Source organism: Centrocercus urophasianus, unplaced genomic scaffold (genome assembly GCF_019232065.1).
Source record: "Centrocercus urophasianus isolate 14NV4802_14NV808 unplaced genomic scaffold, USGS_Curo_1.0 seq_2, whole genome shotgun sequence".
NCBI lineage: Eukaryota > Metazoa > Chordata > Aves > Galliformes > Phasianidae > Centrocercus > Centrocercus urophasianus.
This window is the reverse complement of record NW_024884755.1, coordinates 12818054-12961493: the sequence shown is the minus strand read 5'-3', so window position 1 is coordinate 12961493 and position 143440 is coordinate 12818054. Positions and strand designations below refer to the sequence as shown.

General features: G+C 40.6%; 1 protein-coding gene across 4 annotated transcripts; it reads right to left on the bottom strand.

Moving 5' to 3' along the window:
* Window positions 1-33386: 33386 nt before the first annotated feature.
* On the bottom strand, window positions 33387-89626 carry CDYL2 (chromodomain Y like 2). 4 transcript variants are annotated; one of them, XM_042821841.1, is made up of 8 exons: window positions 87355-88712; window positions 85440-85626; window positions 59887-60481; window positions 52637-52854; window positions 45068-45240; window positions 40331-40541; window positions 39436-39579; window positions 33387-37774 (listed from the first exon to the last, which is right to left on the bottom strand). In XM_042821841.1, the coding sequence occupies exons 2-8, from the start codon at window positions 85479-85481 to the stop codon at window positions 37616-37618; spliced, it is 1542 nt and encodes a 513-aa protein (XP_042677775.1). In that variant the 5' UTR covers window positions 85482-85626; window positions 87355-88712; the 3' UTR covers window positions 33387-37615. The 4 variants fall into 4 exon arrangements, with proteins under 4 accessions (XP_042677775.1, XP_042677776.1, XP_042677777.1 ...); XM_042821842.1 differs by having other exon boundaries at window positions 85440-85559; XM_042821843.1 differs by lacking the exons at window positions 85440-85626; window positions 87355-88712 and adding an exon at window positions 89387-89626.
* Between the last annotated feature and the right edge of the window lie 53814 nt (window positions 89627-143440).

Sequence of the window (143440 nt, the reverse complement as noted above, 5' to 3'; positions counted from 1 at the left end):
ACCAAGTAATGGATTGTTGGCTTAAGTTACAAATTCTGTATTATTAACATTCACTGAAGTGAAATATCATGGAAAATCCTAATTGTCCCGTTAGATTTGTTTATTTGATAGAAGCTTTTGCTTGTAACTTGCTAATTCTGATACCGGGCACAAAGCGCAGCAGGGACCTGGTCCAAAACGTGCACTGGGGCACCGTGAGATCAGCCCTCTAACACCATGCTTCTACAAAACCCTGGTTAAAAACTTCTTAGCCTTAGCTGCCAGCAACCTAGGGCCACGTTGCTCTGAATGTAAGTACGCACTGCTCCAGCACTGGGCTGAAATGGTGATTTCCCGTCTTGTCATCACTCTGCTCCCTCAAAGTTACGCAGTTCTTTCCAAGCCGATGCGCTGAGCAGCAGCCGCGGCCATCGCTGCGGTTCCCTCCGTGCACTGTCCTTCAGAGCCCCGCGGGGCGTTCAGTTCGGGCTGTGCGGCTCAACCTCTCCGCCAGCCAGCAGCCCGGCACCGAGGGGCTTTGTGGTGGCTGCACGGGGAACGCATTGCTCATAAACCGGCTCACTGCACAGCCATCCCCGTCCCGACACCCATCCCGCGCCCAGCCCGCTCTGCTCCGGCGGCGGCCTCGCTCCACAGCGCCGCCCAGCGGTCCCGGCGGGAAGCGGCACGCCACGTGCAGTGGCCGCCATCTTGTGGTGCCCCGCTGTCCCCTGTAGCCACGTGTGGGTGCCGGCGTGGCTCTGCGCCTCAGGTAAATGCCGTGGTTTCCTCAGTGGTTTTTCAGGTGTTTCATTCCATGGAGCATTTCTGCGGCCCTCTGGGTGTGCTCCAATAGCTCCGTGTCTCTCCTGTACTGGAGAGACACGTGGACGCAGTGCTTCAGCTGAGGTCTCACAGTAGAAGGATCTCCTCCCTCACCCTGCTGGCTGCCCTTCTTTTGATGCAGCCCAGGACAAAATTGGCCTTTGGGGCTGAGGGCACAGAGCTGGCTGATGTCCAGCCTGCCACCCACCAGCGTCCTCAGATCCTTTCCAGCAGGGCTGTTCTCTGCCCTTTTGTCCCCCATCTTGTCCTGACAGTGGAGGTTGCCGTGACTCAGGTGCAAGGCCTTGTACTTGCTGAACCTCACTTGTTGCACTTTTTCACAGCTATGTATTCGTGTAGATCATTTTGTTGTATTCTGCTTTGCTTCATATTTTAACACTGCTAGTAATGAACATGTAAAGTATTTTGTGTGTAAGTGATGTTAGTGAGGCAGCCGCGGTTACAAGCAGCCCACGAAATCATATTCAATCAACGTTAAATATGTTCTACTTAATAGTTGTCTTTGGGATGCTTGTGTTCCCAATTTAATTTAAGCTCTGCCCCGTTAGGGTTTCCAAAAACCTCAGAGGAAAACAGAAATCAAATCCCCAAATGAGTATTACTGAATGGAGTAACAGATTGTTCCTAACTGGTCTGCAGCGTCTTCACTGAGGTGAATCTACACGTGTGTGGTGTGCGACAGCAGACAGTCCAGACCTGGTTGCTGTTTACTGCTGTACAGTTTGCAGAGGGCACTCTTGGAGAATGTGTTTCGAGATACAAGTAATTTTCATGATGAGAGAGTTCTCTTATTTTAACCAGGAACATAGGAGAGGCTGGCTGATTATTACATTTGGTGTGAGAAAAAAGGTTGAAATACTAAAAGGTTTTCTGGAAAGCCTGTTAGCCCCCTTTGAGATGCTGCTATGCTGCTGTTGGTTCTGTTTTGCAGAATGGCCAAGGATAGATAGTGTGAAGGCTAGCGAAAAGTAGCACCAAGGAAACCTGAAACTCTCATCCGGAGCTTCTTGGTGTGCAAAATGGAAGATCTTAAATCATCTTGTTGCTGTCATGAGTTTTTCGGTGCTGGGCTTGTTCGAGAGTTCCTGTTTCTGTGCTTGAGGCTGTGTTTGTTGTGAGGGGGAAGATCACGTAGTTGAGCTAAATCTGGTTGGGAATTTGCATATTAATGCAGGAAGTCATGCATTAGGTGGAAACCAATTACAGTGTCCAGTGTTCACCGAAAATGTTCCAGTGTCTTCTCATGTGTTAGAAGATACTGCATACAGAAGTTACGTGTTACTTGTTATACTGGGGAAGGAGAAAGGACGTGCCTGCAAGTGAAGGGGGAATTGTCACTTTCAGCAGGACAGCAGGTGGAGGGCATTGTCCATTTGAAATTATCTTAATTGGATCAGGTTGAGTATCGGGGGAAGAACTTCAGAAGTTCTTTCCTGGGATTTATTTGTAGCTTGATGCGGTTGGTATTGTTTCTGGCTACGGACCAACTGGCCTGTTTTAGCATATTGTTATGCTGTTCAGTTGAAGCTTCCTTAAGTCCTTACACAAAAAATGATAGTGATTTAAGTTATGCCTGGCAAGTGTAGGTCACATAAGCCTTCGTTTATATTGTGCCCTTTCCTTGGTTGAGTTACCTTCATTTGAGGCCAAAAGACTGTACAGCAGTTCTTGTTTTATGTGGGTTATTAGGAAAAAAGAAGAGGAAAAATAAAGGCAGTGTTGTAGGCTTTCTGAAATTACTAGTGGTGGTCATGGTCCAAAGCTATGTTTGAAGTTGGATTGCACATGTATGCTTGTGTATGTATATTTGTGTGTATAAAAATAGGTACAACAGTAAAAGAAAGAAAATGGCAAATTTAACCACTACTTCAGCACTTTTCTTTAAATAACAATAATTTCTTATCATAAATACACATATTTCAATTGACTAGCAATGACAAGTAATGCAAGTTATTTTTGTTCTTGCCATAAACACTTCAAAGTAATTATGGTTTACTCTCCAAAGTTAAATCACCATTTTCTCATCTTCGTTTCAGCTTCCTCTGAAAGTGGTGATGAATAAATACTTCGACATAGCCCCTTGGGGTCTGTGGTGTGTTACAGAAAGGCAGCATTTAGTAGACACAGACAAAAATAGCCTGGAGAAACCTCAAGTTTATCAGGACACTTAGATTTTAGCTAGTGATGGATGTGAAACAAAACCATGGACTTTTACACATCTGTGAGCTGAAGTTCAGATTCAGATCTGTTTTTATTTTACGGCTTCCTCTTATCTCTGTAAGAAGAACCCAAACCATAGTTTCAAGCTTCTCATCCTAAGGATGAGATGTGTGGGCCTGAAGCTAAACCCAAATTTAGATGTGTGCTAGTTTTATCTTTTTCTTTTTTAAAGAACCAAAACATGAAAACTATTTTAGCAGCTGGCCGTTCAGTGTTCTATCATAGCTAAATTAGGATTCTTAATTTAAATGTAAAATTGGTGGTTAGGAAAGGGAAAATCACAAGATGCTTCCCTGAGACAGTTGGCAGGTGGCAAGTTTGCACACTATTTTCCTGGAAACTTACACTGGGTCACTTGATCTTGACTTGAAAACTGGTACTGAAATGGTAAGATATTATTGCTGTTGAGCAGAAACTGCTTGCAGCATAGGACAACAGTTACATATAAGGTTCATGATGGAATCAGAGATACACTAGACATTTTCTGTTATAAGCAAAGTATATAGAGGGGATTTGTAACTGCAGCTGGTTTTCTACAGAAATTGCATTCTGTTGCATTCTTTTCACAGCAACGTGTGAGATTTCTTTCAGTTAGATACTTTTGAAATTGATTTAAAAACAATGTTCTTTTTATTTTACAAACAGGCAGTTGAGCCTGGCTGATGGTTTTGTTTTGCATGTTTGTGGGAATTAATTCTCCATTCTGAGTCCACTTTTCCTAGGTCAGCAGCTAGCAGTGAGGAACATTAAGTAAAAATAAAATGCCTATTTTTAGTTCAGCTACATAATGTTCTATTTATAATACTGAAATTTCAGCTAGTACCTGCCCCCTTCCACTTCAATGAACTCAACTCTTCTGTTGGCCCTCCCTGCTCTTTTTTCACACCTGCCCCACTCGATTCTTTTGCAGTTATTTGTGTAGGTCTGAGGATGCTTTTCCAGGAGGGCTCTTAATTCTGCACAGGGCTGACAGCTATCAATTCAAGTGATTTGACTTCCTTTTGAAGGAAAGGCAAGTAGCAGCTACCAGGGGATACTCAAAATTTGGCATAATTCACTTGGCTGAATGGAACTCTCCAAAAAACAGACAAAGAAACAGACAAACAAAACCACAAACCCTGCAGTCATAATGATGTATGAGTCTCTGCAACACCTAGATAGGTTTTTCTTTCTTGTTTCAATCCCTCATGGTTAGTGAAAGTGAGAAACTTCATTTTCCTCCGGGTGATACATGATGGTCACTTTTTGTTTCCCCTTTTATTTTGAATAAATCTTAACACAGCTCACAATACTAACAAAGAAGGAAGCAATCGTAGAATGGCTTAGATTGGAAGGATCCTTAAAGATCATCCACTTCCAACTCCTATACCGTGGCCAGGGTTGCCTCTCTATAATCACTGCACAGGGCCCCATCCCATTGTCATCTGCAACTTAACGAGGGTGTACTCAAACCCCTCATCCGGATCATCAATAAAGGTACTAAACAGGTATAAACCAGCCCCAGTGTTGACCCTTGGGAAATACCACTCGTGGCCAGTCGCCAGGTGGATGTTACACCGTTCACCACCACTGTCTGGGCCTGGCCTTCCATTTTACCCAGCAAATAGAACACCTGTTTAAGCCAGCTTCTCTAGGAGAATGCAGTGGGAGAGAGTGTCAGAGGCTTACTAGTGATAGGATGAGGGGAATGGCTTCAAAACGAGAGGAGATTTAGGGTAGGTGTTTGGAAGAACATCTGCTATTTAGAAGGGACATTGATAAAAATGAGTTGAAAACCTCAGGGTCTAGCTGAACTCTGGGGTTTTGCCAAGTAAAAGATGGCCCTCAGCATGAGACCTTAGGAAAAATGCATTTGTGCAAAGGCAGTTTTTAGCCTGTCCATGGCCTTGTAGATAAGGCAGTCACTGTAAGAGCAGGAATAGTTCCAAAATACATTTGTCAACTTGGAGAGTTAGAAGGAAATATTAACCTGCTACTGGGTGTTCTGCTGCCCTCAGAGAAGGCTGCATTTGGAAATACCACTCTGGTTAAGCCGAAACTAATGCAGAAAAAATTCCATTTAGAAGAAATCTATGAAGCCAGAAAGACCCTATAATTCACCAGAGACCAAGAATACAAAATGATAAAAACATTTTTATTTCCTCTGTACAATGTATCTTGCTTAGAAGAAATGAAATTACTTGTAAACCTACTGCTTTTCATCTGGGTTGAGTCATGCTAGAGACCGATGAGGAGTCGGATGGGGGCGGCGGAGGAGGGAATGCAATTCTGGTAATGTGAAGACCTTGTCATTGTGTGGCAAAGTTTGGATTTTAAGAGCCATCATTTGTGCTTCAAAGAAATTTTTGTGCAGTGTGCATGATGCATGGTACTGGACGTACTGTGCTGGGTTGAGTTGTGCTGAAAATGGAGTGGATGAGCAAGGAGTGTGCCAGGCATGGTTGGCTTGTTCTAACATAGGTAACAAAGCCTGATAGCTGGAAGCATCTGTGCTTGGGGAAAGCTAGGGGCAAAATAATATAGACCTACTACTTCAAAAAAGGGACAACAAACCCTGTAACCCGTGCTGCTTCACAAAATTTGGTGGTAGGGGTACAGAGCGCTTCTTGTAATCAGATTCCATTTATAAACAGCTCCATATTGCAATGAGATGTCAGGTACCTTCAGAGCAAAAGCAAAAGGTGATGTTTCTGGGTGCTCCATTTCATCTCCTATTTTGGATACAGATCCAAAGAGAATTTCTCCTCAGAAAGAGCTCAGTGTTTTGGGTTCATTTATTTATTTATTCATTCATTAATTCTTTAATATGCATTTTTAGTACCAGAAGCAATGATAAATGAAAAACAAATGAGGTATAAGCACAGGAAAAAGTACAAACCTTACTTCTTCATTTCTAGACCTTCACCAGTGGTTGGGAAAAACATTCCTTTTCGGAGAGAAGGGCAGTGGTTGGAAGGAGGTTAGATGGCATAAATGTGTAATTGCGTTGTTAGATTTAGTATTGCAGTGTCTGTGAGGGAAAAGAAAGGTGGGGATGGGGGGAGGGTAGAGATTTGTGGCAGGGATATTAGAGGGTTGTCAGTCTGTGCTTTGAGGAGAGACCACATAGTGGACAAGGTAAGGGCGGAAAGAAAATGTGGAAAAGTGGGAGGGCAAGAAAATGTCCACTGTGTGTGAAGGGAGGAGGAGAAGGAGCAGATCAAAGCTGAGTGTGGGTCTGGATAGGACCCATCAGATGCAGAGAGTACAATTTAATGAGGGGTGGGCAGTTTGTTGTGTTAGAGATAGTGGTGGAGCTTCGCAAGAGACAGGAGGATGTTGAGTCACAAATGTAAAAAGGCCATCATGCCTGTGATGGCTGTGTCAGCAGGAAAACGCATCTCTGTAGACCTTAGGTGGAGACTGTGATGATTACAACAGCCTTCTGAGCAAAGAAATTTCCATTTTTAACTTTCTTTACCTTTTAAAAAGTTCTGATCCTTTCATGTCTTGTAACAAACATCCTCCGAGTTATTCATTAAATGACTAATATTCTTGCACTTTATACAGTCATAAATAACATGTGGTATATGTGACCATTCCTGGCAGAGCTTCAAACTCTGTTTCTGCAAATAAGCATTTGTTTGCCTTCTACTTAATAGTAAGAATCCAGGCATGAAGACACCATTCTGTAGCATTTTTTCAAATACTTTCAGTCTTTGCTCCAACTCATTGCATTTTCCCAATTTTCTTTTTTTTTAACGACAAACGCCATCCTCCTTCCTGGTCTCCCATCCTCCATTCACCTTTCACTCAGCAGAATCCTTTCCCAAGCATTGAGTGGGTCTGACGCAAGTACAAATATGTTAAAAATAATTTTTTAACATTATGCCATTGTTCTGTTTTTCCTGAAGATTTTTCCCCCCCTTTGTTCAATCCAAACCTGTTTGATGCTGTCTTCTTAGCTTCGTGGTACACAGCGTATAAATTTAACATAGCCTCTCAATTATTTCTGCATGTTTAATTTCAGTATCTGTTTTACTTCATAAACTTTGGAAAGAGTTCCAGACTGGTGAATATTTTTACACCTGATACATTACTTGCTTCTAGAACATACACACTAATTACATTACAGATATATCTGTATTTCTGAATAAACATCTTCATTTAGAGACTGGCTTAAGACAGGAGAAAATTAATATGATATAATATCCTTCTTTCACGTTAGAGAATACTCTGTGGAGCCAGTGATGGCTTCAGATTTTATTGGAATGAAGTACAGTTACTGTTTTAGAGCATGAAGTGGGAATACATGAGTTGCTTTTGCACGTGTGCACTTGTGCCCAGTGTCTGCTATGGATGAAAGGTCGTGGCTGACAATAGAGCCCGTGTGCCACAACAGTTTGCATCCCTCTTTGTTTTTTGAAGGTACTTAGAGCACTGAGTGTGGTTAAAAACCTTTGTCCATCAGCAGAATATTCACAAGAATAGATGGTAACTGTTTATAGAGGTGTGTCTGTGTTCACCTGTTTCTTGGATGCTAATGGAATAGGCTGGTTTTGTTCCTTGTGAAAAGGGGCTGGTGCACGTCTGTTGCATTGTATTAAGTGGTGTGCCAAATCTAGCTCTAGAAGTTCCACCAGGGAGGCAGCTGATACACTGCTTTTGGTTTATTTGGTGAGTGTAACTGGCACTTGGCTTCAGGTTTTTTTGTGTTAAAAAATCGTGATTTTTTTTTTTTAATTTGTGTTCAAAAATATTAATAAGATACAGGAGAAATAGAAATTCTATTTGATACTTGAATATGTATGAGGAAGAGAAGGCTGTATTAGGAGCCAGCTGCAAATAAAAGTCTTATTCATGGGAAATTGGGAGCACAGTTCAAAGAATAGATTTAAGAAAGTCAGCAGCTAGAAAAAAATGTGTGGTGAGTGAATACTGTGCTAATAATGAACAGAAATACAATCCTGCTGCAGCCAGTAATAACAGAAAACATTGTGACCATCTTCCTCAGAGATGGAGATACCGAAGCAGAGGTGATGCACAATTTTAGCTGATACAAAGGAGATAAGGAAATGCAAACTGGGGGGAATTCATTGAGGAATTTAGAAGTACCTTACGAAGTGTGAATCTTGGCATCTGCACTTCTGCCCTGTAGTGATAGAAATCCCACCTGCTGAACCAGAAAATGGTTCAGAAAAGGAGATCCTAAAAGATTGGGCTGCAATAATACGAGCCAGAGCACATGTGGAGCTGGAGGTGGTGCTTTGCAAAAGGCACCAGGAAAACAGGTATGCAAAACAGGCTAGGTGTGGTGCATAGAAATCTGAAAGCTGAGGTTTTGTATACCTTGCTGTTGCTGCTTTTGAGCTTCAGGGACTGTTCTAAAGTAAGAGAACTCTTTTGGTAACTGCCAGCCCTTCTGGGTGTTCTTGAAGGCCCCAGAGAGCTGGGTTGGCTGTGTGCAGTGAGGGAGCAGAGGCTGTTCAGCTCCAGACATTTCAGTAAACACACTGACAGAAGAGAATTTAGATGAGTGCTATAAAGACCTCATAACTCACAGTAATGCTGATTTGAAAAGCAGCTTGGGTCTTGAACCAGTGAAATTAGCACAGCTGATTTGAGCTAGCAGTTTATTGATGTAGAACAGCTCATTAACTTGGTAATTGTTTAAGTATGGAAACTTTGAGGAACTTCATGTTTCCACCAGCCAAGTTCCCTTGGTGTTCTGATGTCTGCTGCTATCTCTCTTGAAAAAATCTCAAGGAAATGTGGCTAGAACTGCCACTGTGCTGGAGGTGCATTGTAAGCCACAAATTGAGCATTTCTATGCCCATCCTGCCTGACCTGGGAGCAGCCTTGGAACATGAAGGCACTGATGGGTTTGTTGGTGATGCAGGACCCAGTAGTTGTCAACTCATGCTTTGATCTCAAAAGGTAACAAAGTGCTGCTGCAGAAGAACATCCAGTGGGTTAAGCTGGCTTTTTGGCTCAACAGTTCTGCTCAGTCTGGGATGTCTCTACAGACTCTTTGCCACCAATTCATGCTTTGCGTTTGTGATGGTACGATTTAGCTGTTCTCATGCTGGATGTTCCCAGGTTCTCCTTTTTGTTTTTCCCCTTAGGTAAGTAGAGAAAAGCAATAAAATGAATAGGTGTGTATGCCTCCTTTAATTCAGCTGTGGAAAAATCCAGTTGCTCCATCAATTTGAGTGACAGCTTTGGACAAGAAATTATGATGTTTATTTTCCTCCCAGTAATCTTGCTCACTGTTAAAGGAGAGGTGAATAGATGCTGTTCCTCTGCTGCTAATGCTCACAATGGCACAGAATATTAGCTCTAAGTAGGTGCGTTTTTGAAGTGAATGTTTTTCAGGCCTTGTCAGGGATTTGAATCTGTTGGCTGTTATGGTTTTGGTTGCTAGTTAACATATTTTATTTTTTTATTCTTGAGACCTGTAGTTCATCAACAGGTGCTCTGTGTGTTTTGCATGCTGAAGACTAATACAGAAATAGTATTTACATACAAACTCATATTTGTCATGGTTTTGGTTTGAAGTGAGAAGTGACCATTGATTCCAAAAATTGCTGTCCTGTTCCAAAACAGTTAAGCTGAATTGTGCAATTTATTCCACGTAGTCATAAAATACTTAAAGTAGATAAAGATCCTCTTCACCTCCTGCTCCTGTCAAATTCTCTGTTAATGGTGGCACATTAGGAAGAGATTAGCATGCTTCTCATTACTTCTTTACTGCTAACATAAAGCTGTTACCCTTGATTAGGATTTGCATAAAGCATTTCTAGGGAATTATTCCTGATATTTAGTACCTTGAATGTGCAATTTTCAGGTGTTCTCACAATTTCTATCCTTTTCTAAACTCCTATAGTTTGTCCATTTCCACTTTTTTTCTGCATCTCCATTGCTGTATATAAACATAAACACAAATTAAGATATTAAGTAGCTTTGGATGGGCAATGGAAACTCTCCTCTGCTGCCTGACCATTTGAGAATGATGCACCATGTAATGATGCTGCAACTAAATCTTTCTATACTGACCACCTCTGAGTTTTTGTTTGGTGCTTTTCCTTTGGACACGTTGCTGTAATTCTGGACAAGGAGGGACAGGGGCCCATTTTAGACAGTCAGCACAGTTTCCCATGAGGGAGTGTTTTTGCCCTCCCCTCAGACACATGCTCATCTTACTTCTTAACCCTTCAGACAGAACCTTTCTCGGGCAATGGTGTGTTAGGTGCATAACCACAGCAGCCAGTTCTTGTAACCTTTCTGCTCTTAAGAGGTCCAAAACTCTTATTGAGTCTTTCGTGCCTTGGCTGCTTGTCTCAATGCTGTTCTTTCCCAGCGCATCTGTAGTACTGACTGTAGCAGCCATTAGGGCACGTTGATGAGGTCACTGTAACTGCTGCCATGCTGAAGGAGCGACGTGTGCGGCTGTTTGTCTGCAGGCCAGTCTGTCCCCTGCCCCGCCTGCTGCTTCCAGCTGCGCGGGGTACCGAGCTGAGCTGTTTTCTTTGGGTGGTTGTGCATGATGCTTAATTTTTCCCTACTTCTCCCTGAGCTGGCTGTGATTCCAAAGGCAACAAAACAGCTCATTGACTGTCATCCAGAAAAAAATTGCTTTGTTTTCTTTATTAAACTGTGAATTTTTAAGACAGAGACTAGAATAGGCTTAGTTCTAGTAAGTTAAAATAGCCTGGAGTGCTTTTTGTGCTGTACCAGCAATCTCCTGTGTACCAGTGGCAAGCATCCCTACTGCAGTGTAAATCGCTGGGTAGCTCAGCGTACCTTTTATTTAGCTGCATATAAATAAACAGCAGGATACTTGAAAGAAATAACACTCCAGGGAAAACACAATCCTAGTGCAATTAGAGCATTTCTATTTAGATAATTGAACTGAAATTATAAGCTTGGATCTAATCCTCAAAGGATACAAAAAATTGGCAGTTCTAGGATGATCTGCTTCTTTCATTCTTTTTTTCCTGCTCAGCACACAGGTATCTTTGGTTCTCCCTAAATGCCGATTTCTAATTTTTCTTTTTTTCTTTTTTTTTTTTTGTCTTTTTTACTACTATTGTGAGAATGATACTGAAAATTCCGGAATAGCCAAGGATGCCCTGGAGATGATCTAATCTTTGAGAGAATCTGTGGAGAGGAGTGATAACAAGCATGGTAATATACTGCTGCTGGAAAGAAAAACATGACCTCATGCAGTTACAGAGGGGCTTACCCTAATTGTGAGTGCAGGCAGGGTGGTCACCAGGGAACTGCTGAGACAGGCAGTAATCTCTATAAACAAGTGTTTACCTCAATGAGACTCTTCAGACCCCCTTTCTGATAAAATCATGCTTGCTGTGAATATTTTTTTTATGTTTTGAAGTGTGGCTTGCTGCTAACATAAGGAGCTAGAAATAAGGTTTTATTCCTGGCTCTGCCTTTGGTTTCAGATATGTTTGGGCAGTCTGACTCTTTGTTTGCGTCTTTTCCCATATCTATATAGTGACAATTACCAGCCACAGGTGGATTACGTTGAGTTACTTTGCATACTTTATTTTTGGTTTCTTTCTTTGCTTCTCTGTTTGTATATATATTTTTTGTAATCCGTCCAGTTTGTGTCAGAGACCCTCAAAAACTAGAAACTCGGAGCTACAAGGGGCTTCCCTGTTAGGCAGCTCATGAGAATGTCTGGGCCAGGAAGAGAATGTTTTCGAATACCTGTGTGTAAAGAAAATCTGCCCATAATCCATTTTACTGCTTTGTTCGGTTGTGTTTTCTTAAACATTTCCTCAATTCCCTGTTTGCAAACCATTTTATGAGACTTTTTGCACTTGCAGTTTATAGAAACGCTGTCTTGAACATCTGCCAAAAAGTAGATTTGTAAGGATGGAGCTGGAATAAAGAACTTAGAACATGTTGCAGCTCATAAGATTAAAATCAGAAGTTTTAAAAACAACATTTCAACACAGATTATTTATCGAAAACGGTTGAGTTTATTGACAAAGCAAAATGTGAAGCCAGTAAAGCAGCATATGAAGTGCTCTTGCTGCTATTGGAAATTACCTCTGTGTTTGTGTAAGGAGATTCCAACTCAGAAAAGTCAAATGTTGCTTTGTGTATGACTTAGAAATACTTACTGGTTAGAGTAGTAAAATACGCCTTGAGATTATTATTATTATTATTATTGGCATGTGCAGTTTCTTTCTGTATACCCCAGAGCTCAGATTTGTTTCACAAACACATGAGAAAATGGGTATGTATCCATATGCAGTTTCTGTGCACTGGGATTCTTCCTCAGCTCTTTATCATTTAAAGGAAGGAAAAAAGAATGGGTATGAAATTATGGGGGCAGTTTGAGAAACTGTTTTTTTCCTTGGTATGGGATTGTGTCATTCTGCCTCATAAATCACATCCTCAAAACATCATTTACTTCTCAGTCTTACTTTTGAACAGGAAATACTCATTTAATTTCTTTTTGTTTCTCCATCTTGTTCCCATCACTGAAGAACATCTTTCCGCAGCCGCAGAATGGCAGTATGAGCTCTGCACCTTTTTTAGGACCACTGTGGCTGAGATCCTTGGGGGTTTCCTCACCTGCGTTGTACAAAGTGCTGGGTGCAGGAGGAAGAGATGGAGCTGCTTCTTTTCCTTTCTACCATGGAGTGTGATGATATGTATCAGTCTCAGCCTAGCGTAAAGCTGATACAGATCAAGTTTTTATTGATCCGCTATTGGTAAAGCACAGCAACAGCCTGCTCAGTATTCTTCCCCTTCATGGTCTGTTTGACACTCCCAAATGGGCACGGGGTAAAAGCCACAGCAATTGAGGATTATTCTGAGCTGAGGAAATGCTTGTTGACAAATTTCCGTGATTTTACTTTTGAATCATGCTGTTAGATCAAGGCACAGCAGACTTAATGGCTGATGAAGTCATTCGCATTTCTCTTTGTTGCTTGTGGTCTGCTGAATGTTCTTTTATACTACTGCAGGATGCAAGTTTATGAAGTTAATGTGTTATTATCAAAGCCTTTTACTGTGGCCATTATACACCTCTTTTTTTTCTCCTCCTTAGCAGTCAGCCATCTGCAAGAGCTGTTTATTGTATCCAAATGATTGTGATAGTGCTCAGCTGGAGTACAAACAATAGTAGAGCTGGTTTTTTTAGCAAAGGGCATGCCAAATCAATGGCTGTGTCCGAGTCCTTCATTCCTGAACTTGTGTCAGTACAGTTCATGTGGAAGGGTTAAAGTGGTTAACTTCTGATTTACATGGGCTCAAGTGAAAGCAGATACAGGTCTGTGGGCTGACACAATTCATGTTAACGGGAAACTGTTTATAGTACTGCCTAACTTTTTTTGTTGTTACTGTGACAGTGAATAAAAACAAGAGTAAATAGCAAATTTCAGCATGTACAGTAGGTGAGAAATTGAGAAATCTTACAGTAGCAGCCCTAAATTAATACTTGACTGTCAATTATCTTCTTTGTTTTCTACAGAGACTGGCTGAATGTTTCTAATAGACACAGCTATATATGCATGCTAGTTAGAAAATATTGTTAACTTTCTCACTGTTAAAACGCCCTTCGCTATTTATCCCAGAGTGCAGTAGAAGGGGTTCCCATGTAACATTTTCCTTTCTGTAGCTTTTCAGAGATTATTTAAAAAAACAAATCCCATGAATCTGAGTTTAGACTCTAGATTGCTTCATTTCTGCAGGGAGTGCTCCACAGATGAAGCAGGTGTTCTTGTGGGGTTTGTACCTCATTACCTGGGGAAGTTAATTGGTAGTGCAAACCCCACAGAAGCATCAACTTCATCTGCAGACAGAAGATACCTGAGCTGTCCAGAATAGCCTCATTTGCTGGTCTGAAAGAGAAAAAAAGAAGAGACTTGTGCATTTCCCTGGTGTGAATTTATTAGGGTGTGTCATTTGGTGTTGTCATTTGCTGAATCAAATGATTCTACCTCGTGCATTACTGAATGCTGGCAGCAATCACATCTACTGTGTCACGTCAGGCTGTGCTACCCACCTGCCTTGTGGCTTTTAGCCTGGGCACTGCTTGGAGCAGGGACACTGAACGTGGCATTGAGGAGCACTTGTATGGAGTGCTGCATGTGGATGTGCTGGGAGGGAGTTTGCCACTAGGACTGGCAGCTGGCTGCTGTGTGCTGTTATGTTCCTGAAAATGCCTGTTGAAGATGAGGGGATTGGAGGGCAGCAGCTTGCTGGATGGGATATGTGGAAGATGGGAGGCAGGAAATTGGAAACAGGAAACAAAAGAGTTTTTTGTCGTCATGTATAAAAGGCTGCCTGATAACAACATACCTGACTTTCTGTATTCGTAGTCTTTTCTGAAATACAGCTTGCTTCTCCTTCAAAGCAAACTGAGAGGAGTCAGAATAGCAAGGCAGAGTCAGTAATAGAAAGTGACATGAGTGTAGGAATGAGTGGCATTTTGAGGAAACCCCTTCATTAAGTATGCATTTCAGTGATTAACCCAGTGAAGGGTTTTGTAATCTTACACCAAAGAAGCAGAGGAGGAAATTCTAGGCAGAAATATTTGTTCTTGACCAAGCAAGCAATGTTTGGTCAAAGTAGGCTGTTATTATTTGGATAGTGAAGTAGTCTCAGAGCCACAGTTGGTTTAGTGCTTCTCATTGCAGCATTAAAAATATCCAGCTTCTGTCATGAAGAGCTTACAAGGAGGTACGGAAGTATGTGTGTAAAGGAGGAGCCTTCCTTCTCAGTTCACGTCTGTGCTGCATACATCAGACCTGGTGCGTTCTCCTTTATGTGCTGTTACAAAGCAGATCAGTCTGGCTTTATCTTCTGTTTAAAAAAAAAAAAGATAATCTTGGACTGTTCTGCACAGAGCAGTTTTAGGAAACGGGTAACCCGTTTCATCCTCACAAGACGTCCTCAGAATGCGTTTAAACTTTTGTTACTTTTTCAGCTAAAGAGCAATGCCAGTTGGTGAGATTGTTATCTGCAGTGGGCAGGGAAATTGAAGAGCTCTGAAGGTTTTGGTCTGAGCTTGTTACCCTTGTGTTGCAGAAATGCAGCTGCCATAGGTGAGGTGTAAGTAGCTGTAGGGTAAGAGTGGTTTTGAATAGCGTTCCTAACCTGTACAGCAGCTCTGCTGTTTGGTTTTGTTTCCACAAAGACGACACTGCACTAATAAATGCTTTTACATACACTAAGACACATGCAATTTTTTTAACCAAGCATGCACAAGAACACATAGCATTAATTGCAGGACAAATGTAGTCATCCTATGCATAAGAAATAAGAGTAATTTTGAACATGACAGTATTATCTGTTGTTCTCCAGTGCAGAGAAACTACGTATATTTTCTACACTGACAGAAGCAGCAACAGAAGTTAAAACATCATTTCTGAGGTTCTATAAACCAAACTGACTGATGTGCTGTCTGCTGAAATATACGTTGCCTCAAAATTGATGTTGCTGTTGGTTTGGTTTTTTTTTGTATGTCAAAACTTTTAGTTATCTATCTTCTTCAAAGAGAGAGAAGAGGTTGGGGGAAAGAGATTCCCAGCATCTGCCCATAATGAAGGATTCTTTTTATTCTGTGTTTCAAATATTTCTTTATCAAAACCATGCCATTCTCTGAATTGCTTCTCAAGGAGGAAACATAGTTTTCATCTTTGAAGGCAGGAACTAAACAGCTTGCCCCAGAGGGCTTTAAAACTAATAGCAAGGGTGAACATGCTTGTAATTATTCATCCTGGTGTTTTAGGTTTGGAAAATGCAACTCAATCTGAATCATCTTTCTAAATCGCTGCACAGTAAAAGATTTTCTTGTTGTGAGAAGGTTAGGAGATAACAAACCTAGTAAAGAAGATGACCTGGGATGCTTTAAGACTTTCTTGCAATATAGTTAAAGTTAGTTTATTCTTTTCCAGGCCATTACTCTGGACAGAAGGACACGTAATATTTCTCATTAAGTGAAATGAATTTGCCATTCTTGTCTCTGCCTTTTATATATTGATGCTATGAAGCCCTGGCTGCTTCATTACTCCAATTCAGAATAAACCAAGATTTCAGTTTAAGAAGGCATTTCCCTGCTCTTCCCCTTCCCCAGTTTTTGCCTGTTCAATGCAAAGTCAATTATTTACCTGTTTAGCATCCAATGATAGTGAAAGGAGTCAGTGAAGTGCTGCTCATTGCATGAGGGGAGGAGGAGCGGGTTGGAGGGGTGAGGGCAGCGGACACCTTTCCAGCTTTCATTAATCTGGATTTTTCTGCTGTGTTCAGAGGAAGGTCTATGCTAATCTTGTTTGTTTTGCCTGAAGTGGTTTTTGTGCCGTTTAAAGGGAAGAGCCAAGAACTGCTCTGAAAGGCAGTAACCTCTGCAGCTGAACTGCTGATGAACATCTGGGATTATCCTTTTCCAGCAGAACGACCCTCTGCAAAGTGGGTGTTTATCTGTGCCTTTAATTCCTTCTCTCTGCAGGGCTGAACTAAAAATCTAATACAAGAGGTGCCTTTATACAACAGTCTTAGATATCATTTTGTTTTCAAAGCTTTGCATATTAATTTCTTAGTGTCTCTTACCCTTTTGTGTTTGGCTGATACTGTATTTTAGATTATTGGAATACAGAGCACAGGGAGGTGGGTGCTATTATGACACGTCTTGGGAAAATATACTAGCTCTTGAACATACTGTTTACTGAAGGATTAGCAAAGTTCTTATTGTATAGTTGCAAGAAAATATTGGCAAGATACTGCTTTTTATTACTTTGTTCCCCATGGGTTGAATAACTTCTTGAGGAATTAATAGCTGCATCTTCTTTCTCTTCCCTTTTCTCGATCAAGGATTTGCAGTAGGATGAAGCAGAGAAGAGCTGGTGGCAGAGGCTGTGTTTTGCAGAACTGCCAGTGTGGTGCCCTTAATTGTTAATTAGCTATCGATTAAGAACGCGTGGCATTGTCTTAAGAGGGAAGATGAATTCAAATGAATGGTGAGCATCCCTGTCAGCCCTGTGCCACTACAGTGCAGAGCAAACCTGTTCCTGTTTTTAGAGATTGGGAGCAATGTCCTTGCACAGTTGTAAACAAAGTATGCTCCTTTATGGTGCGTGGGCTGTGGGAGTACAGCGTGTAAGTCTTACACTGTGAATTCTTGATCCTGTGAGAAGGCAAAGCAGTCTGTTACGAAAATTCTTATTTGGAAAAATGTCATTTCAAGACTTAAGTTTGCAGGAAACACATAAACCACACTTGAGGCAGGTAAACAATGTGCTAAGGTTTTCTCAGAGTGGTGGAGTCGCCATCCCTGGGGTTGTTCAAGGAAAAAGACATGGTTAGTGGGCATGGGGATGGGATGACATCTGGACTGGGTGATCACAGAGGTCTTCTACAGCCTACATGATTCCATGATTCTGTTTGTCTTCGCCATCCTCTTTGTTCTCTTCATTATTTTCTTCTTGAGAAAATACCTTAACATGTCAAGAGCTCAACGCTTGGAAATTGAAGCTTGGGTAAATGATCGTCTAGTACAGAAGAAACTGACGTTAAAAAATTATAGAAGGAAGTACATTTTAGTGAAGTAGACTCTTCTGTGCAGATCGTAGCAGCTGAAGTTGGTTATTTAGCCTTTGGGAGAGCTGGTCATAGTTTGTGGTGGAAAATTAGAGATGGTCTAGAATTACGATAAAGATCAGCTGCATCTTCTGAAAGTAGCAGCTTCTTCCTGCTGTTCTGCTTTTCTTAGGGTTCAGTGCCTTGTGCAGTGTGTGCTGGAAGACCTTTGGAACAAAGACATCCTAGATTTGATATTGTCTCATGACTAAGGGAGAAAAAATATTTCGCTTTGCAGATATAATAACAAAGATTCTCCATGTGTGTAAATTATTACAGCTCCATTTACTTTAGCAGATCACAGTACATAATGCACAACTTGGAGATCTGGTTCAGAATAATGTTTGTACAATATTGTATGCCACTAATATTGATATCTTTCTTGCAGCCTAGCTAAACAGCTAGCAGATATCTACGTAAAAACAAAATAAAATTAAAAAATACATTAAAGATGTACATCCCACCAGAATGATAATATTTGAACAGTTTGTGGGGGAAGAAATAACCACTCCAAGTATTGTATTTGAGCACCTGCATTATACTGGCTGTGAAAATAAGGAAAGTGTTCTCCTGAATCATGTATTGGTTTTAAAACTGAGAAGCCTGGTTTGGGAAATTGATGTGATCTCAGCTTCCTGCTGTGTTCACTCACACCTGTAGGAGAATGTTGAGTGTCAGAACTCTCGGATACATCAGCGTTGTTTCTGGCAGATGATACAGACTGGTAAAAACCTAGTATTGTTTCTTATAGATCAGTAGCAAATGATCTGCTGTCACTGTCATCTGCCCCACCTACCAACTTCTGGAGTAAAAAGTAAAGAATGAATGAAGTAAATATGTCAGCAGAGCTGCATTTCTGACCTCGTAAATGCTCTGAACATCTCAGATTCCTCTCTGTGTATCAGTTTGAATGTTAGTGCCTCCTGGTAGATCCAATGGAGTGCAACCGATTGAAACATGAGGGTTGGGATTCATAGTGAGAACTGCTGAAAGACCATGAGATCAGAATGCAGGAAGTTGGGGTGTGTCAGCAAGGAGAGCTGATGTACACGGGGACTGAGGAGGTGACAAGAAAAATGGTCTGAATTTTATCTGTGGTTATAGGATAACTGCAGAAGTTGTTGCACATGCATGCATGCACTCACAGCTGGTTTTTAATGTACATGAGCAGTGCACGTCTTCCGTTCTACATTATGCTTCCTCCTCCTCCTCTCAGCAGCAGTCAAAACCCTGCTTGCAGTTGCTGGTTATGGCCATGTATGGAGGCAGTAATGCAGAAGCCAGGCTTTCAGAAATGAATACATGCTTATCCAGCAGTGTGTGTTTTCCAAAGTACTTAGAGTTCAAAAAGAGTAAGTTATTTTTGGAGTTTTCGGTGTTGTTTCATGGTTAATTCCTTCTCTGTAACAGCAAGAATTCATCTGCGGTTCTTGCTCCGCATGGAGCTGAATGAGGGGGATTGTAAAATAATCTCCATTAAGAAAAGTTGTGTTGTAGAGGAAGATCTGCTGTGCAACCTCATTCTGCAGCGTTGTTTGCAGAGCTTGGAAAATGCATGAATCTGAGTATGTGCTGCCTCCATCAAAAAGCTGAAATTCGTGTTGCTTTGCAGTTTGTTTTAAATTCATACATCAGCTGAGTTTAATCTTGAGCATAATACCCCTTCTAAAAATCTTTCGTGCAAGCTGTTGAAAGAACGTTGTCAAAATGCAAGAGTGAAATTTGTAAATGAACTCTCTGTACGTTAAATGGCCACCAACTTGGCTTTTTTTTCCAGTGACTTATGCACAGTATTTACACTGAGCCATGTATACAAGCTGATAAATTCCTTCAGAGGCTTTCTGCTCTGCTGTGTTTGTTTTGCAATCATCATTTCTTTTCAAAATGGTCTAAAAAATGTGAGTGCTGTTCCCATTTTACAGGTAATGAGCTGAAGCAAAGCAAACTTAATGACAGTTTAAAGTAGCTCTGGTTGCCCATAAACAGAGACTCCTAGGACCTGAATTATGTTTTTTCCACTGCTACGTGGTACATCATATGATCAGGGAATGGCTCCCATTGCAGCTGGTCAGCACTCGGAAATATCCTACTAGGATCTCCACTCAGAATTATGGAACAAGTCTGATTCTAAAGATTTTCCATCTGTGAGGAAAGAAAGCAAAGGTGGGGGTGAAATCAATTTCCACTATGCAGCATTTAGGTGTCCTAACATGGACTTCCCTTTTTTCTTGCTGTTCCCTCTGCTGCCCATCACATTTCAGATGTGCTTGCAGACTTCAGCAGTGACATGGGAGAAGTCAAAAGAAGTCAAAAGAAGCCTTTTTCTCCAAACAGACTAAGCCGTGTGTGTGAACCATCCTGAGCAGAAGGCAAAGAGTAATATGGAATTGCATCATCCAGGCCCGTGTCACACTACTTGTTTTCCCAAATACTTGTTCTGCTGGCGCCACGTATGGTGCTTCCCAGCTTCTTTGTGTTCCCTTCCCCTTGTGTAGTCTTATCTTACCAAACGTGTTTTAATTCTCTTCCCTGCTTATCTGCTGTTCTCCTCCATCTAGCCAGACTACTGGCATGAACGTTTCAAGTCTGGCAAGGACATTATCAACTGAAAACAGAGTTGCTGTGCTGCGCTTTACCTTGTTGGGGCTGCAAAGCCGGGGGATTTCTGTAGCATAGCTATAGCTTACCAAGCTGCTGCTGTGCAATGCCCAAGCACGTCTTTGTGAGAGAGGCTTTGTTGGGCTTCATTGTAATGATTTGTTGACTTAAAGTATAAAGCAAATAATCAGGCTGAGAACCCTTCCTAAATGGGACCACAGTAACCTTGTGTAACCTCGTACTACTTTCTGTGATAAAACCTATGCAATAGACAAGCTTGCTCTGTGAGCTCATAGCCCAGTCTGGTGGCTGGCCCTGGAACAAGAGCATTTAACCACTTAAACAAAGCTGCTCTTAGCTTAGAGCGTGGAAGACGAGTTTGTTTCTTGTTTCAAGGTGTGAAAGATCCAGTGTTCATTGCTGAGCAAGTTATATGAGTTACATGTGAGAGTCTCATGCATACAACATGCCAGTAGATTGACTCTATGTGTATAAAATAAGACAGTTTAGTTTAAACTTTCACTATATTTATATCCTTCTATTTTCTTGAGTGCAAAAGAATAGCCAAGCATTCTATCTTTTATTATTTAATAGTACCTATGGAGAGGTTTTATTGTGTCCTTTATATCAAAATTTGTGACTGGAGAAACAAAGGCCTTGCATGTCTGGCCACTGTACAGCACACACCTAAGAACTGTAGCCTTTGGTGACACAGGGCAGAATTTTTATTTTATACAAATGTCCTTTGGCAATAACTGCTGACAGAGGTAACAACAGAAAATAATGTTACTGTAGTGGAGGTTAATGTTTCAAATCTGTTGACTGCATCGTGGCACTAGTGACTTTCTGCAGCTGTCTGCAGAGACCCCAAGGCATGCTTACGGTGCATTAAGCAGGAATTGTTTTGTGTTTATTTTAAAAGTCTTAGGAAAGATAGAGCACAAAAGAAGAGAAACTTGTCCATGATCTGTCATTTCATTTGCAGTATATGCAAAACAATCTGTAGCTTTTGTTTCCCTTTCCTGGAGCAAACTGCCTTTTTGTTGTGCACTTGCAAAATATGCAAGTACAGCTGAATGTTTGTAGTCTTAGGTTTTAGTTTGCAGACATTTCTGTTTGTATGTGTAAATGGGGAGCACTCTGTAAGTCAGAGATTTGAGTGCCCCATTTTGAAGACATCTTGATGGTAAGAACACCCATGTCTCTTAAAGGTAACAGAAAGGGGAGAGATGACTTGAACCGTTGAGTTGTTGAAATGAGTTATTGGAAGGGTAGAAATGTTGAAGGCTGTTAATAGCATAACTTTCCTTCCCCCACATGAATGATGTATTTTGTAATAAAAGTATGTTGGGAAGAATGAGTAATTGAATGAACTGTCGCATCTCCTCTGCCACTCATCAACTTGTGGAACCACGGGTAGAGACACTGCAGCGATCTGAGCTGTGGGGCAGCAGATGTGAAGCTCACAGCTAATGTAGGACACTCACTCGGGAATCCTCACTCAAGGATTCCTGTAGACCTCACAGAAAGTTACTGCTTGTGAATGGGCAAACACAGAAGGCTCAGTAAATAAAGCTGCATTTGAGTCTTGCAAGTAGTTCTAGTGATATTCAGCCCTTGATTTATGCAGATATTTTCAGTTGTATTTTTCTCAAGTGTAGCTTCCATCATAGGTCATACTAAAAAAGCTGCAGTTATTCAGTATCATAGTTTAAATAGCTCAATCTGCAAGGAAGTTTTGAGGTTTAGAATGACAGTCTGGACGGAGTAAGTAGTTTCTTCTAAAAGTAACTTTCCCTGGGTATGATGTATTTTAAAGTGTGTTTGGTAATGAATGCTGTGGTTAAATTAAGACTTGCATGGTAATCTTGTTTTATAAACTCATTTCTATTCAGCAGACTTTTTCTCATCTTAGGAGATGATCTTGTATGACTTTAGATTTTGAACCAGACTGCAAAATCTTTCATCTGTCCAAGCTTCTTATCAACATTCAGCCCAAACAGTATTTTCTGAGTGTTTCTAATATTCCTCAGGGTCTCAAGCCAAACCACATCACTGATCTCTTTGGACATTCTGTTCTCCTGAGCTTCAGCCTTTTTCATTCTTGCGGCCTCCTTCCATGTCCCTGCTTTTGCTGATGTTTCCCAGAGAGGCCTCCCTGCTTTGATAAGTTTTCTTCTGAACTGGGAACTGGTTTTGCCCTTTTGCAAAAGAAAATTCGTGATTCCTGATAATAGAGATCGCACTCATTTAGAATTAATGGAATCACCATTTGGTGAGGAAAAAGTATTGCTTTTGTGTGTCTCAAATGAGCACATCGTACCTACGTTTGGGGCAATGTTTCAACGTGTTCACATGCTGAAAAAACAACATAAATGTACCTATTAAATCTAACAAAATTTCATAAGCAGAAGTTTGATTAATTCTAATGTTTTATAATTTTCTGCTCTTCTGAGAATCACTTTTAAACAGGATATTGATTCTGTTTACAAAAAAAAAAACAAACCAACCAGTTTATTAATATAATATTGGAACTGTGCCCAAATGGAAATATGTACTCCCTTGCAGCTCTCTGCCTTGTGTTGGAGCTAAATGCTGAGGTTCACTCACCACCTCCAAATAGTCCTTTATTGTAAAGAACTTCTAGAATTTCTTCCCTTTTTTTTTTTTTTTTTTTACTTTCTATATATCCTTGGTAGATTTCCCATAGAGATTACATGATTGATCTGCTGAGGGTCTTGGCCAGTGCAAATTAAAATGTCGAGGTTCTCAGCAGGAGATCCCTAGTGCTAATCCTGACCTCTGGAAAGGTGCCTGAGCTTTGTTGTTGGTCTGAGACTACTTAGAGGCCTGCCTTAAGAGAGATCTGTAGACAGCATTCGTGCAGAACGTATTATTTATTTCCAAACATAGTTGTCCAGTGACTGATTTCTTAGTCACTAAATTCTGCATTTACATACATTTCTATTTGCACACTCCATCTCATCTGTGCACGAGTGGCTAGTCTGTGCGATGTTTATTTTTCAGAGGAACCTTCGTACTCAGAGAAAGAGAGTCATGCGAGGGTAGAGCGGTGTGCTCATGTGGAACAAACATGTCTCTCCGTTCCCCTTTTGCGTCTGAGCTTTTAAACAATCTATTCTTATTTTCTCTCCAAAGCATGGCTTTGGAACTTAGCACAAGAATTTGGATGGGATTCTAGACTCATGGTGGGGTACGGTGCATAGTTGATAGAATTTGGCTTAGGTGTTTTCAGTGACAATACCTAAACATCTTTGCAGTTTGAGACTAAAACCAGCTCCTGTGTCACACCGCACATTTTGCTGGAGGAGAGAATTGAACCTGGATTGCAGCCTTCCACCATCACAGATCATTTAAATTCCATCGTTCCTTGGGGTTTTAGAATTAGAATTCCAGTATTTTCAGAGGAGGTTACTGACTAAAGGTGAGGAGCCATCCTTTCTCTGAGATGAAATCTCGTTGGCTCGAGGTCCCTAATTCATTTGTCTTCCTACTGGTCACAGAACAGCATCTTTATATTTTTAGAATCAAATGTTCATAAAATCAATTATGTGGTACCAGTAACTGCTTGTTTGGTTGTTGAAGTCATTGTGCACTTTGTGAACACTCAATTTTCAGTATCCTTGCGTGGCTATAGTTATTTTAGCCATTGTTGTTATCTGACTTTGGAGTACTTTGCAAACTAGTCAGTGCTTTACTCTCTCCCTCATATTTAGGCTGGGTCCTACTTCACCTGTAATACCTTTCGCTATGCAGGCTGCCAGGGGATCCATGGACAAAGTGAGTAATTCCACAGTGCAATCATGGAAGAAACATTGTATTTCCCCTAATTATCTGTATAAAAAATGCACTCAGCTATCCTGTTGTGTAATAAAGCCCCATTTTTGACGTCATCATTTTTATGCTTTGCACTGTTAGTTTCTAACTGCTTTGTTGCTGAAGTTGTTTAACAGTTCTCTAGTAGTTGTAACAATTTGCACTGTTAACCCAGGGTTCTTTTTTTTCAGCTGTTGTCTCCATGTCCCTTAATTTTCAGCCTCGAAACCTATTTTTAAATCTGATACAAACATATTTTGTCTCATTCTGTTTTGTATTGATCTCAAACACCTCCCTCTACTGTGATGATTGAAATAAATGAGTCTGTGTGAATGCTAGGTATACTCTGATAAGCAAAACTGGTGTACCTCCTGTCTCTGGGCTTGATGCTATTTTCACTCATGTTGGTTAAAATAAATAAATAAATAAACAAATTGTTTTTAGTACAGCAAGGTCAATATTACATTTCCCTATATCTATATATACAGCTGTGCATTTCTGATAGTCAATTTTCCTTCTTCTGCAACAGGACCTACATTTTTGTATTATCACAACATCTTGCATAATTGAGCCAAGTCTTATATGGGATCAAGCCTGTAGCACTGCATGGTGTTGTGACCAAAGTGCAGGACCTGACACTTGGTGTTGTTGAATGCCATCCCTTTGGCCTCGGCCCGTTGATCCAACCTGTTCAGATCTTTCTGTAGGGCCTTCCTACCCTCCGGCAGAGCAACACTTTCCCCCAACTTGATGCCATCTGCAGACTTACTGAGGATGCGCTTAATTCCCTCATCCAAATCGTTAATAAAGGTTTTAAACAGGATGGGCCCCAATACCAACCCCTGGAGAACAGAGAGGTATCTGCAGCAGTGGATATATAATGCCACAGGAAATAGAGACATAATTCTCCTAAAAACGTCACATAAAACTATGCAGAAAATGAGCTTGCAACTGGCTCTCAAATCAAGGCTTTCCTCTGTAAAACCTGAAGAACTGAGTCTGTGGGCTAAATGTACATAGGGGATCTTGGTCTTACATTGGCCAGCACTGCAGTGCCTGAATCTTAAGGACCCCCAGCAAGGCGGAAAGTAACTATTCAGCACACCAATGGCAGTGCTGCTGTGTGTACTGGTACATCTGGAAAGCGAGCTGCAGTGTGTGTTGTGCAAAGGGAGGGCTGGACAGTGTGGTGGCTGACTACAGATGGATTTGGGCAAAGCAAGGTGCAGAGCTGAGCAGTAGCAGATGCAAACTAATCTTTATTTCTTGGCTGGTGCTGCTGCTCAGCGGTCTCCTTGATGACTCAGTTACGTGGTGAAATCAGCTTTCTGAATCCAAGGGAAAAAGTGGCTTTTATGGCAAGGGAAGATTCTTTCTGGTAATCTGTTCACAAAGTGGAATATTAACCTGCTGCAAATCACTCTTCTATAATATAAATGTCATCTTCCTTAATGTTCAAAGTGCAGACTTTACGCAGTAAAAACTGGGAATTCTTGCAGAATAGAAATGTTCTCATTTCAAGCATTAATTGAGTTATAGAGTGAGCACCTCACGGCAAGCAAGAGGGCTTGGCATTATGTTCTTTGTTGGCTGTAATTCCTTTTATATCCGTTGAAGATGACCTATTTTTCTAATGTTTCAGGTAAGATTTGAATCTCTAAAATGTGCATCATTCTTCTTATCAAATGAATGAGGCCTTCTTCCTATTTTAAAAATGTCATTATTTCTATGCATATAGCCTATGGGCCACTGCTTTCATCAGAAACCAAAACCAATCTTTGATGTAGTGTGTTTATAGATGATATGCAGGTAATGCACAAGCAAAACGAATCTAAGCCTCCACGAATCCAATCTCTCTATTTTGGAGTGTGATTTGATGACTTAATTCCCAAGAAAGAATGTTTCTGAACATGCAAAGGTTAGGGATGTGGGAAAGATGACCGTCTGAAAGCCATGTCACTGCCAGCATGTTCCACATGTGCCTCAGTGGTGTGCTGTTATCAGCTGATGCTCACTAAAGCTGGCAACTGTGTGTGAGCAGAGTTTGCCTGAGCACTGGGTAAGCTGTGTGCTGTCATAGTGGTTCTGCGAACACTACTTAATATTTGATTTAAGAACAGTATTTTTCTGGAAGCTGGGCTCATGTTCACTGCACCCTATTGTTAATTAGCCTTACAGACACAAACAGCTCTTACTGTGGAATATGAAGGTTGTGTGAGCAGCTCTGGCACATGTTACAGTGTTGGATATTTATTGCATTTCTACCACAAGTGGCAAACTCCTGTCAGCAGAAAGAGGAGCTGACAGAAAATCAGAATTTCTCTCTCCTTATTGCTGGTTGTTATCTTCTGAAGATAATATTATAAGTACATTATCAACATTTTTCACTCTGGTACATTTTATTTAATTTCTGCTATGGTTGCAGTTTTGTGGGACAGCATTTCAACTTCATTCTTATGCTGGGTTTTTTTCTTTTTTTTTTCCCCTCTGGCCTTTTTATCTTCATTGACACAGTTTTCAGTTATAACTATTAGCCATTTTGTGAGGCTTCTTTTGCTTCCTGCACGTTTTGCTTACACACAGAGTTCCACCTCCCTCACCATATCTATCCATGGCAAAGCGTTCTGGTGCCTCTGCAGCCCCATCCACTCTGCAACGGAATGCCATACCTCTGCAGCGTGCTGCTGGGAGCAGCTTTCTGCTGTGTCACCCCTTGCCAGTTCAGCATGTGGCCTTCCTGACAAGCTCTTCCTTGTTGGTTTTAGATCGTGACTACACAGAAGAGCTGCTGGCTCCACGGCTCCTGTGTATTTATTTCTTCTTGTGTTAAGAACAGGAATATATTTTTTTTCCATTTATGATGCAATTTCCGTCTATTTACAGTGGAACTTTCTGGTGTTCATGGCTGCCCTATTTGAGTGCCCTGAATATTTCTAAGTTTTTCTTTTCTCAACTGTAGCTCTTGTTAGGGAAGTGGAAAGCCTGCTTATAAATAAGAGCCTGCCTGGGCGCTGGCTGCTGTGTAGTGGCCATTAGAATCCTTTCTGTTTTTAAACTGATTTGCATAATGCATGAAAGCAAAATGCATTTCATTGCAGAATGTTTTTGCACTTTTTTTTTTGTAATTACGTATAATTATAGTGGTATTTAAATACAACCTGACTTAAGTTCTTGTTAGTACTTTACTGCTTAATTAACAACTGTTGCTGAAAACAGTCTCTGCGCTGAGATTCATTTCCACTTAAGCATCCACCCTGATGGAACGTATCTCCCCATTTGAAGGAATAAATGACATTTTGTGGAATGGTTTTTCTTGGTTGTTTCTCAAAAGTGAGCTGCTTATTTAGTGCTGAGTATCTGAAATTATTTAAAGCAGTCTGTGCTTATGCTTTCTGCATAAAAATTGCAGAGACATATAAATGAAATTCTCACCAATAATTCACATTCTTATCTGTGTGAAGAGCCTGCAAAGAGCAAGTTTCCAAGTTGTAAAGTGTTTGGACTCTTCTGCTGCTAAATCAGCAATTGTGGTGCCACTTCTTGAGCCGCTTCATTCCGTCTCTTTCTGTCCTGATTTACTCAGTGTGTTGTAAGCAGTAAACTGGGCTAATCTATAGATGTTGTAATTTCCCAAACTGAGGTATGCATGCAAAGAAGTTGTTTGGGGATAGGAGTGTGAGAATGGGCAAATAATTTTCCATTTGTAATTGGTAGATTTTTTGCTGAAGACTTTTTTTTAATGGAGGAGTGCTGGTATGTGAAAGAGTGCTCTGGAGAGTTCTGTAGCTGCAGGATTTCTTGGAATTAGTGCTGGGGTGATGCTGGGAGATTACTCAGGGCTTTCTGCACACAGGAAAGATGTGTCATGTTTTCCTTCCATAAACTGTGAGCATAATTCTGCAAGCTGACGATCTTTTTCATTCCTCTTCCCTTATGAATTTCTGATGGAGGTGTTTACCAGAATCCACTGAAGTTTTGCTTTCAGAACTGAAGTTCTGTGGGACTCAGTTCTGTTTTCACATTTGTATAAGCTAAATGTGAGCTGTGAAAGAATCATCCACGGCAAATTACATGGGTTTCCCTTCAAACTTATGTTTTGGTGCTATTTCTGTATTTCCAGTCCATAAGGTGGTGGTGGAGGGGAACGCAGTGTTTGAAGAGAGAACCTTCTTGCTGCTGTGCTCCTCTGTGGGAGGCTGCTGCCTTTCAAATGTCCTAGATTTTTATCACCTGGTTGAGCTCGTATTCAACTCCAGTGTCTCTCTGGTGCAGATTCAGCTGTCTCCTCTGCAGCCTCTTCTGCAGTTGGTGACATCTGGAGGAAGGAGGCCTGGGGCAAAAGTCCTTCCAGCAGGGCTTAGCTGCTGCTGCCATTGCTGGTGACTTTCTGAAAATGTTGGGCTTAGGCTTTACAAGGGCAGAGGAATGGGAGAAAAATTCCCTCTGGGGAAACTAACTGAATATTTCCATGCTGTCATACGTGAGCTGCCTGTACTAAAAGTTCTGCTCTTAGTTTCACAGCTCAGGTTTAATCCAGGCCAGGAGATCCACTAAATCATCTACTAAATGGATATCACTGGCTGTGAGTTGAATTCCCATACAAGATGGCTCAGGCCATGGAGTTCAGCGATGCAGTGTGTGAAAAAGTCCCTCATTTGTGTAAGGTGGAGCAGCATGAGGCATGGCACGGCTAGCTGTTCTCAGCCTCTAACTGGAAGCCATCTCTGTTCATTAATGGGATAGCTGGAAGTCCACAGCCAGCCTATAATCACCCTTAGCTAACACTGTGAAGATAATAACTAGAGGCTTTTTTCTCCCTTTCCACTCCCCTCCTCCCCAGGTGTCCACTGTGGTTATTTACACCTGTGGAAAGTGAGTGAGAAAGTAGGTATAAAATGCCGCCATACTGGTTTGGCAGTGTTCTACTGCATTGTAAATGAGGGCTCAGATTTGTAGCTGGAGGACTGGGGCCTCTTTCAAGTCTTTTTCATGTTTTTAATCCTCAATCTTTGTATCCTTTTTTTTTATTCTCCTGAATAGCGTATCTGGGGTGAGGTTGCAAAGTGATGCTTCAGTGGGGAATTTCTTAAGAGGGATTAATTTAAAAATGATTTAGGAAATCTCATGATTTCATCAAACACTTCACAGGAATACTGTGAAGCAAAGCAGCGTGCACAGATACTCCTTTGGGAGTATGACAGATCAGCTGAACTGTGTTTTCATGAGGAAAATGTGCTCCTTTTTTTGTCTGTGCAAGTATTTGGTACTAGTGGGTTATAATGCCCTCATGAAAATCTTCTGCGCTCAGCCTTGCAGGGCTGTCAGCGGCAGTTCTATCAGAAGAAGGGCTGTAGGGTTGGACTGATACATGTTCATGAATCTCTTTTCCACCACTTTGCTGATTGCTATTTTCTTAACCATTTCTCCTAAATTAAAACTGCTTCTGTAAGTTGGAAGAAAATTGAGATGTCTGCATGCACTACTGAAAAAAAAATATATGTATAGTTTTTTAATGGGGTATTTTCATTCTGGTCTTTAAAAAGTGTTCTCTGGAGTGAGGGTTAAATGCATTCTTGACACTTGATTCCCTCCCTGGCTGCTGACTCATCATTTCGTTGGCACATGGCCACCGTGCAGTTGTGCAGTGTGCTTACCGAGCGCCTGCATCGCGAATGGAGCGCTGTTGGATTTTCTCATTCCTGACTGGAATGTTGGGATAGCTTTAGCCTGTCAAATCAGCCACAGTGCAGTCTGTTTCTTTCATGTTTGGTTTAGTCCTTCAGTAGGTTGTACCAGAAATGGTTTTACTTAAGATCCATAATGTGAGGAGGACCTGTGTCTGTATTCTGACCATGAGTGGAAGATGAATCCTTTCAGATATGCTGTGTGTTGAGGTATTCCTTTCCAATAGGCATCACATTAACGTCCAGGAAAATATGTCTGTCTTTTATCCTGGTACACGTAAATATGGGAAGTCCTGTTTTTCTGGTCTGATTAAGCAAGGAGCAGCGTGGTGCTAGAGGTGGTACACGCATCACGATCACTTTGCCCATTGCTCTCTTTGGGTGAGCCCGGCCGCTGCCGTAAGAAACTCCCAGGTTGCTCTATGGTTAATAAATTACATGTCATTCTAGGAGCAGCCCTGTGCCAGGGAGTGATGAAAGGTCATTAAGGCAGGAAATCCCACAGTGGGCCAGACCACTGATATTATTAAGGCTTGCTTTAAGGAATAAAGGCAGGATTAGGGTGCAGCGGTTGTTGAGTGCAGACCCACGCTGCAAGCAGTGGGAACACTGCTGCCTATCAGCACAGCTCATTTGACCTCTACCCTTGGAACAGCAGGGAATCCCTTGGCAGCTCTGCTGGCAGGAGGTTTGAGTTGTTGCTCATTATGAGCCTAATGGGCAAAAAGTGGACTTGGAGGGAATTGCTTGCCAGAGTCTGAGTCCCTGATAAACAACTCACTGCAGCTGCATACAAAATAAACAAATGAGAGGCTAAGATAATGCAGATCTTGAATAATTAGGCATGGGAAGAGTTTTATGTGAATGCCTTTATCCATTTAATGAACCTCTTGTACCAAGTGTGTACCCTGGAGCCCTGCAGGCAGCACAGGTAATCACCAACCAGAAGGCTGACAGGACAGCAGTGTGAAACTGCTGATTTTTTTTGGGAGCATTAGAAATTGTAGCACTTATTTACAGACACGTCAGAAACACATTTCTGGATGACTGTGAATAACTTACTTCTAGATGATAGTAATTAACTTAATCCTAACAAGTCAAGATTGCAGCTTAGTGTTTAAATCATTTTTCATTACAGAAACTCCACTGTTAGATGCAGCAGTTCAAAAGCCTGTTTCAGACCTGACTCTTAATTGCAAGGAGCATTTTCATTTTGATAGCTGTGCACAAACGTGTTTCCATGGCCAATGAAGTAAGTTCCACAGACATTACACGGTCATCTGGAACCCAAATCGGTAAATGGGACTGGAGAGCTGCAGAAGGTTAAAGCATAGAGTACTGTGTCTGCAGTTCACAGCTCTGGTGGTGTGACCTGGCCTTGTGGATGAAGGCTGTGCCTGTTACATGAAAATGTGCTCGAGGACAGGTGGAATTTGAATTGCTGGGATTGTTCCTGATTCATTAAATAGCGTTATTAGTTTTGTACCAAGTTTGGTAAGGATGGCATTCAGTGAATGTTGCTATGATAAAAATTGTTGTAGATTTTAAGATAATTAACACTCTCACCCCCCCACCCCAAAATGAGGGCCGTTTTCTGATAACACGTAGCTGGAGATGATGCGTGTGTTTAGATATTGCCATGCAAGTTAGAAGCAGAAGCCACGTCCTTATGCTAGGACAGACTTTCCACAAAGCCTTCATTCCTTCTTCTGCACTTCTGGTCTTTGTTTCATGCTCTGTGTTAATTCAGTTATTCCCTACTAAGTGATAAACTGTTTCTTCTTTCTGAAATGAAAATTCCCTTCTTTCTGCCATGGTACTTTTTGACAGTTTCAGGTAAAAATTACCACGTTAGGCTGGATGGGCTTAATAATTGGTATCCAGCAGAGCTCTGAAGGGTCCCATTTTTATTTTACATCTGTAATGAGCAAATTCTGTACAACTAAGAGAATAGTATAAATCAAAGTCGTGTTATAGCACAATTTAACTGGTTTGAATTCGGGAGCACGTTGTTGCTCTGTTGTTTCTTAGAAACTTGAAACTCTCTCCATGCTTTGAGAGCAGATTGTTCTAAGGGTAAGTCAGATGTGAGTTGGAAGCAGATGTGTTAGATTTTATTAATTTTTATGATATTCTGAGGGGTTCTCGTGAAAAATAAGGCACCAAGGTGGATGAATTTCACATCTTTCTCCTCCAACCACTGCCTCCTTGTTCGATCTCCGAGTCCCAGCTTACTCTGAATGCCTCCCACATTAAAATGGCAGTCTGCTTTTCACATCACCTTTCACATGCTGTTTGTTTCAGAGCCACTCCTTTTCTTTCCATATGCAGTGTTGTTGTACCTGTTACCAGAGCCCAGAATGAGAAGTGTTGTGTTTTAGATCATGTGGTATTTTGAGCTGTTTGAATGCTTTCTAGATCTTGAATTAGATTGATATCTGCCCATTCCTTTTTACATGCAATTCATAAACTGTTTGCTTAACTTTATAATGCTGCTTTGTATGTACTTTCTTATTGGGATCCTCTTTTTGTAGCTTGTTGGCACAAAAATTTACAACCACAAGCATCAGCACTTTCCTTGCTAAAACAAAACCTGAGCCCATAATGTTTGTGTAGATTTTCTTAACTTTGTGTAGATTGTTTTGATTTTAAAGAATTTACTTTCCTTTCAAAATGATTTATTTAAAAATAAATAAAATGTTGGTCATCTATGTTAAAAACAAAGCTTTATCAATGACATGTTTGGACAAGGAAGGTGTCGTACTCTGCTTGTTTTGTGCTTACAGTCCAGCATAAACTCCAGTAAATTAATTCCTGACAACAGTCATTGTCATAATTAATTGGATTTGTTGATGGTGAAGTGCGACCGAATTGCTCAATCCTCTGCTCCAAGTAGCTGACCACAGTTACTGCTACCACTGTCTGTTACGTTAGAGCTAACCAACGTAGTTGCTAGAACACTGCTGTTGTCCTTTTAATGAAGTGTATGTCACGGTTTGAAGTCTTGCTGTGTGTGTAGGTGCTTTGGATGACGCTGGCTCCCTGTAAAAAATACCCTTCCTTGCTGCCCCAGGAAGAAGTTTCTTAGTTACTCTTCCAGTCCTGGGAGATGCCTGTTGGTATCAGTGCTCAGGGCTGTGTACAGGCAAACCAAGGGGTTCTGGGCTGGATCCAGGCCTCCCTGGCTGAAAGCACTTCAAAATCCTCTTCTCTGGAGCCAAAACACTCTATGCAGCAGCTGGTTCAAAGCAGAGATGCTTTAGGTGGTGAGTACATGTCGTACAGTGGAATTGATTGTAGTGTAGGTGTCCTAGAAATGTATTTCTAAGACAGTCCTTGGTGGTTTTCTTGGGCTTCATAATGAAATGATAAATTGGATTGGTGGTGATGAATGATCGCAGAGATTGCTTATTGAAGCAGCCTCCACTGCCCTGGTTTGTGCCATTAAAAATCGTGTTAAGTTTCACTGCTCTTTTAAGCTGCCTGCTGTATGCCTGCTTTGTTTGAAAAGGCAGAAGTCCATGAATAGCTTTATCATATCTAATACCAGATCATGTACAATGTTGGTCTGTGGCTGCTGCTTACCATATTCATTCTGATTATGTAAAAATGAAAACCACTGCATTGAAATGAAGTTTCAATGTTTTTATTCAAAGCAGCTTCTCACAATGTATAAATACTGCATATTAACACACATGAAAAATACAACTTCTAAGGCACCCAGAAATGTGTCCATACACTAGTTACAGGACCATCAACAAATAAATTGTGTACAATTTGATCTAGACAGTCAATATTTGATATATCAGAAGATACAAGTCCCTCAGTACTGTACCAGTTTCAGAAAATATTTACAACACTGTGATATAGGGGTGCCTGTACCCTTATAATATTATAATATGCACTCATCATTACAAATATTAGAAACTGTTTTAGTCTGTTCCATGGCGTTCTGACAAAATAACTTAAGGGTCTAATTTGGGAAGTTCTACAATTAATTACTTGTGCAAGTTCTGAAAATAAATTTACATTGACATAATTTGTGAATTTTTGGTTCTTTGCTTCATCTCAGAGGTTTGGTAATAAGCCTTACCAATAGACATGCCATCCTAGCTGAACATCACTCCTGTCCCAATCCTCAGTGGACACGTCTTTTCCCCTTACGTTTGACACAGGTGAGAATGCAGTGTTTGTAGCAGAAAGAGACTCTTTGATCTTCGGTACAAATGTCATGCGAGTTCACTGGCTGCGGAACTAACGCTTCATTAGAATAATGCAGTTCTTTGGTCCTTTGTTTTTATGGAAGGCATAATATTTTCTTTCCCTAAAAATCGAAGTCCTGTCTGTCTGTGAGCAAGCAAGCTAGTGAATGACTTTCAGTGTAGTATTTAAAGTAGCAGTAAAGAGATTTAATATGGCTTAAAACATATGGTTAATTGGGCGGACACAGATAACACATCTAGGATACCGAGTACCCAAATGTACTACGATTAAGATTGTCTATAAGTCTCTTATGTAAACTTCTTTAGTGTCTCCTAAAGAGTGGTGGCTTTAGCCAGATTTGACTTTTATAGACCCAGCCACACAAAGCCTGAGATTAAACTACTGTGGTTGGGAGCACAAATGCACAGTTTAAATATAACAAAGCCCATGCTGACAACTCCAAGTATGTTGTTTGAAGGAAACAACCCGTATTATCCTTTTCACAAGAAAAACTTAAGGCCCTGTACTCTGATTTGCTAACTTTCTTACAGCAATTAGTTGGGGAAGTCCTTAGTACTACATAAGCCATTATGTAGCTTTAAAGATTTCTTGTACCTAATGGTAAGGCTTATTCACAAATGCAATACATTTATAAATTACATTTAAAACTTTAAAGGCTGGCAAAATAATTAAAAAAATAACAAAATAAAACAAAACAAACCCCAAACAAAATTGTTTGTTTATCCCTAACATTAAAAGAGCCTTTTTTTTTTTCTAATTAAAAACTATTGGCACAAAACCATTTTATATTATAGATTAAAAGAACAGTTAATAGTAGTGAAAAAGATTGCCTAAAACGCATACCCTAACCTACCACAGAAATATAAAAGTTTATATTCTGAAAATATATATACTGTATTAAAGTTTGTAAGCTTATTCATTTAAACAGAAATGTACTGAAATAGTAAACAGAGCAACACTTATCTACAGCAAAAATATACATGCAGGACAACACAAAATAAATTGCTTACCTTTAATATCTACAAATGCAAAACTGTAGATTTTTAAAGATTGTACAAAACAATTTACACGAGAATAAAATAACATACTTAACAACAAATTGCATTTATCATCTTAAATACTGTGAATATTAGTGAAGGTCCCCAGACTAATATGTACAGTACATCGAAATGTCTGGGTACCTCGTAAGGACAGAGCAAATCGATTCTGATCTTTAAATACTGGAAAAGAGGCTTCAGACATTATTATTACTCTTTTCTGGAAGGGAAAATAGATTTCATGAAAACTAGACTGTAGCTGTATAGATATGAATAATCAAAAATGTTAACTATGGTTAGCACTTGCTTTAATGGAAAAATAATTATAGAAAATGTATTTCAACTATTCCTTTGTCATAAAAAAGGTAAGCTACGGATATTTGAAAAATCAGATGAAATGATGCAGTTTAAAGGTCTAACAGCTTATCATTCTTCTTCGTTTGAAAATCTCATATAGAAAGCACACCTTCACATTGCTGAGCAGTTTCTCTTTACTTATCTACAAAACCCAAGCACAGTGTCGAAATAAACTTCCTAATATCTTATTAACACGTGACGAGGAGTTATGGCTCTCTGGACGGGAGTAAAGGAAACAAAGGAAATTGAGGAATCGTGGTATTTTCATTGCTTGTAGAAGTTTTGTTATTTTGTTACGATTCTGTGGTCATCTGCTGGAGGCCTGATTGTGCAAACACTTGTGTGTGCGAGTGGTTCTCACTTGGTAACCCCTCATCTGGTGCAGCGCGGGTGACTCCGTGCACACACTGCACAGCAGGAGTTGTTGGTTTTGAGAGCATTTCTTGAAAGATGAAAGCAGGTTTATTATAAGCCAGGCCTCGTCTTTTTAATGAAGAATTTCCACGAGAACATCTGCCTTTAGGGTGATCATTTCCTTAAAATTCAGTGGTGCAATTAGGCCATAGAAACAGTGCTTCTAATTAGCTGTGGAACAGGAAATGTTATAAAAATGTGTTGAAGGTTTATTGTAATCACCTGTTAGATAATTTTGCAAAGGCTTTGTCGAAGCTCTTTGTGGAAGGGCTGTAGGGAGGCAAGCTCCCAGCCTTGTTTGCAGAGATTTAAGCCATGAGCTCAAGGATGGAGAGCAAGTGCACAAACTGCAAAACAAAAAAATGTGCAAAGCTTCTGCTTCAGGAGGCGGTAGTTTAGGCGTGCTAAAATGGCAGCTGGAGTCACAGAGCATGCTTGAGTCATTTCCATATTAATTGCCTTACTAGCAAGAAATAAACGAGATCGATCCAGTGTTCAGAAGTCAGTCAGTGTCACTGAAAAGTACTAGGATCACATTCTGAAATAGCAGGTTGGACTTCAGTCGTTACGTGTGGGCTCTGTATGGATAGCCGTACATTCTGGGGGCCAGATGGTGGGGGGGCCAGATGTGGAGGGCCGGGAAAAGCAACCCGAAACTTCTCCCTCCGCTTAGCTCAATGCCTAGCACCTTGTATAAACTGTTGGCCCACACCCAAAGGCCTCCAGAGCAGAAATTATCTCACACCTGAGGAATCAGGCAACTAGACTAAGGCTCGTAAGGGTTTGCTTCTAGACTTCAGACCAAAAAGGGATGTTTAAACCTGAAGAACAGTAAGGTGCCACGGAACGGCACCGCTCACCCTGTCACTCACATCCGGCTAACAGGACTGTCGTAAACTTAAATAAAGCTTCTTGTTGGCAAGCCCTTCAGTGCTCCTCCAGAAGGCAGGAAGTGAAGAGGGACTTAGGGGGAATCTCACTAGTTCAGAATCCACTTTTTTTCCCTCAACCGTGGCGAATGAATGCGTTTCATACATTTTTATACGATTTTACATGTACAGGAGCGTGTACGTGGCTGTTTTTTTTTGTGCCCACAGCATTCTGTGTGTTTTCTGTATATTCTTTGTTTTTCTACACATGTTGCTGCTCAAAGTGTGTTTGCATTCCCACGTGATGCCGTTAATTCAGTCAAGGGAAGTATGAAAATAAGATCTGTGATCAATAAACAGCTGAATATGAACACAAAATAAATAAGTTAAATAAATTCAACAAAGAAAAAAATCCTAGTAGTTTTGGTAAAACTAACTTTACATATTATACATATAAATTACCAGATTTTTCCATTACACTGTTAGAACTTAGCAAAAAAAAAAAAAAAAATCAAACCATTTCAAAAGTACGGTGTTTGGGTCTACAAAATATTGCGCCGACCCGGTTCTTAGATTGAGCCCTCTGTGTCCAATGCGTTGCAACAGCAGGAATAAGTTAAGGAGGACAGGCAAAAAAGATCCTTACAGATGGTGTGCCTTAGTGGGCCTCAGTGGTGCTTCTCAGCACATGGAATGTATGTTTCTGTCTGGATGAGCACGTGAAGGATGCAGCCCTCTGTAGAATATGTGCACTGAAGAAGCCTGCCTACATCTCGCTTACACGAAATCAAACCGGCTACAAGCAGCGTGTAGCTCACAAGGAAATCGACACAACCATATGCAGTAGGACACACTGTCACAAACTCCTCAATGACGCACTGCCTCTGCTTTTCAAACACAGGTAACGTTGCACTCTGTTCACAACTGGAGCGTTTACTGTTTAAGTTAGGGCAAGACATCAGACTTCGTAAATCTTGTCTTGCAAGTAGCTGAATAACGAATCCAGTCCTTTGGAAGAACTCCACAGCTGTTTCAACATCTGACACTCTTTCTCATTCACATCTTCAAGTCCGGATTTCAGGAAGCTCCGCATGAGGCATTTGGACTCTTCCAATACCTAAAGCCAAAATATCACTCAGTATTTATTACGAATCGGATAGAGTTATTATGGATGATGGTGTAAACAGCATTTTTTTTTTAACTGTGGACACCATTGTACAACCTAAATAACTCATTTGGGCACAGAAATCAGAGCTGATTTACAGCCCTATCTCCAGTCGCTAATAGTGTCTCTAAGAATTAAGGACTTCTGAGGTTAATGCCAGTGTTTTTAGTGGGAATGAGGGATTCTGAAGTACCTTAGTTTATTGAAGGTCTGCCATGAAGTATTACCAGAAGGAGCCGAACGCCTTCCTTTGGAAATGCGACCCCTTGAAATTAAGGCGTTTTCTGTAAAATAATCTTTAAGGTTATAGAGGCTGGAAACCCAAATATGGATGTGCAACTTAAACAGCTGGTCCCCATGCATAATTTCATTATCAGAAGAGAAATGGACAGAAATGGACCTCTATTGCACATACTTTAAAGTTTATTTTCTTCAAAGCTTATAGAAGTGAAAAAGCACTCCCTGACTGTGTCCTGGAGGTAAATTAGCATAATATAAGCAGTCGTAGGAAATAATATTCCTATAATTCAATGAAATGGCACTAATTGCAAACAGTGGGCCCTGCACATATTTTCTCTGTGAACAAGTATCCACAGCAAATTTGGATGAGCTCATCACGTCCACTATTTCTTTGACTTCAGCCCGATTTGCATTGGGGATCTCAGAGAATGCATCTGTTCTTTGACAGTTTTAACTCTCATCCTTGTCCACAGATTCACTTCAGCCTTTCCAGCAGGACTCAGGTGAGGATTTTATTGACAACCAGTAATGGTGAAGGAAGGAAAATTTCACAGAAAGGCCCAGAGGTTTTCTCAACTCATAATACAGTTACATCAGCTTGATCAAATAAGCTTATGCTGCATTTCCAGGGTTTCATTCTGAATGACTTTGGTGAGATCTAATCTGTGCTTCATTTAATTAAAGATCTCCTGCATCTCTATCTTCTCTTTTACAACAGATCATTTATATGGAACAGAGGGATATTAAGACAGATTTAGGCACAGGAAGCACTAAAAGAAACTGCAGCAATGTGCATCCAGTTAGTAGAGCTTTGCTGCAGCCTGTATCACCTTGCCATGATACTCTGTGACCAGACTGAGGTCAAATCCCTCTGTCTGAACCTCCTTCACTGTAAATTTTCGCTGGCACCATGCTGCCCTCCTGGTGCACTGTGCAGGACGTTTTGCAAAATCAGGAGCTATGCAGGTGCAGAAAAGAAGGCAGAGTCAGCTGAAACATAGTAGGCCAGGACAATGCAAAAGGCAAATTTATTTTCTTACTGGCACAGCAGGGATTTCCTAGTGTAGATGCACAGCTTCAGACTGTTCTGCCTTCATGAAAGAAACCTTTGCTAAAATTCCTTTTTAAAATCTGTGGCATGGTGGTTCTAGTCATAGACTGAATGTGGAGATGGGAGAGTGGAACAACCCTCCGTGCTCTGAAAAATGAAACTCCAGGAGTTTGCTGATCCCTATCCAGATTTTGTATTGCTAGCCCTGTTCCGCAGGCACGGCTGTGGAAGCTGAGGACCTGCCTTCTGACGTGATGAGCCTCAGGAGCACACCTTACCTCTGCAAAGTGCCATTCAGTCACAAAGCAGTGTGATTCCTTACCACTGCACTGCAGGACGCCATTTCCTTCACTCGGAGCATCACTTCTTGGCTAAATGTTGTTGGCCAAAATACTTGTGACACCAGTCCTCTGCTGCAGGCTTCTTGTGCTGTCAGCTTTCTCCCACAGAACAACATCTCGTTTGCCTGTGAAACGAAAAGATCACTTGTGATCTTGGGTCATAATTCTCCCGATTTTTTTTTCCCCTCATACTTGCCTGCTATTTTCAAAAATCAATTTACAAGTGGTCCACTGTATCTTTCCATATTGCAAAATACTTTACGAGGAGTTTTGGTAGCTATTTAAGGATTGTGCAGTTGGCCAGAGCACAGCAAGGGTTTCACTTAAGAGAAATGTGCTGGCACACGTGGTGCGTCTGTATTGCTGATTTTACAAGAGCAACTGTCAGTAATGTGATGTTATTGTGCCAAGAGAATAAAATACTTTGTGGAGCAAATTCTGCTTTGTTATCCTGCTAAAAACAAAGCAACTTTATGGGAATTACTGTGGATCACCTTTAGAGTAGCAGAGAACAGCATCTAGCTGTGTTATTGCACTGTCCTAACACAACACAACACAACACAGCACAGCAGAGCACAACACAACACAGACAAGAACTCTGCAACATCATTCTGCTGAAGCATTTCTTCTCTTTTCTACCATGATCTTGAAAATCTTTTCTTTTCCCACCTATGTAAGTCTTTCCTGAATACAGCAGGTAGAGTTTATTGAATTCAGAGAAATAGGACATTGCTGGAATTAGATGAACTTTCTGTGGATTACATTTCCTCTTATGACAGTTCAGAGAAAGTTGTTTTCTGGTTTACATTTTATAGAGAGAAAGAAGAGCATGAGTTGAACAAAGGTTCTTCAGCAATATGAAGTGGAAAACCTTACCAGTGCAACACCCAGAATTTGTGGGAATGTGTATGATGAGCAGCCAGCTGGAGTGAGTCGGATTGTTGCATATGGTGTCTGAAACCATGCCTTCTCACTTGCCCAAACGATATCACATAGTGGTAAAATTGAAGCTCCTAACCCAAGAGCAGGGCCGTTGATAGCAACCACAATTGGCTTCTTAAATTGAATAAAAGCTTTTACAAAATCCCTAAAATAAAAAATAAAAGAAAGATCTTGAATACAGAAGCACCACTTAGAAAAAAATCCCGAACTTAAAAGTATTTAATCTGAAAACAAATCAGAACCACTGGTGAACTCAATAAATGCCATGGCCCAGTTTTATGAGATCAGAATTGAAAGAAATTTTCTACTTCACGCACACAAATTTTCTCTTCTATTTAATTATTTAATCTTTCATAGTTCCTAGGATGTTAATAAGTTTTGCGTGTGTTGTATATGAACTGAATAACTGGAATGCAGTGACTATGATACTTTTTGCAGAGTGGTTTGGTTAGGATTAGTTTTACTTGTGGACCAGTGACTCACTTGTTGGTACACATCTTGCTTCTCAGTTTGCTCCAGAATGGTTAGTATGGATTCTGATGTTCTGGTTTGGCTAACTTGATGTATGTAATATAGTATGAAAGACAGGAGGCTTATAGGTATATTGTTGGGTATTTATGTTTTCAGATGTTTTCTTAAGATCGTATGTGAAAGGTTTCTGCAGGTCCCATCAGTGGGCTGGGAGACAGTGACTGTTCATGGCACAACAGCTGGAAGAACAACATCCACAAAGGGGAATCAGAGAGAAATAGAAACGTTGGGGCAGGAAAAGAGTAAGGCTGGTGATCCGTTGGGTCTTTGTTGCAAACAATATAGGCAAAGATGTAACAAATAGCTACCTATTGCCCACCTGCAACTGAAAGTGTGAGGCAATGGGGTCCAACGGGGAAGTAGATGTAGTTTGATTCAACTGGGAAATGAACTGGAACATGTTAAATTCTATGCGATGAGGAGATATTTTAAATAAGTCACCTTTCAAGAACTGTAGAAACACATCTGTTGAATGGAATAGCCTATACACTGTTTAGGAAAAAAAATGAGTGTAATTGTAGGTAGATTATGGACTCGATCAGCCTGTGTACAGCAATTTATGAAGGCAAATCAGATGCTCAATTACTTGAGGAAAGAGACATAAATAAATGAAGTTCAAAACAAGAGCGGTGATTCTGTTCCAGGCCTGGGTATTTATTAGATCCATAGTGCATTATTGCTGACTGATTTTAGGAAAGAACATTGCATTTTGTCAGACGTGCCTTTCAGGGAGTTGCAGCTCTCTCACTGAGGTCACGAAGACCTAGGCTTGTACATCTGAGAACAGGAGGTGTGCCTTCCAGGTTAGAGCCCTGATTTGGCAAACAGTGAAAAACATGCTGAAGGTAAGTACTTTGTCAGAGTGGAGTGCAAGGACATTGGCTGTATTTTAAATGAAAACAATGAGTCTGAAATCACTCAGTACTGTGCTGTTCAAAGAATGAGTTCTGTTTTCCAGGGTGTCCAGTGAGGAATTGTTTTTTGACTATGAGAAAACAGAAAGGCATGGGAATAAAACAGAAGATCAGAAGAAAGACAAATAGAGTGAAATAGGGAACACTGTATTTATGTGTTCAAAATAATTTCATTCAAGAGGATGGCAGAGCTAAGGAGAGTTGTGGTTCATTTTTGTTTGCAGAAACAATGCTGTTCATCACTGCTTGTTTATGGGCTTGTTTATGCTTGGGTAATGACTGTAGGTCGCTGCACCTGATTAATTCCAGAATTCTATAAAACTCTGTAGTAAACTTTGCAAATAGGACTGAGGACACTTGGGAAACAGGGATGTGACGACAGGCAAAAATAAACAGTGTGGATAAGTAATGGCAGCCGATCTGAGGACCACATGGAAGCAGCAGAAAACTTGTGGAAAAAAGCAAGAGGCGTGAGGGATAAGTGGGACCTGAAAGGGAATATGGAAGAACAGTCGGTAGTGTGGGGAGGAAATGGTAGATGATGGGTAGCAGAAACAAAGCAGAATGCATTCGTGAAGGGAAAGGAACGAAGGAAATGTGAAATCTTCACATAAGTGAGCAGGGAAGGAAGGATTGGAGATGGGAAAAAAGTGGAACAGAACACTGAGAAGGCATTGAGCCACCATCACACCAGAGGCTGAGCAACAGCATGGCGCAACAGGAGGGATGGAGTGGAAGACTAAAATATCGACAGGGGGAACAAATGCCTGAATTTGGTCTACAGAAGCTGCAATGTCCAATGCTCCATTTATCTGTGCTCCCTGTTTAGCATGCTGCATGTTTCAGTGAGTTCTCTGTACCCAGAACCTGGTGTGTTCCCATGTCTCCAAACCTCATATTCACACATGTAGTTGCAGGGCTGGAAGATCCTTCTTTCAATTCAAGGCAGTCATGAAAAGAACTAGAAGTTGTAATTCTTGTTTGACAGCAGAAGCTAAGTTTGAACACAGGAATAAGCATCACATACAGAAGGTTTGTGCTTTTGCTAGAGGAGATCTGGAAAGCAGACCATCAAGCACAGTCTGGGATACTTTGGTGTTGTTGCAGTGCTGCAGTTAGAACTCATAGGGACATCAAAGGCTGTAAAGAAGTTGGGCAAGTAAAGTCATTCTTCCTTTTCTTCTGACTGCACACAGAACTTTGTGTGTCGGATCACACAGTGATGGCTGACTGGTGGTGCAACGAGGGAGGCTGCTGCTGGAAATGCCTTCCTGCAAGTCTTGTGGGTGCAGAGCTCTCTGGCCATGCACGCATGTTGCAGCGCAGTCCGTCTGTCTGCCTTGCCCCTGCTTCAGGTGTGCAGTGCCAACCACGCCTGGCTGGTGCAGTGTGCAGAGAAGCTGACATCGTGAGCTGAAAGCTCAAAGGCAACGGATGAGGACAGGGCCCAAACAAATCACTCGTGTGAGATGTGGGTATTTAAACTTTAGTTTTAACTTGTGATCAGTACATGAGATCTGTAGTTTAGCAAGTGGAAACACACGGTAATGAAGATTTTGATTTTGCTAGAAGCGTACTGGTCTAATTTGATGTAGAGCAGTGGAGGAAGAGATGCATTAATGTGTCTGAGGACATCCTAACCACTGAGAAAGCAAAGTGTACATTTGTACTCTTCTGATTATGGTATATTTTCCATGAGTTCAGTCCTTTGTTCGTAGAAAGCACAGAATGCTGAATGGAAAAAAGTAGTGCATTGTTTCCAGAGGTACAATAAAAATCTGTTTCCAGTGGGCCCAAAGCTGACATTCTCGATGAGGAGAGGGCACTGTAAAATAGTTCCAGAGCCCAAGGGTGAGCCCAAGCGTAGAAAACAGCTTTGTAGTTTGGATTACAGTCATTAAGATGCAGATCTGGTAGTATGCCTGTATATTAAATGTGTACAGATAAATGTGTATGTATATAACAATACCTATCTATACAATATTTGCATTAATAAGATTAAATTTGTATATTTTCAGGGAGTGTGTGTCTGCATTACCAAACAAGAAGAGCAATTTTCTTTCCTCCCATTGTTTTTTTTTTTCTTTTGCTTCTGCATTTTCAGAAATCCCTCACACTTAAAAAAATCCCTTCAGAGAGATTTTCTTGCTCAGATATCACCGAGTGATATTCAGGCATAGCTAGAGTCTTAAAAGCTGGTTGTGGCTTATTATATTTTAAGGAGTACATTTTAATTCTTTCAAAACGTTTGCTACTTTGAGAATTTCAGCAGTATTAAACTGAGAATCCAGACTGATGTGCGTTAGTTGTGAACCAAGAGAGTTGGCAGTTAACACGTCATGTAACAGCTGTGCTTCAGCTTGTGTTATGCATCCAAAATACAGGTCTGTTGTAAATGAAACTCCTAAGAATTCCTTCATAGAATTGTAGGAATCTGCAGCTTAAAATCATGAAGCTCTCAGAATAACAGTATTTCTAGGGAGTGAAAAATAAAAGGACCAAACCCTCCGCTGGTATGGACTGGTGGAACACCACCGACTTCAGGGGAGCAATGTGGATTTATACTGGAGGATCTGCCAACTATGTATGAAGTATGCCTTGTGGGTAATGTAAATCATAGGTGATGTGTTGTGCAGATTGATCTGTAGACTGCATGTCATAAAGTCCCAGTTTCTATTGAGGTAATGTGATATGCGTATAAGGAAAGTCACACTTTAGTTATGAAAATAAAACTACATTTGCATATATATTAAGTAATTTAAGGAAAAGAATGGAGACCCTTCTAATAAGGTTCAGAAATACAGTGGAAGACTGTTGTTTCAACAGAACATGACTTAGCCATGGATTCCCATTTGTACTGAAATTCATTTAAATGATGAACATCAAACAAATAAAATATCTGCCTTTCAGGAACCACTTTACAAAATGAAGCAATAGTTAATTTGGAAAAACAACAACAAAGTTGTATATAAGTTTGGAGGATTAATTTGAAGTATTAAGTACAGAGAAGTGGAATAAAATAAATCCCTATGGATAGTTAGCACTGGAATAAATGTGCTTTCTTTTGTAATAAGGAAAGGTCCAAGGTTTTCACTAAACAAATTTGCAGGACTATAATTAGAATGCAATCAACACTTAAATATACAACATTTTTGGACCTGATAAATATCTTTATAATCACACACTGCATTTCATAATTTAGAGATCATAGGTAAGCTTGGGTCACCTTATAGCTTCTGCAATCCTAGTGCTTTCCTTTCTTCTGTCATTGGATAACCTGCCAATTAAATATGAGTAATCTAGGCCACTACAGAATACACTTCCCACTGCGCTGAGAAGTAAGAGTTTACTGTCATCAGCTGATGCATTGCACAATGCTCTCCGAACTTCCTTCATGATCTGTGGATAAAGAAAAGTAAACAATTCGACATGCATGCCGTTGCAATATCATTTCCCTAGTTTTACAAACCTTATTGATCTTGAGAGACTTAAATTTTGGGCACTATTAATATTTACATCAACTATATATATATTTGCATCATTTTAATAGAATGATAACACTGAGAGTTTACAGAATATTTTGTCTTTGGAAGTGCTTTGTAGATGCTTACTAATTCAAAGAGCTTTTAGGATTTGGCTTGTTCTGTGGGAAATTCTAGCTAGCTTACGGTATTTGCAATTTAATAATTTCAAATATGACTTTTTTTGTTTTCATAGTTTATATTCAGTGAACATCACTATATCCTCTGTAACACGATTACCACAGCAATAGCCTATAAACCTCACCCAGTTGTAAACAAGATCTGCAAACCCGATTTTTTCAGTTCTTCAACTGCTTTGGTTTATATGGCATGAATCAGAGCAAGGCAGGACAAGAGGACATCATATACATTGACATGACAGGTATATTATTCATTTTTCTGTGGTCAGTGATACTGTTATAGTCTACAAAGTCAAAGCAAAAAAGCCACTGGGGAGAGACACATTTTTACACTGATTTAGAACGGGATCGAGCTATTAATCGCATCATAAATCGAGCTAATCAAAGTCTGTACAGAACTGAGCTGCAGTTATTGTAAGGAAATAGCCCTTCGTCTGAGTACAACTGCTTTCCTAGTGATTTTTAAAAGGAAATATTATTTCATGAAATTCTGGTGGCAACTCCTTGTGAGGATTCAGCACAGTTTGGAAGCTGTGATCGATTTAAGCAATCTGAGCTGCCCCTCTGCAGCGAGCTGCTCTTCACACTTGAGTAGGGCCATCACTGCACCTGGTGTGACGCGTCCTGCCCTCGCACATACTCGTGTCTCAAAGTACTTCCTTTACACAGGACCCCGCTGAGTCAATCTTTCTTTCTCATCTGTGCTGAAAGTTAATTTTGGTAAAAGGCAGCAAAATGTGGTTGGGGATCAAATATGGTTTCTGCGTAAGAGAAAAATACGACTGCTCGCTCGTAATTATTTCTGTTCACTGCTTTCTGTTTCCAAAAAGTTCTTAGCTCTCTCAAGTGCCATATTTAAGATATGTCCCTAAACCCAGAAGAGAAGTTCAGGGCAGACCCTCCTGCTCCTCTCTACAACTCCCTCAAGGAGGTTGTAGCAGGGCAGGCATTGGCCTCTTCTCTCAAATAACAACCATAGCATGAGAGGGAATGGCTTGAAGTTGTGCCAGGGGAGACTCAGGTTGGGTATTAGGAAACATTTCTTCTCAGACAGAGCAGTGATGCAGTGGCACAGCTGCCCAGGGAGGTGGGGGAGTCATTCACCACCCATGGAGGCGTTCAGGGAACGTGGAGATGTGGCTCTGAGGGATGTAGTCAGATGGGATGGGTTGACAGTTGGACTTCATGATCTTAGTGGTCTTTTCCAACCTTAATGAATACATGATTCTACGATTCTATGATAACTAGGTAGGCTTCTGTAAGGATTCTTGTGGCTTCTGAGAGCAGTTTTGAGAGTACAGTGCTACCTGGCTGTTTTCCATCTGTCTGCATAAACCCCTGCTTGTAACTGGCTGCTGGGTCTGGCGCATGAGAGAGCAGGTGGTGGACTTCTCCTTGCTTTGGTTTACAGATGCACTTCTGAACTTCTGTACTGACAAATATGTGACAATGTGTGGAACTGAAGCAATGGGAAGTGGATTTGAAACTCTTGTGCAGGTACAAAAATGCCATTAGGAATGTTACAAGCACTGCTTATTCTCAGAATCTCAGAGGATGTCTCAGCCCCCTCTTGGTAGAAACAGAGGCGCAACTGCACATTCTGTAAAGAGGAAACGAAGGCAAAAAAAAAGAAACAACAAAAATCCTCTGTCCAAAATTGAAAAAGAAACTTGAGAAGGTGGTGAATGTTAGATTTAAAAAAAAGATTTTTCTAGTTACATGTGAATGCAAGATCACCTTAGTTTATTTTAAATGTCCTCAAGATCTGCTCTTTCTTAGGGAAGATGTATAAATAATGTCAGACAGTAACAGTCAAACATTTTTATATTTTATATATATTTATATATATTTTATATTTTTATATACAATGGGGAGTTTGCTTTAAATGTGATGCCACGAAATGGTACTTCATTCAGCAACTTTCTCTTCTGTGCCCCTTCTCCCAAGGACATCTGCTTATGTACCATCTCTTTGATGATACCATTGCTGTCCTTCAAGCACATAATTACCTTGACAAGCTTCTCTTTTTTACCTTTCCCCTCATTGATTTGGATGGCAAAAGCCATCTAAAAGTTCACCCATCAGCATTAGGAGCAGAGGCTATACAGCTGGTAGGAAGAGACAATATTCTGCTAGTGCTGTTTTTTCAGTGTTTTGGAGAATGATATTAAAGGTCCATCATTAGGAATTGATTTCCGTGCTATAGTGGAAAATGGGAAGGCTTTGATAGTATTCTGAGTTGTGCTGCTGAGCAGGATTGGAAATTTATTTCCACTGCTCCACTACTTTCTAGAAATAGAAAATAGCGTGAGAAAACAGAAAAAATGAATGTAGCAGTATTTTAGATCTCCAAAAGTTTTGGAGAGGGAGGACTGGGACAAATGTCTGTGAGCTTGTTAACTTCATCATTAAATTCAGAAGCTCACTGAAATACAGTAATCCCTTTTTCCTTTGCCTGTGCAGACCAAAGCTCACCTGGTTATCTTGTCACTCCACCTATTTACATCCACCCTGCTGTCCGCTGTGGCTCCAAATGCCTTCAGCATTGCTGCTCAGTAGTGAATGCACAGATATTTCCCTACAGGTGTTTAAATGATTACAGTAAAGCTACTAACAATAAAATAAGATAAAAGAGAGAGTTTGGCTTTAGGGTTACAGAACCATGTACTAAACTGCATTATTCAGTACATAACTTTGGCTCAGAACCTGCTGTCTGTGTTTAAGTAGAATTTCCATGTAACGCAGCAAGGAATTCAGCTCACACATACAGAGATTCTATGTGGTTTTGGTCACATTTATCAGATTCCATGCTTTTGGTTCTTAAATCTTCCATCATTTTGGTGTAACTATGGGATTTGTCCCACTTGCTTTTACTTTCAGTAGTAGACTAAAATGACTATTAGCAGGGCTCCACAGCAGTACTCTTGAGTATTTAAAATTATTAGTGTGAACGTGATTATCAATAATTACATTATTTTATTTATATTAATATTATGAGTAAGCAATAATTATAATTATTTATATTAATTATTTAAATGATTCCACTTCTTTTACATCAGTATGCTAATAATTCTTAATATAAATCATAAATTATTCTCAAGCTTCTTTTAATTAGCTTTTTTAATGGCCTTTTAGGCAGTTCTCAGTTGTGGGGCAGTTTTTTTTTTGCATTTATTTTACGAACATTTCTGAAGCAGCATTTAGAAAACAATGCGGGCCAAAATCTATCAAGTTCCAAATTCAGAGCAGCCCTAATGCTTCACTTACTGTTTTATTGGAGCCCAAGTATACAATAAAATTATCACTACCTTAAAAGCTGCTTGTTTTTTAATCCCGTCAAGAAAACAAGTTGTTAGTTCTTTAATAGGACCTCGTACTGCAGAATAAACATGAAATGTTTAAAGATTTCATTAAACTTCCCAAAGCTGATTTCAATGCCTTTCCCAGGACAGAGGAAGTTTTAAAAGGTGTTTGGTGCCCTTTCCTTTCAATATTGCTCACATTCCAGGGAAATCAGGAAGCTGGGAACTTATCGCCTTCATTACACAAAGTATCTTGAACAGAAGTCTCTTGTTCGTAAAAACAGGAGTGCAGGTTTAAAAGGTTAACTTCTCTGAATCGCTCAAGATTTACTACTGATTTCTTTAAAGGCAAATACTTTGTAAATACTGCAGTAAAGCAAAATTTTAAAGCCATTCAGTTGTGTTAGAGCTTCCACCATTGTGCCTTTTTACATATGGACACCTTTTGTTACCGACTGCCTCTTTATGCAAACAGATCCGAGTCTGTTCTGTTTGACAGACAGGAGCTATGAACCTGCAAGAGCAGCACTGGGAGTAAGGACTGGCCAGTGAAATAATCTCTCTCTGTATGAGAGCAAAAATGCAGAAAACAGCCACGTTTTATCTTTTTTCTTAAGTTGTAGGTAAGAAGTGAAGGCAAGCCAGTGCTCCAAAATGCACCTGGTAGAACTTTCAGCCCTTTAACTCTTATGGCTAGAAACTTGAAACCTGACTGTTCTATGTGAAGTGGTACTTGCATCAGTCTTGGATACAAACATTAGCTGCTAGGGCTGTTTTGATTCTCATTCAGTGGAGTGTTAACTCTATATTTAATACTATAAGGTAAAAAAATAGTGGGTGGATCCATTTAATATTAAGTTTGAAACAGAACTTGGATCCTCGCGACGCGCTGCGTTACAGCAGCGCCGACATCAGTGGAGAATGTACTTCAGAAGCAGCAAAAGACCTCTGAGAGAAAATCTGCTAAAATGTGCGACTGGAAACTGTAATGATGGAATGGTTTGTGTATCTCTTTTCGAAAGGAATGTTAAAAGTAGCAAGCTTAAGCCATTGCAATAGAAAAAGAAGCCATACCATTCTGGGACACCGGCCTGAAAGTTTTATGAGGTCTTAAAATGTAAGAAAGGATTTCGACAGGCCCTGGACATTTGGTAGAAAAATCTCAAATCCTGTAATGGCACTGAGCCAACTTCAGTGGGTGCAAATAGAGCTGGAAGAGCATCGGCCCGTTTTGTGCTGCAGTCACCTGCACAAACCCACAGGTGTGCTGTGGTTACCAAAATGTACGATGAAAAGGCAGGCAGCCTTTTCTAAGCTGAGTTTGATTTTGTAGCATGAATAGGCTTCATGCCCATAAGTGCAAGTGATAAATTCATTGTGTAGGAAAAGATCTGATTTTGAGTCAGCTTTGACATGCAAACGCTGTGCCATAATTCTAAATATGTTAGTTGTTTTAATTACATTGGCATAAATGCTAGAGGGGATGAACAAAACTATTAGATTTCATGGGTAGATTTCAGTAAAACACAAAGGGAAGCAGGGGTGTTCAAGAGGTAGAGTGATTTTGTATGAGGTTAATTTTATAATGACTGTGGGCAGTGCACACCTTTTTGTTTCCTGCCGTGGATGGCTGTGAACTGCCAGCCTATGATGTTAACCACACCAAGGAAACCCACTCTCAGTAAATTAACCATTTTGGATTTGGCAAACGTCATTTACTGAGCATGTGATCAAACTTAAAGTTAGCGTTTCTTTTGGCAAAATGGAACACTTGCTTACATTTGTGGGGGTTCCGTGTTTGCGCCTTTTTATTACTCAGGGTTCACCAGAGGTGTCACAACTAAAACTGTTCTTAACTTCCTTGAACTACTCTGTCAGTTTGCCTTAGCTGTGGCTGTGGGCGACAATCCGCAGGACAAGGCACTCAACATGTTCCTCCTGTCAGTGTCTCGATTTTTGTGCTGCAATCGCCAACACTGGAGGTGCTGGGTTTCATGGTGTGAGTGCTCAGGGGCTGCTCTCTGGATGGAGGCCAAAGGAGCAGTCTCGTGTTTGCCAGCAATTGGCCGTCAGAGGGGAACAACTTCCAGTTGCTCTCAGCCTGGATGGGTTTTAAACAGACAATCTAAATGTGGAGAGCTCATTAGCTTGATTAATTCCCGACCATCCAGCTTCTGGTCAGCAATGCAGCTTTCTGAAATGTGTTTTCTCATTTTCAAATGAACTTCCATAAAGATTCTAGAGATGGTCAAATGTGGTGACACAAGAAGAGGGCTATTACATGCTAATCATTTCTGCTCATGCAGAGGTGGGCATATTGCATGCTGTCAAAGAATGAAATGGATTGGTTTGGCAGACCTGAAGAGCTTCAGCTCATTCACTGGTTAGTGCATCTGAACACTGCTGATGTGGAACTGCACAACAGCAATGAGAAGATATGTCTGCTCAGCCTGAGAAGAGCAAGCCCTTGATTTCGTGCTTTTTTTCAGGCCCTTGGGCTCTTTCTTTAAATTACCTGCAGTGTTTATTAGTGGCAATTAATACATGGATGGAATGATGGATTTGATGCAATCATCTAATGTGTTTTAAGGAGCTAGTATTAAAAGCAGGTATTTGGTGTTCTGGGTTAATTACTGAAATAGTCTTTTTTAAACATCAAATAGTTTAAAACCTAGGAGTGATAAATGTAGGTACTGACAGTTTAAAACAAGTTCTGTGTATTAATGCCCATGTGTTTGTGTGCATCTGGGAAGGTGGAGTCAAATTAGAGCCCATCATGCCTGCCAGTGGTTTCATCTGAAGCTCACTGTAAACAAATTCATTTAAAATTTACTCAGTTTCTTACTGAATAAAATAATTCCTGGAAGTTGCAGCCTATGTTTGCATCAAATGGTGCTCACACAGATAGCCTTAGTGTGAAGTTGCTGCCCTGGGATGTCTGGTAGGCAGAAAAGGGCAGCCTGCAGAATGCTTTGACAGCCAAACTGGTGACGGGAGGCAGCTCCTACAGCTTCTTCTTGGATATATGGCAACTCTTTTCCATCAGGCCATTACTGCCTTCGTGGAACAGGATCAAGCATGTTGTCTGCTCTCCAAGACATGCATCCTGGTGCAGGCATTTCTTTACATTCCTTTTGCTCTGACATAGAAAGTGAATACCACAGCATTGCTGAGATTATGAGGAATGGAGGGAATAGCTCCTCAGCCCTTCCTGTGACTGTTGTGTGTACTTGAGTAGTACAAGCTACAAGTCTGACCCTAAGTGTGTCTTGTTGTGAAACTAGGGAATTAATTAGTACCATTTATATATTGAACATCTTTATGCAATTCAGCTGGGAACAGAGCCCTTAATTGGCAAAGATTTCATAAATAAAGATTCATAAAGTGATTTAGAAAACCAGCAATTAGGGATCAAGGTATACTTTTACAATTACTGTTTCAGAATATAGCCTCAAATACCTCCCTATGCAACAACTGGAGCACTATTTAAATAAGCATGAGAGAGACTAGATTTCACTAAAAATGGCATATATCAGCAACTTCAGCATGGGAACATCTGCTTCTCACAACTCCACGCTGGAAATGCAGACTGTCTTTCCTCTCCTTTGCTCTGCTTTTCAGTTTCAGACATGTCAATTCAAAAATAATTTCCATTGCATTCTTTTTCATAGAAATCCCAAGCATGGAAAAGTTAGATATGTCTGAGCTCCAGACTTTCTTTTCTAAGATAGTCAATTAGGATAAAGATACTTAAAATACAGTTCAAAGGCAGTGTTTCCAACATAACCCACATTAGGATGGCTCTCTTTGGCTTCTAAAGCTACATGCTTACCTCTGGGGTCAGTGCATTGTTATCTGAAGTCTGACTCGACAGCAAAATATGTGTGAAACCATCTTCTTTCCGCACCACAATGTCCCTGAAGCGGCAGTTACTTTCATTTTGACGCACGCTGTATCTCAGTCTCTTATCGAAGACATAATCTTTCTCCCCATCTAGTTTCCTTTTCACAGTGCTGTGTAGATTCAGGCTTCCATTGGCCAGAGAAGAACCTTTCAGATTGAAATAATCAGAACATAATTATGCCCATACCTTCAAAGAAATTGACTCATACTTTTTATTAGCTTAAACATAAGGTGACATTTTACAATAGCCTCTATATGATAAATTTGGTAAATCAAAAGTATGCCTGTCTTGTCAAATGCGGGCTCAAGCCATTCTTATTATTCCTTAGAGCTTTACACTCCAACTTTTTTCTTTTTTGTTTGATCAGACAAGCACTAGCTCAAGTGAATTATATTATATATAAAATACATATGTAGGACTGGTACTCTATATGGCATTCAGTTCTACTTTGAAGATGAAAGCAGTTATATCATGGTCCTTATCACTTTGGGATGATCACTGAATTTTGTACAAAATTCTAATTCAGCTTTGGATGAAACTTGACGAGTTTTGTCCATATTCAACTTTCAAAGTTATATTTACTTCCTTTCATGGTGACCAAAAAGTCATTACAGAATGGTAATTTTAACACAAGTTGTCTCCTGATGAGCATCTCTGTGACAGCAAGGGAAGTTCTCACTGAGCAGACAGGTACCTCACCTGGCATTCTTTTCTCTGCCCACTTGGTTAGCGTTAGAAGCTGCAGTTAGCTGTCACTGCTGTGACCCCAAGCTTTTCCTTATTACATTTTACAGTCACAGTAAGCTGACTTTCACCTTTTAATATTGGTCTTTGTACACTGAAAGGATTAATGCTGATGCTATTTTGGAAGGTATCCAGCATCAGGGAAAAAATGGAACCATGAAAAGAAAGATAAAGCTCCTCCTTAAAAACAAATGAGAGTAATAGCAGTTTATTCTGTCAAAGCAGTTTATTCTGTCTTACACTTTGTGTGACCTATATATTATTACCTTGCTCATCCTTACAGTTCTGTTGTTATAGGCAATGTTGGGACGCTAAGAATATCTTTACAGGATGTTTATGCAAGAATTCCTTTTCTAATTACAGATGTTTCAAGCTGCTGGTATTAAAAGGAAAGCAGGGACAGGTTGTTGAGAAACAGAGATTAAAGCCACTCTGTTCACTGAAATACTTTCCAAACTCGTTTCAACTTGGTGATTGCAGAGGTGACTGAACATTTGCAGTGGCCTGCAGAATCACTCACAGTATGTGAAATGCCCACACATACACTGCAATTATCACACGTGATGCTAAAAATATGTAGAGCGCTTATTAGTATTCAACTGCTGTGTCATTTGGCTTCTTCACATAATGAGCGTGATGTGTCTACACATTTATCTACATGTAGAAATGCACATTTGTTAAGAAGTCTGCTACTTCACAAAACTCAAGTTATATTAAGAGATCCCATCCAAAATATTGCCCTATTATATTAAACAGAGGATTTAAATGGTAAAGAAATTAAAAAATCAGAGGCAAGAGTGAACACAAAGTGGAGATGTGTTGGAGTAACTGTACTGATAGCTGGTGTTGAAGGTTAAGCCACACCTATTTCAAATACAGATGCTAAGAGAATGGTAGATTAATTTGCACAGATGATCCAGCTCAACCAAAAGCCTCATAGAAATATTTCCTTTCATATTTTTATGTTGCATTCTTCTTTGCTTGAGGAATGTGTTCCGTTTGTAAATTAAATAGATGATGGAAGAAATGATAAATTTTATCATAGTATTTTAATTGTATGCCAGCTGACAAAAATGTAACTGGGGTCATGCAAGATCTAAATTAAATATGAGAGGAACATACATGGAGAAGTGTCATTTCCAAGGATGGATGGTTAACAGAACAATATACAGTGAGTAAATCGTCTCAGTGTATACAGAGCATCCCAGTAATCTTGCTTAATCTGATAAACTGGACAAAATGATCAGGAAAATCCAAAGACAAAAATCAAGTGAAATCAGGCCCCTTTAGAAGGTCTGTTGCGTGGATGTGATGGAGCTTCTGACGGCTTGCTGTAAGGCATCCAACTGCTGTTGTGAGAGGTTTAATAGTTAGCACCTGCTGAATGCACACAAAGGTAAACAGTACCTTTGCATGCCAAGATGAAAAATGACTGTGACAAAGGAAGAAAGAGGCCGTCACCAAGTAATCTGTCATGCATGCGAAATGAATTAAGGATGTCACAAATTAACTAAGGAAGCTTTAGATACTTCTAAATGTAGTTTACCAGCTTAGGAAGGACTACATGATGCTCAGTCTAAGTACAAATAGAAAGCAGAAAATAATCCTTCCTTTAGAAGGAGTTTAATCTAATTATTACTTTGTTTTTAACTACTAGTATGACTTGGGAAGGTATCTAAACGTGTATCTAGAAGAAGTTTCAGTATCTTTAAGGAAAAATAGGATATTCCCAGACCACTGGTGCCATTTCCAAGAATGGCAATGAAGGATGCTGTTTGAGGAGACATCCCAAGCCTGGCCATTTTCTGCAGTCCTTTCCCCTGGTATCATCCCTGCATGTCGTGCAGGAATATGAGAAGATTCATCCTTCGTGTTTCCTTCAGTATTTGACTGTGGACCTTTGCATGGATTTCTCTAATCCCTTTTTGAGCCTGTTGATGCCGTCTGTCTCCTCAGCCTCCTGTGGTCTGAGTTTGAGAAGTTTAGTAACCACTGCAGAGGGAAGAATTTTCTTTCATCTGCGCTTTTATCTGATGATCCACCAGTTTCACCAAGTGGCCCCTAGTTCTGCTGTTGAGGGATTTAGGAAATGACAGTTCTGCATTTATTTTACTGGAGGCCTTGATGATTTTGTAAACTTTGATCCTATCCCCTCTCAGCCTGCCCCTCCCCACACTGAAAACTCTTTTAGTCCTGTAATCCACTTCACCACTTCAGTCGCCTGTCCCTGTTCTTGTCTAGCGTTCCACTGCCATGAAATGAGAGGAAATGCAGTGATATTACTGTTACTGCTGTTGGTACTGGAAGGTGCCTGAAGACTCCAGACTGAGTCTGGGCCTCTGTTGTACTTGGCACTGCAGAAAACAGATTAGAAATTTAGAATCTAAGAAGATAAGGTAGGCAAAGAGTATGAAAGGAGAGATCTGGTTCACCTTGTAGGCTCAAGAGTACTAAAACTGGTGCCAGGGAAGGGAGGGAATAATGATGTTGTGGCAAGAAGGTCTGGACTTCTCCTTTTATTAGCAGCGTGCATTTATGTTAAATGAAAAGTTCCATGCATTTCATTTTTTGTAGGTGAAATAAAACACGTTCCTTTCTTCTCACTGGTAGAAGAGTTTGGTATTCCTGTCAGCCCAACAGCCTTTCTCTGTCTCTTTTCTGTATTTCTTGTGGGCAGCGTTAATACTGTACACACTTAATAACAGTGTTCTGGTGATAATTTACCAATACTTTCAGACTTCTCCAGCTAAGGGAGCATCTGTAAGATATCTAAAAGCAATGGGTTTTTATCCAAACTGAGAAAGCAAGCATATTTGGCTGTCTTTTACTGCCAGTACATCTCCAGAATAAATAAAACTGAACAAGCTAAAAAAACAAGAGGAAGCAATGACTAAGTTCATAGAGAATATTTAAATCAAGGGCACCATGAGACTACAAAGATTTCTGTAATGGAGAAAAACAGTGGTTAGTGATACATGACAAGCAAAAATTCTTCAGCAGATGGTACAGAAATAGAGCTGTGTAGAAAAGGAAAGAAAATTAAAAGCGGATGTTTCTTGATGCTGTCAAGAAACCTGACAAAACAATCACTTGCAATTACAATGTATGGAGAGAAATAGCAACGTGATAACAGAAGGCAACAAATGTCATCAGAAGGAATGCTTTTGTTAGCTCCTGGGAGCATTGGTGGATGTTCTCCTGCAGAGGTTTTCAGCATTTTCCAATTTGCAGACCCTTAAATAACTGCCAGTAAAGATGACATTGCTCTCCTGATGAAGGGAAGTGTAGATGTCAGGAGAGGGGTTTTGATATAAAAGAGCTCTCCCAACTTCCGCGTATGAGAGTGCCATCCCCCTGTGATGCTGTAAATAGAATTCTGTGTGTACATCCGTTCATCTGCATTCATCTCTCTGGGGTAAATTGCTTGTTTGTGAGAGTTGTATCTGTGCTTAAGCAGGAAACAATTACCCATACCCATGTAGATACATACCAAACATCTTCATCTCTAGAACAACTGAAAATTTCTAAATATATTTTCAGTCCGTTCATCCACTTAACAGCGAAGGAGGCTGACATTCATTTGGGCTTCACATAGGCAAACTCAAAACAGACACAGATGTCTGTTTGGTAGGATGCTGCCCGGGGCTGCCCAGGAGCCGTGGATTCCAGGAGCCAAACCCAGGCTCTCCCGGCTCCGGCTCTGCACTGCATACAGCGCCGGGAGCCCTGTGAGTGCTGGTGGGGCACGCCGGGCTTTTGACTTCCAGACTCCGTGGCAGACAGCCCGAAACCTCTGGCACAGCTGGCTGCCTCTGAGCAGGAGGAGGGAGACCCGCCAAGCAGACGGCCACAGAACTGCAGGTCTCGGGGGACAGAGCGTGGGGACCTTGGCTCGGATTTGGAGAAAGTTTTGAAACCCAAGATGATTGAAAGAAAACTTCTGTTATTCAACACATGGGCATTTTTCTCTCAAAGTTTCTTCATTTGTAATTTGTAAAATTTCAGGCTAGTTTTAGTGTGATGTCTGCCCTGCTTAAAGTGATACTGCTGGGCATGTGGCAGGGTCACACCGGCATCTACTGTGAGTGTGAATGCTGGGGGAGGTCAGCAAATTGCAGTAAGTGGTGCCAGATTCTGTGATTTGACATTTCAAATAATGCAAAATTCCGTATCAGGAAACATGATTTCTCAAGTTTAGAGGGCAGCATTAAGAAAAAAGGCTGGTGTTTTTCTTTAGAGCCTTTTTCACTATTGCTGCTTGCTCTGGCTTTGGTAGTCTCATTTCTCCTCTTTGTAATTTTACCCACTATGCATGTGCTGGGGATGACAGAGAAAGGCTGGAGGGATTTCCGACTGTGGTATTGCTGCTGGGTATGGTTTTCTTAGAGGAGGACCGGATTGGGAGTCACAGATCTCCTGCCTTCAGGGAAGTCAGCAATGCAAGAGCTGCACGCATCAGCCAGAAGGCAGGAGCTCCAGCATGGCCAAACGCGGGGCTGCTTTCTCCCAAAACTGAGTGCTCACAGGGGACCTTGCTTCTATGTTCTGTGGGGACAAACAGCAGCTCATTTGACCTTAGAGTTCTTTAGTCCTTAGCTTAAAAAAACCCAAAAATCTACATACAGGAATCAATGCTGTGAAAAGATGCATTTTGTAACAGAACTTCCTCAGTGAATAACATAAAATATCTGTGGTTAGGTATGTAAGACTGTTTAGAGGAGCACCTTACTTTTTAAGCAGGCTCACATGAGCTCAAACTGAAGAGGCAATCTGAAGTGTCACTGGCATCATCTGGGCTACTTACACGTTCACAGCTGACTGTATATTCAGGTGTATCTTCAGTGAGGCAGCTGATGTCTGTGTTACGAGCCACCAGCCTAAGATGTAACTAGTAAGACTGGGCCAGGCAGCTCTGCTTCCCAAGGCAAGGGGAGTTTTTTAGGTTGCTGGTGGAGTGAAAAATGGAAAGCTGGGTGTTATAATTCATGTTGACTTCTGAAAAGTTTTTGGCCAGGCGATTCACAAGAAGCTGTTAAGGAAATGAGCGCTATCACGGGCTATGGAAAGTGGCTAATAAAAATAAATAATTGGAACAAATGGTTACTTTTCATCGTGTCAAATGATTAGTAGTGGCTGCCCCAAGGACCTGCAGAAGGATTAATTTATTTAATGTACGTATTAATGAACTGAGAAGAGAAGTATGAGAGGAAATTTTGAAGAGAATACCAAATAAGTAGAGTAAATACTATGAAAGATTTTGAAGAGCTCCAGTGAGTCATAACAAAAAGGTGAATTGGCAGCAGTAAAGCAGATTAAATGCATAATGAAAGGAATCATACATATAGCCGTGCTCTAAATTAACTGCAACTGGAAGGGAAAAGTAACCAAGAACAACTGTGTATCACTCAATGAAAACCTTTATGCAGTGTGTAAGAGAAGAAAAAATAATACTCAAAAGTTTGTTTTGCCACTATATCAGTAAGCAGTAGGAAATCATTTGGAGCAGCTCCTGCTGTTTTTAAAAGGTATTTAAAAAAACACACACACCGAAAGCAAAGGTCAAAAATAAGCCCACGAAAGCAAAAAAATAAAGAAATACAACCAAACATTCCAAAAGTTGATATAATAGGATGTCATGTATGGAAGTTTCTGCTACAAAGCACATCTACGCTGTGAGTTTGATAGGCTGAAAAAAAGATAGGACGTACCTAGATAATGAGAAGATAGGCAGTTGCATTAAACTGCATAATACATTGCAGAGAACATAAATTTATGTTCTCTGATAGTTTATTATTTGTGAATTGAGCCAGTCAGTAACTATGATTAGAAATAAACTTTTCCTATAGTCAAATCATCTAGTTCACTTCAAGGCTGTCTGTCTTCCACTAGAGAATGTCTTGCAAGTTCTCACATCTCTAGTCAATGGCAAAGGTGAGAGTCTGGAAAGTCTGATGATTCCTCAATACTGAAAAGCATTAATCCTGAAGACCTTGAATGTTACTCTGGACACACTTACCAGGATATGTTAGCAAGAGTGGTATTAATTATACCATAAAATGGTTCTGGTCTTTGTAGACCGTTAGGTTTGTGCACGTACAACCGCTCAGTGACTTGGCACTTAATATAGACAAACATAATTTCAGTGTAGGCATTCCTCAGCCGTCGTTCCTACTACATGCCTCGTCATCATGTCCTCGTAAGAACTTTACACTGCAGAGCCATGAACAAAGCCCACCCCGTTTTGCCTCACTCCATAGAAAAGAGGAGAGATGCTAACTGAGAAAAATGCCATAAGGAATTGGGGAAGGATGTGAAACTTATGTGCTTCTCACCATATCTCTTGTGTAGCATGACAATCACTATTCCAGGAGTGGACTTTGCAGTTTCTGCAATTAACCCCCCCTCAAAAGACTATAGTTGTTGAAATCACATACCAATTCCGTTCACAACAGGCGATTCATTACTAACTTCCAACACGCTGGGCAAATTTTGCTCTCCTTCATGATCATTTATATCCATGTTTTGCTGTTGTGAGCCATTCCCAAAATGTCTAGAATCCTTTTCATGACTGCCATCTCCATTCTGCAGACCATTCTGTGGCTTTTTCAGTGGCATGATCTGTAAACCGCTGGGAGTAGTTCGGTAAGTTACAGTTTTAGCAGCCCTGTCATTAGCAGATGCTGGCTTTGCTGCGTATCCTCGTTTCTGTTTTTGTAGAGAAGGATTAATTCTCTTCCTTTTGTGTGCTGACCCTTTTGCCTTCCCAGATTCAGAAGGTCTATGTGATATTTTCTCAAGAGATGACCCTCGGCTTTCCCGTAAAAATTTTGTAGTACTGGTCTGTTTTCCATGTCTCGATCGCTTTTCTCTACTAACGTGTAGTCCATTGAACTCATCAATAAATTCCTCACAATGTAGGAGATGATGTTCAGGTTCCCAAGTATCTTCATTGCTTCCGTAACCTTTCCATCTGATGAGATATTCCCACTTGCCCTTCTTGTTCTTCCTTTTGTCTACAATCCTCTCCACCTGAAAGAAAAAAACAAACAAGTATCACGTTAGACAGAAAAATACTTTGGTCGTGAGAAACATGTTCTTCGTTTGCAGCTACAAAGGCCTCCTTGACACTGTTAAGCAGCTTCAGTATTCATGAGATTCAGCCCCTACAATGCAGCGCCTAAAATCTGAAGTGACTCTGACACTGAAAGCCTACCCAAGTTGGCCAAAATGCAGCAGCCTATTTTACTGATTAAAACTTATCTTAATTTCATAGGATGCAGTCCAACACCATATTCCCATTGGATCCTGTATGGAGCATGCTGACTGCTGATGAGAGTCTAATTGGTGTGTGTATAAACTGCTTGACATAGCATTTAGGAATTGGAGTTACATGGTTCTGTTTGACGAAGAATTCTCATGAACAGACCTGGCAATACATGAGAGGAACGCCATGGCCCCAGTGGTATTTTGACAGCAAAGCCTTTCTCCCTTCTAAAAACGTTAGGAAAAGATGTAAAATGCCTGATCAAATCTGATCTGGGAACCTGCAATAGCCAATGTGGGAAAAAAAAAAAAACAAAAACAAAAAAACAAACAAGGGAGAGCCTAAAAATCTGTGGTGAAGCCATGATTTCATTGAAAATGTGTTTGTAAAATGAGTCTACTTTTGTTATATTCCTCAGCTACCTCTTGTTTGAAAGAGCTAGCCAAGGCATCTTCTGCTATACTGTTATTTCCTGATCATTCTCCTGAACCCACACATGGATTATGTACCTTTAAATGCCTTCTTCATGCCTTGAAACTATCCTGAACAGAGAACCAATTAGAAAAAAAAGTCTATTTTCATTCCTGCACAAAAGGACTACACTGGTCTGCTGTCTGAGCACACGTTAATGGTATCACGTTGTGGAAAAGAGAGTACAGCTGAAGAAATCTTTGTGCTGCCTCAGCACTGCAACATCTCAAATAGAGGGAGAGCATGTAGAGACACCCAAGCAGGGCTAGTGATCTGTGTTGTCTTGTCAAAGAAACTGGGAGAGGTTTGCTCACTTCAGAGAAGAGGGGAAATGTAACAATCTGAAGTGAGTTAAAGACAGATATGAAAAGATAGCTGTGATCCGTTCTCTGTGCACTGGACAGCAGGTCGTGGGTTTAAACTGCATCAGTTGTAATGCAGATAAGCCATTAGGAAAATCTTTGTGATGGGAGAATGATTAAGCACAGAACAGGTAACTTTGGTGAAGTAGGGAGGGTTCTAGAGCAAACAAGTTTTGTTAGACAAACACCTGCCATGAGCAGCCCTTGTTGGAAAATGGGCTATGGTTAGAAACCTTGTGTAGTCTCTCCCAAGTTTTGTTTTCTGATTAGTTTTTTTTACTTCTTGAAAATGTGGCTTATGAGGAGGAAGGATACCACCAGTATAAAAAAATCATTATTTTAAAACAAAAGTGCTGTTGTTAACTTAGGAAAAATAAGCACATGGATGGCTACTGTATTATTTTTCATTGCTTGTCAAAGAAAAATTATCTCATATAAAGAACAACAGTGGAATCTGTTTGGAGCATTTAACCTTGAAGAAGGGCAATCACTTTAGCTCCCCTGTTGGAGCAAACCAACAGAATAATTCTGTCTGTTCACTGGCTGGAACTGTACATTTATAGAAATCGAGGTGGGTTCCCCAAAGGAGTCTAAAAGTAATTAGCTTCCAAACGTTGTACTTCTATCCCAATTCATTTACATGGGAACAGCGCTAAGATATCTGTGTCTGAATCAGACTGCACAGCTTTCCTCCATCTCCTGGGCACTCAACTGCAGCACCCAAACAACTCATCCTTGTGCTCTGTTTTGCACAGAGCCTCTCCAGAAGCAAAGTAAGGAATCATCTTTGTTTGGAATTTAGCGCGGTCCCTTTCAGGATTGCTCAGTGGCAAAACAATTAACTGAAGGCAAGTTTGAGATCATTTGTTTGAAAAGAAGAAGAGTACTCAGAAAAAATGAACTGCCACTTTTCTGTTCCTGTTTGGAGACTTTCAGTTGTCAAACTCATAGACTTATGATCTTGATGGCTTTATATTGAGCAGCTGTCCAAATGGTCCCTGCCTTTAAAATACTCCTTGTCCTCCTGACTAGCCGGTGAGACCCTACATCAAACTGTGGAACTCCCTGGTGGCCAGTGGTTGTCTGTGGGTTTGTTACTTTAATTACTGCAGCTCAGTGTAACAAGGAGCAAAACACACACACATATATATAAATATATATAATGGGGAAAAAATTAAATAGCTGCAAAACTCAGTAGACCACAGCTATCACTGCTGCAGAGAATTCAGCTGAGCACTCCTCTATCTGTAAGAGCTACACAATGCAGGCACTTGCCTCCACTTTTATTGAGGAGCTTGTAGTTGGGAACAAACGGCGTCAGGTTAATGCTTTGTCAGAGCAACTTGGGTCTCGGCATTCCCCCACTTGCTTACCAAAGGAAGAACCTCAGAAAGGATGCACAAATAACTTGCCATTTTCAGAAATGCATATAAAAACAACTCTTCAAGCTTACCTCTTTTCCCTCATGGACGTACGGGTAAGCTTATCCGAACCCTTTACTCATTTGCACATTGCTGTGCTGATACAAGGAGGGAAAGTGAAGGGAGGAGGTTCCTTGGAAAGCGTTCTTTATTTTGGAAAGCACTGAACTATTTTGGTGATGAGGCATTATGAATTTCAATTAAGGGAATGAAAGGAGGAAAAACATTAGTAGTCTTTGTTTCTGGAAACAAAATACTGGCAATGGAGAATGTGATTAACCCGTTCAAAACAACACATAGTGAGAAGTATTTATGAAATTGGGTCAAATTTAATAAATGGCTTCAGAAAAATTATCCAGTAAGCACATATATTTGGGAAAGACTAAGCAGTTCATGACAGCATTTTCAGAACAAAGCCATGAGGGTTTCACTTCAAATTTAACTGAACGAAGAGGCACTGAGTAAAATATATTCAAATTTCTTGTTTCTGATCAACCCCAACTCTGTAAGGAGTTCAGTTTTGCCCAGCAAAACCATTCTGATCAATTGTTTTGCTGGGGAGAAAATTAAAAAAAAAATGCAGGCTGATCTGAAATTATTGTCATTGAGTTTTTTTGGTCCAGCCACCATAACCAGTGCCTTGACTAATGGTGTACACAAGGTCTGAGCAGACATTTGTCTTGTTCTCACTACCATCTTCTTGCTTGTTCCTAGATGCATTTGTGGGTGGCATCAAACATCCTTGACCTCTCAACGTGGTCTCTTCTCTTTCTCAGGGCTTTAAGTTCTCCATCAATTTTTATCACTGTTGGAGTGCCACCGTGTTCTTTCACTGCATACAGTGAAGTGCTTCAGTGTAAGCATAAATATCAGTTTGTTATCCACACCTGGTACAGTCTGTCCCATTTTCCTTATATTCATGGTCCACAGTAATAATAAACATACCTTAGAAAATATATTAAATGATATATATATTTGTTTTAACAGGTAATACTTAAAGTAATAACCTTTCTGCATTGACTTCAGATTACACAAGTTCCTATGAGTTTTCTTAATGAGAAATAATTCTGTGACAGCTAGTGATTAATAGAAATAATTTCATTCCCTTCCTAGAACAAACAATGCACAGTCTTGGGAATATGCAGAAAACACCTACGGCTTCACTGTCTGATTTTCCATTTTCCCCTGTTCTGTCTTTAGTGAGAACTCAATAAAATCTTCCTGAAAGTGACCTTGGCAGTTACACCTTGCCAAATCTCTAAATTCAGTACGTTTGGGTTGGAAAACCAAGTAGTGATATCTAATAAAACTGAAATGAGTGCAGACAAAGTGTAACAGAGGGGTATCGCAGTGAAGAGAGTGCTAGAACTGACATATCCCATTACTTGCCTGGAATCTCTGTCTCTGTCTCTACTAATTCTGGAGACCTGGTGTGCTGATATGTTACTATATAAATATGTTTTAAGAGAACAAATAGAAGAAGACCATAGAGCCTGTGCATGTGCATTTGCATCAGACTCTCTACTTCCAAGTAAACTTAGCAGTATGCACAATGGCAGAAACGAAGATAAAGTCATAAATGAACTCCTTTTGTTTAAATAATTAACATTCTAAACTTAATGTGAAATTTAAAATATCTCAATTGATTACAGTGCAAATATGAGGAGCTTCAAGAACTTCATGATATAATCTAGTGATCAAGAGCTTATACATGCTGAGTATAATATACGGTTTCCTCCTTCACAAAAGTCTCAGGGTCAAACTCACCCACTGAACCACACAGTGTTATTGTCAACTTAAAGAAAAATGTAGGCCAAGTTAAAAAGGGTAATTCCTGCTGAAGTATTTCTGTAGATACACGTGTAAAATCAGAGCCCAATATACTTATCTCACAGCTCACAGGAACGCTGCACAGCATCCGTAAAAAATCTTTATGCTCTCAGAAAATACCTTCCAGGAGGTATTTAGCAATTTCCAGAAAGGCCTGGAAGACCACATGTCTTCTTAGTCATTTCCAAAACAATTACAAGGCATCCCTTCTTTGTCCATGCGTATCTATTTAAACAATTTAATGTAATCTGTGATGTTCAGATGGTCTTTTTTAGCATACAGTACAGAGTGTGGACTGGTTTCAAGACACGCTAGAAAAACTGCTTCTCATTACTCTAAATTACAGCACTCATACTGTTTTGTATGTTGGTTTTTGTCTTTGGAGGTCTTTGTCCCATGTTGTGCCTCAGGCTGTTGGAAGGGATATAGATGGGTATTTGAAGAAGGCGCCAAGAAAGGCAGTAAGACTTCTGAGAGAGATAAATGCCATCTGATTCAACATGTTTGTTTTCTAAAAATTCATTACTGCCCTAACTACCTCCTTCTTCTTATCTTCTCTTAAAAAATAATGTATTCATTAGTTCTAAATCTCTTGCTTGCTTGTATATGTGACGTGTTTCTCTTGTAGTTTTATTTATTTTCTCAAAACCTGCTAATCAGAGCATTTGTTCCAGATGTATGAAAAATATGGGAAGGTATCTTCTGAAAGGGTCAGTTAGAAAAATAACGGTGGAATTAATGTTGGGTCTCTCTTCAGATCTGATCCACCACTTTAAAACAGAGTAGATCCAATCAATGAGCCAGCTACAGATGCTCCCCAAGAGTAAACTCATAGAGTTACCTGGAAGAAATGAAAGCAAAAGGGCTACAGAGTCATAAAATAAATGGGAAGATGCCCCTATTCACACACAAAATATCAACTGACATCTCCCAGGAAGTTCAGTGAGCACCCTACCCTGCTCATGTCACGAAGACACTGCTTTTTATTCTCTTCCTTTTTTCTCTTCTTATGGATTTCTAGCTTTTTACAATCTTCTCAGAACCAGAAGAGGCACCAAGCTTGCTAATGGCATTCTAAGAGTTCCGTATTTTCACTGACAAACACCCATGAGCCTCAGGTTAAACATGGTTGCAAACCACAGGTCCTGCAGCAGACACATGCAGACTTGAGATGGACCGACTACTTGGCCTTGTCTTCTAGTTTTGTTCTTTGCAGCTTCTCCTGTTCAGAATTTACAGTCCTCATACTCAGTCTCTAAAAGCCATCCTCCTCTCCCACTGTAACTTTAAGGACATCATCTAAATCACTGTCTTTATTAGGATATTTAAGTATATATGTGCAAACAGTGCCTGTAATGGAAGTGCCAGAATCATCATGGCTTTTGAGCAGGTAGGAATGGTAATACGCATAGGAATCTTCTAATTGTGGAAGGGGATTTTTGTAAGGACCAATACTGTGCCTTTGGAAAGGACTAGAAAATTAAAAAATGATGTGGGGACCTGGGAGGGACTTCCTGGGCAACACGTGCAGTGCCTGTCATTGTAGACAATTACATCATATAAACCTTTTCATACTGGATATGTTAACAATGCAGAACATATTTCTGCCCTGGGCTTGTTGCTGATAGGTTGTGTAGCAAACAGCTGGCACTCCTTGAGTTTAATCATTTTGTAAAATGTACTGAAAGATTCCATTTCAAAAGCAAATCAGTTTTCTGTCCTAAAAAATAGAGATACTCCTGAGCAGTTGGCTATGATCATCTTGACAATGCATTTCATGTATCAGATGAGCAGTACTTTTTCTTCTGCAGTCCAACTCTGCATCCCTGCCATCAAAATAATTGTTTATGCAAAGTGCCCGTTAGGTCTGCTCCTCAGTAAATGGTTTAAATCCCTTTCACTTAGAAATGTTAATCAACACATGCAACATATGTGGAAATTCAAAGACCATCAGGTTTTCTGTTTATTTTAAAGCATAACGATGCACTGTATTTATCAAATCACTGCTTTCTTTTCTACAATAAATCAGTTCCTGATTGGTTTTGAAGAAAGGGAGAAGCGAGAAGCATGCCATAGCAAATATCCTCTGTATTAAAAATTGAAGTCAGTTATGATCAAATGCCCACTACAAATGAGATAGCACAATGGCTTTCAGAATGAACCTGTTATGGTACTATTTAAAACACTTCATTTTCATAAAGAATGCTTTTATTTCCATGGTAAAGTGCAGCTGGTAACTTCTACTATAGTGCTAAATTTGTTTTGTATGTTACAGTGCACACATTAAGTGCAGAAATACCGGGTATTTTCTTGGTGTGTAGACCAGCAAAGGAAGAAGTAACGTTGTTCCTATCTACTGTCGTTGAGATTTTAAAATCCAATTAGTGTACTCTGATTGAGATGTGGATGAATTTTACTTCAAGCAGGACCATTCGTTTGAGAAGAACATTGATCTGTGGCAAGCACTTATGACTAAAAGATGAATGAGAAATGTATGTGCGTAAGACAAAATATTTTGCTAGGCTCCACAAAGAGCTGCCTGTTCTGGGCACATGTATGGCTCTCTGCTATGGCTGTCATCAGCTGTTTCTCTGCTGAACTCAATGGGATTCACCAATTTTCTAACATCCGAGAGTTTGTGTGTGGGAAGGCTGTGGCCATCAGAAAGAAGAGTTCAGCACAAGCACAGCTTAATGGCACCTGATTCTGCCTATGCTTCCTTTGCACGATGTCAGCAGGGTTATTCCCAGTTTACTTAGATGCAATAAAATCAAAGTAGGAGTCCCTGCAACTTAAACCATAAGATATTTTGGTTTTGTCTAAAAGCAGTTTACGGGTACAGGACTTGAATGGACTCTTAGCAGTGTTACGTGAACGTAGAACTGTTCTCTCAGTAAAACTGGCTGGAATGCATTAAAATACTCGAGTTTTTAAACAGATATGAAAATGTGTAAGCAGTAGTTAAAAATAAGAAAGAATTGTCAATTTATGTAAAAGTTGCACCTGAAATGATTAGACTAAGTTCATGCTCTGCTTTCTGTTACGTTCATTTGCAATTTGTTCTCCTTGGTCAGTCCCAGCTTATTTTCATGTTCTGTTGTGCCATTTGCTCAGTCTTTTTCTGGACCACATGACCTTCATTCAAATTCATCTCAAGGCCAGGTCTTCAGTTCAACATGTTTACATGCATCCCAAAGCTTAGCCAGAAGTGAAGATTCCACACAACAAAACACAAAGGTTCGGCTATAGCACCATATAAATAAATATTTGAACTGCTCTGCTGTACTATCACTCAGTGACTCATTGCTTTATAAATACTGCTTGTAGGGCTGTCATAAAATAAACCACATGTTCTTGTGTGGTAGGTAGAAAAATATTTTCTCATCCCTTTTACAGAAGAGTGGTAGACATGAGCCAAAAGAAGTGGAGCTCAGTTTTGGAGGAGTTCGTAGAGACTTCCACAGGTGCTGAGGACATGATTTCCATGTTAGCAGAGGCTTCAGGTGCTCAGGCTTCACCAACTTCATGCAGTGTGATATCTGAGAACTGTTCAAATTGCAGAGCTTTGATGCCATGTAGAAGATGAGAGACACAGAGGGGGTACAGGGATGGGGGGCTTATGAGTGACACTGGGCAGTCCAGGTGGCTGTTGTACACCAGCTCCTTACTGAAGGGATTGCAAGTTGCACTGCAGAACTAAATTCTGCAGTCATCTTGAAAGAGGACAAAATAATAGCTTATTTATAAATAGCTTATTTCCAAGGAACTTGCCCCGTACTGCTGTAATATCTTGGGAAAAATGAAAGCTGTTTGTTGGAAAACATGCTGAGTGGACAATGAAGAGCAGGTAGTTATTCCAAGGTAAGGGATGTGGAATAGCAGGTTCTTTTGGGGTAAGCTGTGTAATGTGATGGGATGTGTTCTCTGGGTACTGTAATACAGGGATATGCACATATTTTTGAAGTGATCCACACACATTTGACAGAGCAGCAACCCTGAAAGAATTCCCAACCTACAGGCCTGGAGATGAGCAAGGATGGTATTTGTGGCAGAGCCAGGAGGGAGAGAACAATGAAGAACGCTGTCCATGTGCATTATTGTCCAGTCAGGGATGAGGAGATAAATCACATCTCCATTTCATGCTTTCTATCGAAACTAGAATAGAAGGCAACTGGCTTGGAGCATCCATATAGCAAAGGTAGTGGCAGCCAAATTTGGGAACAATACCATGCAATGATGGGCTTTAGAAAGAAAAGGCTAAAAATAGGAGACTTTGTACAGTATAGAAGAAGGTTAAGGGGAGATCATTTGAGTAAAAAGCTGCAGTAATGAGAGAAGCAAAGTCATGAAACACAAAGGTTTCTTTCAGAATTCAGTAGAGTTTTTCATTTTCTTGCTTATACAAATGAAGCTGATGTGATGGTAGAATACAGAAGTGAGCCAAAAAGAAAGATAGAGCAGAAGGAAGAATAAAGAAACGTCCCTTGGGCAACTATAATGGCATGATAGGAGCACAGAATTTCACAATATCCAGGATACCATCGTAACTTCTTAGAAGAATGGCACATACCATTTCAAAAATTATCTGTGAAAGGGTATTTGTCAAAAAAGAAGAATAATGTACCATTATCCCCCCAGAAACAGTATTCAGATGACGATCAGTAGACCAAATTGTAGCCTCAATGATTGCATTGATTTTCAATGCAGATGTAATTTGTGTTCTAGATTTGGGTTTTGTCCACTGTGAATGTAACTTGCTACGAGTGCCCCTATCTCAGGGACAGCAGTTAGGGCAGTAAGTTACAAAAGCTGTTAGCATTCATCAGACCGATGCATTTAAACACATCTCATAGTGTGGCCATTTAGAAACCTGCCTTCAGAAAGTGGGAATGGTGCTCTGCGTGGGAGACACAAAGGAGTGAAAGCCTACCTACTGACTTAATGTAGCACTGCATGGTCTCCATGGGGAGGATGCTTGCTGCAGGTGTGGGTGAAGGGCAGCAGCACACCTGTGCTTGTGCAATGCCTGTGCCTGCAGTGGCTCAGGCTGACTGCACCTCGTGGGCTCCAGGCAGCATTCCACCTCAAAACCCCGCTGGCAAAGGCAAAGAAGCATTAATTGGTGAGACCCTCGTTAATCCTGGTGGGGTACAGCCAAGCACTGTCTGTACCTCCAGCCACAGAGGTTGAGATGGAATGGAATCCATTACCCCTTCCAATGAGATCCCAAGAAACCACGTTGGAGTTCCTCTGGCAGTTGTACAGGTCCTGCTCTGAGTGCCTGTGGGATCGCTGCGGGGGTTCTGGGCAGGGACAAGCCACCTCTCTATGCTGTTACCCCCTCTCTCTGTTAGATCGCTCTGATGTGTACTGAGCATAGGGGTGGACTGGAACTCTGATGGAGCTGAGGAAGCATTTAGAAATGTCTGCGCTTGGAGCACTATTGAATATGTAAGTAGTGAATACGTTACTGAGGAAATTTTCCATCCATTTGTTAGTCAGATTCCTAACTTGGTGGTTGTCTTAATACCTCAGCTGCTCCTGGATGCATTTCCAGCAATGGTAAAGGAAAGAGCTTTGTTTCCTTTGCCTCCATAGAATGGGGCACTATATTTTAATAAATGTGGGGTTTCCTCGATTTATTCCCCACATTTGTCTCACTAGGATTAGGCTAGTATATGTTCTCTGTGTGGCACTATGCCAGCCACAAACCAAAGCTGTGAAGGCTGCAGCTGTCTGCTTATTATTAATTGAGAGTTAGTGCTGAGACCAACACACACTGGTGCTCCAAAACCCATACTGTTTTGCAGATAGTTTATGAACAGAAGCTTAAATTCACAATTTAAGATACCTTTGGGTCACACTTAATACTAGGATTCCACTTGCAAATGGTTTATGAAATTACAAGTGGCTAATAAGTTGTTAGAAAATTTCATGATTCTTGCATCTAATTAATCTTCTAATGAATCCACGATAGTCTTGGGGTGTTTCCACAGTCATCTCTAACACAAACTACAGGTAGTCCAATACTGGAACAGGCGCCCAGAGGAACTGTGGAATATCCATCCTTGGAGATGCTCAGAACTTGCCTGACCAGAATCCTGAGTGACCTAATTAAGTTGGTGCTGCTTTGAGCAAGGGGCTGAATCAAATGAGCTCCATAAGTCCATTCCAACCTAAATTATTCTCTGATTCTGCAATATATAATTTTGCCCAAAATATTTACTCATCATTTACTAATTTATTAATTCATTTCCACTTGGAAAAGCAGCTGCATTTGGAAATTGAGTTCTGTTCAATCTGTGGAAGTGGGTGTATGATCTGACTCTGAGGGCGTTTAGATCTACCAGGCTGCTGGAAGGGAGCTTCCCATAAGCAGCTCTGAACTTCCTTCCTTCCTTGACCTTGTATCACCAGGAATTGCTGACTTACAGGTCAAACAGCAAGAGCATCTTGCTCTAAGATGGGCAGGACAGAGATGGCTTGGAGGACCAAGGCCAGCTGATCACCAGGTTAAACGGGCATTTTTAATAGTGAGATGCATTGTGAAGCAGTTGTTCTCATTTAAATTAGCTGTGTGCTTTCCCTTTGGATGAGCACTCAGTATTTATGGTACAAGCAGAACAAGGCAATATGTGGTAAACTGGGGTGTGAACAAACAACACACCATGAAAGCAGCTGTATTTCTGCTCTTCATCCAATATGGAGGAAATAAAGACAGTAAGAGAGATTAGTTACCATATATTTACCACAAAGATAGGAGGAATCATGCTAATGCAAATGTGATTCTCAAATTTACCCCAGAATTTTCTGCAGAGATGGTAAGAGAATTCAGAGCAGAATGCTTAGGTGGGGCTTGAAAATCCAAGCTTGTGTTTCAAGTCCTCCTTGCCACCTCAACCGCACTTCCTTATTTTTTATCTGAAAAGAAATGCTCCTCTGTACAGTGATCTCAGACCTGCTGTTGCAAATGAGAAAGTTGCTTTGCAATAACACCCAAGTAAAGAATTCCAAAAAATGAAAAACAAAATGAAGGAAACCTGTTTGGGATCCCAATAAGTAATATCGAAATAGGAAAAAAGATTGTTTAATTGACACTGCATTTCTGCATTTAGTGTTTGTGTTCGCTGCTGCCTGCATTTGGTAGATTAGTAGTAGATCATGCAATGCAGTGTACTGAAAAGACCAGAAAGTTCCTAGCATACCTGGGAGGAGTGAGAGACTCATAACATGGAACTCTTCTTTTATCATGCTTGTCAGTTGTTAGCCTAACAAAAGAACAAAACCTCATCGTTTTGGAGTATGTTTAGGGACATTAACTGAGATTGATTAACTATAACTAAGCTTGCCTTCTAGATAAGAAGGAAAAAGTATTTTATGTAGCTGTTTGGAATATTTCAAGATGGTATGCACATGGTTAACGTGTTTGGTTGGATTCCAAGGAAACAAGAAACTTTTGGTGGTCATGGAAAAAGGATTTAAACAAACTGATAGTTTGTCTTTAAATAATCAGAGAACTTCCCTAGGGAGCAGTGCGTATTTGCTCCATTACTACTCTGAAATGTTATTTTCATAGTTACAAAGCATGATACAAATCTATCCTACTACATGGGTACTAATGATCATTGCTATTATTTAATAGCATAGCAGGCGGAGCCTGGTGCTGTGAGCACTTCCTTGAATATGTAGTGTGCCGTAACACTGAATTTGTTCTTAAAATTAAATGGTCGGAATGTTGATCAGAAAATCTTGTACGGAGCGTCTGTCAGATGAGTGCTAACAAGACTGAGTATGCTCTGAACCCAACAATGTGAGTTTTGCAGTATGAAAATTCTGGAAAAGACCTTGCCCTGGGCTGCTGAATGTCACATGCAGCACTCAGAATGTGTGCTGTGCAGTGCAGGACAGAGACAGAATGTGCAGTGCCGCATGCTACGTTATCTTTGCCATTCTGCTTTGCTCATCCTATGAATGCGCACAGCTACAGACACTGCAGATTTTAAAAGGCAAGTTCACACCTGTGAATTACTTCTAAAGGCAACCTGAGATATTTTACGACACATGCAAGGATACAAGCTAGTTAAAGGACAACTGGGGAAAACTGAATGGAATATCCTTGAGTTTCTCTCTAAACTGCATCTGAAGGTGACAGTGTGGGAGAACGAAGCATATGAGTCACCTGTACATCTCCACTTTCCTGGAAATACTTCTTACTCACATAGGAACACTTAAGTGTTTAGTGCTTTCCCCCCAGTGGCTATATAATACCAAATAATTTTAGTCAAAATAACAATCAAAATGTCTGAAAATCTCTTGACTTTCAACTCTTTGGTGATGTACTTTCTTGTTTTTCTTTTTAAACTCTTCTAAATCCTACATTATTAACAACAGAGAGCCCTGTCCAAGTTAATCAATAAGCCACTTCAGTTTTGCCTGAGGAATGAACACATAATTGCCTATTTTCTTCCACGTAAGAATCTATTTGGCTTCAATTTTTTTACAGTAGATATTTACAAAGCAAAGAGATTTTTCAGGCTTCTACTTCTCTTCTACTCCAGAGTTTGTATTTTAGGACCTAGGCTCCTTCCCCTGTCAAATATCCATCTGCTTACAGGCTTCATAGTCAGCAATGTGAAATCTAACTATGTAGGGAATCGCCAGCATTGCTCAGTGAATGGCATCCTGCGATAGCGTACGTATGCTTCATGCACAGTGAGAAAACCTGTAATCCTGAAGAGTTAGATGCTGAATTACTCACAGTATAAAGTAGTGAAATTACTGCCACGTAAGAGTGATTCGTACTTTATCATGTAGTCACAGAAGTGAACTTATGCTTGAAGTCGTCATCACGCCTTCCTTAAAACGGAAGGTTTTTAGCCACTGTTTGAAACAAAAAGCTAGTAATATCCTGTTCATCAGATGTCACAATAATAGCAGTGAAAGGCTCCCCATGTTTAAGCTTGAGCTTTCCAGCTTTTTAAGCCAGCATTTCTAGCATAAGCTTACTGTGCAGTGCAGGCTAAACTGAAAGCCATTACAATAAGAATGACTTTCCAGAGCGAATGGCATATGATACCACAACATTTTTTTCCATGTTGCGAATGCTGTCTCTTTTTGATAAACAATTGGGCTGTGGCTATAAAACTGCTGGGGATGTAGAGTCTTGGTGACATTTTGAAAAAGAGTAGAGCACAGATCTAGAATAAGTTTTATATGCCACAACATAGCAGAAATACCAATGCAACTGGAGTGGCATTCATTTAAGAGGAACTATGTTTCTTTGCAGTGTGATGGCCTAGACTTGACTGTTTGTCTGTCATGGCGTTAGTTACAGACTCACAGATTCATAGATCTGAAGGCCAGAAGGGACAACTATATCCATCCAGCCTGTCTTGGGCTACACGGGAATGTTTTACGTCCAGCAGTTCCGTTCCAGGTCCCAAATCCTGATTTAGTTAAACCACATCTATCAGAAGATCATCACGTCTTAATTTGAAATGATTCACAGAGAACGCACTTTACTGTTGGTAAATCTCCCGAAGTGCTATAAATAAAATGCTAGAACCTTAATGTTAAAAAGTGCTTCTCATTTCTAATTTATGTAGGGTAAATTTCCAGCCACTGGCTCCTTTTGTATCTGTGTTAGCTAATTTAATTCTCCAAACCTTAAATCCTGCGAAGTAGTTTGCAGCTAACTGCACAGATGGTCTCCATATTTCTTGAAGTTTTGTAAAATTTTGGTGCTAATGTGATGGCTCTGTCTAAAATTTTGTAGCTGCTTCAGAAGCCATATTTTAAACCTTCATCACAGATGCTAGGGTTCACTACCTGTGTTTGAAGTTCAAATTCATGTATTTCATATCATTTTGTGGGAGAAAGTTTTTAGGATGTGCAGGATTGCAATGGCTGCATTCAGCAGACCAATACAAATAATTTGTTTTCTTTGTTTCATTGCTAGAATAAGAATGTACCTCTTAAGGATGTTGTGACTAAAGGCAAAGGCAAAGTTAACTAAAAGGAAGATATGTGGTGTTCAAGTCTGTGTCCCCATTTTATTCCTGCTATACTACTTATTCTCTTAAATCTGTACCCATGTGTTCAGTCATATGGACAAAGCAAACAGCTTCCCCCTGTGCTCTACTGGATTATTGCATACTGCTAAATAATTGCCCACATCTGTCTACAAACTGCTTTACATCCACATAAATCTGTACCCCTTCCTTCTGAAACAGGACAGGAATATTCTCATCTGTCTGTGAAAAGTTCAAGTGCTGTCTGTCTGTCTGAATTTATCGGGTCATAACACCATGCAGGGCAAAACCCTACAAAGAACTCATGTATGAAAGTTACACATGCTGTAAAAATTTAGGAATTTGCCTTCAATAAATGAAATTCTCAGTGTTTGATTTTTTAAAAACACTTGCCTTGAATGTAAAAATGCTAATTAAACCAATTAAAACACATTAGGAGTACACTGACAGCAGGCACGTAAAGCACTAATCAAATGTAAGGAAAGAGCTTAAATACTTTGGATTTGCCAGTTTTTACTACAGTTGAGTACATTAATCTTGGATGCACGTACCTGAAAATAAGAAAGGGGCTGGTTTTGCTGACCTGAGAAACCATTCATGTGATTCACCATAAAACTTGTAGGAAATGAAGAAGTGACGATGTTTTCTTCTCAGTCTTAAACTCACTAACTAGTTTGTTGAGACTGCTGGGGAACGTAAAAGAACTGCTGTCATTTGAGAGCAGACAGAACTAAAATTTACATGATTTCCTCAAACGAAACTCATGACTCGTGAATCAAATTCCACTAAAATAACCCAGTTCTGTATTTCAGAGATCAGGGAGCTCCATGGGGTAAATTCAGTCAGTAGTTTGCATTATTGGTACATGAGCTCACTGGTCCAGGGCAGCTGGGCATGAATGAGGTTTTCTTTCACCAACTAAAGTTCAGCAGTCCCTGTCTTTATAATACCACACAGCAACAGGACAGGAGGGGAGAGGATGGGATGGGAAGCGAACAGAGCAGGGCTAAGCACAGGGGAAAAAGGGCCTTTGAGCTTTTAGAGTAGAACAAGTGCTTTGGGATTAGGAGTCATCTTGAAATTGCTGTACCTGCCTAAATCATGTGTCCTGGCTGGGGAAGGAAGTGACTGCCTTATCCATGTGCCACATGGGAGATCTACTTCTTCCCTGGACTACACACACACCAAATGAACAGGGCAGATCCATCGTATGCACACAGTAACCCCTGTGTGTTCAAGGATGTCTTCATTTTCCTGCAAGAGCACCATCACCTCTTACACTATAAGCATTTTTATTTCAGGGTCATGCTCTCAGGTATCTTCTGTTTTTAGATACCTGGAAACCTTTTCAAAATGCTTCATAAAAAAAAACAGAACAAAACAAAACACCAGAAAGGAAACATGGCTCTATCAAACAGCAGTATAGTATTATTTTTTTAATCCATCTGTAAATTATATGTTCCCCTGACACTAGTACCTAGCATATCACATTGTGCCCTATTCAGCTGTGTCAAAATCTATAAATAATGTCTTGGTGGAAGTCACAAAGGATTACACTACCAGTAGATTCTGGTGTGTTATTTAAACAGTGCTCACTCATAGCCATGCACAGCCAAATCTCTCCAGCACCGTAATGAATAAGGTCAACTTGGTCAGCTGAAGTTCTGTTTTTCAAATGGCTTTTGTAAAAATACTTTGCCTGAGGACTTTTAATTTTCTTGGTCTGTCTACCATAGTTATCACTTCTTGGTTTTAAAGCACACTGGAATAATTTTAGGAAAGATCTTTTTTTTTCATTTTGAGTGTAACAAACTAGACATTCCATGAATACATAATTTACAATTCGTGTCCATTAGTAAAGATGTCCTGTAGTCAGGAAACAGGTACAATAGTACTTTGCTCTTAAAATGATGCCAGTTCATCACTGTGAGTCATTTTTAGGTTTCTGTGGTGAATTTTTTTTCTGCAGAGGAGGCCTTGAAGTTGCTGACCAAGTCTTTCCTCCAGTGCATTTTCAGTCTTAACCACTCAGGGAGTTAGATGTTACCAATCCTTTCTAGAAACAACTTTGAAGTTTAGGCTCTGAAGGTGAGAACCTTGTTCATTTCAAGATAAAGTCAGATCCAGATACCCATTTCTCTTGGTGCGAAGGATCATATGATATGGCTGACTGTAAAGAGCAGTTGATGAGATGTAGAATTAATGATCTATTTCCATCCTGTTTTCCCAAATGCAAGATAAATGGTAGTGCAATGAAGTTTTTCCTTTGAAGGCCAGTGTCTATTCCACACATGAAATGAGTCCTTGCCATTTGTGTTTTACAAGAACAGTATTAATATTCATGAACATTTCATCTTTAGCCATGTGATAAGCTTGCTTAACAAAAAAGCCCATCCTTATCTTCTGAGGATACTTCTTTCACAGAACCGATCAGTCTGTTTATACACGAGTAGCTACCTTCTGGACATCTATGCACGCGATGACCTGGGGCAATGGAAGCCATTTGCAGTACAGTGTAATTGAAGCTGTGTGTAGAGACGTCTGATCAGTTGATGCTGAAAACAGCTGCTAACGCAGGCAAAAACTTAAGAGTAGGGTTGGGATGTTGCTGAAATTGGTGCAGCACAGAGCTGGTGCGGTTTTTTGGAGCTCCACAGTGCACAAGGCTCAAAGGTCAGGTTAGGAGCACTGCTTTGAAAGACTGAGGACTCCAAAGGAACTCTCAGTCCTATATAGGATTTATTAAGCTCATTAAAATAACACCCAGTCCTAAATGAGCCCCAGCTTTACTTCTTCTCTGTTGTGGCTCTGGAAACTCACAGAGTGTGATTCCCTAGCACAATAGCAGCGAGAAGCCACAGATCAAAAGCAGCTGCCACCATGTCTGAAAAGGGGAACGCTCTCCTAACCGTCTGCAGTTTCTGTCCCAGAAGCACAGCAGCTACCGGTTTACCCTATTTCGAGATGTCCCTGTTTGAGTCAGAGATTCATGTATCCTTCTCAGAAATGGAGCTAAAGATTAGTCACTTCAAAAGGAAATAAAAACAACTCACAACAAAATGACTGCAGAACACTCCTGGTTCATCGTCTGTCTCACTCCCCTGCACTGTTACTGTGAAGCCATATTACACTTTGTATACCAGAAGGGAACAAAAAAGGCAAGTCTTGCAATCAGTCCTGAGAGATCTAAGGCTAAGCAGGCAGTTCCTCAGCTAGCCCTGAGGCCTCAAGTACCTTCCATGTCTTGAATGAGTGATGCATCAAATACTAAATACCCAGTATATCCCCTTGCTGCCTGTTCGCATATGCATCCAAATACTTGTCCAAAACACATCTTTGTGATTCTCAGTAACACATGACACACTTGGTGTGCAACCGCACTTTGCAAGATCAACTGCAGCTCACTATTACCAGAGATGCTTGTACTCTTGGACCTGGTGATCTTTGGGTGGTAACAGGAGGAATAGCAGCTGGATATAAAACATGTGAAGTTCTGTTAGAGCTGTTCTGAGCTGCACTGAAACCTAGAATTAACATGGGAATCTAGAAATTGTACAGAAGGGTTATGTTAAGCTAGAAATCGTACTGATCACCTAAGGAATTCTGTCTAAAATGGCATTTAAGAACTTTCTCCTTGGTTTGTATACTGTACTGTGGGCATAATCTAGAGACGGACTGCAGAAAATCAAAGGATGTATATGCTAAGATACAAGAGCAATGGGGATTGCATATCCAAAGTAAAAGGGTTACTTGCACATTGTAATTTATCTGTAAACAGAACTTCTTTTCCTGCATACTAGCTAGACTTCAAGAACAGCAGTTAATAGTGGAGGAGAAAAACTGCATCACATGGTAAAAATGGAAGGTCCAGTTCACGCTAAAAGACTTGCCTTTTTTCTTCTAGGTGCAGCAGGTTGTCAGTGGTATTTGTTATGAGCAAATGAAGCACAAAAAAATAACAGCAGTGCAGTTGCAGAACAATTCAAATCACAGCCCACTGCAGCCTGTCTATAAGTGGTAACCATGCACACACTTCAGTGTTTGAGACCACTTCCAAGAGTGAGAAATTTTCTACCACCAGCACTCACTGGAAATGCTGTAAGTCATGTCATGTCAGGAAGCTAAAGTGTGTGATGGTCAAACAATGCAGGAAAAAGAACCAGCATCTCTTGTATGACTCATGACCAAGCTAGGAGACATTCAGTTGGTAGAAGCAACTTCTTGGAAGAAGTCTTCCATCAATTCTGCTAGCAATTCCTTGAAGCCTTCTGAGGCTGTAAGAACAGCAGTTCATTACTATAAGCCACAACAGGCAGCCCACAGGTTAAGCCATGAGGTTCTCCAGTGAGTTCTTTCAGGGTAGTGAAAGATTGATGAAAGAATAATTATGCAAAGATTGCAATGTTTAAAAAAAAACACACACAAAAAAAGGGTGTTGTCCTTGGAGCTTGGAATCCCTGTTATCTTGATAAATGTCATGCACCATATTGTTTGCAAAGACTTTAGTCAGCAGGGAGAGATGACAGGACTACCCTGGCACTCCTGCTTTAATCACTCTTCCAATGCAAATGCATGCCAGTGCACAGAGAGGCAGCAGAAGTCACCCACTGTGGTGGAAGGCAGCAGGGAAGGTGGCAGCAGAAGCAGTCAGATTGTCACTACAGTGCTGGAGGGGGGCATAAAAGCTAGCCAGGGAAATTACTGTTTGTATTTTGATAGGAAACTTGAAGGCTCCTGTGATGTAAAGTAAAAGGTGCCTGTAGAGGAAATGCTAAGTCGCAGCTGGTGGGCTGGTGAGAAACAACTGGTGGGAAGGCAGGGCCAACCCAGGGGAGCTCAGGTGTGTGCAATGCACCTGAATGACTGGAGGAGCTGGAGCCAGGATCCACCGCTTCCCAGCCCTCATTTAAGGGTTGGTAGTGGAGGCAAGCATATCTTGCTGGGGAAACCTGTCTACCTGAGGTCTCCTGTAGGTAAGCAGATATATTTTTTTTTTCCTTTGTTTATGTGTCTGTGGCTGCTGTGTTTGAGCATGTTGTCACTTGCTGCAGCCTAGGACTTTGCTACTCCACTATCATTGCTGCCCTTTTCATTGCGTTATGGCATTGTAGTGCTATTTACTCTGTATACGTGAAACTGTGTTATCAGACACAGCTTTCTCTGGGGTGCTCCTTAGTCACCTTTTCTGACTGTTACAGTACTTCAGTTTTTATATTTCTGTGTAGAAAAAAATTAGGAGACAGTGGTAAATTTCAATTACACAAGAGGTTGCTTTTCAACTTCTCGCATTTTGGGAGTGTGACAAACTTAAGTTTGTGCACCCAAACTCTGTTACAATATAGTCTGCAATTACTGCAGCCAAATGGTGTTGTCCCTTATCAGTCATGAGCACCATTGTTTATTCCTTCAAGGACTTCAGGTTATTTTCCCTGGAGTCATGTGGAAATACTGCAATACCTAAACATAATTCCAAGTACTTAGTTTGTGATCCAGAATGTCTCCATTTTCTTTCCTATATTGGTTTGAATGAGTTGCATTCCTATTTAATTTAAAGCTGTATTGTTATGTCATACTGTTAGTGAATCGAGAAGGTGGTTGCTTCCTCTGCTTATTTAGAGGCAATTTCAACTACTTTTCATCCAAAGGCAGCTTTCTCTTGGTGTATCTCCTGAATCTGAACATTCATTGCTGTATTGGACTTGATCATTCCTTCCTTAGAGTAATCAGCAAAAAACTTTGTGATAAACACATTTGTATTTCAAATGTTTCAAAATTCATTGTTGTGCATCTTTTTTCCACGTGAACTGTACTTAGTAGGAATTTTCCAGCACCTCTCCTGTCCTTAAACACCTGATAACCCATTGCAAAAAGACAGATTTATCAGGTGTATTAATGTGATTTTGTTTTGTAATAGTCCCTTCTCTAAAAAGGAAAACAACTTTAAAAATATTATTAGAACAAATTTCAACTGCGTAAGACTTCAAAGGAAGTCCGTTAGCATAGTCAAGCCAATATTACAGAAGAATATTAAAAACAACAACAACAACAACAACAAAAAAAAAAACAATGTCACATTCTATTTTGTAATTCCCTTCTTATTATGAAGAACAACAAGATACATAAGTAGTGCAGTCTCCTTTATAGTTAGCTTGACATCTGTGAACAGCTTAAAACACCACTACTCATTGCAGTGAGTGCAAAGTGATGACAAAAAGTTCATTTTTGTATGTCTCAAAGAATATAACAAGTTGAGCTGGTCAGTTAGAAATTGGGCTGTTTCTGTTAGTAATCACCATTGCTGAAAAAAAACAAACACACCACAGTAGCACCTTCACGTGTCTGTCAGGAGTTAGTGGCTTTTTATATTCCCAGAAACCCTTAAAGATTGATAAATGTGTGTTAATAGTACTGTACAGCACTGAGGAAGTCCATCCAAAAAGTTTAGATGCTGAACTTTTTTTTTTTTATAGAAGTGAGTTATTTTTATTAATTAAGTTTATATATAATATTGCCTCAAGAAATTGCCTCACTCCATACATTTACTCAGATGCTTTCTGTTATATCCTTCTCCCTTTTACCTTATCTATTAGACAGAACTATGGCAGTGAGCCAAAGCTTCACTTTTACTACGTGTGTTTGTTTTGATGTTACTTCATCACCACCTCCATTCTTCTGGTCTTCTGTTTGCATCTTCCACCTGCTGCATCTTGTTGGAATTCTGAATGGAGAGGTCTCTAAATCAGAAATGGTCTTTTCTGCTCTGGAGAGTGACCCACTATTACCATTTGTCCTTTAATTTGCAAGGATGCTAATTAGCAATGATTAGCAATTAGATACAGAATACAACTTGTAAGGCATGTATGTTTGTGATCTCTACAGACTGCAGCAACGTCTTAATCAATACTTATGTTTGTTTAACGACTGTGGTATGTACAAGGCTAAGAACTACCATACAAGGTCAGACTAAAAGTCCATCTAGCTCAGGGCTTACTATATTCTAATAGAAATTAGTATTGGGTACCTAGAAAAATAGAATCTATAGAGTAAGTGCTGCCCTTGCTCTTCCTTTCAGGCAATTAGCAGTTTAAGGATTTCTTTCTACTGAAAGGTGGAAAGGGATCTATCCTCCAAGATGCTGTTTTACCGTTCTTTGAAACCCTTTACAGCTTTGACTTCCACAACATCCTAGAACAAGGAATTTGAAGATTTAAATGCTGTGAAGATGTAGTTCTTTGTCTCAGCTGTTTGCCTGATCACTTCATTTGTTGCATACTTTTTCTTGCACAACAAGTAGCTTTTGTCACTGAATTAACTAATCATCCTCATTTGTTTTTCCTGTAGCACTCATATCTCCCACAATCACTTCTGCTAGCCAGAAAATCACCAAAAAGTTATTTTGAATGAAAGCCATTCCTCCCTTTGGAACCTCCTGTTAGCCTTTCTTGAAATGGATGCAACACTGCAAACAGGAAAGGTGTTCTGCAGTAATACTGCAGCAATCAGCTTCTGTTTCATTCAATTGCTTTTCTAGTAATATCCTAAATTCTCTTTGAGGTTCACCTCTGCTAAGCAGTACTCTTGTCCCATGCACCAGACTTCTCTTAAGAGCTAAAAAGCCTTTTCTGGTTTAGTTTCACCTGCTCTTGTTTTGTGATGCAAACTGAGGTGTGGAAAATGGAGATGATGATGATGAGAGGATTCACTTTGAAAAGCACACACCTGATCCAAATTAAAATACTAACGTAGACACATCCGAAAACTTTTCAGAATGATTCCAGGCTATCTCCTGATACAGTCGCAGCTTCTTCAAGGCTCATCATGTGCATGTACAGCCAGCATTACTTTTCCTTTCATCATTAGCTTGCATTTATAAACACTGAATTTCAGCTGCTGTCACTGAGCTCTTCACTGTCAACCTTTCCCTTGACAGTGCTAGTAATAATTTATAGAAGTTCCATAATAAATATGGCTATTTTCAAATAACTGATGATTCTGCTGTACAACACTGTCCCAGTACTGAAGTTTGGAAACTATCATAACAGCCTATCACCGCTTCTTCTCTCAGAACTCAGCTGGCCAAGAGATGACCAACCCTTCTGGGCCATGGATCTGTTTCAGTATTAGGTGCTCCTATGAGATCCTATCAAGAGACTTCTTTGAAAATCCACTCACTGCTCTGAGAGTTCTGTAAGACCTGACTTCTCTCTAAAAAAAGTTAACTCCTCCAAATCGTGACACATTCACACGTATCTACTGAGTCCGTGTCTTTTTATAAGTGCTACTGATTTTCATACAGCAGAGCTCACAGACTGAGTGGTCTGTAGTCCCCTGTATTCCTTCTTCGGGTACTGAGCGCCTGTCAGTGAACACATTTTAATAGGATGATTTCAAATAAAATGCACAAATTTGAATTGGTGAAGTGCCTTATGGAAGAGGACGTCCTCATTATCCCTTCTTGGCCTTTCTGAAGGAATGGGCTGTGAATCCTGTGGGTGGTTAAGAGAAATTTAGCAACACCCAAGTGGGTCAACTGATCTTTTTCAAAGCAAAGAGTTCTTCTGACAGATGTTTCAATACTTGTTTTGATTTAGTGCTTTGTTGTAAACAGCATGATCAGTAGGCTACAATGCTGTAGGAATCAAATTTCTTCGATAAGCCAAAAGGAATAATTGTTTTCCTGCATAAGTCGAACACATCAAATTACTGAGAAAGTTTTTAGAGACCTAACAGATTTCCAACAGTATTTTACATTATGCCTGGTAACAAGACAGTACTGAAATCTATATTCTCTATGCAATAGAAGAAAAGAGATTTAAGTGTATTTTCCTTCAGCTGTGCAATATTACCAGTCTGAAGCTCTGATAATGCAGAGTGTGATGCTGTTACTGAGCAGGCCAGAAAGACTGTTTTTCTTTTGTCAAAACTAGAAAATTTTCATTTGCACAGATGTAAATTGAGCCTACATTGAAAATATTTTGTGTTAAATTATTTTATATATTCTGCTGTTCTAATAACTTAGACCAGGAATGATCAAATGGCTTTTTATTTTGTAAACTAATATTAAGATGTGTTTTAAACTGTCCTACAGAAATTTTTGAAAAATATGTGAGTAAGGAGGAACAACAAAAAGGGGTTGCACTGATGAAAATGTACAGAGCCAAGAAACTGTAATACTGCTAAAAGTCAAATGAATGGACAAAGAAATGCCATTTACAGCATAGCTGGCCATTACAATTACTCCATTGATTAAAAAAAAAAAAAAGCCAATTTATTTCAATATTAGATCACATTTAAATTCTGCCATTATTTAAAGTAGTCTCTCTCTAAATATTGCAACCTTCAAAAACAATAACTAAACAATGAGTTTGTTGCCAGATATTAATTTTGAACCAAAGACCAAAGCAAAACACTATTTATCATTCAGAAAGCAATACAAAAATGTGTTGTTTTGATCTGTTAGGTGTAAAGACCAAAACTGGTAAATGAAGAGAAGCAAGTTTAGTACAAGGGCTTTGGTGGGAGGAAAGTCTTCACTTCCCATGTTCAGGCCTTTGAGCATGATAGACTTTTCCAGCAGTCTTTCCAAGCAGGAGTAGGCTTGTACCTTGTACCTAGCCAGATAAAGCACTTTGTTACAAAACTACAACATGCATAAGCAATTAATTGGTTTTTAGTATTCCAAAATATGCCAAGCAGTCTACAATGTAATGAGGAAGTTGGAATAGTAGCAACAGTGACGTTGTAGGTAAACAGGACAGTCATTATGTGCATTGTAATGGTTTATATGCAGCTGACACTGGAATTTCTTAGTAAGGTAACAAAAATTGCTGGAGTTATGCAGCAGTTGTTGTATGCTATTGAGACTCACTTGGTATCTTTAGTTTAGAGAACTGTGACCACAGAGAAGGCACTCCAGTCTAGCTTCTCCATTGGTGTTAATTCTCAGTTCAGTCCATCATGCAGATGACTGCCCAGTTTGTGGTTAAAGAATACTGTCTGCCTTCATCAGGCATTAATGTTTCTATAGACAGCAAATAACATAGCGTACATGTTACCTTATTTTGGGTACAGTTGTCTTGTAAGAACTGATTTTGATAGTAATTCAATTATAGCTTATAGTAAAGAGCTGGTCCTTCAAAATACTTGTTAGTAAAGCTTTTCTGCAACCAAATGCTTGGCTGGCAGGATTAAACCCAGTATTAGTGAAGTAAGTAAGCATTGCATCCACAGCTTTCAGTTCCACAGCACAGCAGCTTAATGCTGTTCTACATCCTCCAGATCCCACATCAAGTCACCATTTTCTGACTGTGAAATCTGCCTTGCTTCTTTAGCATGGGATTATTATGTCATTGAAGAAGTTGATTAAAGTTGGGAAATAATGTTTTTTTGCAAGTCACCTCTGCCATGCAAGATGCATTTGCAATACTTCAAAAATACTTTTTGGCTTTCCAGTAGAGTTCAATCAACATTTTAAGTATGTATCTTCTCTACAAATTAATTCCACTGAAAGAGAAGCAAGATAGAAAATACAGTGTAAGCCTCACTTTGGGGGGGGGGAGGGGGGGGGGGGGAAGATTATTTGCAAAACTCTACATCTGCAAACCAAACCTCATATCCAAAAAGCTCAGTGGTGCTTTCTCTGACTTGCATGTCTCCACGTGCAGTAAGGCTTCAGCAGGCCAAATGGTGCCATTATTATCTTCAAGTTCTGACTCTGCTGGTACTCAACTGCAGTTAAAATTGAGAGATGTTGCAACTCATCTAGAAATATTATCTTTCCAGTGGATCACATCACCTAAAACAAACGACAGCTCATTCTTACACAGCTGCATAAATAGACTATGATTTAATTGATACTTGTCACTAAGGTGGACAAGCCTCCTATCAATGGGCATTGTATCACTTCATTAAGATGCTGTTTTTTAAAATGTCACTTTCCCAAATTGAGCAACACTTCTAAACTGCTCAGTTTAAAAAGTGACTTTATTACTGTGATCCAGAAATGTATGCATATGGCAGCCCCATTCAGAGACTGCGCTATAATCCTTAGATCACTCAGTGTTGTAATATAACCTGACACAAGGTTAAAGTAAAACTTCAGATTTCAACATTGTTGTCCCTGAATGTTTAACAGTATATTATATATAAAACCCCCAAATTTTAAATAAGAGGAAGTATCATGGTCTGCTTCATTAGCATCTGCAATGATACTGATTAACTGATTATATTCATCAATAAAATAGAATTTTATTGCACTAAATGAGATGCTGTGTTAGGAAAGAAAGTTAGGTGTGCTGTTTGTATTGATCCTTTCTTTCCTGTAAAGCTGTCTTGTACACTTTTAATGCCAGAGCCCTTCTGAGAGGAACTATTTGGATTAAGAGAATGTGGGAACTAAATTCAAGATGGAGAATACAAAATATTACTTTGCTTAAAATCATTGACAATAACCTTAATGCAAATCAACAATTTTGGGATTTTTGTTTGGGATGTTTGTTGCCAAAATTAATAGGATTTCCCATGTACACATCCAACAATATATTTGAATCATAAAGCAAAATAAAGCTGTCTTACTGAAGGCCATTGTGAACAAATACCCTTTCGTCAGTCCTTTATTTTTAGTTTGTTACTTCTAAGGAATATGCAATGTACTCTTAAATATTTAACAGGTCACCTTTTATAAGAAAAAAGAAAAGCAATATTCCATGACTCTTACTCAGAAAAGCTTTGAGTCGTAACCATGTGGAAGTCAAGCAAAGCAAGACTAGTGTTTTATAAAGCCTGGAAGCTACACTGAAGTAACTCCACTTTCCTTACTGTTAGTAGGAAATAAATAATATATTTGCTTTAAAACTTTGAAACGAATATCTACCTCTGAAAATATAACGTAATCTTTTGATGTGAAATGTCTTGGTTCTGGCACACAAATCTAGGACTACCAGTAAACAGAATTCCCCATGGGTGTTCTTGAGCTTCTAGATTAAACTGGCAACTGTATTATGGTTCTAAAGGAAATCCAAGAGCAGGAATTCCTGGTGATTAGATGCTACTTTTAACTAGAAAATGGCACCTAGTTAACCAAACACTGAGGTTATTTTGGCTGTGGTCTTACACTGCTTTATATATTTAAAGATAGTCAGTGAATTTACCTTTAATTTTAAAAGGGTAAAAAGTCTTTTGAAATAACAGAACAGTAAAAAAAAAAAAAGATGAACCAATGGAATGAATATGCAGGAAGGAACAAGAAGGCCTATGCAGTCATTTTTTTTTAAAATAAAATTGCTGTCTGCAAACCTGCTGCCTACAGATGTACAAACTCATTGACTTTCTTGATGTTTCTTCTGACCTCAGTCATGGAGAGCTTCATGGAGAAGCAAAATGTAGTTGGATTGACAACTTAAGTCCAACATGCTTTCCCCCCACATGCTGCACATACAGCAGAAGATTTTACACCATGGCCAGCTGCAGATGGTTGAATTCCAAACACCTCAAGCAAGAAATGAATAGCCAGACTTCGATTTACCTGTTATGAGGGATACAATTCTACCATATTCCACAACGATAAGCAAAAGCGCTTCACAACAAAGACGGGAAGTGATTCAAAGGCTTTGAGCCACAAGACTAACAATTCACGTTTTTCTGTACCAACGCCTGCAAAGTGGCTGGGCATCAAATTGATGGCAGCTTGGCTTGTAAGCCTGCCTTCTCTGAACAACCTCCATGCCGGGTTACTATCTGAGCAGTGTCACTTCTTTGCCAAGCAGTAGTGCTCAATGCACAGCCCACATCCAACCACCAAATGCCATCGTCTTATAATAACACATACAAAAAAAAAATCATAAAAAGGAGCAAAATTTTTAAGTAATGAGTAGGAGCTGAAATAGCACAGCTACTATTAACCCCAGAGGCACTGGCTTCATTTCTTTTCAGAACTAATCCAAACATCTATGGAAAACACAGACAAGAGAAGGCAAAGGTCCTCCAAGCATCCCAGAAGTTACAAACACAAAATTTTATCATTGAGTTTTTTGGGTCAAAGTCGTTCTTCACAGAACTCCCACCAGCTCCACCGGAGTCACAACAGTAATACAGCTGATATGCAATAGCCTTCAAATTACAAACTGGCATGACAGGTACTGCAAAATGGTGGGGAGAAGGTCAATGATACTCTTCAAATCATCGCATGTTCTGATCATTTAATGCCACTTAAGAGAGTGCAAGTGCTTTTTGCTTCAAAGGTCTGCATCCCACTCAGTAAAATACAGTCCTGATAGAGCAGTGTCATCCCATAACTACAACCTTTGTCAGGGAGTTCAAAAGACCACGACAAAGTAAAAAACGCCTGTGTGGAACGTGCCAGATCCTCCCGCTGTTGCACTAAAGAATCTACACCAGATCACCAGAGCAAGTCCAGCTGCCTGCACCACGGCGGAGGTTCCACACCCAAGAACGTGCAGATGGCCGAGCGGTTCCCTATCACCGCCGTGCAGACGCAACTGGAAGACAGTCGCTTCTGCCTCTGCCCAAATCTGCGGGCTCCAGACAAGCACTGCACAAACAGCTGCTTCACCAGGAAACGTTTCACCAGCAAAAAAGCCTGGTGAGGTGCTCCACGCCAAGAACTGCTGTCGGACATCCAGGATTTTTGTTTGTCTTTGGTGGCAGAGTTCCACCCCGGTTCCATTGACTGGAGCTGTGTGCACGAAACACTCGTGTCCAGTCGTTCTCATTTTTAATTTCTGTTTTCTCCCTTCTTCTTCTCTGGCACAGCGCAAACGTCCACAATCGTCCTCAGTTCGGGCACCAGAACCGGGTGCCCGAGGTCGGATTTTGCCCGGGGCCGCCCTCCAGTTCCTCTCGCGCTCCCCGCAGCCTCGCCGTGCAGCGGGGGGCCGGGGCCGGCTCGACGCCTCTCTCCCTCCCGCCCCACCTCGCACCCCAGCCGGGGCAGAGCCGCCGCCGCCGCCAAACTTCGGAGCCCGCCGCGGGGCCGCTCCGCTCCGCTCCGCTCGGCCCGGCCCGCCACCGCCCCCGCCACCCCCGCGGCACCCCGGGCGTGAGGTGAAGCAACCTGGCGCCGGCTCCTGCACTTTGCACAGCGGGCGCAGAGCCGCCTCCATCCCTGCGCCCGCCGGCAGCACTACGGCGCATTTTTTCGCACTAATCTGCACATTCAGCACGTCCAGAGCGCCCGTGACTTTACCTGGACTTTCTCCACTCTCCGGGCTCGTCACACCGCGATCGCCTCCCCATCCTACCGCTAACTCTCGCTCTCCTTCACTCCTTCCTCCTCCCTCGCAAGGCCTGCTAAGATCGAGCCCGATGGAAAGTCGAGAGAGAGAAAGAGAAAGAGAGGCAGAGGGAAGGGAGGGAGCAGCTCCATCCCTCCCTGCCCCCCCCCTCCCGGTGCACACGCCAGCCCTTTCCCCCCACCCCAGCCCTTCCCTCGGCGATTTCCTCCGCTCTTCGCAACTACGAGGGCTCCGGGAGCGGCTCCCGGCGCTGCCTTCCGCGGCGCCCCGGCCGGCGCCCCCCCGCCCCGCGGCCCCCGCTACCTCGTAAAGGTCCCCCGAAGCCATGCTGGGTTGCGGGACTGGGCTCCTCTCCGCGCCGTCTCCCTCTCCCTCTCTCTCTCTCTCCACCTCTCCCGCTCGCTCTCTCTGTTGAGTAAACTGTGTTTTGCAGAATGACAGGCTTCGGGGCTGGCTGTGCGCAGAATCAGAGGCGAGGAGAGGCAGAGAGGCAGGCGGCGGGGCTGGCGTAACCAGCAGCAGCTCGGGCGCACAGCGCCGAGAGCCGCGTCTCCCCCGCGGCGGCGGCGGGGCCGGCGCCCCCCCCGCTCCTCCTCCTCCTCCTCCTCCTCTTCCTCCTCCTCCTCGCCGACCGCCACCCGTCTCGCCCGCAGGCACCGGGACAGCTCGCCCCTGCGCCCTCCGGCAGGGGAAAGTCCCGGGGCCGTACGGAGGGCGGCCTCCTCTTTTTCTTTCTCTTCTCCCTCTTCCCCCCCACCAACCTCTTTCCTTCACAGCTCCCCCCGCCTCCCTTCTCGCACTTCAAACTCTTTCCCCGGCCGAAATAAATAAATAAATAACATATAAATAAAAGGGGCGGGGGACGAGGAGAGGCCGCGCGGGAGGGTTGGGCCCGCGGAGGGCCGCGCGCCGCCCGCCCAAGGTCACGGCGCGCGTTGCGCGGGGCCGGCTGCTCTCCGCCGGCCTCGGGCGGCCCTGGCGGGCACCTTCCCGCCCCCTCGGCGCCGCATGGCCGCCCCACCCACCCCGTGGCCATCGCCGAGGAAATGGAGGTGGTGGGGCTGCTCCCGAGAGTCCCTCGAGCGGCGCAGCCTGAGAAGGATGGAGAGCTTGGGGCCCTTCTTGTCCCCACCGGCACCCATCCTTCGCAGTGTGAGGAGAAGCCTCTCCTGCTCCCTTGCAGCCATTTTGCAAATTAGCCAGCCCTGTCCAGGAAATGGAAGCCACTGACCTCCCACAGCTTGGTCTTCGAGCTGAGGTGCTGGGCAACCAGCTCCCATTGTGACCTAGCGTGACACTGGCAGCTGCCGCCATTTTAGAACCTTCTGGGTTCGCTCCTCAGAGGTGCCATCCCATTGCAGGGCCTCAGCAGAGCTGCCCACGTGGCTCCATTGTGGCCCTTGGCATCCTCCTGGTCCACACAAGGCCTCTGTGAGCAAGTGGTCCTGCATGAAGGTGGTCTACCATGCCCTCAGGATGGGGGAAGATCAGAAGCTCCCAGCCTCTCACCAGCTCCATAGCCGCTCCAGCCATTACCCACCATTGCCATCCAGTACTTCTTCAGACTTTCCAAGTTAATTTATGACCAACTTGGCCATAAATTAGGCCAGATTCACCAGTCACAGGTAGAAGCTTCTCGTTCCACCACAGTGGAGACTTGAGGAGATGGAAGCTGGCACACGGGATGCCATGGCTGCTGCACTCCGTTTTTGTGGAGGTTTCTCAAGAAGCTTTGCGGCTGTATGCTGTGAAGGAGTTCTTCCTCCAGGTAAAGTGCGAGCATCCACTCAGCGTTAGCTTTCTTGTCATGGAGCAGCTCAGTTAGGCTTTGCTCAGATCAGCTCTTCCCATCTCGCCTTCATGGCGGTCCTCCTCTCATAGTGGCTTTTAGACTCCGTGTTTTCACCTTACTGCCAACACATAGCTAGTAGTCATTGCTTTGGGAACGATGCTCAATGCTGTGCTCTCTACCTTTGCTGTAGTTGTGGCTTTTGTTAATCTTCATTTTATTGTTGTTTTTCATCTTTTGAGTTCAGCCCTTTGTGTAGCACTGCGCACCACACTAATGTGAGACTTGGCACAGTCCACACTATCATCTGAGTAGTGGATTGGAGCAGGTTATTGAGAATAATGCAGTAAGTCTCAGTATGGTTGATAAATATTGCTGGTGGGGAACACTGAATTATTTGTGAAATTTCATTTACAACTCCAAATTCCAACAAGTTGTAAGTGGGATAAAGACAAAGACTCTTCCAACTGAGAGGGTCCTTATTTGAAATATTGATATTGGATATTTTGAATGTGGTCACTTTTTTATCATGAAAGTAGGAAATAACACATGCACATACATGTCTTGATTGACCCAATCTCCTCTACTGTGAATATTACCTCTGATGATTATGAACTTGCCAGCTAACCAGTTTAGTATTGACTTACAGTTCAATAAAAACTATCTTATAGTAGTTTGGAGCTTAAGGACATTTATGGTTCGTGTGGTCTGCTGGATGGTGTGATAATGTTGAATTCCTAAGGACAGGCAACTCTGCTTATGGAAAACAGAGCCATTTTTTTTTCTTAATTGAAATAACTGGAGAGTTTTTATCGGATTACCAGCAACATTTGGATTTTTGAGATTTTGTATTTGGAGAGGAAAATGTTGTATAGATTAAGAAATACTGAAAACTACGCACGCCTTCAGCAGTTTTAGCAATTAATGCAGCAAATTTTCTTAATTCCCAAGAATTGCATTACTTAATAATCACACCCCATGATTTCTCCTTGATAAATCCATTACTTTGTCTTATAGTAAACTGAGCTTTATTGTTTACAGTATCAAATTACTTCTTTACAGTCCTTGTTGAACAATATATTAATTTGATAAATAGGCATTTTCATATATTTCTCTTCAAAATCTGTTTTATTCCACCTACTGTTCTGCTGCTTTCTGCAGCAGTCAAGAAAATGGCAGTCAAATCCAGTGAGTCATTTTTCAGGTGTGTCCCTTTTCTGATGTTGTTGCCAGTCCTTGTCGTGTCAACTCACTGAAAAGATCTCTTGATTGGGTTAAAAATGTCCCATCCCAAGTATGTGTGTCTTCTCTTCCAAGGCAAGTCTAGTAATCAGACATTTCTTTCTGGTCTTTGGTGTTATTCTGCTTTCAGACAACTGAAATGAGAAAACCAACCTTGGCCACGTTGGAAGGAATATCCATGAGCTGATCTGTATTTTCAAAGGCGTGTTTACATTATATGTGTTTAGATTACACCAACACTGTCAATATTGTTGCCTTGAGATTTACAACCCAAACAAATATGAGTTTGGAAGTTTTGAAAAGATGAATGCTTTAGTAAATACTTTGAAGAGGGGAAACATCTTTTTCCTGATTACTCATTCCTTGTTTTAGAGTACACAGTCTCTTGGGATGCAGTGGTGTGTGAGTCAATAGTGAGGAGCAGGAGGAGGGCTTTACAATTGTCAGCCACAGGAAAAGTTGATTGTGGTTTCAGCGTATTTCCCAGTTGTTCTGTGGAAGGCAAGATTTTAAGTTTTAAAAAATCCAGCTGACTTTCATTTGTCCAGCAGGTCTGTGAAGTAACTTGTCAGGTTATGCAGCATCTCTCTGAGTCTTTTGGGAAAAATAGAAACAGTTCAGTTTTTATTACCTATTTCTTGAAAAATGTTTATGTCGAGAGATTTTCTGTAAATAAAGATGCACCAATTTTATTTGTCTTTAAATATCAGTATCCTTACTCTGAACTGATATTGCTGCAAAATCCAGATTTCTGTACAAATTATGAAATCTAAATTGAATGTTTTTGCTAAATACATGATTATTCATTATTTTTATTGTCTCACCACCTTCTTCTGTTTCCCATCCCAGGAGAGTAATGCAAGCAAAGGAGACATTCCAAGTGCAATACGTCACATTTGAACACTTGTTTTTGTTTGGTGGATGCTCTGGTGTCCACTACTTTAATTACAAGAATTAAGAATTATCTCTTGGACTGAACAAAGTTAAAAACGAAACTATTTTATTTCAGAAAGCTAAAATACTGTTGTCATAGCTGTGCCATTGATTTGTTATTGATCGTTTAGTCAGTCTGTCCAGTGCTATGCAAATAGTGTAGGTATTGCACAGTCAATAATGCACTTTCCCCAAGGAGTGTACAGTCTAATAGTGCATTTTGGCAGCAAGCTCCATGAGAAATTGCTGCAAAGAACCGCATTGTGTCTTCAAGAGGAAGCTAAATGGTGGGAGAGAATAATTTGGTACCTGAAGGAACGGAGGGAATTCTTGTGTTAGATGGCAGGGAGATACCTAAAATTAAATGAGAGAAAGGTGAAAACAAAGTGTGGATGAGAGGATGGAGGAGAAGGGTGAGGAACCAAAGGAGAAAGCAAAGAGAAAGCTGTGTGAAGCCTTGTCTGTGCGTAGGGGGGTGGGAGGGTGTGGGAAAGCGTGGCAAAAGGGAATATTGTAGCAAATGGAAGTGAAAGAGGGAGTAAAGTAACACAGTGACTCAATGACTATCTGCAATCAGAGAAGGGAGGATGACCAGAACATGAAAAAGTGTCAGTCGAGGTAAAAAATTAAAGGAAGTGTTCTATGAAAGTTCATGAAGATTTGACAGGAAATGATGAGCAGGAAGAGGACAGTCGCTTGTGATGTCTCTGTTCTGAGTGGGTGAGGGATTTCCTAGAGTTTGGTACCGTGATGGCTGTGTGCTCTTTGGTCTGAGAGAAAGCTGACATATCCCAGGGAGGCTGTCAGGAAACTGTCAGAGAAATGAGGTCAGGTAGGAGTAGTAGGAGGTCAGGTAGGAGTTGCCAAACTGGATGAGGAAGTCCCTACCAGAGAGCAGTAACTAAAAATAAGGAAATTGATGAACGTGAAAATAGGAGGGCACCAGTTTTTTTTAATGATTGATTTACATATTTAGTGATGAGAGGAAGTAAACTTGGGAAAAACCCAATAAATTTGCGCCGTGCCATGCTGTGATCATTTGATTTTGATGCTAAATTATGTCTTCCTCCAAACCCTTCTTCGGAGCTTGTAACATACAATTGCCTATCATCAAGGGGAAACATTTGAAACAGGATCTGAAATACCAGAGTGCAGTGAAACAAACAATAATATTTAGAAACAAAGTGATGTTTATTTGTTAGTGTACAGCAAATACTCCAGATTAGAACCTTTCTAATGTTGAAAGTATATTTAATAACAGGCGTTCCAAAAAAACATCTCTGCTTCCCACAAATGAAACAGATTCTGTTCTGTTTTATTAATATGGCCACTGTAATATTGCCTCATTCTGGGAAGGGAGAAAAAATGAAACTTTGACCAGGAACGTATGGAAAAATGCATGCCAGCTAAAACATGCAGAAAAAGACAAAATATTTATTATAGTTAATACTTCATTAAGGAATCCGTATGGTGTAATTGTGCATAGTTGTCATTGTCTACCTAGACTTAGAACCAAGAAAGTCCCCTTGCTTAGCATCTAGTTGGTTGTCATTTATTTGTGTAGTTTGTTCTCCGATTCTTTGAGCTGACGCAGATGATCTGTTGATTTTTAACAGATTTCCATGCAGGTGTGAGACTGAACTCATTGCAGGAGGTTTAGCAGGTTGGCATCATGTGAGAGCAAGAGATGGAAAAGAAGTTACCTTAAAAATTAAAGCATGGAATGGTGTGTGTCATAGGAGGTGGAAGCAGAGATAGTGTATAGACACATGAGGAAAAAAGGCAAGTACAGAAATTACTCTGCTAGAGGAGACTTCGCTGTCAAAACAGTGTTTCCCTGAACCAGCACAAGCAGCATTCTGTGAACTGCAGTCACTGAAAAGAGCAAGAAGAAAACCTGATAGTGAGTAAGACTTATCAGTTAGAAGTAGCTCAGAATTGGTTTCTGGTGTGAGTCAGCAAAGCTATGTTTTCCATGAATTATTGTTACAGCCAGATGATGGCCATTGCAGAGCATTCTGTAGCAGAACACACACTTCTGCAACGTAAAGGATTATGTAGGACCTCATTCAAAAAACCAAATGGAAGTGTTCTTTTGATTTCTCTCATTGTTTCTGTCTTCCATAGCCGAACGTCTCTCCTTTTCTGGTTCCTCTCACTATCCTGTTGTATCATTCACAATCTATTTTATGGAAACACGTCTGGCAACAAGGATTGAAGCTAATCATTGTTTTGTCTTTTCTTATGCTGAAAATTAAGATAGCTTTGTCTCTGCCTGAACACATTGGTTCTTTGCCAGTTATCTCCCAATGACACCAAAAATAACATCTTTCCATGTTCTGCTTCCTCTGTTTGCAAATGCAGCTCTCTTCCACCTGACATGTTGTCATGGATAATAGAAAGGTGCCAAAACATTCCTTTTAGAACAGAAAGATCTGCTACCTTTCTGACTACTGAAAAGCATGGGATCTACATATGGGAAAGTGTAGATCATGTAGAAATAAATTTCATGTGGAAACTGGCTTTTGAAATTGACAGCTCAGCAGTTTTATTTTTGACAGATTTAGTAAGTCTTCAAATACATTCGATAGGAGCTAATTACAAGTATTATTTCCTTAGGGTTCAGGAGGGTAGAACAATGAAAAGAAGTATCTCTGCATAGATATAATTACTCTGAAACCATGCAAGGACAGGTAACAATTCAGAAAACTAAAAGACTTCTTCCTTACTAGATAAGGGGCAATATGGAGCCTGATGCATTGATGAAAAGGTTTACATAATGTCAGAACTTGGGAGGATGGGGAACCTGAAGCCAGAACTTTCCTCCAAATCCTTTTTTTCTGAGCTTAAAGCCAAAAAAAGTAATACACCAGGGTGTTACAAAAATACATGCAATCATTAGGGAATCACAGTGGATATTGGAGGAGACTTCAGTGGATCATCTGGTCCAACCCTCCAGCTCAAATGAGGTTCAACCAGAGCACATTTACTCAGGACCATCTGCTCTTGTGTTTTGGGAATCTCCAAGGATGGAAGTTCCACATCTTGTCTGAGCAACCTGTAGGCTTTCACAGTAAAAAAGCTTTTCCTATCTTTAAAAGAATATTTAAATTAGAGTTTATAAAGTTATATTTAATCAGTTTATATTAGATTTTCAAAATTCTTTGCCAAGTAGGAAACACATTAGCATCTTGCACACGATAATCTGAAGGTTTGGTTCTCCAGACTGTAGCAAGCTACGCGGTCATGGACAAAATTGATGTCCCAACTTTCAGGCCCTTCTGGCAGTAACTGGTCAGGTGCTCTGTGGCATTGTTTCTGGTTGCATTCTAAAAGAAGAAACTTCTTTTTGCAGTTAGACAGTTCTTCAGCCCAGGGAGGTTGTGTTGGATTTTGCTCAATGTAATGCACTGCAGACGAAATGCTGTCACAGCTTGAAGCAGTGATGGAGCACCTGGTGGGAAGGCCAAGGAGCTCAGGTGTGTGCAATGCATCTGAGTGACCGGAGGAGCTGGAGCCAGGATCCAGCCCTCATTTCAGGGTTGGCAGTGGAGGCAAGCATGTCTTGCTGGGGAAACCTGCCTCCTTGAGGCCTTCTGTGGGTAAGCAGATTTCTTTTTTCCTTTGTGTGGCCCCGTGGCTGCTGTGTTTGAGCCTGTTGTCACTTGCTGCAGCCTAGGACTTTGCAACTCTACTGTCATTGCTGTGCTTTCTATTGTGTTACAGTGTTACGTGCGCTCATGTTATGTATGAGTATTGTAACACAGCTCAAAATACCGTGATGAACCTGTGAGGCATTAGTTGCCCATTGCCTGAAAGTTGAAAACAAAGAACTTTATGATCTTGACAAGATGGGAAAAGCCTATTGTAGTCTAGAGAGAAGTAGCATTAATTTTCTCTGGGCATTCAGAAATCCTTTCTAGTGTTACTAATGGTTCACTTTTTAAAAATGCGTGTGTTTACAAGAAATTTGCACAGGAGCTGAAATATAAAGGAGTAGCTTTCTTTTCTTTTTATTTTCTTAAGATATTTGATGTTTGGGAATAAAATATTTTATGGTGGCTTATGGTACTGTCTGCATTTCTAAAACATGTAAATACATCATACATATCAATTATTTGTTATTGTAGACGAGCCAGTGGAACTCTCCATTTACATACAAGGGCTGTTGCTGGGTTTCACAATGTCTCTGAGAAAGGAATTATACCCAGTGTGAATGAATATACAGCAAACCCTATGTTGCAGTTCACACTTAACTATGCTAATCCCTAGGACTACTTTTTAGGGTAAGGGCTCTAAACTGGGTCTTATGGGACCAAGTATTTGCATTGCATTTATTTGCAGAAGAAGTGCACTTCAAAAGTGTACTTATGCTTTTTTGACAAAGAACTTGCAAAGCAGTATTTTCTGGTTCTTAAACATTGTTCTCATGTTTGTATACTCTTTTTTTTTTTTTTTTCTTCTTTTTTTAACATGAAACATCTCAATTGTAGGAAAGTCAAGAATTCCACTTTATTGGTTGAAGCACCAGAGTAACTATTAAAAATTTGAGCTCCATTTACAGTACTGATTTAGGAAATAATGGTCAGGGCTTACTTATACCAAGGCAGACTGAGTAGAGTGTGATTTAAAAGAATGGAATGAAAAACACTAGTTTTAATTTTAAGAACTGATTCATTTACCAGTGTGAATGAGGATTAGTATTTAAAAGTCAAGGAAGGGTAAAACTGAGTAGAGCTGAGCATCAGGTCTGTACCTTTGCACTGAAACCCAAGTTTGCTGCACCGTCTGGGTGGAACAAAACAAGTTGGAGCATATTAAAAGCCACAGCCTGAAAGTGGGCATTTCAGTGGATTTGAAGTAATGACTGTAGGATAGCAACCTACCCTGATGTTGTGCCCTGGAGTCTTTAATTGGAGGTAAATCGCATCTTGGTAGAACCAAGCTCCCAGCTCACCTCTCATCACTTAGTTTTAGTGTTGTTAGTTCTATAATAATGCATTAATTTTACTTCTTTCTCTGTTCTCTTGGCAACGTGTTACTTCTGCTTCAGACTTTCCTGAAAGCAGAAGTTGTATTTTTGTTTCTTTCTGGTCAGTTTGAGTTGTAATTCTCATTGACTTACATTACCTTGTGTACCCTCTATGATTAAACAGAGAGACCAAAGCAAATAAGATTATCTAAACTTACTGTACAGAAGAGCTGAGTTCTGTCTATTTCTTTGAGCCCGTGTAATGTGTTATTTGTAAGAATACTGTATAGATAATTTTTCATTCAGGACATAACACAGAATATTGATAGTAATATCATCAGATAGCAGCCTTGTTTTGTGTTGTGTTACTTTGGACAGCCTCTCAGTTACTTTTTTTTTTTTTTTTTTTTTTTTTTCTTTTTTCACAAAACAGTCCATTCTGATTCTGGGTAACAATGTACAATCTTCTGCTGTAGTTTTAATGATGATGCAGTTTCAGAATGTGCCAACAAAGTATCCCTTTGAAAAGGGCTCCCCAGTTCATTATCACTGTTTTGTTCGTTTCTCCTCTCTAATGCAGGAGTCTTTGACATGTATTCTCTGCTCTGTTAATCCTCTGAAGTGAATTTTAGTTCTGGTCCTTCAGAAAGGTCAGATGTCATAGGTGAGAACCTGGATTCCTAGAGCCTAGTGCAGATTTTAAGTTGACTTTTTTTTAGAGACTGGGAACTAAACGAGGATGAGCAGTGGGCACAGGTGAACCTTGTGAGGTTCAGCAAATCCACGTGCAGGATTTTGCACCTTGGTCAATGCAACCCTTGCTATCAGTGCAAGCTGGGGGATGTAAGGCTGGAACTCAGTCCTGAAGAAAAGAGCTTGGCTATACTGATGGAAAGATGAGCATGAGCCAGCAGTGAGCCCTTGCAGCCCAGAAAGCCAACTGTATCGTGGGCTGCATCAAATGAAGCACAGTTAGCAGGGTGAGGGATGTGATCCTGCCACTCTGCTCTGTGAGATCTCACCTGGAGTCCTGAGACCAGATATGGAGTCCTCAGTACAGGAGAGACATGGAGCTGTTGGAGCATGTCCAGAGGAGGGCCACAGCGATGCTCCAAGGGATGGAGCTCCTCCCCTGTAAGAACAGGATGAGAACTGGGGCTGTTCAACCTGGAGAAGAAAAGGCCCCACGGGACCTGAGAGTGGCATTTTGGTAACCAAAGAAGGGCTGTAAGAAAGGAGGAGACAGACTCTTTAGCAGGGTCTGTTGTGACAGGATGAGGTGAAATGGTTGGAAACTAAAAGAGATCCAGCTGAAATCTTTCCTAAAAAGTTTTTTGCAATAAGAGTGGTGAGGCACTGCCACAGATTGCCCAGGGAGTTGGTGGAAGTCCCATCCCTGGAGACGTTCGAGGTCAGGCTGGACTGGGCTCTGGTCAACCTGGTTGAGCTGTACGTGTCCCTGTTCATTGCAAGGGAGTTGGGCCGGATGGCCTTTGAAGGGTCACTTCCAACTCAAAAGATTATATGATTCTCATACCCAGTATCACTATGTTAAGTAGAGATAACTTTCAACCCTTCCATTTTTCGAGCAGTACTGTGTATCTACATGCTAAGGGGTGTGATGATAGCAGCTGTGCAGTTAAGATAGATGGCCAAGGAGCTGGGAATCACATATAGAAGAAGCAGCGGGAGGACAGAGGTTTGTTTAACCCAGACAAGATATGCCTGAGTTGGGTCTGACTGTAGTTAGTTTTTCTGCTTGATCTTTAACTTCAGTTCTAAGGATTTTTTGCTCCTTGAAACTGCATCTGTTAACATCATGTCAGTACAGAGTTATACAAAATAAGTGTTCAAATTACCTTGTGTGGGTGGAGGTAATCTGTGCAGCCTTGAACTTCAAATAGTAATTAAATAGGGAGGTAGCAGAATGTATCCTGGGCTGGAGCTCTTGCTATCTGCATTGCTGGATGCGTGCTTTGCAGCATTGCACACCATTACTGGAGAAAGGCAGGAAGCAAGTGAGCTGGTGAGACAGGCAGGAACTGCCTGTGGTTGTGATGGGACTGAATGCCACTTACATGTGACTTTCAGCTAGCAAACCATACCTACAGCAGGGCGTTATAATTTCTAAGTGGCTAAGATCTGTTTTCTACGTCTTCATCTTTGTTCATGTATCTTGACGTTTAGGTTTCAGGCTATTTCAAAGTCTGTCTTTAAACCTTTCTAGAGCATTAGCAATAAAAGCCTGTCCGAGGGCAATGTAACCCAAAGACGTGATTGCTTGATGGTTCTGGTATGTATTTACCAACATTTGGAATGTAGGAGGTGGTAGAGCTGGCAAATGAGCTAGGGCAGTCTTTCTGCCTTCATGGTCTTGCTGCTGTTTGGTTAGCAGCAGCTGTAATTTGGGAATTAGTTTCTTGAAGGCTTTAACACGTGGTAGACTTGCTCCAAAGGGCAGTTTTTATGTTTCCTGAAAGCAGCACAGTCAGTGCTTGAACTGAGAGCTGTCCTACCAGTGTGTGCCTGCCTCCCGTGTAAGTCTGGGCTGTGGTCACAGAGATCAGTGAAATAGAGGGAGGAGAGTCCTGCTGTTAAGGTCTTCCTGTGCTGTTTGCAGCAGCAGAAGTTGCTGGTTCTCCATGTCTCACTGGGTAATTGGGATTGCTTGGCTGTCTGATGAAGGAGGTTTGTGGGAGTGGCGTTGCTGAAACAGTCAAGTGTCCAGCAGGGTTCAAATGCCAAGAGCCAGGACTGATTCAGCTGTGCATATGGTAAGAGTGCTGCCCTACTTCTGATTGGGTCACAGCTGTGCAACGTGCCCAGCAGCAGTGGCAGAACAGAGTTGTTGTGTTTTTGTACTGGTGCTGGCTGCCCCACAACGCCTCCCTTCCTTTCCACAGGTGTTAGCCTCCCTGCAAGTCCTCTGCTGACCCACCCGTAACCTCACCACTGCCAGCAGTGCACTGGGATTGGTCGTGGCTGCTGTGATGCACTTGATGTGGGTGACAGACAGGTTGCACTGGGGACTGTGCTTGACTTATTCATGTGATTGCTTCAATAGCTCTGCCGTCACAGGGCGGTGACAGCAGCAGAGCTGCCCTTGCCCTTTCCTGACACAGATCATGCTTGGTCATTACCTCCTTGTTGACTTTAACCATGCAATCATTTGGAAGGCTGAAAAAACAGTTTTGGATAAGTTTTGGTGTGTTGAGTTTCAAGTCTAAGTGTTCTGGTCACGTTACCCATGTCACAAAACCCTCCACTCTTTCTGAAAGTCAGTCTCAAAGGCTGATCATGGTGGATATAGAAACAGCTTCTCTGTCATCTCAAGTGGTGGTCTGCTTAGCCCAAAGGTTACGTGTATCAGCTGTCTGCTCTTGAGAGATCCATTAACATGTTTCAGTCCTTCTGTGTGTGAAGTGTTGCCTTTCTTGGATAGTTAAATTCCCCTTGAGGCAAATGTTGCCCCTGCTTGCACAGGACCAATAGGGGAGAAGTGTCAGTTCATGAGCTGGCTGATATTAGCTGTATTAGTTGGTGGCAACCCTTCAAAGCAGCATTTCTACTTGACATTTAGAAATCATATTTCCACAAAACATAGTGAAGAAGATAAATTTCAAACACAGAATCACAGAATAAGTGTAACAGATATACTGATCAATCTCCTTTCAGGAAGTCTAGATTAAAGAATATTCATCTCTCTCAACACTATTCATGGCTGAAAGTGGATGTCTTGAAAGAGGTAGTCTGTTGCTTTAAATTTGGGGATGGATGAAAAGTGGGTGTATGCTAGTAAGATGTACCAGCCTTACTTTTCACCTAGGTGGAAGAGTAGTATTTACAATTGAAGTCGCATTCTAGATGAAATGTATTGCTCTTGTCCTGCGGTGGTGCCTTCAGAGCGTATTTTATAAAGTTAGGCCAAACCACAGCAGTGACAAGTTGCACTTGACAAAGCTGGATGTAAAGGATTAATTTTGTAGTTCATGTGTCTTTCTTTGTGTGTGCCCATGATAGATGATGTGAGAAGAGAGCCCTGCGTGCTCTCTGGGTACTGTATCATTCATAAATGCCTTGATCAGATTCACCTTTCAGGATGGCAGATGAACAGGTTCCCTTGATCTCACTGTCTTTCTCCAATATTTCCCAGCAACGGACTTAGATGAGGAATGGTGGAGCTACTGAGGCTCTTCTCCCTGCTGCAGGGTATCAGCTGTGTTGACTATATGAGGCAGGGATATGGTGCCTCTCAGATCCATCATCCTCAAATTCCTTTACACAGAAAAACTCAGGGAAGGATTTATAAGGGAATTTATTGAGTAGAGCACAAACAACAACAAAAACAAACCAGCACATGTGAAATTCACAAAACAGAAGCCAACACATTGATAAATAAGGGAGGAAAAAGATGTAGAATTAAAATTCCCTCTCTTAGGTCAGTGTTAATTTGTTCACCGAGAGCTTTGTGTTACTTCTAGCGGTTTGCTGTTTCCCCATTTCTAGGCTCTAACTATCTCATCCTTAAGGAACTTCATCTAGTTTTCAAGCTTATGTTCCTTCTGTGCTTTTTTGCATCAAAGTTAAATTGACTCACAAAATGAATTTATATTTTTTTCTTTTACATTGCACTTTTTTGCATTTCTTTTCCCAGAAACACGATTGTTGTATCCAGGTCAGTCTATGGCTGATACAATTGTACCAATCTTTGTGTGATACTTTTTCTATACAGACTGTAACTTGTAAGACCTACCCCTGCTTCTGTCCTGGCTAAAAGCCTTTGGAAAACTCAAACTGATTTCAGTGGCTTTTGATGGAACATTTAAGAGCTTTATGTTTTTCATTCTTAGATCAAATACTTCAGGGATTCAATTTTCAAAACCACCCAAGAAATTAACTATCTAAGCTTTGTGCTGATGTCCCCGTGTTCCAGGCAGTGAGGAGCTCAGAAACCAGGCACATCTGCAGGAATTTTGCTTTGTCCTTTTCTTAACTGAAGCTGTACATGAATGATTGATGGTTGGTGTTTAGGAAAAGTGATGTGGGCAGCTCCAAATTGCATCCGAAACCAGCCGTGGATCTCCAGTACGCATCAGGAGTTCCTAATACATCAGGTGCCTCTGCTTCTGTGGTGCTATGAGCCTGGCCAACCTTGTACTTATGGGCAGTTAATGCTTGCTGTGCCCCTGAAGCTCATTGGGGGAGTGGAGAACCTATTTTAGTACAAGGAACTAGGAAAATACTTGGCTTGTTCAGCATGGGAGGAAAACAGAGATCATGTGGGTACATGAGAGAATGAATGTAAGAAGTGGAGAAGAACTTCTTGACCTAACGGGCAGTATTTGCTTATGAGAAAAATATGGTTCTGAATTGACTGTGAATGTATTTTAGCTGGAAATTAGAAGAAGGTTCTTGAAGCATATGAGATTCTGTAACAACCTATAAATGAGGTGGGTAGGGAGTTCAGAAAAAAAGAGCAGCTGCTTTTAAGGTGGAGCTCAATACTTGTATGAAAAGGATTATACAACAGGGTGCCTGCAGACTGCATCTGATGAGTAAGGAGAAACCTCCAGCCCTATGTTCATAATTTTCCTAAGCAATTGAAGAAAAAAAAAAAAAAAGTCAGTTTTAAACAATTTGTAGCTCAGCTTTAGTACAATTTAATGGGATAAAGACACTTTTTTTTTTTTTTTTTTTTTAAAGCTTAGGGGCATTCTGCCTTCTGTATTTCTAAGGCCTGTGGCAATCCGTGGTAGCATGTCAAAATAGTCATAAGAATCTTTTAAAATATAAGAGTTTAGACATTATAAATGTGAGACCTGCTAATAGCAATAACGTTTACTGTTGTCTAAAACATTCTGAGTCAGAAAAGCCAACTGAAGGGAGGTGGGAAAGCAAGCTGTATTTCACCGTGTTTTGAGCAGAGGATTGGTATAATCCATTTAAGGGAAAATGAATGGTGTTAATGTGAATTATTCGTGACCCAAGACTGGTCTGTAGCAATTACGTGTGCAGTATGCAAACATTGTGGAGAGGCTTAACTTCACGGTAAGTTGTAAGAGGTGTTCCTCTTCATTAATTTGTTGGTAAAAAGCTTTATGCAATTTACAGCAGAATAAGGTTCTAGGTTCAGACCATTGGTTCAGTAACTAAGTTCTCTATGCCTGTTACACCAACCTCCTTTGTAGACACCTACGACTTTAGAATGACTCTAGCTCAATAGTGAGACTGCGCTAACTAGGAGTAGATATGTTAAACCAGGTTGTTGTTTGCAAGCTTTCCTTTCAGTATTTGGGATTTTCTTTTGTGCTGGGCTTACTAGAAACTCTTGCTTTGGCCTAGATTAATCCCTACAAGCAGAATACAAATTGCTTGATGCTTGTGGATTAAGAGTCAGCTAATGAGAGCAGTTGGTATTACCTCTGCAGTGTGGCTGAATTTCTTATGAGCCCAAGGCCTCTGTGAGATTGCAGTCCTCACCTGCAATCATAGGAGCAAAGCCTCTCTGAGAAATGACTAATCAGTGCATTTTCTTCCTGACCTAATCTCGTTTCTCTTGAGTCAGCAAATGCCACTGTGGGACTTCAGCAGCTATTTCTGGGTCTCTGAAGGGAGATGGGGATTGCAGGAAGCTTGCAGTGTTGCTCTGCTGCTGCTAGCAAATTTGTCAGTGTCAGTGGTTTCCAGACTTACGCTGAACATTAAAACCAGTAGTTGAAAGAAGGACATTTTTCATCAAACTTTTGTTTTCTCTAGAAAGAAGATGGTTTTTCAATTAAGTTGTATTTTAGGGATGGGGCAATAAGAACTTCAGTTGGTACATTAATTTATTTTCTTAAAATATGAAAACATACAAATGTTCTCAAAACTGATAATCAAAAACATGTTTTATACAGACCACCTCTACTGTTCTTAATCCAATATCTTTTTTTCTTTGGTTAAAACTTTCCATGAAAGAAAAGATATGGCTTCCCAGCTGCCTCTTCTCTCTACTGTTTGGGTTTCCACAGGTGGAGATTGTCTGGCAGAGTTTTAAATCTCTTACAGCTGTGATAAGTAAGGTACAAAGCCCTTGTAATATTTGCTGACAGTCTATCCTTGCTCAGTGTTAATCAACGCTTACAGTCACATTTAACCAAACAATAGAATTTTAGTATTTCTGTTGTTTCGTTCAGTACTGGCATTTTCTGTGATGAAAAGGTTAGCTTTCCAATGTGTTACATTTCTATGTCAAGAATATCACAGAATCACAGAATCACCCGGGTTGGAAGGGACCTCAAGGATCATGTAGTTCCAACCCCCCTGCCTAGCAGGGCCACCAAACACACACATTCAGATCAGGTTGCCCAGGACCCTGTCCAACCTGGCCTTAAACACATCCAAGGACGGGGCATCCACAACCTCCCTGGGCAGCCCGTTCCAGGGCCTAACCACTCTCCTTGTAAAGAACTTCCCCCTAACATCCAACCTAAATCTTCCCTCCTTCAACTTGGATCCATTTCCCCTAGTCCTGCTGTTGTCAGCCCTTTTGAAGAGTTTACTCCCCTCCTGGGTGTAGGTTCCCTTCAGGTATTGATAGGCTGCAATGAGGTCACCCCGCAGCCTTCTCTTCTCCAGGCTGAACAAGCCCAACTCCCTCAGCCTGTCCTCATAGGGGAGGTGCTCCAGCCCCCTGATCATCTTAGTCGCCCTCCTCTGGACCCTTTCCAAAATCTCAATGTCTTTCTTGTACTGAGGGCTCCACACCTGGACGCAGTACTCCGGATGGGGCCTCACAAGAGCCGAGTAGAGAGGGGCAATCACCTCCCTGTCCCTGCTGACCACCCCTCTCCTGATGGAGCCCAGGATCCCATTTGCCTTTCAAGCTGCCAGAGCGCACTGCTGGCTCATGTTCAGTCTCTCGTCCATCAGGACCCCCAGGTCCTTCTCTGCCGAGCTGCTCTCAAGGACCACTCCTCCCAGCCTGTACGGGTGCCTGGGGTTCTTCCGGCCCAAATGCAAAATATCCCAGTTTTCATCTAAAATCTGCTTATCTTTTAACATCCATTACTAAATATCTGAATTCTCCAAAAATGCAGAAGAACACTGCATGCTGTTAATGGCTGATTGACCCTTATAGTAACAGTGCTTTGAAGGCAGTTTAGTGGCTTACCTCTCTAGTGAAATTAATAAACTTCAGAGTTCCATTGATAAGTATTTAGATTTATGGTTCTGCCTTAAAACATAATTATGTTACTCATAATGTTGTTTCTACTCCACTGTATTCTGTCTCTTCATTTAAAAACTAGCTTGTGATGTACTTGTATTGCCATTCTTTCTTTCGTTCATCCGTAAAGCCACATCATTGTAGCAGGAAAGCATTTGGCACTGCGTTGTCTGAGAATCTCGTCTCTCCACACATTGTTCCTAGCATAACTGGAAAATGTCTGTTATTCTGTGCTGGAAATATCAAGTAAGATGTAGAACCTCGACTGCGGTGGTTGGGGTACAGCCTGATGGCAAATGAGGTCTCCTGGAGAAGTCCTGGACCTGATGGACAGCTGTGCGTTGTTCGGTCCAGCTTTCCAAATGGTGGTAAAATACTGAGACCGAGCACATGATAGGTGTTGGTTGTTTCGTGATGTAAAACATTACACCTGTCTTTGTAAAGCAGTGATATTTCTCTTACCATTTCTTCTTTGGAAGACTGGTGTTGAAGAAAATGCAGAATACATTTCCTCATTTTTCTGCTAGCAGCTGAGTCTCTCACTGAGCGTTCAGGCAATCAAAATGGTGGTCATGTGTTTAAATGTTATTTTCATGTGAGTAGTATTAGGATAGAAAACTGTAATTCATCTGCAACTACTTAACAAAAACTCTTTCTGTCAGGTCTTTCTTTCATACAACCAAGCTGAAATGGTCGTGAGTCAGCAGTGCATCTTGTATGACTCAACAGTTTATCTGATCAGGAGTCCAGTAGCTTAACTGGTGCAATTAGATAGAAAAGGCAGCGCTCTGTTTCTCAGCGCAGCCAAAATGTCAACCAGAAGTCGTTTCCTCCCCTGCATTAACAGAACAGTGGGGTGGGACTGTTATGTGGATGCTTCCTGCTCTGATATCACCACGCTGGATCTTCTATTACAGCCTGCCACGTTGTTGTGATGCTTCCTGCAGCACTGATTTCTGCCAAACAGCTCAACCCGGTTTGCACACAAATATCATCAGTCTTAGTGTATTTGTGAGCGTAGCCGTCCGTCTGTCTGCGTGAGGCAGGGTGCTCACGCACCCAAATGGATTTCATGCTTGTCAGTTTAATCACTTGTGTGTGTGGGTTCCAGCACTCCTAGCTTGAAGTGATTTGGCTGTGAGCTGTTTGTATACTGCCCTGTATTTGTGTGTGGTAAGCACAATCTGGATGTGGTATAGTTGTTGGAAGTTGAAAAATAACTTCATTAATGGTACATTTATTTTTGTTGTTGGTTCCAGCAAAGATGTAATTTGTTTTAGATGTATCCTAGCGTTTTCTATTTGGGGTCACTGCTCATTCCACAAGCTAAACCAATGATTGTGATCTGTGGTGTCTCTCGTTCCCTTCTCACTTGCTGTGATTATAATAGTTGGCATCTAACATCACAAACACTTACTCTGCAAACTATAACACTGTCACAAGAAAGGCCAACTGCAGTAAATTGTTACAGAACAGAGTTTTTCTTTAAGTGCACAGCTTTTCATTTTAAAGCTCACACGTCCATATCAAGGATCAATAAGTGGTTAATGTGTGGTGAGCAAAGAGCAGATTAAGGACTACTTTAAAAAGGAATTGTACTTTTTTCAGTGGTTAGAGCTTTGCATTTTCACTTGGGGTATTAGTTACACAATTGCCATATTCCCATGACTCTATCATAAATGAGTTGTGAAATCCAATAGTGTATCTTGGCCAGGTAAATAAATAGGGACAAAATATTATAATGGCTTTCACATTTCATATCCTATGTGTTTTATCTCAGATGAATAGGCTCAATAAATGTTACGGTATATGCATTCTGCTAAAAATATTACATTTGATTCCTAATGGGACATAAATTGCCTTTTGCAAACCTTCAAGGAAATGTCAGTCTATTCTATGGAAAATATATTTCGGTACTAAATTTACTTTATACCATTTTGCCCTCCTGAACTTTTCCCTGTCTTACATTTTTAAACTGAAATTGATGCTTGGGGTTGATGTGACTCTTAGTTACAAAGATCTTCGTTCCACTGAAGTGAAGTAGCACAAGCCTTGTTTCACTGCATCCTGCTGCAATTTAAGGTGTTCAATATTACATTAACATAGGAATAATAGCAAAACCTATTATAAGCTACATGAATTGTGTTATTTTAGCATATAAAGTGAAAGTAATTTACGAAAGAGTAGGTCTAAATCATGTTACAGAGTTCTATGCTATGTCTAATGGGTCCTTCATTGTTTAGTGCAGTGTCAGCTCAAGTGATGCAACTGATAACATAAACTAATGTTATGGTGCTAAATTAGTGGATATGTACAGAGAACATCAGATGTAGTCTTGTGATGTTTGATCACTTGAATGGGAACTCAAAATTCTGTGCCGATGTAGTAAATGAGAGTAATCTTTAGCTAAAGTAGCTTTTCATCAGTTCTCTGACTCTAGTGACACTGATGCATTAATGCTTAAATCAACTTAGGATGTTACAGAAAAGCTGAAAGTCTAACTTTATAAAGTAATACTCCCCAACCAATACCTTTGAAATAAGTCGGTTCCATCTAAGGGCAGAATTTGGTAGGATGTGCCTCATGAAAAGAGCTATTAATTCAAACTATGACACCTATTGATACAGCAAAATGCAGAGTTACATCTAGATGGTGGTGTTAGTTCCACATTGATTTGGGTATTTAGGATGATGCGGTCCCAGATTATTCCATTTGTGTACAATGGAAAGTTGTTGTATGTTGCTGAGACAAGGCTAATGTATCATATCTCTTAGCTGCTCCATGCAGTCTAGTGCAAGAAAAACTAGTTAATGTTTGCAAGATGTCACTGAATCTTAGAAACTAAGCTAATTAAGAATCATATTTTTACTATTATATATAAGTTACTGAGGATTATGTGTGCATTACAGCTATGGTCTTTGAGTTCTTTCTGCTCATAATGAATATTTGGGCTAAAGAAGGATGGCTGTGAGTGCAGCTTGGTGAAGCTGGAGCTGAAGCCTTTGACTGGGCTCCATCCTGAATGCCAGGAATCCCATGGAGGCTTTCTTTAACTTGTACTGTAGATAGCAGAAAGTTATTGAATATTTGGGGTTTGTTGATGCTAAGGGAAAGCATAAAGCGTGTTGTCTTAGTATCTGTGAAGGAAAGCATTAGGAATGTTAGAGTGGCCGTGGCTGCTGCTTAAACCTGATGTTCCTGTTTGGAACCTGACCGCTTCCAGCAGTGTCTTGGAAAGGCTTCTCATCTAATGAGATGGGATTGAGCCCGACCCTTCAGCTGAACTATTTAAGAATGTTTTTCAAGCACTAAATTTCCATAAGTGATAGGAGAGTTGTGCAGAAAATAGGCATGGAAACGCATTTGGTCAGATAAATGCAGACCCCTTCAAATTAAACATATTTTATCGGAAAACAAAATTCTTAATGTGTTAATTAATTGTAAGTCAGCTCAGGTATTAAAAAGGCTCTCAGAAAAGTCTGTCAAGCAATGAAATTGAAATGCCCAATAAGATACAGAGGAAAACTGACACATAGCTGGATCTTGTCTTCCTTTCCCCAGGAGCACCCACAGAAGGTTTGCAAAGCAGCTGCCATCGCCACTGCTGTGTGTGCAGAGCACAGCTGGCTGCCTGCTGCTGGCCGTGCTCCCTTCCCAACACATGAGGGTAATTTGAAGCTTGTCAGAAGGTCACCAGTTTAACATGAGAGCTATTCCAGTAATCTGTAAGAACAGTAATTAAAAATTTAGGTGTTACAAACTTTTGCGTGTCTTACACACAAATACTAGGAATAATTGATGTACACAAACCTGTCCCAGACTGACTCCCTTCAGACCTGTGATGTATTCCCTGTTCCCTTAGCGAGGTTACGGCTTTGTAAGAGAAGAGTGATAAAAATGGGAATTAAAACATGAATTGTAGGGAGACTTGTGCCCTCTCCAGAGATAATATAGTAATTGTTGCTCTGTAAAAGGCAGAATAAAATGGAAAAATACCTAACTACTGCTACTATGTGAAAGCTGATCATCAGAGACTGATGCTTTTCTAAGAAGTGGAAGTAAATTTTTTTTTTTCCTGATTGAAAATTACTTTAAAGAACTTTTTTCAGCTGTGAAGAAGTGAGGGGCTGTGTTGCACACCTCTGTCTCTGTGCCCCTGCGTGTCGCCCCACAGAACGTCGTGCACGTGTGTGTCCAGATGGATGCTGTGCTGGGAAAGGAGCTGCCTGGTGCAGAGGCGGCAGCCATCTGTGTGGAGCAGAGACCTCTCCTCCCAGCAGCAGTCCCCCGGGTGTGCTTTTACATTCTTAACAAGTCCTGCAAATCAGGAAGTCGGTGACGCAACATCTTTTGTACGGAATGCCCTGACTAGAAGATTTTATGAGGTGCATAATGTCCTGTGTGCTGTGCTTCCTAACTACCAGAGTGACTTTTGCAGCTCAAATAAGTGCTGAAACACTGACACATCAGCGTGAAACATCTCTTATGGGTTGAGACCAGTGGGTTTTCAAAATCTGCCCCACCTTGGCGTAGCTGAGATGCATAATGAGCAGGGAGGCCAGGGAACATCAAGTTTTAAAAAAAAAACAGAAAGTTTTAAAAAAGCATACCAGATCAGACTGCTGTACAAGTTTTGCCCATTGAGTTTGGTTAATTTAATCATGTTTTCTACATCTAATAGGCAAAATGTGAGCTGTCATCTTGAATTTTCTGACCCAAAAGGTAAGCAATTTGTTGGTCTTTCCAGCCATTAATATGTGTCTTGATGTGAGGTATCCACCACTGCTTCAGCACTGTAAAGATTTGTCACATCACAAAAGGAAGATTTAGGAACTGTAATTTCTAAATTGTTGCTTCTTTCCAGGAGCTGCATGCCTCTGGCCTTTTCTTTTTACAGTATAGACATTTCTGAGAGTTTTGAAGTTTTTCTCACATTAAATTTGAAAGGCTTCTATCCATGATTGGTGGAAAGCATATCCCTGTTTTTTGTTTCTTTTTTTTAGCTAAAGCAACCAACTGTGTGCATTGCAATTGAGGTAGTTGTGGATGGAGACGTTTCAAAAGTGTCATATTCCATTACAGTGTGAAATTCTATGAAAGTCAAAGCATGTTGAAAGCATTGTCTTCCCCAGTATTTAGTTTGAAGACAGACAGACCTCACAAAAATGTCAAAATTCAGTGAACTCCATATTGAACATAATGAGCTTTTGGCTGTGGTATTGCCACAGTATTGCTGGCAGATGGAAATGTTGTTTAAAACCTTCATCGAAACTTCCTGCTATTTTCTGGCTTGAATTTGTTTAGGAATGGATGATACACATGGACAGTTTGTTGTTAAGTCAGTGCTGTCACTTAGCTTAAATAGACATGCACAGTGCTTAGCTCTTTAATGTACTTCAGATGATCAATCGTGAACCTTTTCAGGCTTCAGTTAGGTGGGCTGAACCTAAGTTCATTTAGTTTTCTTGTGGAAGGTAAGCTCTGTCTTTCCCATTCATCTTATTAATGATTTTCTGTGCTTGATCCTGTTTCTGTTCATTTTTCTTGAATGGGAGTTGCTGAGGCTGTTCCTGCTGCTGGGGCAGGAGGGGTTCATATCACCAACATCCACCTCTGACATTGCAGGCCAACGTAATGAAATAGGAGGCACTACTTTCAGAGCAGCTCTCTTATATTTCTACCAAAAGATGTGGTTTGTTTTTTTTTTTTTTTTCTGAGCTGCTTCATTTTGCTGAGATCTGTGTCACCCTTAAGAAATGGGAAAAATGTACGTGCTTGTAGTGTTCTGAGTTGGCCTCGAAAAACAGAATAAAAGCTAATTAAGTTAATGGCTGAGGGCTAAAGTCTGCTTCAGTTGAGTGTGTTTCCATGGATGTTACTAAGATCGAATATTGCAATATTTAATGGCCACCTAGAAGTCAGATTTGTCAAGAGCAAGGACTGTATCTATTTCTGTTAGTTGCACGTATGTCAGATGGACCTTTGGCACTTGGGCTCCTCAGAGCTGTGAGCAGGCTCTGGGCTGGATGGAGGGTTGGCTTCCACACTGACACTGTGAGTCACTTCTGCTCATGGGGGTTCTTGTATGAGAAATGTGGTATCTGACCTCACCAAAGTGAGATTTTTTTTTATACCTTTGCAAACAATGAAAGCCCCATAATGTTCAGCTGTAAGTTCTTGTTTTAAACCTTTGCAGATTGAAATTGCAAATGCTGCCTGAGTACCTGGCTGTCCCCCATGGCCTGTGTAGTTATGCTTCAGCTTTTCTCTCCTGGAATTACAAGGTGCTCCAACTGCAGCACCGATCCAGAAAGGCAATAATACTTCACCCCCCTGGGAATTTCATGGGGAATTCATTAATGAAAGAAACAAAACGAGTCAGTATTTTATCAAAGGAGAGCCAATGCTTCGTGGAAAAAGCTGGTTTTTTAGTAGAAAACGAAGTACTCCATTTAAATCCATGTGCAGCCATCTGCTTCATGGGAAGATGGAGGAACGGAATATTTTATTTCTGTTTCAGATACTTTAATTTCACTGTGTGATTTGGGCAGGTTCATTCTCATAGGATCCCCTTGTGACTGAGGGCGCAGTGTTTTCCTTTGGCATACCAGATCAGACTGCTGTCCTTCATTCCTGCTTGTGCTGTGTTTTCTGTTAACTTGCCCCATCAATGGAAGTTGACTGGAGCCATCCAGCAGTTTCTCCCAGTCATCTTGCTTGTTTCCTGCTGAGGGTCTCTGTAATGGCTTTTTGCTGTTTGCCTGTTCCAGCAGTTATTTCCTGGTTTCCAGCCAAACAATGATTCACAGCATTGAAGGGTTGCATTCCACTTCTGTTTTCAGTTTTCATCTTTCTGATGTTTTCCTGGAATTTTGCTTCCAAAGTCATGCTACCTTCTTTCTTCCTTCAGAATGTTCTGTTCCACCCATTTACCATCATTTGTCTCCTTCTCTAGCTCTTCCTTCCATGCTCTTAGAACAGAGATTCACTGGAACAGTTCAGAGGCTGCAGCAGCTCTGTTTAACCCTTCTGTGCTCTTCAGGATTTTCATGTTTCATGAAGTCTGAGGTTTCCCATTTTCTCATCTATACAGAAATTATTTTTTCTTTCTAGTAGAAGACATTAGAGAGCACTTTCTTCAGGCACTGTACCCAGAAGTGAAGGTTGGAACTTGTACTGGCAGGTAGCAGTACTACATGCAGTTTTCTTCTTTCCTTTGGGACGCAAGATTCACTCATATGCAAATAGCAGCAAGGTATTTTAAAGTAAAAAGCGATGAATAACAAGATTCACTCATATGCAAATAGCAGCAAGGTATTTTGAAGTAAAAAGCAATGAATAACGATGCTGTTCTGTTCAGGAAACACAATTGTTATCTAGAACTGATCGCGAATCACAAAAGATGCCTTAATGATCACATCTGTGTGTGACCAGAGCTTCAAGAGCTAGGACCCTATGCTTCTAAGTTGAAGTCTTGGTTGTTGAATGCAATTTTTACCGTTCCATGAGCTCATTCTCTCACACTTCTCTGGCTCTAAAGGGCTGTTCTGGGCTCCCCTCCTCAACCTGTGAGAAATGCAATGTAGGTAAACTGACTGGAAGCACTGCCAGTAAGTTGCAGTCAATGATGGAACAGCTGAGCTTGACTCATTCTTAGTCTGTAAAATATTGAAAGAGATAAGTGGGCAAACAACTTGAGAACTTTAGTCTACAGTTCATATCCAGCACCGAGTGGAAAAGACATTTAAATTAGTAAATGAAGGTGAAACAATAGTTTATATTGCTGTATTAATAAGAAAAAAAAGTTGTTATTATACTTGACAACTACAGTGCTATGTTTTACCAAACAGAATATTTCTGTATTTTGTATTTTTTTTTTTAACCATTGAAAATTTAAATTTCACATACAAATCCATGTGGAAGAATCAGATTGCAAAGCATAGGTACTTGTGTGTGATGGAAGCCACTGTAATTCCACATTCTAGCAGCCTTCAGCAGACAGTCTTATTTGTAGCTGGAGAATGGGGGCTATTGCCTGCCCTGAGTGTCTTAGCTCAGTACAACATTTGTCTCCCTGCCTGCTGTTTGATTCTTTGGATCAGCCCCTTCTGATGCTCCTATGCCAGGGAAGAGAAACCCATGACAGCACTTGAAGGAGGGATGGAGCTGATTAAGTGACTACAGATAACTTCATTGGAGAGGCTGAATAAAATGTTGCACATTCTCATCAAATATAGAGCCATTGGCATGAAAGGTGACAAACAGATGAGTTATGGCTTTACTCATCTGCTATTTTTTTGCAAAAGGTCCACAGCCTGACACAAGTGAGGTGAATCCCACACAGCAGGCACACCCACCTCGGTCTCAGAGAGGATATTTGCCATGAAGTTGCCTGAAATGCAAAGCAGTGGTAATAGAATAATGCTGTAATGGAAGATCAAACTCATTCTTTCTGGTACATTAGGCTAATTTTTGTAATGCCCTCCCATGTGCATATAAGATCCTTGATGCATGGAGCAGTGCTGGCATAAGTTATTAACGCTGTGCTCCAATTTATTTGTTCATCCTGGATAGTTATAAAATGCATTTGTTTCGGACTGAAGCTTCTCCTTTCTAATTAGATAGCACTAGTAAACTACTTTCTGTTTGCTCGTACATATAGAGAAGAGTATTTAGGGGAAGAAACTAAATTACTTTGACTTTTAAAGTAGTCTTTTTAAGAAGAAGGGCTTGGGATCTCTTGCCAATATGTAGCTGTCGGCATCAGCGTGGAATCGTCGACATTGCTTGTTTTTGATAGCAGACCAGTTAGTAAAAGACTTGGAGCATAAGCTTGTGATAGATATTTCCAAAACTGTGCTGATCAGTATTTACTGTTAAGTCTGGCAATGTGTTATAAATTAATGATGACTCAATTTTTCCCTTTAAATTCATTCATCAGAATGTCCAAATTAGATTATACTGACTCCAAGCTTTTGCTTTAACAGACTGTGCAAAGTCCTGTGGAAAAACTCTACAAAATTTGATAGGAATGAGCATAGTGGGATTCTACAAGAATTTAATAAAGTCCCATGGCAACTTTTAGAATTGCCACAGAAATGAACAGTAAGTGATACCTCAGATAAGCTTTTGAAATAGCTCATAACATTGTATAGCAGTGGCAGAACTTTCTTGATTTTTTTATTATTTTTTTTTATTTTTTTGGGGGGGGGGAGGAAGATTCTCAAAGCATTGAAGGACATTATTATTATTTTTTTTATTTTCAAAAGAATGTTTTCATGCAGGAATACTGGAGTCTAACCTACCATGAGGTGTCAGATCTGCAGTGAGGCCAGGCAGAGCCTGGTGTCCAGTAGTCTGCCTTGCTTACTTTTGCATTCCAAGCACTGCTATTGTGTTTAAAATGGGCACCACACCTCAGGACTGTCTATAAGCATTGAACTGACTTGTGGCTTCAGCTGAGCCTTCACAAGAGTTGTTTGAAACCAGAAGTGATAAGAATCGGTATTTATTTGCCCGTGTGCAGGAAGATGGCATTATCCAGCCTACCCTTTACATGTGGTGGGCACAGTCAGTCTAGAAATTCTTAAAGGGACGTAATGGCTTTAACAGGAGGAGGAAGAAGGAGCTGCAGTGTGAGAAGCTTCCATACTCTGGGTGGAAAGATGTTTGTGCCTACAATTTACAGTGCAGACTGCAGCAGTATGATGATGTTTAATCATGATGACAGAGTGTTCCACCCCTCACCTGAAATCTAGGACAATAAAGAATAACTTCTCTCTGGCTGAGCATGTAAGTGTACACTGTGCTATGATAAGCACTGGAGGTATGAATAAGAAAACAAACCAAAAAACCTTCTATTGTGTGGTGGATCTGAGATGAATCACAGGGCTGGGTGTGTAAACCCACGACCTCACACCCAAGCAGTTTCTGCTGAACTGAGCAGCTCTGTAAAGCTGTTTCTTTCAGCGAATTGCAGTTGGATCATCCAAAACACTTCTGAAACGTGAAGAGCCATTTTAACTTCTGAAACGTTGTTTGCATTGCTTGATGAGAGTAATTGCTGATTTGTTTTTGAGGTGTTGCTTTGGCATTACAGGAGTCATAAATGCTGATTTTTTAATTTTTTTTAGTGTCTGGGTTTTGTGTATGGCTGTTGCTCATGATTTGCTTCCAAGAGGATTATGCTGTGTTCTAGAACAGGAATTTTATTTCCCATTTTGTTCACATGCATTGCTTTGAAGGTGTTTGAACAACTATTCTTGAACACCCTTTTTATAACCCTAATCACCTTTTCCTGTCCTTCAGGAAACTTTTGGACTTTCCCACTCTTTCTCTGAATGATTTAAATTCTGAGGAGGTGCCAGTGCGTTTTAATTTGCTTGTGTTATTTTATATTGGAGTACTTCAACAAAGCTGTGTTTATTTGGTTTTCAAATAACAACAGTTCTATTGTTAATATTCAAAGAAGATGGCTTGACCTGTAAGTTTGACTTTTGTGATCGCTCCTGGAAACTCCTGGGCCATCTGCTAGATATTCTAAAGAAAAATAAATGTCCATAGAACTACAGGAGGCATCATTGATATCTGCCAATCCATTCCTTGTCTTTTCTACCTTAAAGAAGATATGATTCAATGTTCTCTTTCTTTAAAAGAGAAACTGTACCAGTGCTTAAGATTGAACTTCAAGTTCAGCAAAATTTTATGAGGTTCCTTCTGAAAACAGAGCATCGCTACGTCGCCAACTGGAGTGCGACTGAGTTACTGTAAGAGAGGTCAGCCTTTGGTGCAGCTGGTTTTAAAGGGGAACTCTTTGTAGACTCTGGCAGCAATGAAAGCTGCTCTCATCTATTTTGTCTAATGCTTTGGAGGATGTTGCACCATAATCATAGTCTGTGCAGTGACTGCCTTCCTTGGGATTCTCCCAGTGTGTGAAGCACGTTTCTTGCAAATAGGGGCTTTCGCATAGTGTGAGGAAATAGGCAAATTGTTTAAATACATCATGGGAGCTATGCTGGTGTTTCTGTTAGTAGTCCAGAAGAAAAATGTAGTAGTAGTCAAATATTCTGCTATTAAAGAGCTTGCTAACACCAAGGAATGCATTTCTGCTAGATGTGACATCTGTTTATAACTGATTAAAAATGAGATGCCTGTTCAAAACCGAGGGTGGAGACGCTTTCCAAACTCTGCCAAACTCTTGGTTTTGGTTTAATTTTCCCCATCTCTAACAGCGATAGAATGCACACTGAATTCAGTGTTAGCAGAATGTGTCCAGACATAGAATTGGTTTTTTTAAAATACATTAACTTCATCAAAGTATGCAATCAGGTATTAGACTAACTTTATGGAATTTGTTTGGCTTAATAAAAATCAAATCTAATTTAGGTAATCAATTATTAAAAAAAATAATTATGCTATTGAAAAAACCTAACGTGATAGTGTGTGTACAACACTTGACAAGAGCAGAGAAACAGTCAAGTTCTCGCACATACTGAGAAATATATTATGGGCATTTCTGAAAACTTGGTAGAAATTAATAATTAATCATGCACGACCTGCTTTTTTATCTTGACTGCTGCAGTCCTGCTGCTTGGAACTAGAAACGCAGCCTCAGAGGAGGAGGTGAAGTAGGCTCTTTCATAGTCATTCTCCAGCAAAGCCCAAAGCCTTCGTATAAATGCCATCAACATCTGTAAAACTTGTAAAGATGAATCTCCTCATTTGTGCTATCTGGCACAATTTTTGGAATGGATTCTGACATTCTGGGCTGTATGTTCCATTATGCAAAGGGCATGGGGTTTGGCTATGGACTGCTTGCAGAGAAATCCTTTACTCTGATGATTCCCTGCTGGGGCTTCAAAGCTGGATCTCAGCCCGGGATCTCCATCTTCTGCACAAAGCAGAGTTCTGATGGAAGAGAGGCTCTTTTTCTGTCTAACAGATTTTGTACCGTGTTTGTAGGTCTCCAGTATGGTTACAAATGTGTACAAAGGGGAAAAGAAGGGTTCAGAGCAGTGTGTCTCCTATGACCTTGCTTCTCTGCTCTGTAGTGGGTATTAAGTATCTTATCCAGAACTTTAATGCCAAGGTTAAAATAATTTCTTCTTGAACTAGTTTGGTATGATAAAGTAGAATTGTTCAGGAGACAGATTGCTCTGAGAGCAAGAGATTACTGAGAGCACTTCACTCTGTTAAACTGAGCAATATGCATTGCTAAATTGAGATTTTCTCAGTGCTGGGTGGTCATTCTTGCATTTGCATGGCAAAGTGAGGGGATTGGAACCAAAATCCCTGCTTGGATACAATTGTTATACCAATTCCCAACGTCTGAGCTCCTAATTATGATTTATTGAGAATTTGGCATGAAGCCCAGATCTCTGAAGGAACCAGAATTCAGTGTTTCCAGTGGACTCATGTTAATTCATGTGTTGAACCGTGCAGCAGTTGGGGATCCCAGGGTGTCAGCCTGCAGCGGTGTGTGACGGCAGCACTTCATCACACTGCGACCATGGTTGTGTAGGGTGGCTCAGCAGGGCAGGCCAGCACTGGCAGCCTATTGCTAGGAGCACGTCTTCAGAAGCATGCTGCCCTGCCTGGGTGCGTGGCTGTGGTCACCTCCTGCTTCAGAATCCCTTCTGCCAGGTGCGGCTGACGGCAGGAAAAGGATCCGGCCATTTGTGGGATCCTGGAGCAGAACGTTGACCTGAAAGTGTTTGTAGCAGTAAACCTGCAGCAGGAAAGCATGAAACAGAACTGAGAAGGTGGATTTTTATCTTTGTGCATGAAAATTTATATGCCCAGAAATACTGAAGAGGAGGGGCTTCTTACTTTCTATGAATTGCACTATCAGTGGAAATGTTTGTCTAAGAATTTCAGTTTAGTAGCTTTCTAGGTAAATGGTAGACTGCTAAATCGTACCACATTGCTGGGCGATAGGATGGACGTCATCAACTTCTCAGTAAGCTGAAGCAATGTTGTATCATTTGGAGGATTTTTTGGGTTGTAGTTGGAACAGCAAGCTAGGATGGCTTTCAAAGTACTCCTCAGTGATATGTCTCACAGCTCATAGAACTAAGTCACTTTCTCCATTTGTTATTAAATGCTCAATTATATATAAAGCCTGTAAAAATTCCTTCCTTTGCTGGTATAATACTGTTCACCTAATTTCTCTGGAATTCATTTTGTGAACATGCTTCATTAGTGTGAATCTTCCATCTCTAATAAGTTCTGTGTTTCTCTGGTTAAACAGGCTTTAAAATTTCTGACTGTGCTGTTAATGTGTATTAGTGTGACATAATTTTACTTCCCTGAAAATGTTGGTACAGACAAAGCTTATAAACATTTTTTAATGTCTTCCTTCTTTTAAGGTTATATATTAATTCTTCTGGAACACTGTCTGTTCAAAGACCGGACCCTTTAGGTTTATACAGGCATGGAATAATATCAGTATGATCACATCTTAAGTATCTAGAAGCAGAGGAAAAATGGGATTAAATGTTTGAGGTATTTTCTTTTCCTGGTGCGGGGCCAGTTCTGCCCTTTATGTGAAATGCAGGTGATCTCCATGCAGCTGCAGAGGAATTTGACCTTCAAACAATATTTTCTCAGCAATGACTAGGCACCTGCTTTTGTGTTTGTTTTTTTTTTTTTAATACAGCCATATAAAATTATCACCTTAATTAAAAGGAGAATGTCAAAACGTGGCCTTCTGCTAAAGTTTCAGGATGCTTTTATTGTTTAGTTTACTGACTGAAGATATTTTGTTTTCTTTTGTCGTGCAATATGCACCATTTCCTTTCCATTCCTTCTGACAGCGAATTCTTCAGCAGGGTCAGAGTTAGGGATCACTCATCAGTAAACCTGGATTGTATGAATTCTTATCACTTGCTTCCTCCACATACTTCTTTCTTAGGGAAGAATTAGCTTCAAATTCCATCTAATCTGTAACTGACAGCCATACAGAAAGCAACACTTCAAGTGAACGTAAAAGTCCTAGGAGTGAAATGTCAGAAGTCAGGAACGGTCTTGGGAAAGATTAGCGGTGATGCCTGCAGGAAGGATGCCAAAGCGCTCCATTTGCTGTTTATATTAGTAGCCCTTTTGTAATAAATAAATATTAGTTGGACTTTTCTCTCTATTTGCGTGGTGAGATTAAAACGTAGCAAATGGACTGAATTTAAAAGATGAGCTGGATGGAGAAGACCATGGTTTTGAAGTTCAGCCATTGAAGATTAGAAGATGAACTAGTATAGTAGTGGCACTGCTGCCAGTGCCATTTTGGACACTGACTGCTGAAGAAGAGTTAATGTCATATTTTGGTTTCCGCAGAAGAGACTTCAGGAGCTTCATGCATTCTTGAATGCAGGTTTCTGTGTTCCACTCTCTGTTATAAAGTGCCATCCTCTTTCCACGCAGTGTTGTTGTTTCACAACCGTATTGCGGACAGATTTCCTGTAAATTGACACACAGTGCAGGTCTTTGGTGTAACTTAGCAGCCTTTAAGTCTGAACTTTCATCTCCGTGAGGATTTGACACCGTGGATGAAAGTATTTTCCTTTATTTGGCGATGAGATGATCAATAAGATTGTGTTAAAGAGCTAGCAACTCAGAATTAATTTCTTTATATGTTACCTATGGGCAAAGTCTGCATTTGTGGCTTTGAATAGACAAAGATCATGCAGAGTGATGATTAGATTTCCGTACTCCTTTGCCTTCTTTCTCTCTCCGTTTCTTTTTCGCCCTTTTTTTGAGCAGAGATGAATCAGGACCGGCCCCTCGTGCCAGCAGCCATCAGCGCGCCTCCTGCGCCAGCGGAGCGGCTCTGGCCCCACCAGGTGCGTGTCCTGCTGCAGGACTGTCCCTGCCCCTGCTTGGCTGTGCTGACTCAGCTGCGCTGCTGGGGGAGCGGCAGAGCCAGCAGTGTGACCCAGCCTGCTATAATTAGATCCTGATGGGAATGCCAAAGTTAAGCCGTAACTACTCAACTTTCATAAAACTGCTTTTGTCATTGCTCGACGAGCACCGCTCCACTGAGCAAGCAGGTATCAGAGCTAATCCTAAAAATGCATCGCTACTTTCACAGCCGCCTTCCTAAGGAAGCTGAAAGTGGTGTCGTGTGGATCGAGTCAGAGCTGCTGTAGATCATTAGGCTCAGCTCACTGCGCGTTTACCTCCAAAATATTTAGTCAGATATCCCCAATACCCACTGAGTGCAATTAAGCTGACATGGGACTGTCGTCTTCCCCATTTTAAATGAGAGCATGATATGTTTTGGCTTTGGCATGAGAAGAGGAAGAAAGGAAATGTTTTATTTTGATTATTAAGGGCTGCAGTGACAGGGTCTGACTTTATCAGAATGGAAAAATCACTGTTTAGTTGTCACTGAAACTTGATCCCTTAAACTTTAAATATACTCTTGTTACTTTTTCTGATGCTGTGGTCATTTTCAAATTATTTTTGTGGGAGGTGAAAACCATCAAGTAAAAGAATGTACTAGTAACAGAAATAACTTAAATCCAGTAGTATTCTGAAAAACAACCCAACAACGAGCCATCCTGCGTTTGAAAGCAGTTTGATCATTAAACCAGACAATTTAAAAAGTGAAAAAAAAATAATATAAGTGAAGCAATTTGGAAAGGAAGCAATTTGTATAACAGGACTACTTCCTGCAGTGTAGGATTTTTTTGTGCAGTGTTTCAAACAGTTGAACTCACAACAGGAAGTAATTTACTGTTGAAAATAAGATCACATGAAAACTCCCTGCCTATAGTGATAAAAGGGAAGTGCTTCTCTTGGTAGGACTGCTAGTCACTGTGAAGACATCAGAGTGGTTTAATGACACTGCGTGTTCTAAATTAGTGCAGAATGTTAGAAACAGGAGGAGAGGAAATATGACAATCACATGTAACGAGCACTGAATGAGCCCAGGGCCCGCTGGACATCAGATCATATGATACAGCTGTTTGGAAACAGCAAAATCCTTGTTAGAGATACCTGGAAGTGTGAATCCACTTAAAAAAGATTGTCTCTGCGCTGTCACATACAGAAATAATTGATGGGAGTGAATGAAACTCCCTTTAAGTCCCTGTGCAGACCAAGGTGCAAGTATGGACATGTAAGTAGCAAATTAAACACATTGAAAACCAATTTGTGTTTTCCATCTGAAGCCACCGTGGGAAGGCTGATGTCTGACAGCACGTGGAGACAGTCACCCATGGCACTTCATTTTGACATGTCACCCATCAGAGAGGAAGTGGGCAGTATTTCTCAGAGGTTGAGAAGAAAATCAATTCTCAGCATTAATCCATGCAGAAGGATTAAAAATTTTCTGGATTTAGAAGAAGTCACTCCTGCCAGCTGTTACAGCTACTCCCGATGTCCGGTTTACTGATGACTTTGATAAGGCAGGTGATGAGACAAGTTTGATTTCATGTCTGATCCATGTTGTTTGTTTTTCTTTCCCATCTTGTCACTCTTGAAAGATCTCTGACACTCTGAAGACTAAAACTGCTGCCTGACCCGCTGTCCTTAGCTTCTTAAAGTGCTCAGGACAGGACACCACTTTTCCATCCAACCTCTTTTTTTTTTTTTTTTAATGATGTAATACCAGAATGAAAGGGAATTGTTCAGTTGATTTGGGCATTAGAAATCACTTCTTAGAAAATATTTACACTTCCTGGTTGCTTTCTGGTGCTGTCAGGCAGCATTCACTGCATTCGGAGGGTAGCTCGGCCATTCAGGAGCAGGCATAAGAATGTGATCCTTTTGCTGTAATCTGCTCTTAATTCACAGATGTGATAGTGTGGAAGGCTCCTGATGTACGTCTGTGCTAACGTACCCTTTACAATTTGTAACAAAAGGATTTTAGTTCTGTGCTTCATAGTTAAATTATTATCATCTGATCGTTAATTAAATCCGTGCTATATAAACATGTCATTTTAATGCTCTCGGTAATAAAATCGTATTTCATTTTAAGGAAGTAGCTGGAGAGATGTTATGGTAATAGTTGAGATCAAATGTGTTTGCATTCATTTTAGGGGGCAGAAATGATCTTGTTTCTACGTGTAATGCAGCGACGTGATTTGTGACTTTTTCTGAATTATGTCAAAGAATGCCCATACAGGAGTAAAACTGCACTTACAGATCAGCAAGCAGTGCACTCTGAGTGCCAACGTTGTTGCTTAGTGCCCTATGCTCCCTTTTGCCAGGAGTCACGCACTGCTTCATTCTTCCTCTGATTGGTTGGACTTTGGCGATGACGGTGGCATTGCCTTGCCCTCGCTTGGTCGCTCCCTCCATTTGCTGTGGCTGGAGGGACATCCATCTGCTTACTTGGGGTGGTGTGGTGCAGACGTCCCTATGGCCAATGCAAAGCAGGGTGGCACTGCTGAGGACGGTGGCCGCTCTGAAAGTTGTGTAAGTGAATTGTGGGCCAGGCATTAACGGTTTTGCAAAGTTTAAGATGATTTGTTCTTTTTGTTGCTTTGTTCCAGAATCGTAAAGCAACAGGCTTGGATTCTGCCACTGTGTTCAGCTCAAAATATGCATGATGTAATTATTTAATTCCCCAAATTCCTGTTCAGCTGGGACTCTCGTTAAGGTGAAGGTTACCAGCAGAGTGAAACTGTCTGAAGTTTTATTTCCCACAACACCTGTTAGTTCTGCAGTTTCTGCTCAAAGTCACACTTATTCAAATAACCTGCTTTAATCACAACATGCCATGTTGACAAAAGTTACTTACTTAGTAAGCATATCATACCTCAACTTTTATGCACATGCATGGAAAAACCAAAGAAAAATTATGGTATAAATGTTGCTTCAGACCCCAAACAATCATGTGCGTGCTGGTGATTTACATGTGTGTTACACAACTATTTACTCAGCCTTTAAAAGGGGAAAAATCAGTTACCAAAGCAACTGCTATATTGTGTGTTACTAATGCTATTTTAAGATAAAGAACACTGGTTAGGCACACATATCCCTGTCTCTTAGGAGCACTTTGCAAAGGGGAAAAACACCAGAACCATTATAATCACTGAATTTTGGGGGAAAAAGCATCAGACCTGTTTGCTAAGTAATCCCTACAATTGACTTTTATCACTGCTTTACATCACTGCAAAATATTTTTACAAGATTTTAGGGTAATATTCAGGAGAAAAACAAAGGAAGTAACAGTAAGGAACAGCAAGGGCTAAGTGAAGCGCTTCTGCATTCAAGATAAGTCAGGTAGATCAGGCAGCACTTGCAACCCAGAGCGTACAGCTGGAAGGCTGTATAGATGCAAGCAACTGATAGTTTTCTTCCTTTCTTTCCTGCTCAGCCAGTAAAATAGTCCTCTGTCATTGCTTTGAGAGTTGAGAACATAATGTGCTCTGTATTCTTTGCCACAGAGCAAATGCTCGGGACAGAAGATGTTTGCATATCACTGTTATGAACCAAACAACCACGATTCTGTATCATAGTGGAAAATAATAGCGCATGATGTAAGCTTCAATAAATCATTTTTGTCTTAAGTGCACTTATAACCAAGTTACAGGCATTTAAAATGCCGGCTTCTATTCCTTCTGGCATTCCAGAGGTTAGAGAAGAATACGGTCAGTTTACACAGGGTTGGGTTTTATTAATTTCAGCCTTTTCCGTTAACAGCCCGCTCATGAATAGACTGACATTTCCTTGATTCTAGACGCACTTCAGAATTGTTAACAAGATAATAGTTGCCAAAAAAAAATCCTGGTCCGCGTCTCACTGTAGCCAATGCGTTGTGAGAGAGCTAACATTGATCAGAGTCCTTCAAAAGGGATGAGTCAAGTGATGCTGTCCTGAGCATTATGGTATGTTTCAAATACTTTTTGTGAATCTGTAGGGTAATGACTGTGAACGTAGCTTTCTGGAGTTATTAGACAAGCATCCGTTTTCAGAAACTCTGGAGAACTTTGATGAGTGTCTGCAGTCTCACTGAAAAATGCTAGAACTTCAACTAGCCAGGATAAAGCAGCTGTCAAACTGCAACTTGTGGATGCTCCCACCCTGGAGGTTTTCAAGGCCAGGCTGGATGGGGCTTTGAGCAACCAGGTCTAGAGGGAGGTGTCCCTGCCGATAGCAGGGGGGGTGGAACTGGATGAACTTAAAGGTGCTTTCCAGCCCAATCCATTCTATGATCCTATGAACTACTGGGGCTTCTCTAATGGTCTAGATAAAAATTAAGATGTTCTGTAACAAATGTTTTGCTTATGGTGAAAAAAGGAGTGTGTACAACTTGCTTAAAGCCAGTCCTGTGTCCTGTTTGCAGAAAGTGCTGATTGTACCACTCGGAAAGACCAGCCTGTTCAGACTTCAGATAATTCACTTGGATAAAGATACCGATGGGATTTTTGTAGCTGAAGAGCAGGGAAGCCAAGCTCTGGGTCAGATTTTCAGAGTTGTTTAAGCAAGGCTACTTCCAATGAAAGAGATGTAGCTGGGTTTTCCTACTGCTCCTTTTGATCTAGTCTGTTTGCTTAGAAAATAATGTGATATTAAGTTGTCCAGTAACATCTGCAGTCATATATACTCCTGTCTGAATAATGCTTCAAGTTTTGATGTCATATTTGATGAATATCAGCAACATTTCAGCCCATTGCTAATCCAGTATTAGTCATTGCCTTGCATTGAAGCATCAGTCTTGGTCACATGGTTCAGCATGGTCATCTAGAAGTAATATTCTGGGAGAAGCACAAGCCAAAGGTCAGTGCATGCATTCTCCTTGTGGCTGAACCATACAAAATAGTGCAGGAGAACTTCTGTCTCTGAGATGGAGACTGAAGTGCACAGCAGGAAGGTCATTCATGTCTGTGCAGCACTCTCCATTTTCTTTCTAAAGTGTAGAAATCCTATTGGTCTCTGATACAAAGTGTAGAACATTTGCAGATACATCATTGCATTTAATATGCCTGTGTTCTGGTGGAAATGAATGATGTGTATCAGGAATCCAAATGTGTCATTTTCAACAGAGAGGTGAAGACATGAGAAAAGTGGTGAAAATGGATGCAGCTGTTTTAATTTATCTTTATTCCACTCTGGGTACCAAGGCCTTTCCTTGCTCCCTCTACTGGCTATGAACCTGGCTTAGCATTTTTTTCCACTATGGCATTATTTTTGCTGATTCCAACAGCTGTGGCAGCTTTGTATCTCTCTTGGCCTCCCAACCTTCACATTTTTCTGTGCTTAAACACACAATTGTTTTTATGACTAATTCCTCTCCTTTTGTGTAAGATTTATGTCTAATTCATATTTACAAATGAAACCATTCTTTTAAAAAGCAACTGGTTACCCCAGTGCATAAACAAACCAGCAAAAAAAGAAAAAAAATTATGGAGATCTTGAGATGTTAAGCAGTAATTACCAATATAGACTGACTTTTTAGCAACACTAAAGTAAAAATAATGAAAGGAAATAATAAGAGGGATGTAGCAGAAGTCCCAGCTTTGAAATGTTTGTATTATGCTTTATACAATGTCTCTTTTTCAGTTACCTTTGATTTGAAATACTGCTTTTTAGTATTTAATATTAGGACTTTGGCCTGACATAGAATTTCCTTCTCTGGGACAGGTAAATACAAACTGATTAAAGCTGACAGTTCTCCAGAAGAGCAGCTCATAACTATAATCACAGATACATCCCCGATTTACAGTAGGGGCAGAAATCTCTTAAAATTAAACAAAATAACAAGTCAAAGCAAAATACAACTCTTGTTCAGATGCTCACTTTTAATTTTAAATTCCATCATCTGGATCTAGTTTTCTACTGCATGTACATTTGAGCACAATTATTAGCATTATTATTAGCATCTACCTTGTAATTACAATCATATAACCATCAAGGTTGGAAAAGATCTTGAAGATCATCTAGTCCAACTCACCCCGCTGTCTCCACTGACCGCGTCCCTCATTTTGACATCTCCACATTTCTTGCAAACTTCCAGGGGCTGAATGCACCACCTCCCTGGGACCCCTGTGCCAACACATTACCACTCTTTCTGAGATGAAACGTTTCCTAATATCCAACCTGAACCTCCCCCGGCACAACTGAAGGCCGTTAGCAGGCACGAAGTCATGACATCCATACACGATTTGGGTAGTTGTAGAAATGTCTCATTTTGAAGAACAGTGACGTTGGCTGATTTTGCCTTAAGCCGTTGCGAAGCACTGAGCACTGTGGCAGGGTATGGATTAGCAGAGCACGATAACGTTGCTGAGAGCAGCAGCTTCTTCTGTGTTCCCTACTCTTGAGTTGGACAACACTGTATTTCAGTTAATCCAAAATCTTAAGATTTTAGCACAGTAAAATAATAGTCGACATGATTGAGTTGATTAAGTTTAAGGGAATTGTTTGGCAGCTTGCTTTTTTTTCTCCCCCAGCAAAAAATAGTGCTAGGGGCAGAGAGAGGGAAAATAGCAGTTCTGGCATGCTCTAACTAACCTGTCTTGCAATACTTGGTACTGTGAGCTGTAAGTTCTCATAGGATCATGAAACATGAACTGTGATGAAGTTGATCACAGTTGTGGATCAGTCATAAATTGAGAGATCTTGCCCTTAGCTTGCAGCTCTTGTTTAGAGAGCTGGGCTGGGGTCAGCTATGGGCTGCAGGTGGAACTCAACTCCAGTGGTTCTGAAAAAATGCTTAGCAGTGTTGAGACCTGGACATGTTTTGCTTTATGAGAACTTGCTTTCCACCCTTGCAACAAAGAGGACGGTGCCATCAGACCTTACTAATCACTGCCTTGGTATTTGGCTGTAATCTTCCCTAATTTGACTCTTCACAGTAATAGATCTCCTAGTAGACAAGCTGACTTCATATAGAAAAGTCTCTTGTTTGGAATATGTACCCCGAATTCTTTGCTGCTTGGACACAAGAGTGGTTTTAACACCTCATTTGGAGTTCTACAGTCATCTTGATACATCATGCCACAAATCAGTTTTTAAATATTACAACAAAGCTGAAGTTAAATCAGTGAAGTTAGAGAGATGAGTTGACACTGCTGTACAAATGATCATTTCACAAGATGTCTGCCACCCTGGTTGCCTTTTCCTGTTCCTTTCTGGCCTGTTTGCTGTCTCTGCCTGTTAATTTCTGGCATTTGCTGCAGTTATTTTTGCTGGAAGAGCTCCTGTGTTCCCAGAGACTACAGTAATAGGATCCTGGCTGCAACCTGACAACAATTTACATGTAGACCATTCACATCAATCTGTGTAGATAAAATATCACAAACCTGCACACAATTCCTTTTCTTCAAGGTGAATCTAGATGGACTTAACGTGAAGACTGCTCACATTTTGGGGAGTGCTTCTAGTGCACCGGTTCCTTTGCTTATGCTGACAGACTTTCAAACCCTTATCGTTACCTCTTCTGTTAAAAATAATGCAAGGAGCACAGCCTGTCAGTTGGGAAAAGATTTGTATCTAACTCCTTGGCTTTTTTGGAATTTCTCAATATATATATTAAGAGCATTTCTGATGAAAACAAGATGGCTGATAAAGATCAAGGATAAGAACAAGCTACCTCTTAGTAAGGTGATCTTGTGTGTATTGATATGTGTGATGTTGCCTTGCAATTCATTTTCATTCAGAAGGGGAATCTTTCAAATGTTAAAATACAGATCACCCAGTCGCTTTTTCCGCTCTCCGTAGTTTTCGTGTTTGATAGAGCTGTCTTTTCACCGAGGCTTCTCGTATGACAGATGACATCCATGTATTGCTTCGCTGTTTAATGTGAAGCAAAGGGGATAGCTTATCTAATGTGACAGGTACAGTCGTCTGTTGTCAAAGCTGTGACAGTGCTGACCAGGTTTATCTGGATGAGCGGTCCTCTCAGTGTTGCAGGATGGGAGGTGTTGGCCTCGTGGATAAACTGCAGTGGTACAATGAGATATATGGCCACCGAGGTGGAAAAGATGAGGCCTGCTAGGTGCTAATGTGATATTTAAAAGCATCAGGCACCGATGGGGGGAATTTGGATAGAGATTTTGGGGCTGAAGGTAAAGTAGTGGAGGATGCATGAAATATGTATCTCTTGGAAAATCTGGTAGACACTATTTGCAGTAAAATGGGATGTAAGTACATCATTATGCAGTTAGGCAGATGTCGATACAGACTGCTGATACGTGTGAATCATTGCAGGATTCTCTCAGTTGTAGAGGCAAGTGACTAAACAGAGATATTTTCCTAAATATAATTGCAAGTAAACGTGTACATAGTTTGAAAGTTGGTTTATTATGTGGCTGTAGTGAGTGCAGCACTGTCCAACTTAAAATAAGAGTGGCATTTCAGTAGCCTTGATAATAACGTGAGATTTTGCAGTTACAGCTAGGATTTTCAAAATAGCCCACAGATGCCATGTTTGTGGGCATTCACTGGGAAATGGGTTGCCTTAGGAAAGGCAGGACCTGCTACAAAGGATCCGTAAACGGTTTCAAAACTATGAAAATGGCCATATATTGAACCTGAATGGTAATGTGTAACAATGTGAGTGCAAAGAAATGGAATGGAGTTTTAATATATCATAGAACCCTAAAATATCCCAAGTTGGACCATAGAATCCAACTCCTGGCTCCACACAGGACCTCCAAAACATCAGACCATGCATCTGAGAGCATTGTCCAGATGCTTCTTGAACTCCAGCAGCTCAGTGCTGTGACTGCTGCCCTGGGAAGCCTGTTCCAGAGCCTGAGCACCCTCTTGGTGAAGAACTTTTTCCTAACATTCGACCTAAGTATGATAAATTAGTTTTTGAATCACAGGAAAGGTAACTGGTGATTGATTAAAAAGGCAAGAATTATTTGCTTCTATTAAGAAATGGAGAAGCAGAAAATCATCCATGATCTGTATTTCAACAATAAAGACTGGCAGAAAAATGGAGCTGAAAACGCTGATCAATTACTGCACAGCAGAATACATTCAAGAGCATGGAATGTGACAACCTGGCAGGCTGCAAAGCTTTTACATTTTCATAAACTCTTGGCTTCCAAAGACATGAAAGTAATCAAAACCCAAAGCTTTTATCTACATGAAAGTTAGCTAAGTTCTGCAGAAAAACTTACAGTGTTCAACCTATCAGATACTGGCCATGAGGCTTAAGTGAGGCTGATGATTCTACCTTATACTTTTTCCAAAGGATGGGATTCACAGAACTGCAGTAATGGTCTGGTTGGAAGGGTTTCTTTCTGAAGAGGGTCAGTGTAAAGCAATGAAGAGACTTTCATGGTTTGCAAAATGAAAAATGTGTGCAAGGTATTCAGAGAAATGGCATTTCTGACTATTTTTAGTGGCCTGGTAAGAATTTGCCTACATCCCATGCCAGCCTGCTTTTCTTGGGAAGTGATGCCCTAAGAAGCAGCCCTGGTGGTTCTGTCTGAATACCTCCCTCCCAGCCCAAATCACTGAGCCTTGTCAGGAGTAGCTGCTGCTGAATGGAAGGCAAAGTCCTGTGGAAGTGTCAGCTTGCAGTCAGCACCAGCTTATTGCTCTGCTAGTTACCAGCTTTCCAGTGCAAGCAGTGTGATTGTTAAATACAAACTCCCTACACCTGAGTGAGTAGAACAGTGTGAATGCACCGTCATTACTCACAGGAACACCTGTGGGCTCTGAGGAAAGAGCTGTGATGTCTATTATTTTTGGCACTGCTTTTTGATATTTCTTTCATTTGCAGACCCTCTGGGCCATCTTCTGATGAGAAAACCCATTCCTGTGGGCACAGTTGATATTAATGAGATGTAAATGACAGATGAGGTGACAGATGATAGTGTCATCAACCAGCGGAATAAAGAGCAGTATCACGAACAAGCACAGAACATTCACAGGACAGAAATGAACTGCAAATAGCATTGTTGGACAGGTTATATTTTTTAAAGATAATGCATTGGAAAAAAAAAGGTAATCAGGGCATGAAATATTAGCATGAAATAGCTCTGATTACTGTAGCTCTTAGCAAACATTCAGGGTGTTCATTGTAGGTGATTGAGGAAGATGATTCATTTATTTGTGTAAGAGTGATAGTGAAAGACGTGCGGCAATGGGAAGCAGGTATTATACATTTTCTGTTTATGAAAGAAATGGTTGATGTTTTATGGGTCTCTTCTCAGAAGAGAAAGATGAAATTTAGCAAAGGTCATGAAAGCTTTAATCTAGAAGCATGTGACATCTGTTCTGAAATCTTCAGTTCTCTTGAAGCCTGGCAGCATGTGAGGTTTTCATTGCATTGATGCACTGATTCATACCTGTCCAGCCACTGACAATACATGTAAATTCTAATTACTAGGACGTGTAAAAGCTGCTGTCTAACTTAACAGCCCCTGTAGAAGCCCAGACTTGAAGAATGGGCTGCGTTTAAGACGATTGGTGCTCTGGTAATTAATTTCCCCTCTCACTCTGTCCTAAATTTTCCACATATTTTATCACAGTGATTTTTGATCTTTTTTTTTTTTTTTTGCTAGTAGATAGCCCTTCTAACATGCTCTGCATTCCTGTTCTCTTAATAAATTTCTTAATTAGTTACGACTGTCTTCAGTGCCTCATTGATGCTTTTGTAATAGCACTCTGTTTTTAGATGCCTAGCATTCTTTACTAAAATCTTCTTCAGCTGAAACTTCTGCTTGCTGTAAGCTAATGTGAATTGTTTGTGGATTAATAAGCAACATCTGGTTAATATATACTTTTGTAGTGTGAGAAACAATAATTTTCTGTAGTGAAAATAACTTACGGCACTCAAAACTGGCAAAAAATGTTAGACTTGCTATCATGTAAGCCTATGACTTAGTGGGATTTATTAGGTGAAGTTTGGACATTGTTTGTAGCTCAACAGAATGCAAAAAATCCTTATGACTGGATTCAGCCAAGGAGCTGCAGTTCTTTTATTTCTCCAGGAGCTCTATCAGCTGGATCCTAATCTGTTCAGTCAGCTGACTTGAATCAGCTGGCTCAACTTCTCTAGTTGTAAGTAGGAGGTGGAGTGGGTTGGAGCTGCATAAATTGCTCAATGTGGTTCACACTGGAGAATAGAATTTCAATTCTGTTTTTTCTTCTGAAAAAGATTTTAAAAATGCTATATTATTAAAGTTTTGATTTTATTATTTTAGTGCCAGAAAAAAATGTAAGCCGTGTCTAATTTATTCTTGGTCTGATGTTCATCAGAGTTCATTCTTTGTATTTAGCATTTAAAGTTATAGTTAAAAAAAAAAAAAAGGCAAAATTCTACGGAGGGACTGACGCCATTTTGCCACCAAAAATGTAAAGTTATAGTTGTATTACTTGTTCTCGAGGATCACACCAAATATCTGTCTCACTGGAAGACCATAAGCCTACAAAGACTTGTTTCTGGTGCGGATGCTTAAATTAAAAATTCATAATTTGCTTTCTTCAGAAATTGTGGAACATTCCTTTAAAATTCAATGTTCCAGTGCACAATTTTTCTTTGATACAATATTCATGGAAAGTAATCATAGAGGGTTGCAATGCAGTCAGAGCACATTTGTTTGAAAGTTCAATGGCATTTGTTCTGGAGTCCTTGCAGAGTGCTCGTTCCTCTTTTAATGGTGCAGTAGGATAAATTCCATTCTTCTGCTGTTCTTTGGCATGTTGGCTGCTCTTGGACTGCCTGTTAACATGTGTTACTCTGTGTCCCGAAAATAAGTCCTTTAAAATTTGCTAGCTAAAATAGTCTGGTTTTTCTTATAATAGGAGTATGAAATAGAACATGTTTGATGTTTCACTGGGTTCCTGTTTCAGACTGTGCATCTGTCACTCAGTGTCTACAACAAAATTACATGATTTAGTTGTCACCGGTGGTTATAATGTCAGTAGGGTTTGGGTTTAGTAATTATTTCAGATGGAGCTATTTATCTAACTTTCATTCTCTGGGAGTCTCCTGTCACAAGTGGAAGGAGCAGAGCAAAACACTGTGTTTTCAAAAACATCTCTTGATCTTACGATTTGACAAAATTAGTTTCGAGTTTTCTTGCAAGCCTACAGAAAGAAATTGGCAACTCATCCTCACTTCCCTCAGGGGGAAATATTCAGTGATTTATGTAAGAGTCTGTGTATCTGAATGCGTAGGGAGATTATCTTTGACATTCCTGACTTGGAGAATTCATGCATTTTGAATGGCTGCATACACTAATTCTCAGGTTAATTTTCTCAATGTAAAAAATAACAACAGCTAATACATGTTTTCACATTTAATTATTTTAATTGTATTTTGATTAATTTTCTAATCAGAAGTATCATTTTCTTGCTACTTGAATTGATTTGAGGAGTTTCAATCACATGCATTTAAATAACAAGTAAGGCTGAAATAAATGCTTAAAATTGAAAGATTCATTCTGTTTTCCTTTTTCCCTTCTGTTCCGTAGGAATTCACCTCCCTCAAGCGTTGGAGTCGGACTGAGATTCTGTTGGGAGAACCTGGCAGGGCGTTCAGGTACAGACACTATAAGTATCTGGAAATCAGTGCCATTGCCTAAAACTTGGTAAAACAAGGCTGAACTCAGGGCCCTTTTTATCTCTAGATATGCTTTCCTTTCTAAAACTGCGAACGGACTTATTTGTTTGAAGCCAGTGTTTATGTGCATTCTCTCTCTCTTTTTTTAATTCGTTGTTTGTCTTTCTGAAGTAAGAAGCATGGGACTCTCACCTTGATCACTCCAAGTGATTGAGCGTTTCAAGCATGCAGTATTTTCATTGATAACAGTGCTTGTGGTACACACGGGCAGCCACAAACTCTTACTGCTCTGCCTATTCTCTTTTGGATTTATCTTGGAGCACTTTTCCCTAGCTTGTTAGCTAAATCAGCCTTGTCCCTGATTCTTCAGAGACTGTGTGCCCTCGTCAGGTTGATTTCCTGATCCCATTCAGTTAATGGAATTTCCAATAATTTCATTTAATTTTGGGTCCCAGTACCATGCTCCTTTCCTCCTGATGCTGTCATTTAATTTCCTTCTCACCCCATCATCAGCAAGGTCTCGCAGCTGAGGTACAGCCAACTCCATTTCCTGTCCTCAATATGCTTTCAAGATAGCTCTTGGGTTTTGTTTGACGCCCGCCTCCTACTCCCACTCCTTCACTGTGGTTCTCTCATCATGGAAACGTCTCCTTGGATTGAATACGCAAATGTGCTCCAGGAGTTCTGCTCTCATGGAGGAAAACATTTGTCGCAGGGCTGTGACTAAAACAGGCTCTGAGTTGAATGGAGTGGCTTAGGAAAAAGAAGTATTGCGGTGCACTGCAGAACGGCACAAGTTGGATGAGGTATGAATGACTCATTTAGAGCCATTCCTTGTTTTTTCTGTGAACCAAATGTGTTTCTGAGCTGAGAGAATAAATGTGACATAAACCTGGAAAGGAGACTCCAGATCGTTGTGGCGTTCCATGGTTTTGTTAGTGTGGCAGACTGCTTGTAGCATGGTTTCTTGACAGTTAGGAATGGGTTTTGGTTTGCCTACACACTTGAACCTGAATCAAGAGACTTTTCATGTTTTCTTAACATATGATCAGCAAACATAACTCTTGTTACAGTACATACATAGTTCTCATAATATTGTCAGTTGTGCCCTGACATAATGTGTAAAGACTCAGAGGATCATTTCTTCAGTAGATGTAAGCCGGTGAGGATGAGAGCTATACTGACAGCCAGGCACTCGCGTACCACATCTCTGCTCACCGCTCTTGAAACAGAAGCTAAGCTTATACAAGTGTTCTGGATGGGTAGATCTTAGGTAGGATGGAATACCAAAGGAGATGTCGTTCTCCAGCATCAAGCAGAGGAAATATGTGCGGATGCAGGAGAGACTTGTAAGCAGATGCTTCAGATGGAGTTGCATAATACCTACTGTTGAAAAATAATCGAGTTGTAATGTAAGTTCCTTGCTTTTTGTCTTCAGTTGGGATAGGTTAAGGTTTCTAGTGTCAACTTGTTCTGACCAGGTAGTAATACATCAGCATTACTGGACCTGTCAGAGAAATGCAGAATATAAGCAGCATTTTCTAGACAGGCTGTAGCACTTTATTCAGATAATAAGACCTTTTGTTATAAGAGCTGTTACTCCAGCCAAAATTGTGCTAGACACTACATAAATGACCAACCTGAAGTAAAATGCACTATTTCACACAGCATGGCAGCAACAGAACTGAGAGAGGAAAGCTGGCTTTTTTGTTCACACCTACCTCTGACCATGCTATCTTGCACGTAAACAGTGGCTGCAGAACAAATACCTGAGAAATATATGGTTTCCATCCTCACATCCTTAGATGTGTTCATCTCAAAAATACATATTTTGCACTGGAGACTAATTAATCTTAGAAGAGAAAAAGGAAAGCTTCATTTTGTTGGTAGGTGATCTGAGGGGATTATGTCCCTGTGAGCATCCTGGTTAGCAGGGAGATCTGCTGCAGTGCTGTGTTGGGTTGTGTGTGGAACTTGCTGGAAGGCTCGTTTGAGCTTTGTTGGCTTTATGTATCATGTTAATTCACCTACTGTGATTTGTTTGTTTACATAGCATCTATAAAAATAAGTATATCACATCACAGTGATTGTTTACTGATTTTTTTTTTCCTTTTTTTTTTTCTTTTTTTTTTTTTTTTTTTTTTTTTTTTTTTTTTTTTTTTGAAGTTTGAGAACCTTGCTTAAAAAGATCAAGAAAGCACAATGTACACTTTTAACATTGTTTTCTCTAGAGAAGAGACTAATGAAAATGAGTGGTGTCTGATGATAATAGTAATACTAGTGTGTTCAGGATGAGTTTGAAGGAGGAAAGGCAAATGATATCAGTGAGTCAGCCTTTCAGAGCAAATAACTATTACAGACCTTTACTCTGGCTGATGCTGTCACAATGCACTTGACTACAAAATATTCTACCAGCAGCCTTTTCTGAAGATGTCACACAGATAAAAATGCTAAATGTAGTAGCCATATGTATTGAGAATGATCAGGAGAAGATTTAGGGAAAACTGAAGAGCTGAAAATTTAATCCCAGATAAGAGGAAAATGTTGGACCCATAAATAAATTATAGCCATGGAACATTTAGAACAGCAGAATTAATTATAGCTTTAATAGAAGGCTGAGAGTGAGATCCTGCTGTGAAGGCATCACAGAACTGATTAAGGACAGACTTGGAAACAGAGCATTTACAAATATATATATTTTTTGAATGGCTTGGGAAAATGCTGGTGCAGAAACCTAGCACAGAGTTACAGAGCCATGTGTACAAAAGAAAGGTGTGTGCCAGAGGCTAAGCAGACATATGACTTTCAAGTGATACTTCATTTTACTTGGTGTGTTAAGGTCAGTTAATCACAGTGGTGATATATTCTCTTAGTTTTACTGTGTCCCATATTCAGAATTGTTCTTCAGGTTGGCTGTTATGAAACCAGTATGGATTTTGTTATATATGAATAGTCTGCGTTTGGAATATACTACCAAATAGTTGAGGGATAAATAAAAAGAACTGATCTTCAACCTGTTCGAAGAATGCAGTCTTAATGTTCTGAGCTAATTAGTTTTTATGAACAGGAGAACTATTAAAACAGCTAGAGATTACACGAGGTTTTGTGTGCAGTAGGTAACTGGCAATGTTTTTTCAAAGTGTGAATTCAATTACGGGCTGTGGTAAGAAGTGTAATGTTACAAATCTCATTGATAGGCAATTTGTCCAGGATGTACTATTAGTATTCACAGATCTGCTGAGCGTGCCTTCCATCCTGCAAGTACAATGTGTTCTTGTGTAATTTTACTCAGGTGATCAGTTTAAATTATAAGATTAGGAATAAGTAGACATCTGCAGACCTTATTGTTGTCACACTCCCAAACCTCACATCGCGGATAGGACGGTTGTAATGGTGGTTAGGGTGATTATGATTCAGTTCTGCTTGCTTGTTTGTGATTAGGTTAAATGATCGCAGGCTGGCTGGAGTCCAGTGAAGTAGCTGAGGCATGGATAGACGTGGGACAGACTCATCAGCAAATTTAAAAATAAATTCAGGGTTTAGTTAAGCTTAATGAAGATGGCATGAGGCTGATGGAACTCGGTTGCCCTCTGTAAACCTTCACAAACATCCTGTGTTCGGCTGAAACCATTGTTGTGGTGCTATGACAAAACTGAGGTGCAGGAAATGCTGTGGATTTTGCCTCTGGAGATAATTGGAACTCTGCCATAGTGCTTTTTCTTTTGTTTGGGAGTTTGGAATCTCCATGTCAGGGATACTGGAATATTTAGGCATGAGAGAAGTCCCTTTTCTCACAGTAAAAGCTGAAAATTAATAGAAAATCTGTCAGTTTCTAATTACGGCACAACAGATATTTGGAGATAGAGTTGCATATACTGTGCAGCTCCACAGGTTTCCCATCTTCTTGGCTAACATCTGTAAATAACTTTCAGCTTGTCCCTATTGATTCCCCAGCTGCTCTGTCTCCCTTGTTGCTAATGTCAGAGACAGATGAGTCTGGAGAGGAAAACAAGAGGGCTGGAACAGAAGTGCTGAAACACCCACAGAGCCGGCGGGACGTTGCAGTTGGTCACCAGAATTCTTTGGCACCCAGAGAGTCTGGAAGTTCATTGAGATTGTATGGATTTTCTGGAAATCCACCCAGAACATTAATGCGTGAACAGAAAAGAGTTTGCTTTGTGTTTAATAGTGGGTTGTCTTCCTCTTCCTTCTTTTATTCTGTTTCCTCTCTGGGTTTTCTCTTCCACTGACTGAATTGAATAGCAGAACTCAAATTGGCTTAAGTGGGACAAGATCAGTGCCCATATCAGGAGGATTTATTATGAGAAGGCGAAGATAATCTAGCATTTGGTGTCTTATGTAATGATAGCATGATATTTTCAGGATTGTATTTACCTATGGGTTCTGTCTGAGGTTATGAAGTTACTCTCTGGCAACGCTTTCCCCTGTAGATATGAGATCACATACAGGCTCTGTATTTTGTAGGCTGGTGATATTGGAGTGTCAGTAAACATTAGAATCTATTCTATTCTAAGCACTGGACAGTGCAATAGCTGGTCATTAATTAAACATGAGTGTGAGGTTTGTCCTCAGCGGTTCAGAAGGTGGTAATTGCCTTGGAAAGACTGTGTTAAGGCTTGGCCTTCAGTACCGCAGGTGCCTTCTAGGAATGCAAATAATCTTGGGAAAGAGAGCAGGCACAAAGGGCTTTACCTCATTGATAGAGTGAGTATTTTTAGCTGTAGGAACACCAGAAGAAAACGATGGACGTTGCTTGCTTAGAAAGGACAGCAGAACAAAGTGAGGGTTTGTGAATCTGAGATGAAAATACATACTGGAGGGGAGAGTCAAGTGCTACAGAAAGGCGAAGGTAAGAAGCAATGCCAGAGACCCCTTAGGCCAAGCAAAACTTAGATATACCTATCAACAGTGGTAGTTCCAAAAGCATTCGGTTCAGTGATGGTTGTTGCACAGCTGATGTATACATGCAGAGCAAATCTGACACATCCCAGCTGGGTCAGGCGTACTGCACATTTGCACACAGGCTGTACATCATATGTGCAATCAACTTGATGCAGTACTCTATGCGTATGATTCGGCATTCTTGTGAGCTGGCCATTTTTTCACGATATCCAGCGTTTAGACAAATTCATTCAGTCACTGTGGGAAGCAGCAGACAGCGAGATTTCCTGCTATAAACAAGACTAGTATCCATCCTGGGAGAGCTGGCAGGTCTGCTGAATGTACCTGGATCCGGTGTGTTTGGGACCCAAACACAGCTGTGTATGAGCTCAAGCAAGAAAATACAGTTCCCAAAGTTTTCAGCCTACGTAGAATAACAGAGCTAGGTTCACAAAGCCTACTCCTATTAGCCTGGAAGGGAGAAGGGAAAAAAAAGCAGCAACAAGGCAACAAACATTTGGATGACGGTCAGATTGAGTAATACTGCATTTATTCTTAGAGATACTTTTTACTTATTCATATTCAGTTCCCTACCTTCACTCTCAGTTTTGTCTATTCATCACTTCCAGCCCACCTGCTCCAGCTTTGCTCTCTCTTATTCCTTTCTGATTTCCCCTTCCTCTGTGTATAAGCAGACTCCAGTTTCTCCTTTATAGTCTTGTCCCACGAGGCGATATTTCTGCAAGCTGCAGGTCTTACTTAACAGGATTTGTGTTGTGTGTTTTTTTTGTACCAGAATACTAGAAAGGTAAGTCCCAGTGCAATTAGCGGTGTGCATGTCAACAACTGACTCTTGTGAGAACTGCAGAGCTGAAAGTTTACTGCATCTGGTTTTTGGTTTGGTTGGGGTTTTTTTGTTTGTTTCTTTTCTTTTTTTTTTTTTGGAGTGGTTTAGCATCTTGTGTGAGTTCCTGTCAAAAGTCAGGCTGCTCTTCTTGTCTTTGATTTTTCAGAGACACCTGGAACTGTTTAGAGTCTCAGTTCTGCCGTTAAAGTTCCTGCGTGAATGAATAATGTGCAGTTTAATAAAGGGTGAAGATTCATGGATATTAACCTGAAGTTGCAACACACAACAGTTTTCATGGCCTTCGTCTCGAATTCATTAGAGTCAGTGGAAGTTTCTTCCTTGGCTTCAGTGGGATTTTCATCGAATCTGTTGAGAATGCTGTACAAAACCCCACACCAGGGAGCAAGCTTTATAATACGTGGTACAGGAGATGAAGTAACTGTCAGGAAAAAAAAAAAGCCAAAGGCCAATAGAAGTCAGAGGTCATGAAAGGCTCAAAGATACTGCACATCTGTTCTGTATGTCTGACAAAGGTTTGTGGCAATACATTCTATCTGGTAAAAAACAAAAAACAAAAAAACAACAAAACACAACGACCTGGCTAGCTGGGATGGGTGCATTTCATGGGGGATTGATGGGATTATAGTGTTTCCTCAAGAAGGTCTGAATGTGGTGAATTCTCCAGGTGTGAACTCACCATGTACCTAGCACAAAAAGTGTTTCAGGTGATGTGGCACTGCCAGTGACATTGAGAAGACATCCTTGCTTTCTAGCTTCAGTGCTCATGTTCATTAGTGGAGACAAATCCAAAAATCTACCTGGTTCATTAACATTAGCAAAGTATTTGCAAGGTGCTAAATGTCTTGAGATGTTTGTAGAAGCAGAAGTAAATACTGAAAGCAAAATAACAGAAATTAAGTGTTTTCTTGCTCATTCAAGATTTATGGAGTCAGGGTTAATTACTGCCATGAGATGAGACAAATAAATTAAATAGTTGAGACAAGTATTATCTGAGCATATGCCTGGCTATCTGGCTTCCTCAGGATGACTAGTTATTGGCTTTTCCAAACTTGTTGCAAATTGACTTAAAATTTGCAGTACGATGGAATAAGTTGCAAGGAATGTCTGCAATTTTTTTGAATAACTTGAAGTTTCTTTCCATCACATACATATGTAACACAGAATAATTACTCTCAGGTCTGACGTGCAAGAAATCTGAAGTAGAAATTGAGAAGTTGGGATTAAATCAGTTAGTTTAGGAGCTCTGCTTGCAGTGTATTTGCATATCTTTTCCTGAAAAAAAGGAAGAGTTTAATGCAGCAATGAAATCTGTTCTCTACCCTCTTCCACAAATCGACAAAGAGCACAGGCAATGAATAAGAAAAGTTAATCATGTCTTTTGAAAGGGAGAACTAGCCAGTTGTAGCATAATTCTCCTGCTGAAGATTTTGCGTAAGGCTTCCTGTTATATGAAGCTGGGAGACTTAACATGGTGCTCTGTCTTCAGAGTCCTTGTAGATGCATAACATGATGCAATGTTTTTGTTACAAGCAACAAGTATGATTAGCTGTGTGTGAATTTGCATCATATCATCTTCCCTTTTGCTTTGTAATGTTTAACTAACCTTTGCTTTAGCTGAGAATATAAAAGATGCAGGCTGCTGCCTTTTCATATATCGAGAAATTTAAATTACAGCACTCATTGTAAAATGCTGACTGCAGGAGCTCAGGGTGCAAGGCGTGCTAAAAAACTCCTCTTTAAGTGGTAGAAGTGTGTGCGTGTATTTGTCTGTGCTTAAGTATATAAAGGAGACCACTGCTATTTTGCAGTTGAGAAAACTGGAGGACAAACTGATTTCCCACAGTCAGACAGTGAGTCAGTGACAGGACTGATAAAAGAAACCACCAGCCCTGTCGAGACAGACTGAGCAAAAGCCATGGCTTGGGACTTTCACAGGCAGAACACCAAACACAACGCAGACGCGGATTATTTAATGTGTGGGGCTGGTTGGATAGCTTCAGCTGGGACTCTTTAATGCAGCAGAAATTGATGCTAGCCAAATGTGATCGCCGCTTCTAGCCATCAGCCTGTGTGGCTGTTCAGATTTGGTGCCTGCAGGTCATCGAGCCTCCTGTCTGTACTGGCTGGTGCTGTGCTTCCCTTGGGTGTGTGTGGGGCTGGGATAAGTGGGGAGCATCTTCGGAGCGGGAGGGAGCATCAAGGATAAGGCTGGTGCTCTCTGAAGGAGGTTCGTGCGTTGTGTGCCATGCTTAAAAGAACAAGCCACAAAGAGTTTCTGTAGCTCTTTGAATTATGCAAACTGCAGTGTTTATTGATCATTGCTCATATTTACATTGTAATAGGAAAACTTTAATCAAACTCGAGTGCGCTAAAATATCAGGTACAATTCTGTAGATAGGTAAGTTCAGATTTTTGCAATGATGAAGAGTAATTCAGCCAACCTAGCGATCTATCTTTTCAGAGGTTCAGCTATATTCATTTAACAAAGTCTTTAAGAAGTCAGTAGTACAGTACTAGGCTGGTGAATTAAAATTGGAGTTCAGAAGAATGAGCTCAGTAACAATTATTACTATCACTGAATTAATTCTTTTTAATATTTCATTAAAAGAAATTCTTTGCCTCTCTTATAGCTCCAGGTACCTTCTGACATGAGGTGCTAAGTGGAAACTGCAGATCTTAATTCACAGATGGAAGTGTTTCTTGTAGCACAAAATTAAACTGATCAGAAAAAAATGGTTGTTGGTAACTGCAGAGTTCTCACAATGGACTGTGTTTAATTACAGTCTAAAAAAATTGAACAAATACTTCTTTTTTCATGAAAATACAACGTTTTTTTTGCCACTGGACAGTGCCAGAGTGTAACTAGTGTCTGTCCCAGTGTTTGTGCTGCTCCTTTCTCCCAGGGGAGAAGGAAAATCCCTCACCTTTTTCTGAAGCCGTGTGTTTTCTTCTGGTCAGCCAACTTAGATAATGAGTGGCAATTGCATTGTCCACATCGCAAAATATGTTGCAGCAGGAAACTTTTTAGTGCGTCCTCTCCTTTGGCATCACATAGCAGCCTTGGGAAAAGCAGTGTGGGCTGTTAGCTCTCTGCATTTTGTCGTTTGGTCGATACTATGCACAGCTAATTGTGAAACAAATATTTTCTTTCACTTCAAAAGGAAACATACTGAAAACTAATACGTATTACATAGTGCAGGTGCAGGTTATGCTGTCACCCTCTCAGATGCCTTCTGATTCCTTTCACCCTTCTTCTGCTTTATTTGCCTGACAGTGTCTCACCTACCTTGAGTACCAAGGCTGCAGCCTTTCCTGCCACTGCTACTGCTTCTCATTTTCCTGAGCACACACCTTCATTTTGAATCTCTTCTGGTCTCTAATAGAACCTATGGTTCATCCATACCACATCTCTGTCCCTGGCTCTTTCTCATTTCTTTATCCCTTTCTATTGCTATTTAATGTTTTATTCTTGCCCTATGTATGACAGCATGGCATATGGATGTGCCTGATCTATCAGGTACTGCTCTGTTATTCATTCATACATTGCTGTATTATAATATAAACTCCTTTTTAAAAGAAATTCTCTCTATCTGTTGTTATTCTGATGAAATTCACCCCTTGATGGAGAATTTTCATGTATTATGAAGTTTCTGCAATTTCTGTGATGTTTCATGGGAAAAAATCCAATATATTTTAGTAAAAAGGGACAGTCTTTATGAAAATGTGCTTAATTCAGTAACAGTATTTGATGGCACCTTGTATAGAAAGGTTTATGGTCAATTTGGTGAATAGATATTGATAAATTGCACATTGTGTCACCATCCCTTCCCCACCAAATTTGAATTAAGATTGGCTGCTTGGTTCAGCAAGTTTTATCTTCTGTGTAGCACAGGTCATCTAACTGCCATGCTTTGTATCCACTGGCTTTCATTGTCATCACTGCTAAACTGTATGCTTTAGAAAAACAGTGCTAATT

Excerpts from the sequence above, each read along its gene's own strand:
- CDYL2 (XM_042821840.1), bottom strand. The coding sequence starts at position 75,442 with ATGGTGAATCACATGAATGGTTTCTCAGGTCAGCAAAACCAGCCCCTT. Across the intron at positions 52,855-59,886 it reads GCCTGTTGTGAACGGAATTG|GTTCTTCTCTGGCCAATGGA; the intron begins GTATGTGATTTC and ends TCAATCTGAAAG. Across the intron at positions 45,241-52,636 it reads ACAATGCACTGACCCCAGAG|ATCATGAAGGAAGTTCGGAG; the intron begins GTAAGCATGTAG and ends CTTTATCCACAG.